General features: G+C 42.0%; 6 protein-coding genes across 7 annotated transcripts; 3 read left to right on the forward strand and 3 right to left on the reverse strand.

The window, feature by feature from the left end:
* Positions 1-15,840: 15,840 nt before the first annotated feature.
* Positions 15,841-26,019, reverse strand: slc17a9b (solute carrier family 17 member 9b). Its single transcript, XM_080497241.1, has 13 exons — positions 25,693-26,019; positions 24,566-24,763; positions 23,477-23,616; positions 22,532-22,631; positions 22,004-22,134; positions 21,778-21,874; positions 21,143-21,239; positions 20,284-20,371; positions 20,156-20,190; positions 19,894-20,009; positions 18,750-18,805; positions 18,621-18,650; positions 15,841-18,266 (listed from the first exon to the last, which is right to left on the reverse strand). The coding sequence occupies exons 1-13, from the start codon at positions 25,824-25,826 to the stop codon at positions 18,088-18,090; spliced, it is 1,401 nt and encodes a 466-aa protein (XP_080353367.1). The 5' UTR covers positions 25,827-26,019; the 3' UTR covers positions 15,841-18,087.
* Positions 26,020-28,015: 1,996 nt separating this feature from the next.
* LOC308130789 (glucose-induced degradation protein 8-B homolog) lies at positions 28,016-30,451 on the reverse strand. The gene is made up of 5 exons (XM_080497243.1): positions 30,391-30,451; positions 29,930-30,059; positions 29,651-29,847; positions 29,339-29,536; positions 28,016-29,045 (listed from the first exon to the last, which is right to left on the reverse strand). The coding sequence occupies exons 2-5, from the start codon at positions 30,045-30,047 to the stop codon at positions 28,872-28,874; spliced, it is 687 nt and encodes a 228-aa protein (XP_080353369.1). The 5' UTR covers positions 30,048-30,059; positions 30,391-30,451; the 3' UTR covers positions 28,016-28,871.
* Positions 30,452-31,634: 1,183 nt separating this feature from the next.
* On the forward strand, positions 31,635-53,852 carry dnah12 (dynein, axonemal, heavy chain 12; the record flags this gene model as incomplete). Its single annotated transcript, XM_080496908.1, has 70 exons — positions 31,635-31,754; positions 33,237-33,426; positions 33,820-34,000; positions 34,084-34,279; positions 34,525-34,713; positions 34,789-34,942; positions 35,023-35,114; positions 35,222-35,400; positions 35,485-35,620; positions 35,722-35,847; positions 35,934-36,068; positions 36,274-36,467; positions 36,563-36,803; positions 37,268-37,453; positions 37,546-37,746; positions 37,898-38,092; positions 38,188-38,309; positions 38,391-38,526; positions 38,604-38,750; positions 38,850-38,969; positions 39,167-39,323; positions 39,420-39,592; positions 39,699-39,851; positions 39,964-40,203; positions 40,414-40,659; positions 40,775-40,894; positions 40,986-41,095; positions 41,239-41,422; positions 41,540-41,680; positions 41,782-41,865; positions 42,083-42,271; positions 42,374-42,493; positions 42,593-42,781; positions 42,857-43,008; positions 43,150-43,288; positions 43,446-43,612; positions 43,748-44,003; positions 44,093-44,389; positions 44,472-44,650; positions 44,774-44,966; positions 45,113-45,274; positions 45,364-45,558; positions 45,836-45,969; positions 46,056-46,218; positions 46,317-46,397; positions 46,503-46,679; positions 46,780-46,911; positions 47,082-47,171; positions 47,251-47,391; positions 47,489-47,730; positions 47,811-47,958; positions 48,052-48,197; positions 48,363-48,577; positions 48,656-48,848; positions 48,938-49,130; positions 49,223-49,395; positions 49,787-49,927; positions 50,017-50,175; positions 50,257-50,552; positions 50,640-50,893; positions 51,005-51,145; positions 51,257-51,394; positions 51,479-51,712; positions 51,798-51,986; positions 52,485-52,588; positions 52,684-52,888; positions 53,008-53,145; positions 53,229-53,320; positions 53,448-53,515; positions 53,659-53,852. The coding sequence occupies 70 exons, from the start codon at positions 31,635-31,637 to the stop codon at positions 53,850-53,852; spliced, it is 11,667 nt and encodes a 3,888-aa protein (XP_080353034.1).
* Positions 53,853-55,005: 1,153 nt separating this feature from the next.
* asb14b (ankyrin repeat and SOCS box containing 14b) lies at positions 55,006-58,504 on the forward strand. Its single transcript, XM_080497240.1, has 9 exons — positions 55,006-55,722; positions 55,818-55,870; positions 55,961-56,092; positions 56,185-56,343; positions 56,427-56,672; positions 56,889-57,057; positions 57,134-57,668; positions 57,788-57,941; positions 58,027-58,504. The coding sequence occupies exons 1-9, from the start codon at positions 55,595-55,597 to the stop codon at positions 58,200-58,202; spliced, it is 1,752 nt and encodes a 583-aa protein (XP_080353366.1). The 5' UTR covers positions 55,006-55,594; the 3' UTR covers positions 58,203-58,504.
* A 1,336-nt stretch (positions 58,505-59,840) lies between these two features.
* Positions 59,841-73,599, forward strand: tasorb (transcription activation suppressor b). 2 transcript variants are annotated; one of them, XM_080497236.1, is made up of 23 exons: positions 59,841-60,219; positions 61,418-61,563; positions 61,766-61,858; positions 61,959-62,031; positions 62,259-62,350; positions 62,452-62,586; positions 62,692-62,816; positions 63,051-63,082; positions 63,313-63,418; positions 63,571-63,674; positions 63,897-64,006; positions 64,187-64,247; positions 64,380-64,454; positions 65,241-66,167; positions 67,399-67,700; positions 68,035-68,137; positions 68,222-69,060; positions 70,017-70,139; positions 70,601-70,760; positions 70,841-70,949; positions 71,074-71,252; positions 71,534-71,668; positions 71,919-73,599. In XM_080497236.1, exons 1-23 carry the CDS (start codon positions 59,913-59,915, stop codon positions 73,142-73,144), a joined length of 5,562 nt encoding a protein of 1,853 aa, XP_080353362.1. In that variant the 5' UTR covers positions 59,841-59,912; the 3' UTR covers positions 73,145-73,599. The 2 variants fall into 2 exon arrangements, with proteins under 2 accessions (XP_080353362.1, XP_080353363.1); XM_080497237.1 differs by having other exon boundaries at positions 71,922-73,599.
* Positions 73,600-82,885: 9,286 nt separating this feature from the next.
* LOC308130788 (amphoterin-induced protein 3-like) lies at positions 82,886-84,265 on the reverse strand (the record flags this gene model as incomplete). The annotated part of the gene is made up of 1 exon (XM_080497242.1): positions 82,886-84,265. One exon carries the CDS (start codon positions 84,263-84,265, stop codon positions 82,886-82,888), a length of 1,380 nt encoding a protein of 459 aa, XP_080353368.1.
* Positions 84,266-110,840: the final 26,575 nt, after the last annotated feature.

Raw genomic sequence — 110,840 nt, forward strand, 5'->3', positions numbered from 1 at the left:
GCTGGTGGTATTTCAACATGACAGCTTTGTCTACATTGCGATAATCAAATATCAACATGTAAATTCAGACTTCGCCTCACGATAAAAGAAAAACTTTTTTTTTTCCTTATTTCTGAAACGTTGTTGGTTGCAGGAATGCTCGTGCAAAAATGTTTAGACTTCGTGGATCTTGGTATTTCTATAATATTAATATATATTTTAACTGTGTACCCTTAATTACTTAATCCTCTTATGACCCTCCAATGTTCAGAAAAACATGGTAATCTGCGTGTGCGTTTGTGTGTGTGTGTGTGTGTGTGTGTGTGTGTGTGTGTGTGTGTGTGTGTGTGTGTGTGTGTGTGTGTGTGTGTGTGTGTGTGTGTGTGTGTGTCCTGAATGTCATGAGAAAAATTGACTGCGTGTGATGCTGACACTCCCCCAAACACACCACGGCTCCGTGACCTCCAGCAATATGACTAGTCAGCCTCTCCATAAACACACACAGGTCCTGGTTTAGAATATATGTCTGTGAGGCATTTTCCTCAGGATGCATCTTTGATGTTTGACACCGGTTTTCATTCGCTCACAAGAGAAAATCCTCTATTTTGTGAAATTGCATTCATTCATATTTTTCTTTATGTTCAAGAAGAACTTTTCTCTCTGAAGCACTCAACTTTTCCACTGCACTCTGCAAAACAGACTCCCCCTTTTTTTTGTTTTTTGTTTTAACAAACCCATTTTAAAATATGTGAAACTCGCCTTGTCTTGCAGTATTTTAGGCCCACTGGCTGCACAGAGGCTTTGTGGCTGACTTGCTGGCTGGTTGAGTGTGACTGCTTGGCTTAGCGTCAGCTGTTGGCCCAGCCAGGCTCAGCTCAGATTGCTCCAGATTAGGAGATGGGGCACTCTGAGAGCAACTATGATCCATATTAAAGCTGCATAAAATGAAAATTGCAAAGATTTAGAGAGGGATCATAGGCCACAGAGAATTTAATCACAACCTGGCAGTGTGTGTGTGTGTGTGCGCTTGTGTATAAGTGTGCGTGCATACATGCATGTGTGTGCAACTCCGTGCATAATACAGAGTGCATAGTGACATGAGGATTATTGATGTAGGCTGTATTTACTTATCAACCCAGTGTTCAGGGATGTATCACAAATGTTTTATCTGTGCTGCAGTTTTTTCTACTCTGTCACTGCTCTCCAAGAGCATGATGATGCATGAAAAGTAGAGTTTCGATGTATTAAACTTTGCAGACAAGTGTGATGTGTTCACAGACCAAAAAAAAAAAGATTTGTTCTGTGTTAGTGTGTGAGTGGGCGAGAGAGAGAGAGAGAGAGAGAGAGAGAGAGAGAGAGAGAGAGAGAGAGAGAGAGAGAGAGAGAGAGAGAGAGAGAGAGAGAGAGAGAGAGAGAGAGAGAGAGAGAGAGAGAGAGAGAGAGAGAGAGAGAGAGAGAGAGAGAGAGAGAGAGAGAGAGAGCGTGTTCGAGCACAGTCGGAGATGATACTGTTCCGGTGTCCTCCTCAACACTTGTAATCTCCCTAAAGCTTTAAATACTGTTACTGTGTACTCAGATTGTCTGGTAATAGATAGCACTGATATACACAAAGAGGTACTAAATTCAGTGAGAATATTTTAAAAGACATTTCTTATGTAACTTTTTTTTTAATTATTAACTAACCCTCACCCTATGATTCATTCTCCTGAACTGTTTGCACACAGTTGTTTTATACCTGTGATTTAAGGTTGATTTGAAATCACAAAACTCCGAAGGATTGCTTGTGAATTCTACTCATTACATGCATTTCAAGTTACATTTAAATATTTAACGACAAACATATGCTGTGGATACATATTTAATATTATGAAATTGATATGATAATGATAAATTAATGTGGCCTAAACTACCAGCTAACATGAAATGCTCATATAGTCTGCCAACCACAACATTCACAGTTTGCTTAGAGCATGAGTACAGCTGAGTAATAACATGGCATTGTGCACAAATGTTATATTAGGTCAATATTTACAAGAATTTACAGTTACATGTAATACTGGTTACCTGATTAAAATGTAATGGGAAACCGTGGATTATTCTTTTTTCTCATCTTTTTGCTACTTTTCACCATTGCACATATATGTAATGCACGATGGTGAAGGCATTGGTGAACTTTTTGCATTATGTGTGTTTTTGTATGCTTGTGTATGTTTCAGGTGTGTGCGTATGTGTCAGGAGTGTGTGTCTTTGCAGCCACAGGCTACACGCGCTTGAGAAACCTGACAGAATTTATCACTCGTGCCCTATTTGTGCTCACCTGTATCTTTGTCTCTGTTACATCTAATCACACGTGAAGTTGCCTGCACGAATACCATCCCCTTATCTTTTTATTGTTTTCTTTACTTTCATTGTTTGTAAGTGTGTTGTTTTTTTTTTGTAGCATCTCTTCTCTTTAGCTGCTCCCTGCTCTCCTCTTTCCTCCCTCCTTTTACTTCCATCCCATATTTCTAAATCCCTCTCCAAGAGCACATTGTGTGTGTGTGTGTGTGTGTGTGTGTGTGTGTGTGTGTGTGTGTGTGTGTGTGTGTGTGTGTGTGTGTGTGTGTGTGTGTGTGTGTCACACACACACATGCACAGAACGCAGACTTAGATCGAGCAGATGGTGACCGTATTCATTTTTTCCCCGACTAACATTAACCATTCATTATAGACAGCAGACTAAGCCAATCCCACATCCGCCCCCATGCAACACGTACACACACACACACACACACACACACACACACACACACACACACACACACACACACACACACACACACACACACACACACACACACACACACACACACACACACACACACACACACACACACACGCACACACACACAATGTCCAATAATTCTGCCATTAGCTCAGTGGCGGTCCCAGAATCCTGCGTGCCCCTCAGTCAGTGTTGATACTCTCTCCTTCCAGACGGTCCCAGCTCTGCTCTGACTCAATCTGTTGACATTTCTGATTCCGTCCCCATGACTCAAATTTCTCCTCCTTCACTTATAAGCAACCCACAACAGGAATGAGGAGCATCTGACGATTCCCTCTGCCTCTCGTTCCATCCAATACATCGCTCTCTCTTCTTATTTTTTTTTTCCTTTGTTCCTTCCACTTTCACTGTCTGGATTCTTCTGGCAACTTCCCCAAAACTAAGAGACACAATCACACAAGCACTCGGCTTCCTTCCTTTGTTTCTCTGTGCGCCACGCTTACATCCTCTTCATTTCTGTCCCTCTGAAATAAAATAGAACAAAACTAAAACCTGTTAGGCAGTAAATCAGGTTTAATCTCTGGCTTGAAGAAAAGATGAACATTAATCCACATCTGTCCATACAAATGTTTACCGCTCATATTTCAGACCTCATTAGGCCCTGCTGTTAAGCTGCATGCTCATGGTTATGCACATGCATGTTGCAAGAACAAACACAAGAGTGCACAGAGAAACTAAAACGTGTGTATAACTCTATTTTCTGTGTGTATCTGTGAAAACATGCACATTAGCCTTCTGGCATGTCTCCCCTATAGTGAAAGCCGACGTGGATATTTTGGCCCTCCGCTGCTCGCTGTAGTCTGAAGGGTGCAGAGGCAGAGAACTCTCACACACTTAAACTAATGAGAGTTTTAGCCGCGGTCGCAGAGCAGTGTGAGTTAGTGTTCCTCAGCCACCCACTGGACATCAATCGCCCCGAATGGCCTGAAGGCTTGAAGGCTTTACTCAGTTCCCTTTGCTAAACTGCACCCGTCGCTGACCTTTACACACACGCACACACACGTACGAAGGCAGCTGAGGCATCCCAAGGAGCCGAAGCCTTCTGTGGTCCACATGAGAGAGAAGTGTATTATCACAGTGTTGCTGCACGCTCCTTGGAGAAGGCACACAGTAGGAGAGATGACTCCGCTTTGAAATAGTTCTGCACGTATAGATTCTTTTGAGTCGCAGCGTGCTATGAGGTAATGCAGAAATAAGAAAAGTCCTGTTCTGCATCTATAAAAAATAATCCAATCAAGGATCCAATAATGCAAAAGTACTCCCACTTCTTTTTAGTATTATGTGATCAAAATATATATATATGAAAATAAATGAATAGCAGAAAAAGCAGTTCAGGTGAGGATTTCTGTCTAAGAAAGTGAAATTCTGCCTTCTATGTTTTTATTTTGGGAGAGAGTGTATTTAAAAAGCTTAAAGAGACAGCATGGCTTGGAAAATATCACTGAATTCTATAGATATAGGTACAGATACAGATACAGATATAGAAACAAAGAGCACAAATTATTGCTATGAAGTCATGCAATGATGAGGGGACTTTGTACTTCATGAATGACACAAAAATCAATATCTGCCACTCATCTCAGCTCTTCTCAGACAAGATAACAGCATTGAAGAAGAACATTTCAGTGTCACAAACATGTTGATATAGAAATACAGACCAGATGTAGCTAACATGGAGGCCAGGAAACCAAGTAGCCCACAGGAACAAGACATACGTCCACTGACTTCCTGAACAATCAACATAATAATTGATGCAAAAATGTATCAGGGATGATTTTCAATAAAAGGCTTCAAATGTCTTCATCAGTCACAAAATCATCAGAGAAGTTTCAAAAGTCGGATGAAATAAATACACAATGCGCATCTTTCGGTACTCTTGAACGACCTATGAGTTTAAAACAAAAGTGGATGGTGGATGACGTTCTGTTGTGGAGATTACATGTTCTTCCTGTTCATGTGTGGGTTTTCTGTGAGTGGACCAGTTTCCTCAGACAGTTCATGCATTTGAGGTTAATTACTTACCTTAATTTGCACACAGGTAGAAGAAGAAGTATTCCCTGTGGTCCTAAAACTCCCCCATGAGATGATTTGGCTCTCAGAGTGGACACATCAATAGAATGTAGAGATATCGCCAATGTGACTGAGCTATGAATGTATGTGTTTATTCTGCACTCAAATGATATACAATGAATTACTGCCACTTATTTCAGATATTCAGAGATCAACAATTGGCACAAATAAAAGCAAATGAATTTCAGTGCGTTTCCCAGCAAACTGTAAACTGTAAACAGAGCACGGTTGAATACATTCGTGAAATCTGCTTTGTGTGTTTTATTTGGAAGATGCTCCATTGAACAAGCTGGAGAAAACACGATGCATTTCTTTCTAATTCCCTGAATGTAAACCTTTGTGTTGTTTATAAAGAACCCCCCCCCTTAAAATATGTGAGTAAAGCATTCATAGTCACATGCTGCAGACCTAGAATGTTCCCACAGTACAGTTCAATTCCTCACATCGGATCTATTGAGCTATTTATCTCCGAGCTTTTGTGTTTAATAATTACAAATAGAAATTGTGTCTATGTTGAGGTTATTTGTCCCCTTGGGGTTTTTTATAAACCCATTTTATTCAGAGTATTTCTGTGGAAGCCAGAAGCTTATGAGTGATAATCTTAAATGTTTATTTAATCTGGTGAGACAATCTGTAAAAATGCTCTTTATTCCACTTTCATTGGATATTATCTGTACAAAGCGTATGAGCTTTTAATGCATGTGTTGACTGAAGTTTCTTTTCCTTAATTCTTCCCTTGGAAAGTGATGATAATGAAGTATACCGAAGCCCTCACAGCTTCATGTGTCTGCCTGTCTATTACAGGTGTGTCAACAAGCATTTGACTGCGTCTGCTGTTATTTGTCTACTACTCTGTGTATTTTCTTTCCCTTTTTTTTTTTGTTTTGTTTTGGTAAACACAACCCCTCCCCAAAAACACATTACCACCACTCCTCTTCCTTCTTTTGTTTCCTCTGCACTCCTCGTCCGTCCGTCAGCCCAGTGCCCTAAAACTGTCCTAAAAGACTTCATCTACGAGGCGACAGCCCTCCAGAGATGCTGGACAGCGAGGACGGTCTCTGTGTGCTGTAAGGGGATTGCTGTAATTACTGGGATCTGTGCACCGTATTTATCTTTTCAAGGGACGGGTGATCCTGCCATAAAAAGCCCAACATTTGGCAGTTAACTAATGCACACCATTAGATTGATTGTGCTGGATTTGTGTGTGTGTGTGTGTGTGTGTGTGTGTGTGTGTGTGTGTGTGTGTGTGTGTGTGTGTGTGTGTGTGTGTGTGTGTGTGTGTGTGTGTGTGTGTGTGTGTGTGTGTGTGTGTGTGTGTGTGTGTGTGTGTGTGTGTGTGTGTGTGTCCCATATTTTCCTACCGCTGTCATGCTCTGTGATGTGTGTTAAATAATGCTTGGTTGTTCTCTGTAATCCTGATTAAATGGGGGTTAATGCGTGTCTGTTAAACTTTTTTTCACAGACTCTCCCGCCGTGACCTTCTACGGCTAAATCGTCCACATAAATGAACTGGCTCATGAGGCATAATTAGATAAAAAGAGATGCAGCAACAACAAGGAGGAGGCCCAAGGTTCAGGTATCCCCCAGTGGCTTGGTCTCTGTTGCAATCTCGGTGTCTGACTCTGTGGCAGCAAATACGAGTCACATTTTATTGCAAAATAAATGAAAATCATTGTCTGATTTGTCTCGAACATAAACCTCAGCAGCTTTCAAAATCTGACATTAGGAGTAAAATAAAAGGGAGAAAATAATGAAAGAACATGAAATTATCACTCTTCTTGGATGTGGCAGAGAAACAAACAGATTGACCACGCTCTTCTTTCCAAAATCCTCCCCCGTGCAAGCAACATGTTCCTCACGTCCATCTTGGCTGTTTTTTTTTTTTTTCTCTTCAGATATTTGGTGTCAGTGTGTGTGTGTGTGTGTGTGTGTGTGTGTGTGTGTGTGCGTGTGTGTGTGTGCGTGTGTGTGTGTGTGTGTGTGTGTGTGTGTGAGTGTGTGTGTGTGTGTGCGCGCGTGTAAATGTGTGTGCGGGTTGTGAAGACGGAGGCTGCACCAGGCTGTCCAGCCTACACACAAACCGTCCCGTCGTTAAATCACCTTACTGTTCCATCCACCATCCACTGCCCTGAGCATGTTTTTCATTTGATGTGTGTTTTGGTTGAAATGAAAGACGCACAGGGAGAGAAGAGCAAAAATAAAAATGCAGGGCTACCGAGAAAGGATGCATAAATATTGGCTGTCAGAAAAAAAAAAAAACTTTCCTTTGCATTGATAAAACTAACTTTTCACACACACACACACACACACACACACACACACACACACACACACACACACACACACACACACACACACACACACACACACACACACACACACACACACACACACACACACACACACACACACACACACACATTTAATCTCTCTTCTCCGTCCTCTTTCTCCCACTTGTTCCTTATTAATTTTTATGTTTCTGACCTCGGAAACGGGCATGAGTACACAGATATATTACAGTAATTATCTAATTTTACAGTGCCATTAAATGTCACAGAAATCCAGAGTTATGGTATTAATACAATAAAGAGGTTTTGGGCCAGAGGGATGATAACTTACTACTCAGCCAATCTGTAACAAACTGTCTGCTGTGGATTTTTGCCAGTTTTATTCAACCAACATCATCAATGTCTTTCATAGTGAACAACACTGCATTCATTATTCAACATTTTTGTTAATATTAGGTTGAAATGTCCGTCCGGTGTCACTATTGAGACGTTTAGTGATACACACCAGACTCAGGTTTCACCAGTAAATTCTTGTAAGATGTTTGAAATTGCACGCGTGGCATTCAAGCCTGTTTTACTTGACAACACAATAGCCAAGACATACATTTCACATCTTCATCTATGTATTCAGGCAACTAGGTTTTCCAGTAGACTTTAGATTTACAAAATATTATATTTAGATTCTCCTCATTTTCCCGGATTCTGGCCGGCGATAGTGTTATTTACTGTGGCTCTGACTGAGGCACATTTGGGAGCAGTTCAAATTCAAAGCTGTGCCAATCTACTTGTTCCTTTTTTTGTCTTTTTTTCAACCCCCCCGCACCCATCTCCCTCTATTTCTCTCACTCACTTTTCTCTCATTTCTGTGTACCTCTGTCCCAGAAGATGGAGATGTGAAATATTTAAACACACTTTGTTGTTTGGGGACAATGCACTTCAGCAGATGGGCCATCGCTGCACAGACCCCAATGTATGCAAATCTCCATACAAAGCAGCCCAGGATGTTTTCAATATAACACAAGTGCCTCAGGCCTTGTTTTAATCCCTCTTTACCCGCAGCCAATGCACTGTTTCATCCAGTCAAACGCCTTAAGCGCTATGTCAACTTGGACATCTGGCCACATAACTGAACCCAAAAAAAAAAAAAAGTGTGCATGTGTGCTAGGAAGAGAGTGCGCTTCAGGAAGGTTCGACTGAAAGATAAAGGTGATATGGTGCAAGCAATTGGACAAAAATGTCTGAAAATGACATTTATCAGCGGCGTTATTACTGGCAGAGGAGCAGAGGAGGAAGAGCCAGTGTGGTGTGCGAGGTGGATTATTCGCCCTCCACACCAGGGGAAACAGGTGCCAGTGTTGCTTTCTTCATTGTCTCTTAACTTGTTTTGCTGTTTTCTCACTTGTTTTTCTCACCCCCACCCTCTAGGAATAGGCAGCCACGAGCAGACATATAGGTGCACGCATGCAAAGTGTGCACAGATGCACACACACACACACATGTACACACGCACGCATGCACGTACACAAACATGGCACAGTAACACACACGTGCAGCCTGCAGACTTTCTGGTCAGAACACTGATTTCTGTCGTAGTGACATCTGAAGGGTGCTACAGCACAGCCAGACACCTGGATACACATGGCATCCATCACTACTGTGTGTCAAAGTCCATGCGCCTTCAAGTGTGTGTCCGTGTGTGTGTGTTCGTACGAGGGTTTGTGCGATAGTTGGGCGTGCACTGCGTGTGGGGGAAGGTGCAATAGAAGGCAACATCTCCTGAGGGGTAACTCATGAGCGTTTCCTGGATGGACCACAAGTTCAGACGCTTGTGGCAATGCTGCGTGTCCTTGCTGACCTACATGGAACACAATGCACACAAGCACATATGTGTAACATACCTCCACGCAAACACACACGTGTGTACTGCAAGATTCATGGATTCAGGTGGGAAAATTAAGTTCCGTTCAATAATGGAGATGCTTGTCACGGTCATGTTTGCACAGTTCAATGTCTGATGGAAGCTGCTAACTCTCTCAAAGAGGAAACATGTCAAGCAGCAAAAAACTATTAATAGTTGACATTGTCATTGCTTTGAAGAACAAACATGAAATCTCTATTAAAGCAAAAATGATTTTTACTATAATGCCATCTTTGTAAAGATGTATGAAACAGAAGTTTCTGTTTTAAACCTGTTTGATTTAGATTTTCAAATAAACAACATTAACCTCTGTTTGTTCTGTGGTGCAGAAGGCTCTAATATCAACTTTATCTTCTTGACACTCGTAAAACATTCAATAATCTTCCTATATTAGCAGAATATTAAAGTGCAATAAACTATTATCCCATAAACCAAATCAAGATGTCCAAAAAATCAATTGTGTGTATTTTTCTTTTATATTATTACCTGGGAAAAACGAAGCAGACCTGCTCTTGAGTCGTGTGTTTGTCATCCTATTTGACTAATAATATTAGGATTGTACATGGTTAAATAATGATGCAAAAAGGTGAATTTTAAAACATTTTAATATTTAATTTCGATGTCTCATATTTTGTCTCCTGTTTTTCATCAGGTTGTGGTCAGTGAGTAGCTACTATATATCGTAACTCTGTAAGCATATTCTTTTGCACTGTGTTTGTAGCTGGCATGAGAGAGACTGCCCGCAGCTTGTGTGATGGTCTGTGGATATGTGTGGATGTTTGGGGGTGTGGGGGGTGGGGGTGGTTGGGGGGGGGGGGGGGGGGGGGTGTTCGTGTGTGCATGTGTACTTAAACCTCGGGCCATAAAATTGAGTGTGTGTGAGTCTCAATTATGTGTATGTGGTTGCATGTGGATGGGATTTGTGTGCGTGTGTGTGTGTGTGTGTGTGTGTGTGTGTGTGTGTGTGTGTGTGTGTGTGTGTGTGTGTGTGTGTGTGTGTGTGTGTGTGTGTGTGTGTGTGTGTGTGTGTGTGTGTGTGTGTGTGTAGAAGAAAGAGTGTAGGTGAGTGCAGAAGACAAACCTGTCAGTTTCACAGCTGGCTACTCTGGCTGCAGGGCTCAGGCCGGAGCAGGGTGACACTCAGCATCACAGCACTGCAGCACCGAGGCCCAGGGTAAACACACTATCATATACTGTAGGCAGACACACACACACACACACGCACACACATACCTTGGTTGGCTGCCCTCACCCATAAGACCAAGAGACCAGTGAAATACACCACCTGGGCAAGTCATCATATCTTGTCAAAGATTTTTTTTTTCCCTCCTTTTTGGCTCGATGAAGGTGTGAACAACATCACAGACCAGATTGCCTGGCAATGGACTGACCATCATGTTGTAAGGAAGGGGCGGGGGAGGTTGAGAGGAACACAGAGTGAGAGAAATAACAAGAGAAAAGTATAATGTAAGAGCATAGATGTCTCTTTGGGAGTCCTGCTGAGAAACGGACTTACGAGTCGGCCTGTCGTCCTGCATCACGGGCTCACAATTGCTCGTTTGCAACTATCACGCTCAATCCTGACGCATTGTTGATGATAGAAGTTGACAGGGACTATTAGCTGGATGGTCCCTTCCTGTGTCAAGAAGAGATGGTGTTTCCATCCTTTGGTCTCATTTCAGGACTTGTTTCATTGTGCGTTCCCGAGCGAGGTGGACTCTCTGTGGGGAAAAGAGCCTAAGGCCGTCCCCCACACCCCACACACCCTCCCCACATCCTCCACCATCACACATTTCCATCTCCAGTAAGATGGAAGTGATTGCAATTTCTTCGGGGTATTGCAAGGATGTTGGCCCCTTTTTGTTTCTTTTTTTTTTTTTGTTCTCTTAACAAGTGTGGTTTACAAGCAAAAAGGACATCAAGGCAAGACAAAAAGATTGTTAGGTTAGGAGACTCAGTCCTCCGCAACGTGTTGATGTGATAATTATCATTCTGCACAGAGCAGATGAACAAGTGAACGCAGGTATGTTCAGGAAAGAAGAAAACCTTATTATGAATGCTGTTGACATTTTGGAGAGATCGACCCAAAGTGAGTCAATTATGAAAATAAAGTAAACATGTTGACAGGAGGAATGAAACTGTGTTTTGACTGCTGCTGTCAGGGGAGGTTCCCCTGTCTAAAGTTTACACGGTAAATGATTATACCTCGGCGATTCTGCCGTGGATGTGTGTGTACGTGTGTTAAGTGTGTGTGGTGTGTCTCTCTGTGGTTGAATGTGTGCACTTACCGATCAACTTCTGCTAAATACTAATTACTGAATACTTAGTACGGATGCCCTTTCTATTGAGTCCCTTTAGTATAAACATTCATTATGGCTCTTTTTCTCCTTTGTAGCTCATCATCATTATTCCACCGCATCCCCCGAGGAGCAAGACAGAGCCGAGGCCGGGGCCGGGGCTGGACCAGGCTGGGGGAGAAAACACTGTAGAACCAGAGCGGCAGGACCTGGGAATGCACACAAGTGATATTTGTGTGAGGAGATCAAAAAGCATTTACCTTTAGATGTTTCCCTGATATGAATATTCAACATCCTTATTGAAATCTAATTTGGGTCTCCTTGTCTCAGGGGTCTTTTCATCAGTGCCTGTTGCCTGAGGCCAGTGCTGATTGACAGCCAAACTTTAGTAAAGAGCAAGCAGGAAAAAAGGGGGAGATCCAATGGTGTTGGAGATGTGAGCGGTGTGAAGCAGGGGAGAGCTGGAACAGATGAGTGGAGGGGGGGTTCTGGGGGGAGGGGGGTATTTAACCTCCTCATGTGCATGCACAAACAGAATGCTGCGGATTATTAGCAAGTGACAGACAAAAAAAAACCAAAACCTAAGCAGAATTATTTAACAACATTTTATTTTTTCAGGTTTTCACTTGTTTGAAATCCATGTTTTTCCAAACCTTTTTAACATTCACTCACAGATGATCAAACTGTAGTGATATGTTGCAAAAACATGAATGGATGATTAACCAATTAAGTAGTTATTATGGTGGGAGAGAAATAAACAGCATCCATTTTAAGGGAAAGAAGCCAAACGTGCTGCCGTTTCTTAAATTTGATGCTTTACTCTGTTTATTATCATCATATATTGAACAATTCTACCGTTGCTGAGACCAAATCATGGAAATGTCTCATTTTATCCCGAATGAAACAATAGAAATAATTAGATATACAACTAAAGTTCAGGTTCTCAATCTGCCAACAGGTTTTAAACAGAATAACAAATTGCTGATATTTAGGAGTTTAGGACCTTCTTAATTCTTTTTTTTTTTTTTTATCAACCCAATTAATTTAAAGACACAGCCTCAAGTATTCCTATCATTCATAATCACAGTCTTTTTCAGCACATAATAAAAGGATTGTATGCATTCAGTTTCTTTTGCTAAAGTCTGTACTTCACATATTAAAAGAACTAAGCTGAAAGAAAGAGTCATTTCATATAATCTTTCAAAAATCATTGATACTGATGGATCAGAGGTGAAATATGCAGGTGTTTTTGTTATTAAACGTACTGCTGGGTGGTTTTACTTGGCTGTTCAAACAGAATAAGCTAATTTAATCTTAAGAATAATGACATAACTGAGAAATAATAGAAATAATAGTTAACTGCAGACTTTCAGTTCAAACATAAAGAAGTGGGATGGAGGTATTCATCGCCACAAGATTAAATGCAAACTAAAGGCCTCAGACGAATATGATTCTTTGCTCAGGTCAGTTCTTGTACATGCTGGACGCCCTTGGTAAAAGATAGCCTGCATCTCTGTCTTGTTTATCCAGATTCTTTTTTATTCCGTCTCAATCATAAGATGAATTATTTTTAAATTTAGGATATTCCTCACTTGGTTTTCTCTTTTCTGTTTGTTAAAAAAAAAAATGACAGTTTGAGTGTGTGATGATATGTGAAATGGAAAAATTTGCAGTATTTATTCCATGCGAGCCTCCAGTTTGTTCTCTTGTCTTAAATCTAAGCATCTGACTCTTTCTGCCAAAGGCATAGTACCATATTGTTTTCTAAAATTATATTTCTAAACATTTGTTCAGTTATTTGTCACTGACTTGTGAACTCCATAATTATTCATTTGGCCAAAAAAAAAAGGGAAAAAAATGGAAAAGAGATTCTGTACTCTCACTCTGACTGCAGGGGAGACTTGGTTTGCAGGGATGGCGTGCATTTGTGCCTTTGCTTTTCTGGCTTATATAATAACAAATATTAGAGGATGAAAACAGCTCAAGCAACCTCTCACCTGTTTTGGCTCAGAATACCGTAAACATACGAGTGTAAACGAAACAAATTTACCTGTGGAGCCTCGTAGGAGAAGCAACATCCGAGTTTGATATTAGTTTGTGTTGTAAAGTGATTTTGTGATTCGGAATCATGAAGCCATGTTCATGAATCCACAGCAAACAGCACACACAAACCAACACTGTCCTCATCTGGCCACTGGGTTGAGCATGATTTAATGTTATTATTGCGCAGGTGTGGGTCTCGTCCCTCAGGGTTCCATTAAAATGATGCCCCTCTCAATGGTAGCTCCATTTGCTCTTTAGATTTAACACAGGCCATATGTCTAGCAGGAGGCAAACAGCTGATGGGGTTTAATTGACAGAAATCAACATATTTGTGTGTGTGTGTGTGTGTGTGTGTGTGTGTGTGTGTGTGTGTGTGTGTGTGTGTGTGTGTGTGTGTGTGTGTGTGTGTGTGTGTGTGTGTGTTTAATGGTGAATGTGGTTAGGCATCAGGGGATTTGCTTTAAAGGCCCAATTATGCATCAGACCAGAATCCAGAAAGAAAGGAAGAAATGAAAAAGAAGCATGATGGATACAGAGATGTGGCTGGCTACAATAGGAGAGAAGAATAAATCATTAGGGGACAGAAAAAAGAAGAAGAAAAAAAGACACCACAGACTCAAAGCCAAGTTTAACATTGCAGGACATAACCCGGCACATCAATGTGTGATTACATCTCCTTCATTTCGGAGCTGACATTCTTGTCCGTTGCAGGAATACCGCTGCGTACAGAGTGTTAACTTCATGTTTCATCTAGCTTCACAGAGATAATGCGCCAGGCCACAGTCAAATCATGTACAATTACCTCTGTCATAGAGCTGATTTGAGCTCAGGAGGGGACCTGAATCCACCGCCAAGTTCAAACTCAATGAATCCACACATCCAAGAAGAAATTACAGAAACAAAACCATTTCCCCCTCATTAAACAAAGGTGTTTCTTGGATACATTGTGAAAGAAAACTCGGAGAATGGTAAAAGAAAAAGTAATTTTTAGTCATGAGGGATAACAAAACGTTAGGCTAACAGGCACAACGCAATTAGCACATTAAACCTGTCAATGGTCTTCGATATCACAGTCAGCCCTCTCAGGAGTGACAGACAGACTTATGAAGCCTCCTGATCTATTACGACAAAGTCATTAATCCTCCCCACACAATGACCGCTCTTAAACTGGGCCTCTATATTATTAGGTAGCCCTATATGGCAGTTTAGCTTTGGACTAATTAGCATTCAGATCAGGGGCCCAGGAGAGGCCCCTCCACCAGAGGAAGGACATAGGACGAGATGGCGACACAGTGAAATGTCATTAACTTGATGTTAATTACTAATTAATGGGGCTATTTCATTTACATGTATCTCTGCCTCTCCGATGGGCCCCGCATTTATTGGGTTACTCTTACCAGCCAACAAGTTGGGGGAGGTTTTATCTGCACTCTCCTCCACTCTTCCCTCAGTGTTTCATCTCTGCTAATTAAATAGTGGGCCACTCATCATGATTATGTCTCCTTTTACAGCATCATTTGGTGTCAGTGCAGCACTTCAATAAGTGACCAACCACCTCTTTTTCTCTATGAACTGTACATGAAGGGGCCAAAGTCACAGCGGCTCCCCGGATTACTTCCGTCTGACTCGTTACTTCTGACCCCTCCTCCTCTCTGCGGGGCCACGCGGCATCCACAAACCGTCCGTCTCCATGGCAACCGGAGCTGTTCAGTCCCGTGAGGAGGAGGGATGGTTGACTCGCGTCTGGCCGTTCACACGTGGGTAGTGCCAGCGAGCCAGCATGGCAACAAGCCTCCTGCCATATGGTGCCATAGCTGAGCTCATGGTGCGAACAGGACGGACCAGGGCCCGGACCAGGAACTGAACCACATCCTGGACCAAGAAGTGCACCAGAAACTGTACACAAACTTGTACCAGGAACTGAACCAGTAATTTGACCAGGACAATGGCCTGGACGAGGAACTGGACCAGGCCCCGTTTCAGTTCCTGATTCTGGTTAAGTTTCTGTACCTGATTAAGTGCCTGTAAGGTTTTTCCTGGGACCAGGAATGGAACTAGGACCAGGACTAGGACCAGGAGCCTTACTCACACCTCAACAAGGCTCTCAATCAGATCCAGGAACTGAAAAAGAACTTGGACCAGGAACATGACAAAGACCAGGTCCAGGAACAGAATCCGAGTTCTCTCTTACAAAGTGGAAGGTGAATGTTGGACATGAATGTGGTGCAGGTTAATGAGCTTTGGGGAATCCTTTAAATGAAATCTGGAAGCTCATTGTTCTTGTGTTTTACAGGAAGTGTGATGTCTGGAGGCTCAGCTGTGTGTTTCCCTCATTACTGAGACTGTACTGCCTCTCTGTGGAGAAGCAGAGAAAATACATCCAGATACCACCGCTGACACACCTCAACATTGTTGACAAAATATACTTTTATTCAAAGTGAGTTTTTTTTTTTTTTTTTTTTTTAAATATAACATATCTCCAAAGCATTAGAATACTGCATCTTCTTACAATATTGTTGTTGTTGTTTTTTTTAAATCATACATATAACTTTTTTAAAAAAAAGAACAACTATTCATCAGAAGGCTTTCGGGGACATCCAGTAAGATGTGTTGGTGCACAGAATCCCAGAATGTATTCTACACATACATTTCAACAGTTTGTTACATTATTGCAACATAATAACAAAACAAGAAAAGGCGGCGGTTGTAAATAATGCACATCTGCAGAGTTGAGCCAAGCATCTAAGGAATGTGTCTTTCTAAAGCTTAAAAACAGGCCAAGTTGTTTTGAAGGCCGACAGTTTGGTGCAGTGGCCTTACGTCAATAAATATATTTTGTGTACAATCACTACAATATATAGTGTTGGTGCAGACTGGCTGTGATATTTGGCATGGCTATCAGATCTCAAAATAAATTACTCTGTAAAGTTTCTGTCTTTGAAACACAGAAAAATTATCTTTACAATACAGAAAGCAAAGATTTAAATAAGTCCTAGTGCTTTGCTCTTGTCTACTACAAATGGTTCTATTTGATATCCAGTTCAAAGGATTTATAGAAATGATCCATTAAGACACACACACATATATGTGCCTTAGTAATAAAATAACAGCAAATAACATTAAGCAACAAAAAAAAGAAAACAAAAAGCCAAAAATCGACAATTTACAATGATCAGTAACTGATGCCGTGTTAACACACTGAGCACACCAAGCAGTACCGTCACTGCTCAAATCAGGCACAAAATAATGAATGCATAGTTTTAAAGTACACATGGCAAGTAAGCCTCAACATGAAATCCTCTAAGAGACTAAAGTTCGTGAAAGTTTGTCGTAATCAGCCACTTTAACATTCATCCGAAGCTATGTAGCAGGCTTTACAATGCTACATACTCTGCAGTAACATCACATCACCAAATCGCCTTCAGCCAATCACCTGCACCCAACCAAACACAGATTTCTAATCCTCCCATCTGTCATGCAGCATTCCCGTCACATCAGTGTGTAAAAATGGAGACTGAGGGATAGAAAACAGCTCACATGACATAGAAACACCACAACACCTCCTGCCTTGATAACTAAAGCGTTAAGTGCAATAATAAGTGTATTCAGTTGTGCATTTCAGACAATAATGTCAATCGAAAAGGCTCATTGCCAAGGAATAATAACTAAATAAAACAAAGTCTTTGTGTTTCCAAACCCATTACAACCCGTCATCCTGTCTTTTATAATTTCTTTTTCTTTTCGGTCGCCTAGAATAACATTTACTTGCTCTGAAAAAGCTTTTTGTAACTCAATAAGACGTGCCACAGAAAATGGTACTTGAAACAATTACATGAGGTAATTCTGTAACGTGCAACCACAAAGAAAATCATTAAAAAAAAAAACCCCAACAATAAAAACAATTTCTTAAATTTATTAATAACCTTTGGTCTTCCGCCTTGAAACATTTTCATTGAGACAACAATCGGAGCCGCTCCTTCAAAGAAGCTTCCTGCAACCCTTCCTGAAACGATTCGACGAGCTTGTAACCACGGAGACGGGGACCAGAGCATGGAAATGGTACAGGACATTAGAGCGCTGCCAGGTAATTAGTGTCTGGGTAATGAGGTGTCACTCAGACAGATCTCTCTCTGATGGGCGAGTGGGGTGTACTAATAAAAGACTTCAGGTACCGGGAGCCTGGACTCTCCCTGCATCACCCCGCCGTCCCCGCAGGGTAGGAACATACCACCTTAGTCTGTCACAGCTGTCACACAGCTCCTGAGACTAACACATCCATCACCCTCCGAGCTCCAGACACACCTGAAGCAGACAGCTCTGGCTTTCAGATAATCTCTGCCACTCCGTGCTAAAACACACACACTTTTCCCAAAATCCATTTGACCACCACAAGCCCTGACCTTGAGGTAGTGCTTTGTTCCAATTCCTTCCTCCGTTAATGCAGCTTGCCTTCCAGGATTCAAGGCTGTAGCTCCCTAAGGCTTCACAATGTGCTTTGAGTAACTGTTGCAGTACTTCTTCAACCGGACACAAAGGCAGTCAAACCTTTCCCGGATGTCGTCTGCAGATTTGTCCATGTGCTCTCCGTCAGACCGGGCAGCAGGGTCCATGCCGCCAGTTGTCCAAGGCCACCTCTTCCTCGGAGGCGGCTCCTCCGCGGACCGATCTTCAGATGTGTATGTTGTGGTGGCGAACCTTACTGGTGTCGATGTCAACGCGGCGGGCCTCGGCAAAGGCCAGGAAGGTGCAGAGGCCCAGCAGGTTGACTGTGGTGATCAGGGCGAACACGGACGCCCACGAGCCTGTGGCCTCGATCAGATACCCCGAGAAATACACCATAAGGACCCCTGCACACAAACACGTGGAGAGCATTAATAAAATAGTACGAGGAAGACAGAAGGGACACACCGCGTTTTTCATGTGGTGGTACAGTTCAGACGCTCCCAGCTGCCAGGAGCTCTTCTGTGTCCCTCACAGGATCACTAACTGTCAGCCTCTGTTCCCTCCATTATTCATCTGACACCAACTTTATTATGCTCCCTTGATGAAATATGCACAGCACAAAGGAGGCAGCCATACTGACAGGCCATCAGCTCAAAGTTTGGATTCAGAAAACACAATCACTTGATTTATTTCATGTTGCTGCACCTGCTGCTGAAAGATTGATTTTTAGATACTTCTCAATTAACAGAAAAACCCACCTGAGAAAGCCCCACATGTGTTCATTACACCTGTAAACAAAACACACAGAAGGTGTCACTTTCATCACACATTTAATATTTCACGTTCTCTCAGTAAACGACCTGTAAAAAATAATTCTCCAATCTCACCAAACAAGGCTCCTGCACAGGATGGAGCGAGGTCCTGGACATTCACAGAGACACCACTGTGAAAAATTTAAAAAAATGGAGCGTGCCTTTAACACATTTTACCCCAAAATAAGATAAATAGATCCATCATTATGACATCCCATGTAGAAACCTTTTTCCTTAGATAGGAACCTTGTTATAAATAATGGCGCTGTGGCCATGAAGAAATAATCATCTTCTTTTCCAAACCATCGCTTGAAGACAATAAAATATTGAGATAACAGTGATATTTGTAGATACTGGAGAGTAGCTGCAATTACAGTGTGAAATATACCAGCAATAAAATGTTATCTATTAAAACTCTTGGTGTTACAAAATTATGCAATTCAATTAAAAGTATTCATACTGAACAATGATGTATGTGCAATCGGTAGACGCATGGAAAGAAATTCTTTTTAACTTTAAAACCAGCTCAGGTGGCACAGATGGAACAACTGAAGGGAGCAGCCGAGAAACACATTCAATATTACCGAGTACAACAATATCATATTAATAAAAGTAGCAACCAAGATAATATAATGCTAAAAAGAAATGCTCTGCAAAGAGCATTAGTGTTTTTTCTAATATCATGTTGCATTTCCTCATTAAGCACAAACTATTCAAAACATGTAAATAAGTCACAGCTACCCTTATTGCCATTTAAAATTTAAAAAAATATGGTGCACACCAAACATGTATTATTCATATTCATTCAAAATGGATGTTTTAATAAAGTCTACAATTCAGGGTCTGGAGACTTATTTGAATAAAAGTCTTTTCGGGTACAATCTCCAGCCCAAATGAAGCTTAACAAGGCTCTTACATCGGTAATCATCCCTAAATTGGTGAAATACAAAGACATGGAATGACTCGCACTGAAACGTGTCACTGTTTTTTTTTTTGGGGGGGGGGCAAAATATATACCTACCTACTTACTGCAAGGAGAAAGAGCGGGGAAAAACGAGCCAAAATTTGAATATTTGGTATATAAAAATATAACAATATTTAAAGCTACATAAAACATGATGTTAAACATCACTGGCATATGAAAAAGTATTTCCTGGATGTTTTCTGAAGGGTTAAAACTGATGAGGTTTTGGTTTGAGGACCAGATCGAGTACAGTACCTGTGACTGAAGGTGATGAGGCCCATGGTGGCAGACACAAACGCGACAGCCCAGGGGAAGGTGGTGTTGCCACAGAGAAGAAGAGTAAACACACTGGCCACACCCATGGAGAAAAACTTTACATGCAGGAACACAAATGAATCAAAATTAAACATCATTCATACTGTACAAGTGGAAAGATGGCCGAGGTACCGTCTGCGACGAGGGAAACCCACGGTGACAATAAACGTCGACGCAGTAATAAGATACGTGTGCGTCGTACCTGCATCAGCTTCCTCACCGAGGCTGTGTCGAACCCTGAGGGAATGCAGAGAAGAAATGCGTCATACAGCGGTTTCATCACTTCACTTTTAAAAAGGACGCGCGATCGCTGTTCCTCGGGTCTTCTACCTTGACTGATGAGGTGATCTGACAAGCAGCCGCCGAAGAGGGACGAAGGGATGGCTACCAACCAGGGAATGACATTGAACACCCAGCCCTGAAAGTACAACATATTCTCTGGCCATTAGGGACGGATGTCACCGAGGCTCTATCAAGGACAAGGTCCCAGCTGAGACCTTTTTTGACTTGTAACTTGAATCATTTTACTGGTCACTTACTGTCAGCTTATTGCACACAAATGCACAGTTTCGGTACCAGAGCAAAGATTACTCTATGCAATGATACAAACACTTTTTTTTTTTTCCAACAACACAATGTAGAAAACATGCATCAGCATGTCAACTGCGACATGCCGTTTTCAATACTCCACACTGTCTGCAGCGCGCACGCAGCAAAGTGCACATCACAGTGGTCTCATTATTTATGGATTTCTTTTTCAATTATTCATATGGAATTTTGCTTAATGTTTCAAAGGGCTTGACGCAGAATGAGAACAATTAATATGGAAATTGTTATTAGAATGAGTAATATCGTACAAAAGACCATTAAATAGTGAGGTTGTTATTTAATAGCAGCTGATGAAACCGTCCAAGGGTGAACATCAGTGCGTCTTATTTCATCAACGTTGATCTGGACTGTGTGTTTACTGCCTGTGAGTGATTTAACAAATTAAAGAGAGATAGTAAAGACGACGTTCAATAAATATCAGCATGGATCATGTTCCTCCTGTGGTCATGTGGCTTTTCTGGTCATAGTCCCACAGTCCAAAAAACATTCCATTGGCGATAGTGAATGTGTTAATGTGCTGGATGAAGCGGTGTAGAAGATGGACCTTATTAAAGTGGATGACAACGCGTCACGGGTTTACCTTAGCATCAGGATAAGTGTCTTTAAAGAACGTTGGCAGCCACGACAACATAGTGAAGAAGGTGCTCGCTGTGCAAAGGTGCGTCACGATCACAGCGCTGCCCAGGAAACGAAGAGACAAACAGCCACAGATAAACACATACAAAGAGTAGTCAGAGTTTTGAGCTGTTTACAACCTCTTTACTGTTCCTGTGTTCTTTAAAAAATATCCCCAAATCATCCAACGCTATATGATTATGTGAAACATGGACTCACATTTTTATCTAACCTGCGACTCTGAAGGTGGATACGAGATCAAATAAGGCAATGGGGAGCTCCTTGTCCATGTAAATGGAACCTACCAGTGTGTTGGCGTTTATTACGATAGGGTGTAAAAGAACCGAGTATCAGATATTAGACATCTGAGATTTAATGACCAAACATATGTAAAACATGAAGGTGCATCTTTAAAACAGAAACACATTTTAAAATCCAGCTACAAACTTGAATGCTTGGAAGTAGGAAGATGTAAATCAGTGCAATAAACCTTCCTTGAGCAAACTTTGTTTGACAAGGAAGCTACACGGAAGACAAAATGTACACTTTTAATACGGCCGTCTACATATTTACACACACCCACACACACTGGTATCTCACCAGACTGCAGGTTGCCTGAGGAGCCGTAACCAGTGTCTTTTGGAAAGTTTGGACGGGGCCCCACCACTGCCAAGAGACTCCAGCGTAATTATGGGTCCTGCAAACACAGATGAATTACAGCAGCTCCTCCTCCACTCCAATTCGCTGAACAAATAAGCAGCTGTAAAGACAGGAGTGTTCAGTAATAGCAGAGACAATATTGGCACAGCAAAAAAGCTCTCCCTGCCTTCGCCCTTGAGGAGATATTTCCACATGCAGTAGGCCCACAGGACCGAGAGGAGTCCGGAGAGGTAGAAAACACTCTGCCAACCGTACAGGTCCAACATGAGAGAGCCGGCACCCCCAATCACCAGAGTGCTGGGAAAAAAAAAAAAAAAAAGGTCACAAGAGGACATCCCAAACACACCTTGGTAATAATGATACGTTTAAGTTGAGGTCAAACAGGATAAGTTACATTCATGACAGAACACAGCGCACTACGTCATCATAATATTCAAATCACTGCTTCACATTAAACCACAAACCTCCAGGAGCGCCACCCAAAGATCATGAGTCGCAACTATCTTAATGTTTCACATAACTATTACTAGTTTTGAAATAACCATAAAGAAACTCATCTGACAAAGGTAAAGAGCGGAAATGTTTTCACTGTCATGACGGGACCGTGGTGGATGAATCCCTCGAATAAGAAACAATAGCTTTCACAGCCATTTGTCCTCATAACTCCCTGCTTATTGCATAATGCTCGGCTCACCCCAGGTAGGAGCCGCTCCCCACAGTGCTCATGAGGAAGCCTCTTTCGCTCTCCACCACCTTCTGAGAGCACAGGCTCGCCAGAGACGGATAATGAACTCCTGAGATCCAGACAGGAAAGCACAAGAAAGAAAGAAAATAAGACACAATCTGACTGCATTTTCATGGCATAAAGTAAATTCAGATCCTGTCAATTCAGGACTAAAACACATGTTCTGAATTATATGATCTTTATAAATAGCAAACACGTGTCTCCCGAGGGAAAATAGTCATACAGGTTATTCAGTCAAATGAAGGTCGAAAACAATAAACAATGCAGCAAAGTGACCACCAACAGATGTCTACTTACTTCCTGATATCATTTGAATGTAATCATCAATCCCATCTTTCACTAAAACTACTTTTACTTACAGGAACAAACAGAAATGTGAGAGAACGCACATTCAGGCTCATGATGTGAAAAAACAAGTGATCTTACTGGAAACCAGGAACTTTCATTCAATAAAATAAAAAATAAAAAAACCTGACGTTCTCCTTTTAATCTGAAGGGAGGAGGGTGAATTTACGCTGTGGCATCATATGAGGGTACAGAGAAAAAAAACAACAAAAAACACAAGAGCCGTGCAAGAAGAACCAGAATGAACTCTGTATGAAATGCGACCGTCACATTACACCGCTGTGACCAATCAGATAAACCCATGAAAACACCAGAGGAAGGACTGTGTTTAATGTGCTGTGAGTTCTACTGTGAAAAAAAAAAAACACACACACACACACACACAGAGGAGGATCAACATCTTCAGCTTCCTGTACACACCCCCACACAACCCTACAGGAAGGTGATGCATTTCCTGATTTAGAGTTTAAAAACAAGTTGAATAATATGCTAATAATACGGTCCTTTGAGGAAAAAAAAAAAAGAAAACACTTTCACCAGCCGTCTCACCTTGCAACAGGCCCATGAGGAAGCGGGCCAGGGTCATGGAGAAGATCGGCTGGGAGCAGAAATGGGCCAGGATGGGAGTGAAGGCTGTCATTGACCCCCAGGCTGCCGCAGACAGCAGGAGGACCTTCTCACCTCCCACCCTGTGGAGGCACATTACAGACGTGAGCTTTGACTTACTTGACTTCACAGACAGCTGCGTGCAGCACCGACAGTGAGAGCGAGCGTCAGTGGTGTTTTCGGAACATGGACACAGGGGTGAGATTTACGGTGGGGCGGCTGTGGAACCACAAATCTCCAAGATCCGGAGTTGGGTGATTGTTAGTAACATCGATTATCATTGTAGGACTTAATATTGACTCAATGTCGGGGCATCATGACACCATGCAAAAACATAAACATTCCTAACGTGTCATCAAAACATTAGTTTCTCATTTCACTGAAAAGTTCAGAGAACACTGGAAACTTTAAAGCCATGAGGGCTTCAGAGATTTAATTCTCAATACCCGAGGGACAGATTCTGATTGAGCACATCTACCAAAAGGGTGTATGAGAATGATAGCTTTGAAAAGATGGGAAATTAAAATATTGTGTATATTTAACTCCCTCCAGAGTCGAGCCTTGAGCAGAAACCTACCACATCCAAGGTGCATACAAGAGGTGCATTGGTAATCTAAGTAATTGATCAAAACGCAGAACAGCATGCTTTGATATCTCAAGGAATCATCTTAGATTATTAACTCATACTTAAGATTTTATGATCAATAAACTATCCTATTCATAAGCGGCTCTTCTGGTCATGGCAGAATGAGCCTAAAGTGAAGAACCGGATAATACTGAGACAACATTGAGCTGTAGTCACTTCACTATCTCTGCAGGCTGAGCAAACAACTGGTTTGGTTGCATCACTGCCAGCAAGGATCCTGAACAAACCAAAGCTTGAAGCTAATGACAAGCAGGACGCTGAAACAGGTGTCCATTAAAAACTTGTGTCACTCTCACAATCCCAGAGGCAGCAGATGCCCGTGTGGACACGAGACAAGTCTTCACCCGTGGGTATCTTGGTGTGTTTGACAGTCATACATCTCTCACCTGTCACTGACGTAGCCTCCGAACACTTGTGTGAAGCAGTAGCCCCAGAAGAAGCTGCCCAGCACCATGCCCGACTCCCTCTTGGTCCAGCCGAACTGCTCCGCCATGCTGACGGCACAGATGGGCATCGCCACGCGGGCGCAGTACAGGAGGCACGTCCCCAGCAGCAGCACCACCGTCCATACCCTCGCCACCGGTCTGCACAGGATGGAGCAGCAAGAGAGACTTTAGTGAATCTCTCAAGGTTGTGGACTGAGTGAAAGGCTTATCTAAATTCGGGTTGATTCAGCTTCCTCCAAACAGCCTATCTATGTATGCGTCTCTTCACTCCGTGACGGACTGGTGACCGGTCAACACTGTCCCCTGCTGCCCTTTGCTCGCTGGGATCTGCTCCTCTCAAGTACGTGGCAACAGCAGGTTGGTCTCTGGTTTATTTACTCACAAGGTAAATATCAGTTCAACATCGTGTTATTGATGCGATGGCGTGCAGGCTTATGGGGCCTTTCTGAGACAAGCTTGCATGTTATTAAAAGCCTAAGTTGAGGCTTTTGTGAAGAAATTTCTTTCATGGATGCACCTATGGTGCGTATTTATGAATGGCGATTAAGATCCATCTATCTATCCCTCCCATGCATGTGGCGAGCGCATTACACAACCTCTCTGCCCCTTGATGCCTCCTACTCCCCCTGAACATGTTGGATAAAGTTGTGCGGCAGAAGCTGAATATCCAGTTTGAGGGTAAAATAACTTCATAATATCAGGGACCACTTCAGTGTTTTGCTTCAATAAGTGACACAACACAAACAGAATTGAAATGGAAGAAAAAATCCCAGCAGGGTTTCCTGCCTTCCTTCTTTACAGACCATGTGGCATTTTCCAAGTACTGAGGCAGCATAAGGGCCAAAGACGAGACGTGTCGAGTCCACAGAAGCTCAGGCTCCTCTGATCGAGCGCCTCTGGGCATAAGAGGACTTCTGGAGCGTATCAGTGCTGATGTGGGTTAAAATACCTGCCGTGTGGTCCCTGTTCGGGAATCTCTGTGTATAAATATATTCTGTAAGCAACCCTGAGGCGTAAAAAGAGAGATAAAAAAAAACAAAAACAAAAAAAAACTAAATATACATTACCTCGGCCAGGTGGTGTTGTGTTCAGGCCACTTCTTGTGGCATCCAGGCGCTCCGACCTTGTCAGCCGGGTGGTTTTCCTTGAGACCGACCGGATCTGCACAATAGTTTTTGCCATATTTTTGAATAACTGCCATTCAACGCGAAGGTGACGGCAGCCTCTCTCCAGCCGCTCCGGCCGTTCACTTTCAATCTCTTTCCGGGTCGATCAGAACTGAAAAGTCACCGTTTAGAGGGGGGAAATAAACAAACCGTCTTACAAAGTGGTTCCGCAATCACATCACTGTTTCTCGGTCTTAATTGACATAATCCGAGGAGCTGAGGCGACGATCAGGACCGGACCGGAGCTGGAGGAGGGAGTCTGTTTTTCCTGATGCCCGAGGAGGAGTAATCCACGTGTCAGTTTTCTCTCCTCCTCCTCCTCCTCCTCCTCCAGTAGCAGTTCCTCGTCTGGTCGGCAGGGTTAATCAGGAAGTCATCGGAGTCCACAGTCACCCGTCACATCCATCAGTTTAATGTCTCCATTAATAAAACACGCAGACGCCACGCCTCACTCACACGGTTCAGCCTCGCCGCCATATTGGATGGGTCTCAGTGGAGTCCACGGAGGGAGCGTGTGTCTTCCCTTCAGTCTCATAATTACATTATCCTACATCTCACATGCAAGGCTGTCTGATAATATTACTTGTTAATTATTTTTTTTGCCACTAGTGGATGTTTGCTACTTGAGGCTTCCTCCCACATCAGAAAAAATAATGCTTGTATATCTGAATAAAATGTGAATGTGCTTGTTTCTCTGTTGTTTTTAACTTCCAGAATTAAATTGCAGGTTAATTGAATCCATGATCCCCTCTTCTTGTGAAATGTTCCCAGAACCAACATGAACCAACTCTAATCGAGTCATTTGATCTCCATACATAACTTTGCTCATTGTGTGGTAGACACTGTATAGTTTAATATTTCAAAATAGTTCTGTCCTTCACTTTCTGTTGGTATATATTAACATAGTTTGAGTTTAATAGATACAGTTCATGGGAGTAATATGCAAAAGAGGAAAACAGAACTGAAGTTTGAGTTGATTTAGAAATATTTATTCAGAGTAAAATGTGTATCGATATTATGCAAGTTCACAAAGATGATGTGTGTGGATAAATGTAAATACTGATAAACTATTTTAGTATAACTCTGGTTTTGTGTTTAACAGTGCAAGGGTTCAGTTGATTGTAATACTGTGCAGAAGAAGTCGGCGTGTGATGCGACAAGGTAGAGACCATGGAGAGTGTGCTCTTGTTTTTCAGTATTTTTCTGTTTTCACAGTTCCTGTAAAAATAAATATGTTGCACAAGAGATGAGTTGGCCCATCACGTACTTCTCTGGCAGGGTTAGGTTTCTAACTCTCCCCATTAAACCCAAACATTGACTTTTATCCCGCTACAAGTCTCCTTCTTGTCTGTTCCATACAAATTACAGTTTGTCACGCATTAAATCTTATGACCAACTCACATAAAGGGTATTTTTCTGTTATTTATGTAATCTATTAGTTAATCCATTATCATTCTATTGTGATATTACCTCTGGTCTTTCTTGATATTTGGACAAGACTTTATGGTGCAAATAAAGTAAAAATACAACTCAAATGTAAGGACAAAGAATCAATGGAGTTTTTTTTTAACCTAACAAGTAATTACTGTTCATGTGCACGTGTGATATGTACATTTAAATACACTATAGTTTCAGGGACACGGGTACATAATGCATGGACTCTGTTTACATTTAATATATACAGATGTAAATTTGTTTTAAACGTTATGATGTATATGAGATTTAAAAATAACATTAAATGATAGGAGTAAGCACTATAGATATTTGTATTAAAATACTTAGAATAATGAAAAGTTGACAGAAAGCTAAACGGTTCATATCAGATTGTTGCTGATTATTTAGCATTAAAAAAAGTCATGTATCTGACCACTTGGCAAAGTACATCAAACGTCAAATCTAAATATTAATTTACAAGTGCTTCTCAGACAATGTGATTGTCGTCAAAAAATAAGTCATTTTTGACAGTTATTTCCACAGAAATAAGACAAATTAAAATGATTCAAGCAATTAAAAAGAATTCACTGTCCAATTAAAAAATAATTTGGGAAAAATGCTGATTTGATCAATTAAAGGATTTTGAGACTTCATAAATAAGACAATAACACCTGAAATATTTCATTCTGTGCAATAAACTTGCAATTATGGGGGGAAAAAATCAGTTCTGTTGATACACCAGTTAGAAATTTCTCAAAATTAAAAGACACTAAAATGCAACTGACTTACGCAGATTAAAAAGTTACTTTTATTGCAAAATAATATAACAGCAAAGAAAGCACATCAATTTGAGCAAAACAGCTACTTGATCCATAAAGGTAAATAATTTGTCTCTAAAAGTGTCTCCATGTCTGTGGACATAGTTTAATCTATTCACATGTTTAACCATCATCTGCGGCAACACTTTGAAACAGAGGATATCTTTTTAAGCTTGCAGGTCACAGTATGCCGCATAGTTAATAGCATTTCAAGTAATCTTACCCTTTCTTCCAAATGCTACCGCAACATATAGTTTAAAAGGTTTTCCTTGATGTTCCAAGAAAAATGCAATATAAATCTTAAGTCACAGTAGCTTGAAACACCCCAAAATATTCTGTTTTGGCAACTGCCACTAAATAAAAGTACCATTTAAAATACCACTAGCGAAAATGTCTATATTTTTTGTAAGGATGTAGTTAATGAAGCAGTGCACACTGATCCAACTTTCTATCATCAAACTTTGTCCCATCTCAGTGGTCACACACAGAAAGTGACAGCCTAATTTAGGCATTATTCACACCCTCCTATGCCAACAACGTTCCCTGCCAATAGACAGAAAAACTAGTGTAACTGAAATATAATGATTTGACGTTAACAAATATGTAAATTGCATTACAGAGTGAAATGATGGTCTGCGGGTTACTTTAGTATGAGAGGCCATTTTAAAATGCCAGCAAATCCAGTTTTCTGCAAATTCGGGTTAAAGTATCAAAAAGCAACCCTTACAAAAAAAGAAAAGGTTGTATTCTATGAGTCTGTTGGGGTATAAATAGATAAAGGAAATATGTCCATGTAATAATGCCGTGGTACATTTTCAGTTGGGCTCCTTATTTCGGGTCTTCAATGGTTCCCTTGCTGAGGTCAGTCATTTTAGGATACTTCACTTTCTTCTGGTCGAGTTCATTTTGAGCCCACAGCAGGAGCTTCAGGAGCTTGGCCAGCTTGGGGGTCGACTCTCTGTTTTCATAGTCTAGCACACATTGGTTCACTTCACTCCACACCTGAAAGGCGAAAGCATGCACATGTTAAACCTTCGTGTTCAAGTTCAAGACATCGACAAAGATGAGATAGACAAGAGGACAAGTGAACGTATGAGTTATACGGCACCTTGTTTTTACATAAAAATGTTGGAATTAAGCTGATATCTTTACTTTCCAATGTGATTTTCTCACAGGTATCAAATATACTTGGTCAGCAAGTAGACACCTTTTATGTCAGTAAAAGAAAAACTAAAATGGATGGACTCACACACACAGCATGAGAAAAAAAAATGTGTGAACTTTACTAAGTCTACCTTTTGCCTTTGCATCATATTAAGTAAATCCCCAAAAGGTGACTCCTCTGGGTTGTCAAATGCCAGCAGGGCCAGTGTCCTCTCCATCTCAGTCAGACATTCCCGGCTCTCCTCTCCCTGTTCCGCTAACTGAGACTGAGCAAACTCCAGGGCAGCTTCGGTTTCCCTCAAACGAATCAGCTCAATCAAATGTTGTTGCTGGTAATAAGCACAGAAAACAACAACAACAATGCGGTTAGGAGCAAAATACAATTGGAAACAAAAATAGAAGACTTAAACACATTTCAGGCGCCGCACTGTGGTTGACTTTACCTGTAGGTGAAAGTACAGGTAACGGTTTGTATCCAGCAGCTCAGGGTGCAGACTGTTGATGAGTGCAATGGCATCTTGGATCTGCCCCTTCAAGATCATCTCTCTGATCTTAATTCTTTCATCCAGAGAATCTAAATCCACACTGGGCTCTATTCCAGACTCCATCCTGAATTTTTCTGCTGCCTCCTTGAAACCCTCTGTTGGAAAGGAAACGTGGTGAGATCATGTGCATGCGCTCCACACCAACAATATAAAACGAGCAAGAATCTTGTACTTCACCTGTCACCAGATAGTTCATAATGAGCCTGTTCATGTCAGCTCTCTGGATGTGGACATTGTTGAGTTTATCCATCCACTCTTCCCTCGTTATGTCCTCCGGTTTCTCGGCATAACTCATTATGACACTATCCTGCAATAGCACAGGAAATGTTATGATCTAAGTTAACATTGTGACTTTAGACACAGACACATATTAGGATAAATTGCAACCGACGGCAATAATAACAACAGTAACCAAACGGAATACAATTTTGACAACAAACAATAGTTCGGGCCTTTCCGTCTCAAAACACTGAAGCCTGACTCAGTCTACGAGAACCAAAACAAAGGCAACTTGAGCATCCGACGGGCATTTATTTCGCATAGATACGCCTTGAGAGGGTCCTGTCCTGTTGTATTGCATTATTTCTGTATGACTCGATCGCTCAAAGTCGATATAAAGTCTGTGTTATTTACAATACCTGAAGATTTTGTCGATACTTCCCAGCTAGAGCTAGGTAGCTAACCGGGGAGGGTTGATCCACTTCTTCGTCTCTGCCTTCGCATATTCAGTGCAAACTACAGCGAGCACAACGCACTACTTCCCCCAAGAGGACATTTCAGGCACAGCACGTCTACGGTCTGACAAGAGGTAAAGCACAGCTGCGATCCACGCCACTGAAACGTCACCCAAACGTTTTATAAAACACCTCCAGGAAGATGAAGAACGTCTATAATGTTGATGTGATATTTATTTTTGTTACCGTTTCAACCAGAAATCACTTGTTCCAAGGCATGCCATGTGATCGAATTATTTGGAGTCAGTTGTCAAAAGATAGAATTATGCGAATTATGTGAGTAGATAAAAGGAGAGACAATGATAAGTCAGACAAAGGGATTCAAACCATCAGAGAAATAACATAGAATATGAGAAAACCCCAAACCCAAAACATGCAACTTTGTTTGGGAATATATGATTTTGTATAATACAGAATCAGGACGAGTGCCTTACTGACAATAATAAATTAAAAAAAACAGTTCTAAAGTTATACTATAATGTGGAAGATAAATAAGTTGAGAATACAACCGTGAAAATTCAATTTAAAAAAAAGACCAATTGCTTAGTTTTAGAACAAAAAGGACACTACCAAAAAAACTCACAGATCCTTGAAGATGAAAAACATCCACACGTGTCCCCCTCCAAATGGATGAGGTCGTGTCACTTGGAAAGAAAAAATCTCATTGTTTTTTTTTTCTCTGAATTTCTTATACGTTTATCTCAGATATCACAGGTGGATTAATCCTTTTCAGAACTTAGCTATTCAGATAGCTAGTTCTTAATGATGTCACAAGGGAAACATTGTTTGACTAAATAAAAATGGACGTTTTATTTCAGTAAATAGATGAAGCAGGGCCGTTCTATCATATCGTCACGGTAAACACGACAAGCTCCGCCCTCTACGTTGACGTCGCCCTGTTTACTGCTGCCATAGTAACTTCGTGGCAGTGTACGTGGTGATAATTCGCTTCAGACATAATTAAGGAGGACGACCCTGAACGAAGAGCAGGTTTGTGTTGCATATTTAATTGCCCTTGGAGTGTTTGCGTCTTTTCTTTTTAAGTTTTAGAGTTTAAAAGACGAACAAAATAACAAACACCACTCGGTGGTTAACTGGAGGTGAGTTTGAAATTAGCAGCAGGTTTCTTCCTGTCTGTCTTTCCAGGGATGGCTTCCGGCCCGGGGAAGATCCCGAAGCTTCCGGTGCTGCCCCCCATCAGCAACATGGACAAAATCGAGGAGGAGAGAGCAGCCCTGGAGGAGTTGAGAAGGGAACTCGGCGCTCGGGCAAACTTGTTGAACCACCAAAGAAGACAGCAGAGAAGAAACGTGGGACATCAACAACCTCACATGCTAACGTAACGTCTTCTCACTCTCACTGATTTTCACCTACATTCATGCCAGCGACACCTCTCCTGTTATTATTATTATTATTATTATTATTATTATTATTATGAGTATTGTCGTTGGTTGTTGTTGTTATTACACACACACACACACACACACACACACACACACACACACACACACACACACACACACACACACACACACACACACACACACAAATCCAGCACAATCAATCTAATGGTGTGCGTTAGTTAACTGCCAAATGTTGGGCTTTTTATGGCAGGATCACCCGTCCCTTGAAAAGATAATTACGGTGCACAGATCCCAGTGATTACAGCAATCCCCTTACAGCACACAGAGACTATCCTCGCTGTCCGAAGTTTTACATATAACATTAAAATATTAAAACATCCAATACTGTGGAAATTCAACCACACAGTAAAGTCAATAATCTTATTGTCATAACTTAAAATTATGCAGAAATGTCTCTCTGTTGCACGTTTTGATACTAGAATGGTTAATATTGGATTGAAAAAAAACTGTAGGAGAAGAGAACCAAACAACACACATGACTTCACAGTGTGTTACTTAATTTGTATAGGACATTAGGAGACATGGCTTAGATCCCACAATAAAAGGGCCATGAAATCACTGTATAACAATACAGTGATTTCATATATATATATATATATATATATATATATATATATAACTGGAGGAGTGGCTACAGCAGGTCCCTGGAACAACCTCGGACATCTCAGTCCAGAAAAGTGCAGTCCCAGGCCTCTGGTAGAGGACCCGAGCTTGGAATAGAGAAACAGGTGACCGCCCACGGAGGGCGAGAGGGGAATTTTTTTTTTAATTATGTACATATATATAATGTGGGATATGAGGGATCTGTGTCACGTACTGTGTGAGCCACAGAATTTGAAATTTTTTACTTTAATGTAATATTGTTAATGTAATATTGTTTTGCCCACATTTCCATCACACTCTGACGTGCACGAAACTTTGGCATGCGCCGCTTTCCAACGTGCGTGGGTGTGCAAGTACCCGTTCAGCACTGCATGCAGCTTTAATTATCTTGAATTATTGCAGGGCATCCAGAGCGATGGACAGCTACGGACGTAGCGAAGAGATGAAAACTGAGCAGGACCCATTATCAGACCTGCAGCTCCCACCTTCTGTAGGCCCCCTGTTTGTCTCTGCAGAGTTGGCACTCTTCTTAAACAGAAACAACCATGTACACACATACCTGGACATATTGAAATATTGCACTGTTGGCTAATGTTTATTTCAACCTCTACTTTGCAGCTGCTCAGTGAAAAGGGGAAACAAAGGGTACGTTTATTCTTCGTACTGATTTCCTGGTTTTTGTGCAGGTCACATTTCACTTATTTTCTTTTGTGCACTTTACAGATGAACTACAAATGCCTGAAGACGTTTGTAGAGAAGCGACCGGTTCCTCCATTCCAGAATCAAGTGCTTGAGACAATTGTAGCCAAGCTCCCACCTGAACTTACAGATACTCCTAAAGCACAACATCTACAGCAGGAGCTCTGTGAGGAATTCCGTGAGGACTGCAGAAAAGCAATTATCAAGCACACAGGTATGAGAAGTTTATTTTTGGCTGCATGAGTGCAGTTCATACAAGTGTTTTAGACAGTGAAAAAGGCACTTCTGCCCCACTTCAGTCAGTACTGTCCTTTGACCTGCAAAAATGCTTCGGGTCACTATTATATTCAAAATAAATTAGAAACATGTCACAAGTGAGAATCATAGCACCCAAAGTGTGTAAATCTTTTGCACAGTACTACGCTCATATTGTCCTTTTGGATGATTGAACCATGTTTCATAATGTCAAATGTACTCCTTTTAGTGTCTACAGTGTTAAAGAATCCAGACATGGAAGCCACTACACCCAAGTCAGTGTCTGACGTTGTACACATTTGATTCATGTGCAATTTTATTCCTTTTCAATTTCCTTTTTGTGTGCTTATAGAGATAATTTTCAATATTTGCAGGCTGTTTGATTTCACCCAACCAAGACTTTATGGTTTTACCAAACGCCGCAATGCAATAAAGAGGAAGCTGCACATTGTGGATTCTGCATTGTCAGCTGTGTTGGATCTTGGAAATGTGACATTTTCTTCCCTGGTCCTCGTGGACCTTTCAGGATACAGGTGATTAAGAACCAGCAAATTAGCTTATATCCCAACTGTCTGAATGGGAACATTATTATCAACCTATACGTGTGCTTTTGTAGAGCCTCTGGACCTGTGGACTGTAAGAGTTTACAGAATAAAATCTTGGGGGGGTGTAAGACGACGGAAGATCGTATCATGAACACTTGGTTCCCCAAAGTCATCGACATATTAACAAAGAAAAAAATGCAAGGGGCAGTTCAAAAGGATGGACTGGATTCCTTCTTTAACAGTGCATCCACTCTCATCTCCACTCAGGTAAGACAAAGCACTTTCATTTGAAACTTACATTTGACAAGTTTCTCGACAAATAATTATTTGATATTATATTTATTATATTTTTAGTTTACTTGTTATATTAATCTAAAGTGATTATATGTATATATATATATATATATAGAGAGAGAGATATGCTTCATCTGTGAAATGAGTCCAAGTCTAATCTGATCGAATCAATATTATACATTCAAACTCATAGCTATTTTACTTCTGCATACTTCTAGTTGAAATCCATGCTGCACGCAAGTATAGAGGAGATTGTGAGTGTTTTCGATCCAAGCCATCCTCACCGCTTGCCGACCTTTCGAATGGCTCTGACATTTGATGATGAAAAGATCGAAATTTACCCCACCTTGCAAGATCTGGAAGATGCTATGTTGGACATTCTTAATGCCGTAACAAATACACTGCAGGTGAGGCTCCATTTCTTGGCACTTTTTTCAGGTTTGTGTTGAGCTGGCCCTGACATCTCGAACACTGATTTGCAGAAAGTACCCACAGTCCAGTCATGGTTGGCACAAACCACAACTTCATTTGTAGATGCAAAGATAGACGATAATATCACTGCCTGCGCTCAAGCTAAGGTGAAGAAAACTGTGCGGCAAAATCTGGAAGAACCTGGCAAGCATTTCCAGAATTATGGTAATACTCAGTAATGATTCATGTTAAAAATCAACAGGGGATCATTATTCATAATGTGCTGACTGTGTCTTTCTTTGTAGTGGATAATTACAACTGGTTAGTGAATGGAACGGCACAAGCTCAGATGACAGCCTTTTTGGAAGAGGAGCATTCTTTTGACGAGTACACAAAGGTAAGACATAATGCAATGATTTCACAGTGCAAATGCTTAGGCCCCTACTTGTATTGTTTTAACTTGATGCCTCAAGCCTGCTTAATGCCTAATTCCACTTGTTAAAGAAAGTAGAGGAGTTCCGTGTCCTGTCTGAAGAGATTATGAGCCTCCAATCGACAGCCACCTTCACAATGGTTCATCTCGACTGTGCGGAGTTGAAACAAGGGCTAGTCAACAAATCTAATTCATATGCTGATATGCTTATCAACACACTGGTCTCTAGATACAAGGAGCAAAGTATACAGTAAGTCACTTCTGTCACAATCTCCAAGCTGTTTTGTTTCTAAATGACTCCTCTGTGTTTAATCGTCTTTGTGTCTGTACAAAGGATCTGCACTGAATTTGAAACCATGAGCAAGAGAGCTGTTGAAGTTCCAGAAAGTACAGACGAAATGGCTCAGCTGGCGGAATATGTCAATTTTGCTAAGACAATTGGTATCGCAGAGCTCAATGCAAAAATACAGGTGAATATCAAAGCATGTTTTTGAGACACCCCCCCCCAAACAAACAAAGCATATTGATTAGAATTATACAAACTGCAGAATCTTTCTTTATCACACAACAGGAATCCTGCTCTAGGCTGTGTTACCTCTTCGATGTCCATGTCTTTGAACCAGAAGATCTGAAGCTTAATGTCACAGTTTTTCTCTGGCCTGAAAACATCCTTCATGCATTTGAACTGAGCGATGAGGTAATGCTCCTGTGTCTGCATAGCACAATACATCACAATTGTTTTTAAAGAATGAACTGATCCAGGACAACTCCGTTATTTTCCAGGTGATGAAGACAGCCATGCGGAAAGGACAGACAGAGCTGACTGCAAGGCGGGAAAGATTAATGGTCGAGCTGGAAAAGTTGGAGCACAGGATAGAAGAGTTTCCACTTTGTTCTGAGCTGGAAATAATGCAGCAGGTACTGTGTAACCATGACAGATTACCGTCATTAAAATTTGAATTCTTCTTTTTTTTCTTATCGAGAGTTAAAGGTGACGATGATGATGCTACTCTCATATCTGCTGAATAAATACACCACATTTTCGTCTTTGATCATAATAATGTGGACAATGTAAATTAAAAATGTCTCTCTATATATATATCACTTTCTTTCTTTTGAACAGTATGTTGAAGACACCAGAACAGTTCAGAGACATATCCAGCAGGTCAAAGAGGAGATTGTCTTTATCAACAAAGAAGAAGAGTTCTACAAATGGGAGCTCACACGTTACCCAAAAGTTGATGACATAATAGAAAGTATTGAACCTTACCAGAAGCTGTTTGGATCGATCCAGAATTGGCAGCGCATAGAGAGCAGGTTACACATCTTTCTGAATATTGGTGTTGTTTTGCTCAAAAAAAAAGAGAAAAGAAACAAAATCCTAGATGAGTTTTTATCTTTGTTGTGTGTAGCTGGATGGACGGTTCCTTCCAGAACCTAGATGGTGAAATTCTGGAGGGGAAAGTGGATGAGTTCTTCAGGGACATCTACAAGATGCTGAAGTTTTTTGAGCAGAAACAGAATAAGGCTGCACAAGCGAAGGGGAAGACTTTAGGAGGCAAGAGCACCCAACGTGTGGATGATCGAAAGACGGACGTCAGTCTCACGATAACGCTGTGCTCAACTGTGATGGAGCAGGTCAAACAATTCAAGGTATGCTTGTATGACTAGGACCCCTATATTTATTTTGACTTTATGAATGTAGAATTGTGCAAAGATGCTTTTTCTTTTGCCCCCCCCCCCCCCCCCCCCCCGATAACTGGATAAATATTAGTACCGTACATACATTTTGCAGTGTGTTTTTGATAGTACTGAGAAGGTCGTGTTATCAATGTATGGCACAATGGTGAATCTTGTCTCCGATTAGACAGTCGTACTGCTGACATCCTGGATCCACCATAATCATTATCTCATAGACGCAGAGCTCTAGTTCTCTGTTTTCCAATGGTCTTTGAATATTCTGGATATCATAAACAGCGAGCAGTTATGAGTATGACGGGATGCCAAATCCTGCCAAGAGACAGGAAATAAAAGGCTTAAGAAGACAACTATTCAAAAGAAGTGAAACATAGTTTCTTGCCACTAGATCGTGATGTCAGATGTGCTTGTGTCAACAGGAGTATATCCCTGTAGTGTCCATCATGTGTAACTCGGGGCTGAGGAATCGCCACTGGGAGCAGATGTCAAAGGTGGCAGGCTATGATCTCACTCCTACCGCGAGTACAACTCTCCGAAAAGTCCTCAAACACAACCTGACTCCTTACCTGGAAGAGTTTGAGACCATCAGTGCTGCCGCCAGTAAAGTAAGAACTGAGGACATGTTAATACGGAATGTGTGTAATGTGTTGAGTGTGTGTGTTGAATGCTGTATGTTTGTGAAACATTTTTCTTCCAGGAGTATTCTCTGGAAAAGGCGATGCAAAACATGAAGGGTGTCTGGGATGAAATCTCCTTCCACCATCAACCATACAGAGAGTCACGCGTGTCCATCCTGACTGGTTTGGACGATATTCAGATGCTATTAGATGACCAGATTGTGAAGACCCAGACTATGAGAGGCTCGCCATTCATCAAACCACTCGAGAGTGAAATCAAGGTTAGTCACAGAATATAGTGTGTGTGTCCGCATCGTGAATAGATGTTTAATCTGAGCAACAGGTTTGCCACTTGGTTCTGTGCTTGTATCCAGTTTTGCAGAGTTGTAATTGTTTACTTGTCTCTTTTGTTCGTTCTTTTTCTGCTTATAGAGTTGGGAAGAGTGTCTGCTGCACATACAGGAAACCATAGACGAGTGGCTGAAGGTACAGGCCCAGTGGCTTTACCTGGAGCCCATCTTTTCATCTGAGGACATTATGCAGCAGATTCCAGAGGAGGGACGACTCTTTAAAAAAGTTGACAGAAACTGGAAAGAGGTTATGAGGCATTGTGTTAAGGACCCGAGGGTAAGAAAATATGTTTACATAAAAAAAAAAGAAAGAAATCTCACCTGTTTGTTTGAAACATTCCGTTTGAGTCACCTGACGTTTTCTGATCACAGATCCTTCCAGCAACCTCATTGCCTGGCTTGTTCGAGAAACTGCAGGAGTCCAACGACCTCCTTGAAAACATTATGAAAGGTTTGAATGCGTATCTAGAGAAGAAACGTCTTTTTTTCCCTCGGTAAGACCAAAGGTTTTGCAAATGTATTTATTTTTCACCCAAAATATTGCAAATATAACAACATTTTAATGTTGCTGCCAGGTTCTTCTTTTTATCCAATGATGAAATGCTGGAGATTCTCTCTGAAACCAAAGACCCACTGCGAGTGCAGCCTCATTTGAAGAAGTGCTTTGAGGGTATTTCCAAGCTGGACTTCCTTCCCAATCTGGATATCCAGGTAAGACAGTCACACATATTGTTTCTGCTACATGACACGGTGGCCAATGGATCAAACTCCATGCTCTCTGTGCTCAGGCCATGTACAGCAGCGAGGGAGAGCGCGTTCAGCTCATCCAGCACATTTCCACTTCTGAAGCCAAGGGGGCAGTGGAGAAGTGGCTGGTTCAGGTGGAGGATGTGATGCTCCGCAGTGTCAGAGATGTGATCTCCCGGTCCATACAGGTGAGATCACACTTCTTCATAGCCTCAATCATGTCACACTAGTGGTTTAGATATAAATGTGGGTGAAAGCAGAGCAATTTTATGTTACTGTGTGAACAGGCCTATGAAGAGACACCAAGGAGTCAGTGGGTGAAGGAGTGGCCTGGGCAGGCGGTCCTGTGCACCTCACAGATTTTCTGGACTTCGGAGGTTCATGAGGCCGTCAGAGCAGGGCCAAAGGTGAGTATTTATTTTATTTTTTTACATTGTTTTATAACATTTTCCATGTGCCTTTCAAGTATTTGCAAAACAACTCTGAAAAACAAAAATCTATGTTTTGGCATGCACATTTGATTTCACACCATGATATGATTAACAATGTCAGCCAGGGATCAAACAAAAATAAATATAGTAATTTGGCTTTTTTTTCTACACAGGGCCTACAAAACTACTATCAGCAGCTCCAGGATCAGCTGAATGACATTGTGGCGCTTGTGAGAGGACAACTGCGGAAGCAAACACGAATTACTTTGGGCGCTCTGGTCACAATTGATGTTCACGCCAGGGATGTAGTCACAGACCTCATAGATAAAGGTACTCTGAGACATGCCATGTATCTTGTAAAACCTTACTGTGACATTGCAGAGCACATACATAAATATGGTTGTACTTTTGGTTATTCTTTAACAGGTGTATCAAATGAAAATGACTTTCAGTGGCTGGCTCAGCTACGCTACTACTGGAGCAATGACAACGTTCGTGTTCGCATCATCAACTGTGACGTTAAATACGCTTATGAGTACCTGGGGAACTCCCCCCGGCTTGTCATCACTCCTTTGACTGACAGATGCTACCGAACTCTGGTAAAAGATTAAAAACAAACAAACAAAAAGAAGCAGTGTACATTAGCATGATTAAGCCAATTACTATGATTTTAAGTTTCAAGAAATTTGAATGTGTCTCTCTCAGATTGGAGCTTTCTACCTGAATTTGGGTGGTGCACCTGAAGGTCCAGCTGGAACAGGAAAAACCGAGACCACCAAAGATTTAGCCAAGGCGCTTGCTGTACAGTGTGTGGTCTTTAACTGTTCTGATGGACTGGATTATCTGGCTATGGGAAAAGTAACATCCACTAGTAGTTTTAAATTATGATATTTAAAAAGAAAATCTTATTTTTACAATTTGATGTGCAACGCATTCCTTGTTAACATGAATTCATTTATTTTCTTTTTAGTTTTTTAAAGGTCTGGCTTCATCTGGTGCATGGGCATGCTTTGATGAATTCAACCGTATCGAGTTGGAGGTGCTGTCTGTGGTGGCCCAGCAGGTTCTCTGCATTCAGAGGGCTGTAGAGATGAAGCTGGAGTACTTTGACTTTGAAGGGACGATGCTCAAACTCAATCCAAACTGCTTTGTGTCTATTACAATGAATCCTGGCTATGCAGGACGCTCGGAACTCCCAGACAACCTCAAGGTCTCTATTTCAATATTCCATGAGGCTTAAACAGCAGCTGTATTGTCGCTTATCAATATTGTTTCAATATTGTCATTTGAATTGCTTTTCCAATCAATTTTGTAGCTCGGTTCACACAATGTAACTGATTGGAGACTAATTTGATTTAATTTAGTAAAACCTAAAGACACGTCACTGGTAATACTGAATATCATTCATGTTTCTCTCCAGGTGTTGTTCCGAACAGTCGCCATGATGGTCCCCAACTATGCCCTGATAGCAGAAATCTCTCTTTATTCATACGGTTTCCTCAACGCCAAACCGCTCTCGGTGAAGATTGTGATGACCTACAGGCTTTGCTCAGAACAGCTCTCCTCTCAGTTCCACTATGATTACGGCATGAGGGCAGTCAAAGCCGTGCTCGTGGCTGCTGGAAACCTCAAGCTCAAGTATCCTGATGAGAATGAAGACATTCTTGTATGTGTGCTTGGGTGTATAAGTTGAATAACGAGACTGTGTCCTGATTTTGATCATGATTATCCTTTTTTGCAATCATTGATCCTTCTCCCACTGTTGTTTGCATACTTTTCAGCTTCTGAGATCCATAAAGGATGTCAATGAACCCAAGTTTCTGTCACATGATATTCCATTATTCAATGGGATCATCAGTGATTTGTTTCCAGGCATCTCTCTTCCTGAGGCAGACTATCAGGTCAGACACATTGATCCAAGTAAATCCTTGTAATATACTGTGTATTTATTTTGTGTATTTTAGAACTTACATTTTCTTTTGTTTGCATCAGCTGTTTCTGGAAACTGCTGAGGAGTGCTGTAAAAATCACAATGTACAGCCAACTGAGGTCTTCTTACAGAAGATGATCCAGACATACGAGATGATGATAGTTCGGCATGGGTAGGTTGTATCTTGGTTGCCATGTTATATTTCCGTGTACTGCATGCTGTGCCCACAGTAACACACTCTGACATACAATAGGAACACGAATAATAAGTAATATCTATAAAAAGGTATTGTTTCAAATACTCTGTTATTTTCAGGTTTATGCTGGTTGGAGAACCTTTTGCAGGAAAAACCAAAGTGCTCCATGTTCTCGCCGCCACTCTGACTCTCATGAATGAGAGAGGACACAATCTGGAGGAGAAGGTCATCTTCAGGACTTTAAATCCCAAATCAGTAACTATGGGACAGCTCTTTGGACAGTTCGACCTGGTTTCCCATGAGGTAAATTTACACATTCATTCTGGGGTGGAATTTTTTTATTCCTTTATTTATTTTTTTGTAATTTCAATTATGGAAACCGGCAATGTTTTCATCTTTTTGATTTTCCATCATTTGTAGTGGACAGATGGGGTTGTGGCCAACACATTTCGTGAGTTTGCATCTGCTGAGACACCAGATCGTAAGTGGGTGGTGTTCGATGGGCCAATAGATACACTATGGATTGAGAGCATGAACACTGTGCTGGACGACAACAAAAAGGTAGGTTTTACACAATAACACCATGGACTCTGCAAATGATTTAACTATTTGTTTGAATGCGTATTGGATTAATCTCTTTTTTGCTTTCATCCGGTTCACAGTTGTGTTTGATGAGCGGTGAAATCATTCAGATGTCCAGTCAGATGAGTTTGATTTTTGAGGCAATGGATCTGTCACAGGCCTCTGTGAGTTAAAGCATCTGCAGTTAATTCAGATATTTAATTCAAATTTCTCTTTCACAATATCACTTTTTGCCAAATGATGTGCCAAATGATTTCCATTCCGAATCATTGAAGCTTTAGTGTTCAACAAAATGTGATAAATGTACAACATTATGCTTGATTGAGAGGACGGACTAAATGACCTGAGACCGTTGTGATTATCTCAATATTTTCACTGCAGCCAGCCACAGTCAGTCGATGTGGTATGATCTACATGGAGTCATCTCAGCTGGGCTGGAAGCCCCTGGTGGTCTCCTGGATGAACACTCTTCCTGAAACTCTGCAGAAGTCTGAAAACTCCTCTCTGGTGATGGAGCTCTTCAACTGGCTGCTGCCTCCTGCTCTCAAGATGCTGCGGAAAAACTGCAGAGTAATTAATATTCAGGCAAATCAAAAATATAGACAACAACAGTTATCAGGCATTCATAACGTTTGATGGATTTTTGACTGTAGATGATATTTTTGCTCACAGGAAGTTGTTTCCACCAGCGACAGTCACACTGTGATGTCCTTGTGCCGACTGTTTGAGATGCTTCTCATTGAGCCTGTTAAGATGAATCGCAGAAACAACGATATTCCCACTTGGATCATGGTCAGAAAACTGAAACATTCATCATTTTGAATGTTTTCCTTTGCCTTTATTTGCTCTTTCGGTGAAATTACAGACACCATTCTCCTGTTTTGCTTTCAGGCGGCTTTTGCCTTCTCCTTGGTGTGGTCTGTGGGTGGCAGCTGTGATGCAGACAGCAGGGAGAAGTTCAGTGACTTCCTCAGGGCAATGATTTCAGGAAAAATGGAAGAACATCCGATCCCTGACTCATTTGAAAAATGGGAGTGTCCAATGGATGAGGAAGGCCTTGTGTATGATTATTTTTACGAGGTATTGTGGAGTAACACTCTGAAGGAATTAACTTGGTTTGAATCATATCGAATAATACTGTCATTTCATCCACAGTTTAAAGGGAAAGGCCAATGGCGTCACTGGAATGATGCCATTAAGAATGTCAACCTTGGAGACAAAAACACCAAAGTGCAAGAGATCATTGTTCCCACTATTGACACAGTTCGCTACTCCTACCTGATGGACCTCTGCATCACATACGGGGCGTAAGAATTATTTCTATGTTCACTGGGTCATTTATGCACAAATGTTTCAAATATCTGTTATTTCCATATGTTAGTGTCATACAGTGCTTGTTTTGGTGTTGCTCATGATGAATCATGATTTTCGCTTCTCTTCATTCTTAGTCCTCCCTTGTTTGTTGGACCTACTGGGACTGGGAAGTCTGTGTATATTAAGGAGAAACTGATGAACAATCTCGACAAAGATAAATTCCTTCCTTTCTTCATCAACTTCTCAGCTCGGACGAGTGCAAACCAAACCCAGGTCAATAGGTCACACAGGTTCCTCAGTCATTTTGGAATTACAAAGAGAATCTGTAGGGAGACCACATTCAAGTGAAATGATTATCTAAAACATAGGAAAGTTATAAGACTTTAGATTTGAATTGTATTACATGTGTTGTGTTTACTGCATCTACCAGAATATCATCATGTCTTGGTTAGACAAGCGAAGGAAGGGGGTGTTCGGGCCCCCCATGGGAAAAAAGTGCATCATCTTTGTAGATGACCTGAACATGCCAGCACTGGAACAGTTTGGAGCTCAGCCTCCTGTAGAGCTCCTCCGACAGTACATTGACCACAAACACTGGTATGAAACGTTTGCTCTTAGAAGCTAGCCTCATTTTAAAGGGAGAGATGATTAAAAAAAGAAGTCATGAACATATCTATAGTATCATCATCCAGTTTATAAAACAGCCTAATTCAGACTGTTGTGTTCTGGCAGGTATGACCTGAAGGACACCTCCAAGGTCATCCTGGAGGACTTACAGCTCATCTCAGCTATGGGTCCCCCGGGTGGTGGAAGGAATTCAGTAACATCTCGCTTCCTACGACATTTCAACATCTTTAGCATCAATCCCTTCAGTAACGACACCATGGGCCGCATTTTCTCCAACATTGTGGCTTTTCATTTTAAAACTAATAATTTTCCATCAGAATATACAGCAATTGGTGACCAAATCGTTCGAGCTACAATGGAGGTGAGTTCAATGAAAACATAAGTTACATTATAGGTATTGGAATATTTCATGTTTTGCAATCATTTGTTTCATGCTTTTGTTTGGAAAAGGTGTATCAGAAAGCCATGAAGTACCTCCTTCCAACCCCAGCCAAGTCGCACTACATTTTCAATCTGCGAGACTTCTCTCGTGTCATCCAAGGATGCCTGCTGCTGAAGAAAGAGTCACTGGAGAACAAGTGCACCATGATAAAACTGTTTGTCCATGAGGTCTTCCGTGTTTACTATGATCGTCTGGTGGAGGAAAAAGATCGAACATGGCTTTACGATCTCATGAACGCCATCCTCAAAGACCATTTCAATGAGTCTTTTGACCAGGTCTTTGATCACCTCAAGAAAGGCAATGCAGTAAGCTCTAGATTCCACTGGTGTTATTGTTGCTTTGTTATTTTTCTGTGCCTTGCACATTCTATAATCTTTTATTTTCCAGCTGGTTGAGGAAGACATGCAAAATCTTCTGTTTGGTGACTACATGAACCCTGACCTGGAGGACGATGAGCGCCTGTATGCCGAGGTGCCTTCAATGGAAAGCTTTGCAAAGGTGGTGGAATCATGTCTGGAGGAATACAATCAGATGCACAAGACTCAAATGAACCTCGTCATATTCCGGTGAACATCTTATTTCACAGCATTAAGAATATGAAGTTGATCTTTTGAATTATTTGATTCAGTATTTGCAGCCAACGGACATTGTGGAGTGAATTATAAGTGTAAAATCTCCCCAACATGCAGCTATGTCTTGGATCACTTGTCTCGAATCAGTCGTGTATTGAAGCAGCCAGGGGGCAATGCCCTGCTGGTGGGAGTGGGAGGCAGCGGCCGGCAGTCCATCACCCGTCTGGCTACGTCCATGTCTCACATGACACTGTTTCAGCCTGAGATCTCAAAGAGCTATGGCATGACTGAGTGGAGAGATGACCTCAAGGTTTGTGTCATAGTTAAATACCTTTCTGTTTTGCTGTTGTGATGCATTGCATGACTTTCTGAGATACTTTGAATCTCAAGTATATATATATCATTTTTAACATGCTTAATCCCAATTTCTTATCTCCACTTTTCCACAAACTGCAGATGCTTCTGAAAAATGCAGGAGTGAAAGGACAGAAGACAGTGTTCTTAATAACTGATGCCCAGATCAAAGATGAGGCTTTTCTAGAAGATGTGGACAGTGTCTTAAACACCGGAGAGGTGCCCAATCTGTTTGCCATAGATGAGAAACAAGAGATTATGGAGGTAAGCTACTATGAATTAGGTACACCAAAAAAAACTTGCATAAAAGTTTTATGAATTTCATTAAATGCTATCTTTCCTTCTCTTTTCAGACAGTACGTCCGATTGCTCAGGCTGGCAATAGAAATGTAGAATTAAGCCCTTTGAGCCTGTTTGCCTTCTTTGTGTCACGCTGCCGAGAAAATCTCCACATTGTTGTGGCCTTCAGTCCTATTGGAGATGCTTTTCGAAACCGCTTGCGCCAGTTTCCATCACTGATTAACTGCTGCACCATTGACTGGTTCCAGGTACTGTTTAAATGATGTGTTATAGCTGTTGTAATATAATTTATACTTCATGTATCATACTTTAAACTGTAAAGAACTATGTACAACTTCTGTGCATCAGATTGCGAGTCAGTCAGTGAGCTCCTTGAGCCAGAAATAATGTTCATGACAAGGGAAAGAGAAAATATGACATATGGCTGAGCTGCTGGACATTATTGTGCACAAGGTCAACAACCTGTCTTCTGCCTTTCTTCCTACCATCTTTTCTCTCACAATATTTTTTATCATTCCTTGACAGCCGTGGCCAGAGGAGGCTCTTGAGCGGGTCGCTAACTCATCCCTGGAGTCCCTGGATATGAGTGAAAATGAGAGGCAGGAAGTTATTTCCATCTGCAAAACTTTCCACACCTCTGCTATGCAGCTCTCACAGAGGTGGGTCATTATATAGTAAGGCTTGTGGATTAAATGGTGAATTATGTATAAAAGCACTTAGAGATACACTGTTGGTTTCAATGCAGATTTCTCTCTGAGCTTGGTCGACATAATTATGTGACACCTACATCTTACCTGGAGCTAATTACAGCATTCCGTCAGCTCCTCACTCAAAAAAGAGAAACTGTCAAAAAGGCAAAACAGAGGTACATCAATGGGCTGGACAAACTCGCCTTCGCTGAATCACAGGTATTTACATTGCTGAGCTGTTTTGCTTCTCCCGTGTTTCTTTGATTTGGAAACTTGAATGTAGCTTTGCATGACTCCTTCCAATGTCATCTCTGTAGGTGGGTGAGATGAAGAAGGAGCTGGTAGATCTGCAACCCAAACTGGAGCAGGCAAAGACTGACAACACAAAAATGATGAAGGTGAATATATTTCACAACTTCACACCACATCAGCACCCACCCACCCCCTCCCCAAGGCCTTTTAAATATGAATTCATGCATCTGTTAACTTGTGTACATTTTCAGGTGATTGAAGTGGAGTCTGTGGAGGTGGAAGCCAAAAGTAAAGTTGTGCGTGTTGACGAGGAGGCAGCAACTATAAAGGCCAATGACGCTCAGACTCTGAAGAATGAATGCGAGAGTGACTTGGCTAAAGCTATTCCTGCTCTGGAATCTGCTCTGTCTGCTTTAGACACTTTAAAAGTGAGCACCATCAAACTAAACTGTATTTTTTAACACATTTTGCCAGTCAGATCATAGCAGATATGACAGACAGTGAGTTAAACCTTCTGTTTGATTTCAGCCCTCGGACATCACAATTGTGAAGTCGATGAAAAATCCACCTTCAAGCGTGAAGCTTGTGATGGCAGCTGTATGTGTGATGCAAGGCATAAAACCAAATAGGATACCTGACCCTTCTGGGACTGGAAAGATGGTTCGTCTAAGCCAGAAAAACTCATCTTATACAAATATAGATTTTTGCTTTACCTTTTTGTATGTTCACTTACATTTTTTAATAGTTGTACCACAGTAGTCTTCCATATTGTACACCACTGTATCCTTTTATTTCTGTAATATCCTTACTTAATATTTTTGATTGTCCAGGTTTTGGACTTCTGGGGTCCAAGCAAGAAGCTTCTGGGTGATATGAATTTTCTGCGAGATCTTAAGGAATATGACAAGGACAATATTCCTGTAAGTGTCAAGAAAACTTTTACAAACTATTACAAATGTATATTTAGTCCTGAATAGCTTCTTTAATTCTGCAATACAGGTCCCTGTGATGAAGAAGATCCGTAGTGAGTACATGACTGACCCTGATTTCGATCCGACCATTGTTGTAAAAGCCTCCTCTGCTGCAGAGGGTCTGTGCAAATGGATCACAGCCATGGAAGACTATGACAGGGTGACAAAGGTGCAGGTTTTGTTTTTCTGGCGTTTCACAGAACCTTCCTATGAGTTGCTTTTTTGCCCCTGTAATATTTAAGGATAACCACTCTCTCTTGTTTTAGATTGTAGCTCCAAAAAAGGCCAAGCTTGCCGAAGCAGAGGAGTCCCTGGCAGCAACCATGGCCCTCCTGGACCAGAAAAGAGCTCAGCTGAAAGAGGTTGAGGACCGCTTGTCTGCTCTTCAGAAAACCTTTGAGGAGAAAACAGAAGAGAAGGCCCAGTTGGAGTACCAAGTGGATTTATGCGGAAGGAAACTCGAGAGGGCCGAGAAACTCATTGGTGGTTTGGGTGGAGAAAAGACCAGGTCATGCATTTCTGTTTGTGATTTTTCAGCAGTTGAAAGGATTGCAATATGTCACTGACCGAATGTAAATCTATCCTTAGATGGTCGAAGGCAGCTGATGACCTGCAGCACACATATGACAACCTGACTGGAGACGTTCTGATCTCTGCTGGCGTTATTGCCTATTTAGGGGCTTTCACAGTTAGCTTCAGATATGACTGCACCAAGTTATGGACCAAACTGTGCCAAGTAAGAATCACCCTCTTGCTTTCAATCTCTTTGAACTCAGGCAAATATAATTGCTTGTTATCCTGTCTTTTAAACCTGCCACCATATCTCTAGTCCAAGAACATTCCATCATCGGACGACTTCTCTCTCAGTCAAACTCTGGGAGATCCAATTAAGATCAGAGCTTGGAACATCGCAGGCCTTCCCAGCGACTCTTTCTCCATTGACAATGGTGTCATTGTCAGTAATTCACGTAGATGGTGAGTCTGGTTAAAACATATTTGTGTGAATATTTTAGTTTAAAGATATACAAAAAAATTATAGCTTCTGGTTAAATGGTGAGGGGGGGGGGGGCATCTCGTTCTGAAAGATTATAACCCTTATAAATAAATAAAGTTGATTGATTATTGTTTGTGTTCTTATAGGCCCTTGATGATTGATCCCCAGGGTCAAGCTAACAAGTGGGTAAAGAATTCAGAGAAAGATAACAATTTAAGTGTAATCAAGCTAACTGACGGGGACTACATGAGAACTCTGGAGAACTGCATACAGTTTGGAACACCGCTGCTGTTGGAAAATGTTGGGGAGGAGCTGGACCCTTCTCTGGAACCACTGTTGCTCAAACAGACCTTCAAACAAGGTGCTTTGAATACAAGATCACGAAGAGTTTCTGAGATTTGAAGTAATAAACTGTGAAAATGTCTGATTTGTTGCTCAGGTGGTGTGGACTGCATAAGGCTTGGAGAGAATCTGGTTGAGTACTCCCCTGAGTTCCGTTTCTATATCACCACAAAACTCAGAAACCCCCACTTCCTACCAGAACTGGCCACCAAAGTGTCCCTGCTTAATTTTATGATCACGCCAGAGGGCTTGGAGGACCAGCTGCTAGGGATTGTGGTTGCCAAAGAGAGGTAGCACTCATTAATTCTAACTTTGGTATGCCCCTGAAATGCTTGAGGCACTGCACTACCCACATTCCTCTACTTCATGTGTTCGTCAGGCCAGAACTGGAAGAAGAGAGGAATGTACTAATCCTGCGGTCAGCTGCCAATAAGAGACAGCTAAAAGAAATTGAAGACAAGATCCTTGAGACTTTACAGTCGTCTGAGGGAAATATCCTAGAAGATGAGAGTGCTATTCACGTTCTTGATTCTGCAAAGTGCATGTCCAATGAGATATCCATGAAACAACAGGTGAGACCTCTACATGCAAAGGGAACATAAAGATGGGCTATTTGACTATAATATTTGGCAAAATTAACTCAAACTTTATATGCTTCCCAAAGATTGCGGAGAAGACAGAGATCGAGATAGCAGAGTCTCGAGAAGGTTACAGAGCAATTGCAAACCACTCATCCATCCTGTTCTTCAGTATTGCTGACCTGGCTAATATCGACCCCATGTACCAGTACTCTCTCAACTGGTTTGTCAACTTATACATTAACTCCATCCTAGACAGGTGAGTCATGAATATGAAGGATACTCTGCACCATCTCAAGAGAAGACTAATCTGCTGGGACTTTGATTTTATCAGAAGTTTAATAAAACCCTTTTATATCTTATAGATGTAATTTGTAAACTACACAATACATATTCACCACAATATATTGTTTAAGGTTTGAATGTTCAGATACAACAGCCAGAGGGTGCAGCATATATAAACTTTCCTTGCAACTAGTAGAGCTGTAGATCATATGGATGTGTGAAAAATATATACACAAATATTCGATCTTTAACTAAAATGTGACTTTTTGTAATTGTGAATGGGGCTAGCAGAATCTAAGCATTGACTTTATCTTTTGATTTTACCATTTTTTTAAGTTTCTTGTGTTTTACATTTTGATCATCAGCAACAAGTCCAAGAAACTTGAGAGAAGGCTTCAATTTTTGATTGATCACTTCACCTACAACCTGTACGGCAATGTGTGCCGCTCTCTTTTTGAGAAAGACAAACTCCTCTTCTCCTTCCTTCTCTGCTGCAACCTTCTCCTGTAAGTGGTGATTCTTTTTCTATTCACACACTTATGTGGCATTTCACAAATATACATAATTTATTCATTACTCTATCGGTTTCTTTTAGAGTAAAGGGCGAGATTGAATATGCTGACTTCATGTTCCTGCTCACTGGGGGAGTGGGCCTGGAGAACACCACAGCTAACCCGGACAGCAGCTGGCTGCAGGACAAAAGTTGGGATGAATTCTGCAGAGCCAGTGAACTGCCTGGCTTACGGGGGATAAAGTAAAACATATTATACATGCACGCTTCTGTTTGCCAGTATAATTGGATTTTGACCAATAGAATATTTCTCTGTTCCCACAGAGAGGCTTTCATCAAGAGCCCTGGAGACTTCAAGCCTATTTATGACAGCAAAGAGCCGTGTAACATTGCTCTGCCTCCACCGTGGTGTGAAAAACTCAATGACTTACAAAAGATGATCATTGTTCGCAGCCTCAGGCCCGATAAGATTGTACCTGCTGTGACCAAATTTGTCACTGATAATCTTGGGAAGAAATTTGTCCAGCCTCCTCCATTCGACCTGAGCAAGAGTTACCTTGACTCCAACTGCACCATACCACTTGTGTTTGTGTTATCTCCTGGAGCAGATCCTATGTCTAGTAGGTTTATACTTCTCCATTGGCTGATTTTAAAGGGAACACGTGTACATATAATTTCTTCGCTGACAACTGAAAATCTTTTGACAGGCTTAATGAAGTTTGCCAGTGACAGGTTGATGGGCGGTGAGATGTTCCAGTCCATCTCTCTGGGTCAAGGTCAAGGGCCTATCGCTGCTAAAATGATATCCACAGCCATGCAAAATGGGACATGGGTGTGTCTGCAGAATTGTCATCTGGCCGTTTCCTGGATGTCCACCCTGGAGAAAATCTGTGAGGACTTGAGTCCCTCAATGTGCCACCAAGACTTCCGCCTCTGGCTCACAAGCTACCCTTCATCCAAGGTTAATTTCCCTGAGTCTAATTTATTCTAATTCATTACACGTACACAGAGAAACAACATAGAGCTTCCATGTCTGAATAGAATATACACTAATATAAATAAATAAATGCAGTTCCCAGTGTCCATCCTGCAGAATGGAGTGAAGATGACAAATGAGCCTCCTACAGGTCTTCGGCTCAACTTGCTCCACTCATATTCATCAGATCCGATTTCAGATCCAACCTTCTTCAGTAACTGTCCCAACAAGGAACTGGTGAGTTGGAAGGAAACTAATCTTCAGTCTGTATGCAGCAGGAATTCAAATTTAGTTCATTCATAGTTCTGTGACAAACGCAACACTCTGACTCTTGGATTCATCCATCAGGTTTGGGAGAAGCTCCTGTACGGACTGTGCTTCTTTCATGCTCTTGTTCAGGAGAGAAAAAAGTTTGGTCCTTTGGGATGGAATATTCCTTATGGCTTCAATGAGTCTGATCTCCATATAAGTATCAGACAGCTACAGGTATTTATTTAAAGTTTCACTTTCAAAATTTCACTCATCAAAATAATCTATAATGTAGGGGGTTTTTTTCCTCTCCATTTTCAGCTTTTTGTAAATGAATATGATGAGGTACCTTTGGAAGCCATAACATATCTGACTGGGGAGTGTAACTACGGTGGTCGAGTGACAGATGACTGGGACAGACGGCTCCTGATGACTACCTTGGCTGACTTCTACAACAAGGACATCATTAAAGCATTTCGCTACCCTTTCTCACCAAGTGGCGATTATGTCGCTCCGCAGAAATCTGCCTACAAGCAGTACATTCATTTTATCGAGGTACAAACACTTTCAGTGCGCAATATTGAGTTAAATTCTCCGGCGTGACTTTGGTCTTACAAGAGATATTTTTCTTGTGTTGCAGAAACTTCCGTTGAGCCAGCACCCAGAGGTGTTTGGGATGCATGAAAACGTGGACATTTCTAAAGATTTACAGCAGACAAAACTGCTGTTTGATTCACTGCTCCTCACCCAGGGGGGCGGAGGGAAAGGAGGAGCTACCTCTGGGAGTGACAGCACCCTCTTCGACATTGCAAATGACATCCTCACCAAGGTTAGAGATTAAACCTGCCCTTCGCTTCATGGCTCTCTAAAATGCTCCAACCATCATCATATGAATGATGTTGGTGCAACAATTGCAGCTGTTATAAATGAACTGCACTCCCATTTACAGCAGTTTAGCTTTTCATTTTTCTTTTTCTTCAAAAAGGAACCATTGTAACACTACAGCCTTTTGTCGTGTCCTTCTGCTAATTAGTATGTTATCATGCCCCTGTGAGCTTCAATTCAGTACTGCTTATTAATCAATGAATGTTAAAGTGCGGTAGATATTTGTCTGTTAAATATCTACTGTTAAATCAGTATATCTGTGTACTTCTGCTACAGACAAAAGAGGTCATATCATGTCAAATCAAACTTGACTTTTAAGGTGTAGAAATGGCTGTACTGCCGGTCTTTGCTGACATCTAATATCTGTTCTTTGATTATTGTCTCTTAGCTCTTAATGTCTGCTCTGTATGTGTTATAACTCTCATTGCTTATTTTGTTCCAGCTTCCAGCTAATTTTGACACAGAAGCGGCTCTCCAAAAGTTTCCAGTGCAATACGAAGAAAGTATGAACACAGTTCTCGTTCAGGAAATGGAGCGCTACAACACGTATGAACAGACCACGCACTGCAGATCTTTAGGTTGCACAACGTGTCTCAGAAACCATTTTATATGACCTGACTGTTGTTTGTGCGCTCTCTCAGGTTGTGCAGCACCATTCGCGATAGTCTACAGAACCTGATAAAAGCTATTAAGGGCTTGGTGGTGATGGATGCTGAGCTGGAGGCAGTTGCAGGCAGTTTGATAGTGGGGAAGGTCCCAGAGAAGTGGGCCAAGCGCTCTTACCCCAGCCTCAAGCCTTTGGGCAGTTACATCACGGACTTTCTCTCAAGGCTCAAGTTTTTGCAGGCAAGCAAGAGAACATAACAAAAGTTGTTGAGATAACTGTCAAATTTTGACGGTGTATAGGTGGGAAATTGTTCGGGTTTCACCTCTGTAATGGCCTCTCTGACTTGGTTCTCTTCCAGGATTGGTATGATACTGGCAAGCCCAGCGTGTTCTGGTTGTCTGGTTTCTTCTTCACCCAAGCCTTCCTTACTGGGGCCATGCAGAACTACGCCAGGAAATATCACATCCCCATTGACCTGCTTACCTTCGATTTTGAGGTTTAAAGACATGCACTTCGTTATCTTGTTGTAGCTTTAACAGTGTACAGATCCACATTTTTCAAGATTTTTTAATTTTCCAGGTTCTGGGTATCGATGAGTCCGACACGGCACCTGAGGATGGCGTTTACATTAATGGGCTGTTTCTGGATGGAGCTCGCTGGGACAAAGAAAGGTGTGATAGTGAATAACGATGCTACATATTTTACAAAAGTTCAGATAAATATGGTTTTTATTGTGAATTGTTATTAATCTAATACGGAAGTGTTTGCAATTTCACTTCTTTTTTTTTTTTTTTACAGTGGAGTTCTGGCTGAGCAGGAACCAAATGTCCTGTTTGACTCACTGCCTATTATCTGGATCAAACCCAGTATGTATAACAACTGCAAGTGGTAGATTATCAAGCATGTGCCTCATTTATCTTTCCAGGTTACTCCACTGTTTAGACTCTGATAACAATCTCCTATCTATTTACCCGCTCGTTGTTTCCTTGCTTCTTTCTCTCTCACACAGCTGAAAAGATGAGCAACGATCAGCCTCAGACGCTGTATGTTTGTCCTCTGTACAAGACCAGTGAGAGGAAGGGCACGCTCTTGACCACGGGACACTCCACAAATTTTGTCATGTCCGTGATGTTGCCCACCAATAAGCCCACCCAACACTGGATCAAACGTGGTGTGGCACTGCTCTGCCAGCTGGATGACTGAAACCAGTCAGCACACTGCTGAAGATAGCAAGTTCTGTGCCTTAAATGTTCTAAATAAACGTTGTATTTGTATTTAACCTTGTGTGTAGTAGTTGCTTTGAAAAAATATATTGAGAAAGACAAAACATCTGCATTTAATCTCTACAACAGATTACAATGCTACACATTTTTCCTCAAAAACCCTCCTTTTAAGTGTGCATAATCACACTTAAGAGCCACAAAATGTGCATCAAATACTCAGCAACTACTGAAAAGAATGAAAGTGTCCCTTGTCTGGAAGTAGCTTAGTTTATTCAAACAAATACGCAGCAGAAGGTTTCAATCAATTTAACAAGGATTTGACAAACACATTGCATGCCTCTTCTTTGTCTCTTCACAAAACGTGTCGTTATTCTGCTGTACACGGCCTCATTCACATGAACTATTCTTTGAATCTTCTGAGGATAAAAGACTCAAACAATAAAATCTGTTGCCTGTGTTTGTTTGTTTCTTTTAGTTATTATAAGAGCTCTGCTGTACCCTGAAAGTATTTACCTTCACCTGCTATAACTGAGAAGCAGCTCAGGCCACGTGAAATCATTTGACTTATCTTTCTCTCCGAAATAAAAAGACATCCAAGGAATTTAAAGCAAAATAAAAAAAAAACTTGATGAAAAGCTATCATATAACTAAGCTAGTTTTTATGGCAATGTGTAAAGCGCTCTTTGTTACCTTTCTCCTTGTTGCGGTCATGTGAGATGCTGCTGTCCACTGGCGTGTAGAACTCAGATATATTAATTATGTACAGCTATAACATAGTTTAAATAACATTTGTTTTCAATAAACTTCTGCTAATGCTGATTTTAGATATGTAAAAAAAAAACAACAACACACAGATAGCTGTTGTGGGTGTTTGTATTCAGAGTATTGGGCAACTCTTGTTGAATTGTATAGAGATTTGCACACATTCTAAAATATTTGCAGTTTGTGTTTTCTTTCATAAAACTGGAGGTAGAGTTTTAAAGAACTGTGTGCGGGAGTTGACCTGTTGTTGCAGTGCTCAGTGGGTCAAAGCTAGGAGCTGTGAAGACCCCGTGATGTGACATTTATAGTTATAATGTATAAATAGCTGCAGGCTGTGTGGGGACTGCGTAGCTCCTGGCTTCACTGGTGTTCACACTACAGACAGCCCAGCAGTTCTCTGGAAGGTAAAAACAACTCAGTAAAGTTATAATGCTATTGGCTGATTAGTGTGGAGTATGAAGGCCATTACTTCTGTATTGTAGATGTCTGTTAAGCTGTTCAGTTTTGCATGATCTGCTTCATGTTGTGCTGGCCCTGCTGTAATCTAACTGTTTTTTTTTTATGCTATGTCCTCTGGTTCTTCAAGATTTACGGTTGAGAAATTCTCACAATATTCCTTTGTTCAATATGAATAATGCGTGATCTTGTTTTGCAGTGCCAAAGAAGAAATACTATAATAACCTTTATAAACTAAGCGATTATTACACTCAAACTGGAGGCACTGCAGAGATGATTGGAATCATTAGATTATATATCCTGAATGTTTTTTGGCGCCACCAAACCAACAGCACGATGATGAAGGATTGCCAATGTTTGAGCTCGAAGCAGCATTGCACTGTAGTTGGTATTCATGACTGCAAGTTGTGTGAGCATTGGGGTGCCACATTTAATGGTCTTGTTTACTGTATGGCTCTCTCATCAGAGCTGTCCATTCTGCACTGACTCTTTTTGGACAAACAGATGAGCACAGAAACGGAAGAAGACTTTTATCAGTCGGAAGAGGATGACCTGGATGAAGATGAGGCAACTCAATATATAATCGAACAAAGTCTGATTGAATATAGAAAACTCAAGGGCCTGAATCCAAGGTTAATCTGTCAAGATAGTATTAAAATGTTTCTCTCAATTGTGCATCTCGTCTTCGTTGTGTGATTCCCCATTTCTGCACAATTACTTCCAACAGTGATTTGAAACCAAGTGATGACCCTGATGAGATTTTCAAAGCAATTAAAGAGGGTAAACATCAGTTTTAACCTCTCTGCACTGTTTAGAAAAATTGTGAATAACGGCAGAAGAGCTCATTTGGTGTTGTGTCTTCATATTTAGGAGATGAGGCTGCGCTGGACAGACTCACAGTGCAATCAGAGACTCTGTCCAGAGTTGATGAGAGAGGATGGATCCCCCTGCACGAGGCTGCAGTCCACAAAAACAAGAAGATGCTGGAAATCATTTTCTCAGGTTGCTGTGACAACATTGTTGGAATTGACCGACTTGGTTTTCTTTTTTTCCATCCTTGCATGTGGTTCATTTCCTTTGTGTTTGGGTTGCAGCATCTCCGCCTGGTGCAGCCCAGTGTCGTAACCTGAAGGGTGAAACTCCTCTGTTCCTCGCTGTGCTCCATGGACTCAGAGATAACGCCACCTTTCTGTTACAAAATGGATGCAGTCCAGATCTCCAGAATGACGAGCAGGATTCTCCATTAGTGGCAGGTATCCGACACCAACGATGTGGTATTTCACAGACAATCATTGTTGCGATCATTTATAACTCTTGTCTGTCCTTTACTTCACAGCCATTCTGAATGACCACTATGACTTAGCCACGCTGCTGCTCCGTTACAATGCCCAAGTAGACCAAAGGGGACCACTAAACAGGACATCTTTACATGAGTCAGCCTTTTTAGGTCTGGAGAATTTTGTCTATCTGCTCCTGGAGTCCGGTGCCGAGCCAAATGCACGTGACATTAAAAAGAAAACTCCCCTGGCTCTGGCTGCACAGAACGGACATCTAAATGTAGTGGAGGTTCTGCTACAGAAAGGTGAAGCATGAGATTTAACCACCACTTGTTTTATCTCTTGTTGGTATCTTACCGTATGGTACCAGTGCATGTCAAACAAATTCAAATGAAGACTCAACACAGATTTAATCCCACCTCCCATCTCCTTTACACTTGAACTAAAAATGAAAGATAACACTATAAATACATTGAAGCTACATATTAATGTATATTAAGAGTGCTTTCTTCTTGTTGTAGGAGCCCATGTGTCCTGTGAGTCAGAGTCAGGTACTGTTTTGTTTGATGCAGCAGCATCAGGAAACCCTGACATCATCTCATTGCTCCTGGATTACGGTGCAGATCCCAACGCGCCTCTACACAGTGGACACCTGCCAATTCATCGTGTGGCATACCATGGACACAGACTGTGAGGAACGTCTGCATTTGCTTCTAATAAAATTTTGTCTGAAGTCATGTGTGTCACATCAGGCGACTCTTTGCAGGGCACTGGAGCGCCTCATCCCAGTGACCGAGCTGCGCTCTGTGAAAGAAAGTGGGATGAGTCCTCTCCATTCTGCAGCTGCTGGGGGGCACGCAAACTGTGTGGAGGTCCTGCTCAAAGCTGGCTATGACCCAAACTTCATGCTGCACCCAACGGTGCGCCGCAACTATGAAGATGAACGCAGGTCTGCTCTCTTTTTTGCCGTGTCGAACACTGATCTCCAGTGCAGCCGCTTGCTGTTAGAGGCTGGGGCAATGGTGAACCAGGATCCTATCAACTGTCTCCAGGTGGCTCTCAGACAAGGCAACTATGAAATGATCAACACGTTGCTTAAATTCGGGGCAAATGTCAACTACTACTCCCGTGTCAACACCACTCACTTCCCCTCGGCGCTGCAGTATGCACTGAAAGATGAGGTTATGCTGAGGATGATTCTGAACCACGGTTACGATGTGAAGCGCTGCTTTGATTGTCCGTACGGAGACTGTTCCCATGACTACGCTCCATGGACCCCCTCAGCCATCAAAGATATGGTGGTAATGCCACGCTTGTCAGACAAAAAAGGCAGCAGAGAGAATGGATCATAAAAGAGAGCAACGGAGTAATGGTTTCCTTCGTGGTTTGTCTTTGACTGTATTTTTTTCATCCTTTCCAGTTCTGTGAGGTGATCACAGTGTCTTGGCTGAAGCACTTATCTGCACAGGTGGTACGCATTATGCTCGACTACACCGACCAGGTCTCCTTCTGCACTAAACTTAAGGAGATGTTACAGGAGCAAAAACCATGGCCAGAAATCTGTCACATTCAGAGTAAGAAAGTTCTTCAAGCTGTCACCAATACAAACATATATTTTATTTGTATATAACTGACTTTACTATGTTTTTGTGTCTTCAGGGAACCCACGAAGTCTGAAACATCTGTGTCGGTTGCGGATAAGGGAGCATCTCATCCGCCTGCGCTTGAGAGCCCCAGTTTTTATCAACTTCCTTCCTCTTCCTCCCCGACTGAAAGATTACATTCGCTATAAAGAGTTCGATGTTTACAGTAGGGGCAGCATGGTTAACTTCTAACAACTCACAGGGAGACTTCATGTCTTCTTACTGTATGTTTTCAAATGAATTTGTTTTTGTCTTGAGAAAAACAATATCTTCAAAAAAATGTACACCTTTCTTTATTTTCACGTTTATAGTTGGATGTTAAAACTTTATGTGATTATTTTTTTGATGTGACTACCGTGGTCACTTCTCTTCTGGAGCTTCAAAATATACAGTCTTCATCTATTGCCATTTTGGTTGCTTGAAATGAAGTTTTCTATGAAATGTGAAGAATTTGTCACAACATGCCTGTAAGATAAAGCGTTCATGGAATTTGCCGGACTGTCAATCTTCATTTCCCCCCCAGCAATGTACACCTTTTAAAATATTCTAGTCACGAGAAATCACCTGACCAGCAACATATTTGTGGTAGGACAAACATAATAAATATGAAAACCTTCAACACAACACGATAATGATACGATAACAACAAACCATTTTTACAATAACCCTCACCTGTCGCCATAGGTAAACAGTATTTTCAAGTTTCACTTTTGATTCAGTGATCTCATTTTGCTGTGAAGTTGTCAAGTAATCCTTAGTTATTACTGTAAAAATGAATATAAAACACACCCTATCTAACTTACATTTAAAGCTTTGATTATTGTAGTAATTATACATGAAGTAAATTTGTCAAACTTAACATTTAGAGTATATAAAGTACGTAGTGCAGTGCAGTAACGAGCGTTAGATGGAGAAACACTTATTCTATCTACGAGGTTTTAAATGTTTCTCTTGTCATTCACAAGCATTCCAAGAGTGAAATTTGAAAAATTCAAGGGATTCATTGTAGTAAACAGATAGATAAATACAAAATGTGAGAATAATTTACCAGAGAAGACAAAACACTAATAAAATCTCACATAAATTTGTTTGAAAAATGTATGTATCAATTTCCAACCCAACAAAATGTGGGCTTTTCATTGTGTGCATGTTGTTTCTTTAAGTTTCCTACCACACTTCATAAAAATGTGTTTGTGGTAAAATTCTCACTCCAAAAAAAATACCTTCTCTGTATAAATGCTATTGTGTAACACAGCCTGTCTTATGGTGGACTGGTGACCAATTCAGACTGATATTCATTCATGTTGAAAATGTTTTGTTTTGTTGTTGGGTTTTTTTGCACTGTCGCACATAAGGGATCAAGGACAAACTTTATAAAAGGGCAAACAACTGCAGCAACACCCATGCATGCAAAGGGAGAACATGCAAACTACATATAAAAAGGCCCAGTCTGGGTTTGAGCCAATGGCAATCTCGTGTTGAGGCCACAGCTCTACCCTCTACAACGTTGAGTGGTATAATTACTCCCAAGCAATTATAAATGGATGTTATTGAGAACATGCGCGATTCCGTTGGGATTGTGATCCAGCATGCAGATGCTCCTGCGGAATCGTGTGGGTGCTGGGTGCAGTACTCTTATTGGCCTGTGGGGTCGCTGATGTCCCGCTCTTCACGTTCCAACGGAGCTTCTGTGGACGTTGGCTGCAGTACCTGCATCGGCCTGAAGAGGGCGCGGGTGCCCTCCTATGTAAACAGTGACGGCAGCGCTTTGCAGTGGTGGAGAAGAACGTCTACGTCATTTTCACAATGGCGGAGGCTGGGTGAGGAGGAGAGTGTGTGAGTGAAGCGGCGCCCTAATCGTCACAGCTACATCTCCCTGAGTGCGTGCCCAGTGCCTGAAAAATGGCCCTGAACTCCGGCGCGGTGGGGAAAAGGGACTCAGGATGCACCGAGACGGACGCTCTCCGCTCGGAGGGCGGCGAAGCCCCAAAGAATTCAGCCGCCACCTCGGCCACAGCCAACCAAAATGGCGATCAGCCTGGATGTGGAGACGTTGTAATGCCCGAACATGAAGCCCCTGAGCGGCGGAGGAACGTGCAGACGGACGCCCGGAGCTTCAGCAGCTCCCCTCTGGCGGCCCAGAGACCGAGCGACGAGCTGTCACGGGGGAAGTTTCAGATCCCAAAGAAGAAGAGCAGGGAGCGGAAAGGTGGTGCCATATCGCTGCTGTTTAGAACGGAGCTGTCCTCTTTGATAATTCTGCATGTCGCTAGCCCGCTAGCCGCCGAGCTGGCTAGTTTCGCTGGTTTACTGAGTTTCGAACAGGGTTCCCACTGTTGTTTTCTCGAAAGTGAGCCGGGCTGTACGAGCGAGCCGGCCTTCGGTGTGCTTGTGTACAGACGTCGCGCTAGCTTTAGCCCCGGCAGACTGCAAGCAGCACTTTGAAGACCTGAGAGCACACCTTGTTTGGGTTCTTCACCTTGTCCAGTGTGCTTACCTGAGGCGGCTGCAGGCGCCACAGTGTTGCAGCCATCCCCGACAACATGTACGAGCCTCTTTGACCTCAGTGAAGGGCATGGATCCATCCAAAGTCTCTACACAGCACTGTGGCGTCCCCCCCCCCCCCCCCCCCCCCTTATGGTATCTGGTCCTACTGACCGACCCTGAACTCACTGTCAGTTCACGCTGCCTCAATCCCTCTGAGAGCTTCGTGTACCTGAGGCATGGGCAGTGCTTTACACAGAAACAAACATTAATTGTTCACATGCAAACTCGACATAAAGTGGCCAATGTATCACTTTACCCTTTACTTAGCAACCACATGACCAGTGACACCCCCCCCCCCCCCCCCCAACCACCCTTAATGCTGCACAAATCAATGTTTCTGTGGCATATGTGTGCCTATCCCAGTTTTCATTCATTTCACCCACACTGTATTCTAGTGGTAAGCACTCTTAGCTGACAGACGATCCCTATTGGCTTTTTCTGCATGGGTTGTATTAGTTCCCTTCCTACAATTCCAACACATGCTGGAGTATATTTGATAACATGTCTGTAGGTGTGGATGTGACAAACTGGCACCTTGCCCAGTGTGGACCCTACTTTTGCCTTCAGTCAGGCGGTGTCTGCCCCAGCACCCTATAAAGCAGTGAAGTCCAATGAATTATGCCTGCGAGAGGCAGAAGATGCTTCATCTTGGTCGTCTATGGTTTGTTAGTGTTGTGCTTTATGCCCGGGTACGTGTTGATGCAGAAATGCATACCGTGGCTGTTGTCGTTCCGTACAGGATGCATTCTCCATTTTTCTTTCTGCTCTGTTTTCATGTTCACGTGAAGTCAGAATACTACAGCTTCGTGTAGATGCTTGCCTGTGTGTGCTCATCTGCTGCTTCTCCTCTATGCGTGCAGGTTTGTTCCAGTTTCTGCCCCCTGACAGTAGAGAGTTTGAGGACCTCGTGAAGATTATTTCCTCGTTTTACCTGGATGCGTCGTCCCGGGGAACCTTCTCCTACTGCAAAGCCAGGCTCGTCCACAATGAGCTGCTGGAGAAAGAGGTCAGTCCTCATCTCTATGAACTAGAAAACAATTATACTGGGTTTTATTTTAGCTGGCATCACAGTTAAGATGTTCAAACTATGCAGTGCATCCAGAAATGCATTGATCACAACATTTTTTATAACCTGTGATGTCTGGAATTACACGTGCCGTGTAAGTGCAGCCCACCGAGATATCTCATCTGCTGTCTCTGTTGGTCAGTTCATCGAGAAGCGGAGGGAGATGAAGCAGGAGGGACGAACCGATCAAGAACTAACAGAGTCGTACTGCTTTCTATACCCAGACAAATCTAAGGTTAGCCTCCTCAGATAAACTTCAATCATGTTTGTATCAAAACACAAGAGGTTTTTTTTCACGTTCTTGTGATTTGGGGTTGTGCTTCTTCCACCTGCAGCTCCAGTGGATCTGTGAAAAGGGTTTGTCTGTCGGACACTGTAAGATTACTACACTTGGAAATCCAGCACTGGGTAAGTTGGATTTAATGACAGATTTCTGCTCTAAAGAAAGTTTGGTCTCATTTGCCAGAAATTGAGTTATTTTTCTGATGCGATTTCAATTAAAAACTCAACTTGTTCATTTTGTTTGAACTCAAGGATCCAACTGAAGACAACAAAATACAGCAGCTCTGTGACACTTTCCAACATGTTCCAACACTGACGGGTCCCCTAAATTCAGTCCTCTTTCTTTTTTGCAGGCGTTTATCTCTCCAAATATTCGGATTTATTACAGATCAATCCTTTTGAAGTGGGCTTGTCAGGGGACATTATAATTTTTAAGGTCATGAAGGTACGTTGACTTTTTTTTTTCTTCTCATTTTCCTTATAACCTTCAGATTCTTTTATTCCTCTTGTGGGACTTTTGGCCAATTGGTATGTTTTTTCTCTCAGGGCCGAATAAAGCACATCTACGACAGCATGCCTAAGAATGCAATGGAGCCTACACCCAAGTTCGACTGTCACTGGTCCAAAAGTGCCACACGGGTTTCATCTCTGCTGTCGTACCGAGCTTTTGAGCTCACTCAGGTAAACATGAGCTATTTTTTTTTTAATTCTCTCTTCACAACCCGACAAATTTTCTTGTGTTTGTGCTTAAATGTGTTCTTTTTTTCCTTTTCCGGCTTGTTACAGCAATACTACTTTGAGTTTGCGTTTGATGAGATCAAAGCGCGGCCCCGTCATGTGTGCCCGTACGCCGTGGTGTCGTTTCACTACAAAGGAAAGGAAGCTGCAGCAACTCCCATGACTGCACACAGGTACCACTTCCTGCAGGACCATCCTCTTTAGAAGATTTTTCCTCTTTTCTTGACTGGATTCTGGACTCTTGACTATAAATATTGCAATGCAAATTTGAAAGTGCTTGAAACCTTTGAGTTTATATATATATATATAACAGTTGGTAATAGAAATAACAAACCATATGTTGATGAGCAACATCTCATCTGTTTAGTTTGGTTATAAACAAGTTGTGTGCTTTTTCTCCTCAACAGGTTTAACACCATCACTCCTGAAGGAAGTAGAGGTATGAGATCTACATGTTTGATAATTTTTACACAAATGCCATTGAACCTGTGACCTCTGTATGATACTGATGTCATGTCTGAGGGGTCTGCTGTGAAACGAATTCATGTTTTAGTTCTTAAACGTAACTGTGTTGGCGAGCCGTGTGTGTGTGAGACCTTCACTAGTTATTACATGCGAGGAGTCTTTCGTCTCGGCGGCGCCTGACCCAAGCTGTTGATGCATTTGCAGGGAAAGGCTGCTACACTGTGTGGAGTGGTCCTCTGGTGAACAAGGGCCAGGAGTTATTCCCCATCTGTTTACGTTCCTCTTCACGTCCTTACCTCCCATTCAAGCTGTGAGTAAACTTAACCTGTTTGCTGCATTTCTGCTAAACATCGACAGAGCCGGTCGCACTTCCTGTTAACCGTTATCGGCGTTTCTGCGTTGTGAACCGAAACTTTACCTACGATTACTGCATGTATTTTGATTGGCTTTGCTCTCCTCCAGACCTGAGAAGTTGGAGTTCAGTCGAGCGATGCAGCTGGATCAGGTGAAACGAAAGCTTCCCCCTTTGCTGTTTTCCTGGGACACCTACAGTATATCACGGGAAGGTTGGTACAAACCACGCATTTTACACCTCGTAATGAAGCAATAGAAGAAATCCCAGTGCTTGTGCATGGTTGTCTCTTCTCAAAAGCCTGCGCAGCATCAGGAAGGAAACTCATAAAACTTAAAAAAAGCAGGATTTATTTGCATGCGTTTGTCTCTCTATGATTACATAAATGAAAACTGAGCTCAGTGGTGTATTTGAAGCTGCTTATTTTTGTCTGCAGTGATGAAGTGTGAGATGTCCTGCAGCCTGTTTGAGGTGGTCGATGGGAAAGGAAAACCAACCAACGGCAGCCTGACGGCTCTGCTCAACAAACTGGAGAAAGACCGGATAGTGAGTCTCGATCTGCTTTTTCATGTGAAAGATTCCCAGAAAAAGACACACCAAACGTTTTCATATGAAGCCAGATCTAATAACAAATCAGGGTTTTTTTTCAACTGTTAAATTGACCTGAAAACTACATACAAATGCACCCTGTCGTTTCTGACTGCAGCCTCTCCTCCCATCATTCAGGTGCTGGTGAAGTCCTTGTTTGACAGGGGTTTTCTCTTTCTGCTGTCCTCGGCTCAAATGGGTGAGTCAAAGCAGCCAGAAGGCCCCCCCCCCCCCTCTTCATCTCTTCATTGTGGTGTTGCATCGGTTGAACACCTACGTCTTACCTCCACTGAGGGTTCAGCTTTAAAAAAAGGTTGCTTTTGTTTTTCAGAGCGACGGGGGCGGCTGGAGAAGAACCTGCATGCGCTGTTCATCTTTCAGGAGTCGAGAATGGTTTTCAAGTATTGTAAGTAATATTGCCACTCTGCATATTACTTCGAGCTGATTGTATCTGCGTGAAACATTCAGGAGAGAGCAAAGTTGCAGATGCAATTACTGTAATTTACGTTTGCGTCATGGTTCTAAATTACAGCATAATCATTTGATATTTGAAATATAGACCTTCAGTAGTTACATGCTGGTTCATGTTTATTGAATGAAGCGTGTACCTTCGGCAATATTTGTCATGTTTTATCTGAGGGCGGTGTGCATATGCCTGAGGCCATTGCCACGTTTAAGATATATTGACAATTGACATCAAATTAAAATGTGGTTATATGATCTTCGTCCTTGCTTTACTAGTTTGAGTCATTATCTCACATGACCCATGGGCTGCCAGTTGTCCATTATTCTTGTTTTAATTCAACATTCATTTATTTAGCTGATCTTATTCAGGCACATTCTCATTTTCAAGAAAAAGACCTGTTAAAAGATGGATACAAACATACATAATAGTCCATGAAGTGACGAACAGAAAAAAATAAAGCTACAAGGAAGTGTATTAGAAAGTGCCGTGGATGACATTTGTTATATTCAGTGACTATCCTGAATAAATGAAGGACTATACCATCCACGACACCTGTTGCAGAGACCAATGTAGTGTTATTTATGTATTATTACATTATTATCTACAGTTATTGGCTGTTATTAGATGAAAAGGTTTTCCACCAGTGGCTCTTTTTTTTTTTTTTTTTCAATTATCCATCTCCAAAGTTTCATAAATAACAGTGAGGTGTTCCTCTCCATGTCTCAGCATCCAGACTGTTTGAGCCCGAGCTCCTGACGGTGGACCACCAGCCTGCAGTCCAACCCGCCGTGGAGCCGTTCGTCCCTGCACTGCACTTCGCCCTCTTCAAGCTGCGCCCCAACCCAGGCAAGGACTTGAGCTCTGGGGTGGAGCGCCAGGCCACCGACTACCTGACCCGCATGGATTCGGGCACGGTGCGGCCCTTTATCCTCCCCGACTACAAATATAATGTGGACGAAAGGACGACTCCTCCCCCCGCGCCCCGGCACAAATTTAACATGGAGGCCGTGTTGCGGTCGTACGTCCACAATCCTGCCAATTACATTTTACCCGTGAACAAAGTGAAGGACATCATTGAACGGATTAGGAACCCTGCACCAATACCTGCGCCCATACTGACGCCCACCCCGGCCGCGGTGGAGTACAGCCCCGTTTCTGACTGGGGGGGTTCAGATCGAGGCTCGGACAGATCAGAGAGACCCGCAGAAAGACCCACGCAGGAGAGGCCACCTCCAGAGAGGCCCGCCCAGGAAAAAGCGCTGCCACAGCACAGCGGCGGTAGCGGTGGCAGCGGCAGCAGCAGCAGCTGCAGCACCAGCACCAGCACCAGCAGTAGCAGTAACAGGCAGCGGCCGGGCCCGGCCCATTCAAATGGTGCACAGATGCAACACAAGACCCACGCGGAGCCGCAGACCCCCCAAGCCCCGAGGCTGCGGCTGTCCCAGAACGAGTACGATAAGGAAAAAATGAAACAGCTGCTCAAGCTCATCCAACTGCACAAGAAGGCACTGGTGAAGGATCCTGGGAAGGAGCGGGGAGAGGACGGCGCCTGGGACGCGAACAGTTTGAAGAGGAAGTTTGAAGGGGACGACAGAGGAGCCGCGAACAAACGCCATCGCGGAGATCAGCTGAGCAACGGAGAGCCCAGTAGAGGTGAGGCGAGCCGCAGCCATATTCAAACTTTGTTTTCAGGCCCACGGCCTTCACAGAGATGAATATTTGATTCGTTTCACAACACAATCTGGTTAATTCTCAGTGATTGAATGACTCGGGTACATTTTTAAACAGTTTTGCTTTAAGAGGATTTTGGCTCGTTTCCAGGGAGCCGTTCATATTGCTGCTTGTCAGGAGCAGCTGCTGCCACACACAAGAAGGTTAAACATTTCAATACTAAAACCTATCGGTTATTAGCCACAGATCCTTTTTTTAAATGCTGCCTGCAAGCCATACGAGCTATTTAACAACTTCTAGACTGGATTATCGTAGACGTTTCAGACCTTTATTGATATTATAAAATTTATAAATTATTTCAGTGCACATTGGAAGTGAATGCGAGCAGTTGTGTTCTTTTTTTTCATTTTAATCCCTCTTAAAGACAATTTCTGACTTTTTTATCTGGAAAAGGGTTATTTTGTAAACACTGTTTTAATTGTAGGGTTGAAGGAAATGGCTTTAACTCCTCAGATGATTTGAAATCCTTCACATCATGTCTTGCCATAATTTTTCATCATGCAGTTACTCGAGACTCTTTACATCAGTTAATTATCACGTGGAATTTATAACCGTGAATCTAAAAATTACTTCATCAAACTTTTATTTAAATCTTTTTATTGAACAGACTAGTATTATATTAAGCGTAAACGATAGTTTTCAGAATGTGAATTTTTAAACCTCTCGCATAACCCCTGCAGTAAGCTGGAGTAACCCTCGGAGCACTTTGAGAAACAACTACTGCCAGCAATCTTTATACAGATGATCTGAAAGAGGGTTTCATGAGCAATAATGATTTGTGCTTTGCAGGACTTTTTACTTAATAATTCATCTTCTGCATTTCTAACACTTTCACAGGCTCTTCAAACCTGTTTTTTTTTTTTTTTTTTTTTCAAAATCTGAACCACACTTCAAAACACAAACCACACATAACAAATCTCCAGCTGACATACACACACAATACTGGATTATATCTTCTGTCTTTATATGATCTGTCACATTCATACCAGCACTTTTGGGAGAAACTTGATGGTCAGATTCCTTCAAACACGGATAAGGATTATAAAGTAATACTGGAAGTTGATTTCTGGTTCTGAGCACAGTAGCTTGTAGAGATGCCTCATTCCCCTGCTGTGGGACAAGCTCCTGACGAATACTGTGTCCCCCCCCTCAGGAGCCCCCGCCGACGAGATTGGAGACGAGAGTGGACAAAGTGACAATCTAACAGCGGTGATGGAGAGCATCGGCATCTACGACACCGACCTGAGGGCTCGGGGAAACACTAACGCCTCTGCTGTGAATGAGGCCCAGCGGCTCCTCAAGATCCTCTTGGCCACGCTCAACAAAGCCGTTACTCAGGGCTCCGTACCTGTGCAGGCGAACCACGGAGAACCGTCGACGGGCTCGGGGCCCGCCTTCACTGACGCCGATGTTAGGACACAAACTGAGCAAACGTCACAAACAAACTACACAGAGGTGAGATGCAAAGAGCATCATGATATTTTTCAAACCTGTGACCAGGACATGACTTGATTTATTCCAAATGAAAATATTTTATCAGATGTCCTGTTTCTCTTTTTTTTTTAATGATCATAATTCTCAGTATTTAAAACGGTTTAAAACATTTTCTGCGAGTATATAAATAGCTGGGGGGATAAAAACCTTCATTGAAATTCAAATTTATGTAGATGTGAGTGTATGTTTGGATTAATTTGCTTGGCTGTTGCTTAACCGGCAGAGCAGGACTGACTGATGTTTTGTAAGATGTTACAGTGCGTTGAATTTATCTGCTGGTGTTTTTCCTGATCAGGAGGACATGGACTGCAGCCCTGGCAGCCCCCTCAGCGCCGGCTCCCCCTCGGAGCAGGCACACACCTCAGACAAGCCGGCCTGGGAGACCCCCGGTAATGAAGGTACCTCACATCATTGAGCCCACACGAGCCTATTAAACGATTTTAACAAGACGATGCTGTGACCAGTGTGCCGTCTGCTTTCAGACAAAGCCCAGCCTTTTCCTGAACTGGAGCCAAAGCCCGAGCCAGAACCAGAGCCGGCGGCGATGACGGTGGCAGATCGCGAGCCGGAGCCGGAGCCGAAGGCGCCCGCAGCGCTGGAAGTGAAGAAGGCAGTTTGTTGCACATCTGTGGCGGTGGAGGAAGCCCCCTTCAGGCCGTCCATCAGCCTGGAGACCATATTCAACCAGGAGATTCACAGCCTCGCCTCTGACATTAAAAATATCATGCAGACTCAACACATCTGCTACACCTCGCAGATGCCCCCGCGGTCGCCTCTACGCCGCTGCTGGCTGCCCAATAGCCGCTTCTCAGATTTTGTCGTCCCCTTCGTCTCCCCGGTGCCCATTCAGGCGCATGTCAAAGCGCTGTGCGAGAAGATGAACAAGTTGATCCCAGCCCCACCTGCCCCCGAAACGGTCACCTCGCCTCCTCCCCTAGTGTCGCCAGCTAATCTCACACCGCCGGGCCCCATCCACACTCCTAAAGGCGAGGTGGAGCTCTCCCTGTCAAAGAGCAGTACCTCCTCTCAGATTGCTAAAACGAGCACGATCAAAGACGGCGCTTCATCCGCAGAGGTGCCAGGAGACGTCTATTCTCCCTCCCGTGTCACATCAGAGTCTCCGGAGGGAAACTCCCAAACCTCGGGGTCCGCTCCCGCCGGTGGCTCAGGCCTACTGGCCGGCAGCCTGATCGGTCAGTTGAAGCCCGAAGTGTTCAGCAGCCTGGTGGAGATCTTCAAGGACGTCACCAAGAACACCGTTAAATTCTACATTTACTCCGGGGACGAGGGGGAGGAGAGCACAGTCTGCAAGGAGATAAAGGTACGACAGTGCATCAAGTTAGAGTTCTAAAAACAAATCAAATGGATTTGCAGAAAACTGATAACGCATCATTATTGGTCGTATTTTTTTGCAAATTGTTCCCACACCGTTTTGAAAAGAGTTTTAAAGCCAATCTGTTTCAATCCACAATTAGAAGTGTTCCATTAGTCATTTGATGTGTAATGCAGCTCACCAGAGCAATGTGGTAGCACACCAGGCTTTAATGAGGCTAACAAAGGGAAACGTGGCCAGAACCATATACAACCTAACATTTTGTTTTGTGGGAGGAAACTGCCTGCCAGTTTTGACCACTGCTTCACCGTGGTCAGATCATCCATTTATATATCCATAATCGATGGTTCTTCATCCAGTTAATGCATAGGGAGCTGGTGAGGGCAAGTCAATCCTGACAGGATCAACACACACACAATTACGTACCGCAAACTCATCCACAGGGAAAATGTGTGAAGAAAATTAAAACCAGGGGCAATCCTCCCTGCGAGGCCTGAGCTTCCCACTACACAACTGTAAATTAAATTTTATTGTATAACAGCATTATTATCAGACATCTTGTGGAATTAAAAGCTACCAATTAAGCCATAACAGTTGGTTCATATTTTTGACAGTTGCTGATGTTTGACTTTTTCTCTTCAATCCATTTTTCATCATATAATAACTCTTGGGTGAGTTGACTGGATTGCTGGCTGCCTAGCAAATAGGAAAAGACTTGGCGGAATCTCTGTTTGTTGCCGTCAGAAAACTGATCTTATTTTACATTATTATACCTGCGTTTGTTTTCATGTTCAGGATCTGTAACGTACTCCAACACTTTGTCCTCCTGGAGCTGCAGAGCTTTCTCTGTGCCATTAAGGTTTGAAGTGGACATGGATGAAAATGGATGGCACTGGTTGTCTTTGTGAGTCTCTAACCATTATGTCTTCCGTCTCATCTCTCAGGAGTACTTGAAGAGTCTCGGCAACAGTGAATGCAGCCCGCAGGCATTTCTGGAAAACAGTGGCAGTTTAGATAAGCTCCTCATCATCATTCAGAACGAGGACATCGCTGCACATGTGCACAAGGTACAATGACGCGCTGTCAGCCCTCCACTGTCTCACACCTCCAACTGCTACTTCAGACCGTTCAGTGTCTGTTGCTGTAAACTGCTGTTCAGACTGAAATAAGTCAAATAGAATAAAAAGTCAGCTTTGGTCCTTTAAACAACACCTCTTCTTCAGGGTAAACATCATTTTTCCCAGATACTTGGAAGTTTTTTCTTTGGCTTCAGGTTGTCTTAAAGACATCTCAGACGGACTCGCCGATGTCGTAGGAACTCTGGGGGACTCTTGTTGCTTCTTATGGCTGAATACATTTCCCCTGGACACTGGCTGAATGTTTTGGGTCATGCAGCAGACCGTGACAGCTTTACCATGTCGATGGAAGTTGAAGCATTTTAGTGTGTGTCAAGAAAGCGGGCTTGAATTACTTCCTGCTTGGATTGAAGTTTGTTTTTAAAGGGATTTAATTTGTCGCAAACCTCTAGATCCCAGCTCTGATGTCTTTGAAGAAGTTGCCTTCAGTGAGCTTTGCTGGAGTCGACACGTTGGACGATGTCAAGAACCACACGTACAACGAGTTATTTGTGTCTGGAGGCTTTATGGTGTCGGATGAGTTCGTCCTCAACCCCGATCTCATCACACAGGGTAGGTTTTACTTCGCCCTGTGATTTCTTGAAGTTTTATTGAGCCAGTATTTCCGGGTGACTGTTGGGGCTTTTGTGCAGAGCGCTTGCAGGGCCTGCTGAAGTTCCTGGAGGAGCAGAGCACCCCTGAACACCCCTGGCAATGGAAGGTGCACTGCAAGTCCCATAAGAAGCTTAAAGAGCTGGGAAGGTCGGTATCTTGCGGGGAGGATTACCTGAATTGGAGCAAGCACATCAAATTCTTCAGCCATTATTGGCCTTTTAAGAAATGTCTAATAACTATGCTGGTCTGCTTTTGCTCGGGTTTCTTAAAGGTTAAACACAAATGCCATGGCGCTGCTAAACCTCCTGACAGCCTATCAGAAGAAACACTTAGTGGAGTTCCTCCCCTATCACGAGTGTGACACACAGTCTCGTCAGGCTCCGGATCTCGAATGTCTCATCAAGCTTCAAGCTCAGCACACGCAACAGCGGCACCTTATCTTCCTCACAGGTATCCTGCTTCATCCTCATCACAATGCAGTTCTCCCATCTGACAGCCAGTTCTTATACATGTCTCGGATTGCTTTTTTTTGTTGTTTCTCGTTCAATGAATTATAACAATAGTATTTGAAGGAAAAAAAAAAAAGCACCTATAATATTAAACTTTATTGATCTCACACCATGTCCCTGTAGCACCATGATAGAGGAGAGCAATTAAAGGGAAGATGTAGATATGTGTGAAAGAATGTGTTTAGGATGTTTCTCGACTCAAAATGTGTTTTCTTTCAACAGAGAGGCCATTTGAGATGTTCCTGCAGTATTCCAGAAATGGAATAGTGATTGCGAGCATTGATGATGTTATGAGTGGTTTCCACAGCCTGATTGGATCCATTAATCAGAATGAGCTTCCAACACCGCCTTCTACCGGTGGGTAGCGTCGAGAGGAGCGCTGGATGCTGAACTTTACCGTAGTGTAATTGTTTCACTCCATTGCCTCGTTTTCTATAGTAATCTGGCCAGTTTAAGATTAATGTGCTTATGGGGAGTTTTCTTTTTTCTTTTTTTTTTTTTTTGAAGCACAGTTGATGTTGTTAATGCTTCTGTAACGCTTTAGTTGATAACATCTTTCTCTACACTTTCCCTTTTTCTGCCTGTGTGTCCTCTCCTGCTCTCCCAGCAGTGAATGATGAGTGTGTGGAGGAGGAGGACATGTCATTAGACTCCGATGATGGAGAGCCGTCGACCATATCCGATCCCTCAGAGCGGAACCAGCAAGTTGGGAAAGCGAAGCCCCCGCTGCCTCCGCCCCTGGGTAGGGCCGACTTTCGCCCACCGCTCCCAGAGCACCAAGTCGCGTCAGGGAGCACACCAACACTGTCTGACTACAGCGCCCTGAAGACGGCCATCTCTCAGTTCAAAGCCTCCAACCAGATGGGTGTGGGATCCTCGGACTTCGGCAGCTTGTCTCCGGGTGGTTTTCCTGTGAACCCCCACCAGAGCTTCCTCTGTCCATCAGCCTCGTGGTCCTCCTACGCCGGCTCCTCCACCTACGCTGCCTCCCCTGCGTATCCCGCCTCACCCTGCAGCAGCAACCAGGAGCAGGAGTACCGGCCCCCCACCACAGCTTCTTCCACACTACCAATCCCGCCCGTCATGGCTCCAGCAGGACCTCTGGCCAAGCTCGCCACACTCCCCTTGGAGGTCAAACCTCCCCCTCCGCCTCACCTCATGATGCTAGGTACCACATACGGCTCGGACTCCGGGGGAGCCGGGCCTACGGGCGCCTCTCCGCTCAGCACCACCCTCCCTTTCAAGGACCACAGTGACGCTGCTCAGCCAGGTTACATGGCTGGCCTTCCTCAAAACGCGAGTGGGACTCCCAGGCAGCATGACAGGACACTCAGCGCTGTAGGGGAAGCAGCATGGGGGACAGGACAGACCACCGCTTGTGAGACTGTCACAAGCCAGGGTGGGGTCAACTCTGGCCCAATGGACCACAGTGGGCTTCCTAAGCCTGGGGAAGCTTTTCTAGGCAGTACCCCCGGTACGCAAGGGGTCAGGACTCAGGTGAACTGTGCTGACTCTCTTCCCACAGTGGCCACCAGGGGGGGCTCTGTACTTAGACCTAAGCTGCCGCAGCATCCAATGTGTGGAGTGGGCTTCGGTAGTATAGGTGGTGTCCCCGGACAGATGGACCACGGACCAATGCGGGGTGGGATGGGTCCTGGTTCTTTAGGGGGCTTCCGAGGGAGGGGATACCCTCCGGTAGGACTTTGGCCTCGGCCACCGGGGCGGGGACTGGATCGGGGGGATGGAGGCGGGCCCTGCTCATGGGGCTACCCGGCAGGCAGGGGTGCACCACAGAATTACTACACATACTCTCACAAGTACACCCCTGAATAGACAATCAATTGTCACGAGAGGAGATACAAACACAATCCTCCAAAGACTGAGCTGTCTGAATGTACATATTCCCTTGTCATAATTACCTTGGACTAAGTCAGTAAATAAGCAACTTGGTTTTCTACAACAATAAAGTTGATACAGGCAGAGCCGAGTGTCCTACTGTCGTGTAAACTGTCTGTACACTCTTTCCATGTGAGCTGTTTGAAACCCTCTTCAAACCACTATATTTATATTTGCCAACAAACGTTAATGGCCTTCCAGCTTTTCAGATTTGATGGTTATTTCTGTTTGTCCTAGTTTTTCAGACGGTTTGTGACCATGGAGAAAGGCTGATATTTTTTTAAGGAACAAAAAAAACTAGTGAATGAGATTTCACATTTTGCTGTTTCTTTTTTTTTTTTTTTTTTTTATTTTACAATATTTGGTTGTCCAAATTCTATTAAAATAAAACATTTCAGACTGTGTGTGATGGGTTTGATGACAGTGTCAAGCAAACCATTAAAATTATAAATCAACTCTGTGTTATTGTCCCTTCACTTGAGCTCCACGTCGTATCCAGTCAGTGCAGCTCTCCTGAATGAACCCGGAGATTTATTCTCTGTATGAACCCCACCCGGACGCCTCGGCTGAGATGTTTATGGGATTATGTAGTCTGTGTGGAGTCACGTTTAACACCAGTTACACACTCCCGATTTAAAAGTTTAAACCAGGATTTGTTTTGGAGGTGTTGGACCGGCCTCCTGCAGGTACCAGAGTGAAAAAGAGATTCTAGGGGGTCAAGGGGATGATACCCTTTTCATTTTGTGAGAAATAAATCGAGGTGAAAATGTCTTTCTTTGGGGGAAAAAAAAAGTTAATTGAAAGTGTAATGTTTGTAATTACAAAAGGGAAAATAAAGATTTATATGAAGGTGCATTCATAAAGGTGCTTTTTAGCCTGTGGACTGTCATAAGTAAAACAGGAAGTCAGCAATTTGAAGAGGAGTGACTTGTGGAAGTTCATTTTTTAAAATTGTATTGGGGAAATCTCTTTACCAAATTGACCCACACAATGCAGTGCTCAGGGGGTGGCTGAGGGTCTTGCACAGGGACACACGGTACATGTTTTAGGGACTGAGGAATCCAGAGTACCTGGAGGAAACCCACACACACGGGGAGAACATGTAAATTCCACACACACAAAGGCCCCGGGCAGTATTTGAACCCACGACTTGCTTGTTGTGAGGCGTTGGGAGGGTTTAATGGTCTTCGCCGTGCTTGAGGCCCGAATGATGGATTCTATTAAGTTCGTCTCGCCACACTGTTGAAGAGCATCACAACCAGATCATAGAAATCCTAATAAGCCGATCAATCTGGTTCATTTTTTTTAATGTTGGTTTTTTTTTTCTTTCTTTATTGTAGCACTATTTAAGCTCTCTGGTATCCCCCTGCAGAGAGCTGATCGCACATTTTAATACCCAGTGTGATCCAACTTTTCTACCTCTATCCAAATCACAAATCAGGCTGCAAGGTGCTGGAAGTGATACCGGCTTATGGGACGAACGCAGGTTACACCAGGAAAGGTCATGGAAAACATGCAAACTCCACACAGAAAGGCCCCCCAAACCCAACCTGGAATGAATTCTCACTACGGCGTGAGAATGCAAGCCACTACACACATCTGTGCACAGTGATGACTACTCCTGTAGACTAAAACACGGGAGAAATATTCACCAGAACTATTGTAAATAGAACAATAATCTGTTATTTTCAGACAGCGGCAGGAGGCACCGCAGCAGAAATCAACTAAATCTTTATCCCCCAGCAGAGTAAACTGTTTGTGCCGAGCAGTTTGGAGGAAATGCAGAGCTTAAACCCTTTTGAGACTCCATGCTGAGAGCCACCGGCTTCGTGACTCCACCAGCACTGAGAGAATCATTAGGTGGGTTTCTGTCCTCTCTTCTGCGTTGCCTTGTGAACACGCTGGAGTCAGATGGAGAGAAGCACCAGAGGGCGCCGTTCCCCCTTAATGTGGGAAATAGGTTAACACTTTATCTCCACAGCCTCATTCCAGCTGTGCAGTAGCTGCACCATGGTAACAGGGGAGACGGAGCCACTGCATTTTCCCCTGTTAAATCAATTATAAGCAAGAAGCATCACACAAACTCTGACCAAGATATGTCCGTACAGCTTCCTGCTCCACACACTCCTCACACTGATTTAGAGCTTAGTTATGGAGGTATGATGTGCATCATCCAAAAAGACCCCAGGGATGGAGGAGAGAAAGCAAAGACAGAACAGGATGACCTGACATGGTTTCCAAAAGCACACACTTTCCATACAATGAATGAAATCACAGAAATACAGACTCACCCGTTTTGAAATGCTCTGAGATTGGACAATAAATGCAAACAATGGTGAATACGTTTGAGTTATTTTCATAATTATTAGTCTGTGTTTTTTGAAAAGCCCATTTAAGAGAATGTGAGAACCCCAAAAAATCGAGTTAGCTTTTTAAAACATTTTCAATTATTCAGAGATACAAAGTCCTTTTTATAAAGAAAGACAATTTATACATCATTACTTTAACGAGGTTCATTATAAGATGGTAAAGTAATAGGTAATAGATAATAATAAAGTAAAATACATTTGAAAAATGTTAAAAAAAATTTTTATTTATGTCACGATTTGAGGAAGAATATATTCTAACATAAATCTGTAAACGTATTATTATATAGCATGAATCTATAATTTATATATATTTTTGAAGTTCAAATTACATTAGATTGTGATACAAAGGCATTAGATTAAGTTATTATAGTCCCATTATATTTTTTTCAGAGTTTGTCAAGCAAGTTACTTGGTCAGTCTTTTGAGAAATTGTTCTAACAAAATAATTATTTACACAGAATGAGTCAATCCCGTGTGAAAAACTTTCACAGCATAAACCATCACAGCTCATCAGCATGTTGCAGTGCAGTTACTTGTTGAATTGTGACACAGTGAAGCCACTGACGGGTACCGAGGCTGGTTCACTTTGCTGAACCACCATCAAAGACAAGCAAGAGAAATATGCAGCGGCGTTAAAATGAATTTGACCAAAGAGATAAGTTCATAGAGTCAGTCTGGTATACATGCCCAGAAGAGGATTTGATCCCATCACTTTCAATATGGGAGTATATTTAACTTGACAAACTTCCGTCGTGGTCAATTTCAGCAGCAGAAACACCACCAAAGTTCACCTCAACATAAACCTGTCATGTAGCCACAGTGATAAAGCTACATGCTCATTCTGGCTCAGGCATAGTTCATCAAAATGTCAACAGACACAAAGAGTGTACTTCAGTTGGAAAAAAAACCCACCAAAAAAACACTGCTTGATTCTAGGTTTTGTTTTTTGTCTTTTTTGTGTGCACTCACCTGTGTGACGTGACCTACCTCCTGCTCAGACGGGGAAAATCCATCTCCGATGGAAGCCTGCAGGTTTGTGTGATGACGTTGTTCAGTGCCATCTACCGACTGACAACTTCCCCCCTTTGACAGAAGTGCTGCACGCAACCTCAAGTACTTCAACATGTGAGTCTGTTTTCTGTCTTTGTCTTTTCATATTTGGACATTTCAATGTTTGTTCTTATTTATTTATTTTTTAACTGTAGCTCCACCATTAATATCAAATTAACTGTGAATTCACGCTCAATGTATGTCTGTCTTACTCGTAAAACTATTAAGACTTGGTTTGATTCAGCACATTTCAAAAATAAACCAAGCCGTATGTATGGATTTTTTTTTTTACTTACTTGACTTACTTGTGAGACATGATGCTACCTGTTCAGCACAGTACTTGAACCCGCAACTCCTCAATGCCCAGACAGCGACTTATCATCAATAGTTTGATTCAGTGAGCAGCTTATTGTGTTCAACATTAAACTCCAGCCAGCTGAAGAGAACAATTCAATCCAGCAATCATTAAGCCAGGTAACGAATGAGAGCTGCACACTATTATTCTTCTCTTATTCTTCTCATTTTTATTCAGTGCTTCACTTTTCTATAAAATAAACTCCATTACAGAATGTTCTCATTACGATAGACAAAGTGCTTATAAGTGATTATTTCAATACCTTTACTAATCCGTTTCTAATGTGATGCCAATTAAATACATACAAACTGAATCTGTCTAACTTATTTTGCTCAGAATAATACTCCCTTCTAATCTTCCCTTCTTTGCAATATTTTGATAGCTTATTGTCACTGCGATATTGACAGACTAATGAACTGTGATAGATCATGTTTGGATGCACTGTACATTCATGTTCTGCATTTTCAACATAACATCCTGTTAAGTAAGAAAGAACATTGTGACTAATTGTGATTAACTTTATAACAATTGTGTGATTAATTAAGACATTTTATCCAATCCACAGCTGGTGTCCACAGTGAAGATGTTAAAGTGGCCAAAGTCAACAAAGTGGTCTTTTCTCAAAACACGAAGACATAAACATCATCTATTCAAGTATCTGTTCATTGAAAATCTTATCGTTATTGCAATACTCAATATTACTGCATATTGCATGTGTGCCTAATATCATGCAACCCTTGTCTAAATGTTATCTGTCAGTTTGGGTGTGTGTGACTGTCTGAGCCCCCCTCAAAAAAAAAACCAAGTCAAATTCAGTCACAGTTACACATTTGGACAAACGGCCTCTGCGTGTGGTGCTGCATGAGTTTGAGGTGTCACCTGAAGAGGAGGCTCTGCAGGATGTGGAGCTGTAGGCCATGAACGAGTATGACAGCACACAGGTATCTCTTCTCGGCCTCAGCACCTCAGATTATGGAAATCCTCCAATTTCCAGTGTTATTTTCCCCCATTTTCAGTTTGCATCCAAGAAGCAGACATTGCATCAGTGTAAAGCTTCACCAGGGACACATAATGCAGCTTAAACACAGCTTTTATGCAGCATTTAAGAAGGCAGAACTGTAGTGTGGTGGAATGCTTTAAACAATGAAAATCGCAAACAGAAATACACCTAATCCAGTCATATTTTATGACGCTACGTCATCCCTTTATACCTACATGTATTTTTGAAGTGTGACTAAACCTGCGATGCATCTGTATGCGGTTTTATTGCCAAGCGCAGCTTCGAGCTTGCAGTCATGAAGACAGCATGCTGATGTTATCAGTTAAAATCTGCACCATGTTCAACGTCTTAGATGACAAGCAGTGACGCATAACGCGCGCCTCTGGCTAAATGTCATTCTTTACAAAACAAATAAAAACACATCCCCCATCATGGTTGGAGGACAGGAAATCAATAACCAAAGTTATTATTTTTCATTTTGAAGAAAATAAGAATATGTGCACCGTATTTCATGGCAATCGTTTCCATTGCTGTTGAGATTGTTTTGCCAAGAAAGAATAGCTCATTGGATATCTGGTCGATCTGTGATATGTTGATATGTTTTGACTGCGGGGGCTGAGAGCAATGTATGCACATATGTTGAAGGATTATGATGCAGCTTCTCCTCGCCTGAATGACGCCAAGTAATCATGTCAAACACCAATGTTTTTTTAAACTCCACCTTGCACACACGTTATTGCACCTTCTTTTGTGCTCATTACAACACTCATGAAGTCATTTTGCAGCCCTCATCCAAGTGGCATTGCATGAAATGTTAAGTGAATTGTAAAGGGCTGGTAAAACATTATTTCATTGAGCAAGTCTTATCGACTGAAACATTGACGTCCATAATTCAAAATGTTACCGTTGGCTTGTGTAATGTAGTGAGAGGTCTTTCAGATGTCAACATTTATTGTTTGTTTGTGTGATAGTTGTTGAGATGTCACAGTCTGGACCAAATATGTGGATGAACTTTGCCAGAGTGGTTATAAATGATATCATAAAGGACATTGTTGAGATTGTGCCACTGCTGACACCATAACATATTGCTGAAAGAAAACTCCTCCTGTGTCTGACCATAAAAGTCTTTTTTTTAAACAGAAATAATAAAAGCAGACATCATCAAAACTTCATTGTTGTCTTTTAGTGGGCAAGTGTGACATAATAACAAGGGAACCACTAGTACATCATATAATAAAGGCGGTGGAAGGAATTACAGGAACCGAACACAGAGGAAGGATAAAAAGACAAGAGGACAATGCCAAAAAAAAAAGAAAAAGGAAAGAAAAAAAGCAGTCATGAGCCACAGTATGAAACTTAAAATACTTTGAGTCATTGTGCTTGTCAAAGCCAATAATATCCAACTAAATTCTCCTTACTGAAGCATAGAAAAACCCCAGAGAGGCAGCGAGCCAAAAGGCTGCTCACAAAGTGCTGAATGGCTTAGATCAGGGTGCATCACAGCATATTGCTACTCATTTGTTTGTTTGCAATGAAATTTGATAGGCCTATAAAATTGATTAAAGAAGTATTTATGTGTTCCGCTCCGAGTCCAGCTTCCTGCCGGACATGGCGGACACCCCGCTGCTCTGCACTCTTTGGAAAAACCCACAAGAGAGGCTGGGTTGGTGTTCAGTGCAGAGGCATGATAAACAGCCTGTTGTGTGCTGCAGCAGTCTGCATTCATTTGAGTCTTTTTTTGGAAGCAACCAACCTAGCTCCTAAAAAAGCATCAGTATATCACAGCCAGCGGGTGGACGTTCTCTGCATTGCTTTGTGTGTTTCCCGAGCTCATATTCCAAGTCAGGTGTCCAGTTAGAATGAAATAAGAGTTTTGGGTGACACCGTGGGTGTTGCAGTATCTGAAAGATGTGTATGTATCTGCCACAGCTGGATGCCTCCGCTCTTGCATGATGACTGTTTTGACAGTTTAGTAATAGCCTGTGTTGACAGTCAATGCGGGCTTCCACTGGTGAAGGCAATTGAGCTTGTGCTATTCAGAGGGGGAAAAAAAAAAATCCTCTTTCACTGTAATTAGATTCTTGACGAAGATGATTTTGAATCCCTGAGAGCACAGGCAAACTGGGAAAAAAACAATTAATCTGGAAAGGGAAGTGCGTGCTTTAATTGAAGCTTGATGGAGTGTTTTGCTTTGGAGAAGGGCATCTTGTCAGGCATCAAGGGGTGCTTCCTTCACATTTGGGTAATTTGTTGGAACGTCACTGTATAATTTGTAGAAAACAGACTCAGTATGACTGACTCACACCTTTCTGTGCAATTTAGGGTTTTATTATACAGTGTACTTAGTAAGTGTGTATATTTCAATATAAACTACGGAAGCAGAGAAAGGTCTTGATTCCCCATGATAATCTGAAAAATGTTCGAAACTAAAGCTCTATGATTTTTTACTTCATGCTTGTATTTGTTTTGGGTTTTTACCCCCCCCCCCCCCCCCAATATGAACTGCTGAATCCTACATTTTCAGTGAAGTACTTTTTGTCCAAAGGTTAAAATGAAATGCTTGATATTAAATGGCATCGGGGTACTAACTTCACTCTTCCTGAATTTGATGTGCTTTCAGATGTTCTAACCTGCAAATCATATCAGAAACAATAAATCCCAGCCCAGCTGTGTGCACTATACAAGGGAGAGGAACCAGATTAGAGGGAATTAAAAAATACTGAAATTGACAAAGCACCTGGTTTTTATCCTTGTAGTAATCTCCTAAAACCTAACCCCCACTCATCACACCATTTAGCGGCTCTCATGCACAGTCTCTAAAAACAGCGGGCCACCACGGACTCTGATACCAGCCGTTATATCACACCGGCACAAATCTGCACATTATGTAATCTGTGTTCGGGAATTTAAATATTGCTTACCACTGTGAAAACAGTTCAAACTTTGCTAAATATAACAAGTCGGTAATAACATGATTAAATAGAGTGCAGCATTACAATGCAGTGCTCTCTTGGCCTAACAGATTTCTGCTTAATCCTCGGGAGTTTAATAGTGATGAAACTCATTGCTATCAAAGAGCCTGCTCGTTCTAGTTTCATGCACTGTTGCCCATTCGATTTCAGATTCCCACCTTTTTTCAGTGCGTGTGTGTGTGTGTGTGTGTGTGTGTGTGTGTGTGTGTGTGTGTGTGTGTGTGTGTGTGTGTGTGTGTGTGTGTGTGTGTGTGTGTGTGTGTGTGTGTGTGTGTGTGTGTGTGTGAATTTAAATTCAAGATGCATAACAATATTAGCTTTCCCTAGCTTAAAAGGAGTCAAGTTTTAATTAAGGATTTAGAAATAATCAAAGTCTCCCACTCCAACAACATGCTCCGCTCTGTCAGATGTGGGTTTCTGGGGACTGTTCATTGACATTATATGAAGGATTACATCTAATCCCGTTCAGTCTTGATGCAATCCTTAGTCCCACCCAGTGTTTGCGTTGAGATTAAGCTACAATCTCACAACATTATAGATGCCTGGAGTTAAAGAAATGGATTTGTTTCTTGTGAGACGGCAGTTCTTTCACTGGGTTTTAAATATCTCTTCATCCTTGACCGTCCATATGGTGTCTTTCATCCGTCATGTCATCACCTTAATGTTCTCATCCCACACACTTATGTTCCTCTACGGCGGTGCACGCAAGTCTGTCATCTGCATCTTTTATCTTTGTGTTTGTACAGTGTAAATCTGTCATTTGAAGCATGTTACTCTGAATCTATTAAAAAAAAAGAAAAAAAAGAAAATCTAACAACCAAAAACAAAGCCAGATAGAGTAATGCCCCCTTCGAGGTTTGCGTCAGGGCTGCTTGAAGAATTTGTCACCTCAGTTCAAATTTACTGGTTGTGTTTATTCCCCAGTGTTCAAAGTGCTCGGCTGTGTTTGATCAGAAAGATGGCGCCTTTGAAGAGGAGCCCATTTGCTGTTTGTTTTTTCGGTTTGTTGACACTCCTCATTCTGGTATTTCACCATTTGCTCGATAAGCAGAGCGCAGATAGAGATTCACTGTTTTTGTTGCTGCTTGATCAATGCAACAAGTTTGTACGCGATACGTATATACATATATGTATATGATAAATCACAGTGGGATGCACCTCTGCCTCCTGTGAGATAAGAAGTTCCTACGTGTGCTGTGAGCTATAGCTTCTGCACAGAAATATTTTCAGAGGTAATAACAAAATAACTGCCTTGAAAAACCCAAGCAGTATCGCAAGCCCTTCGATTTACAGGGACTGAATCTTTTATTAGAAAAATGGGAAGCTGAAGTTTGCAGGAGTTGGATGCAGTTTTAGTTGCTACATGCTGAAACTACATATTACAAGAGATATTGGTTGAGGATTTCAGCCCATCGCAGTTGATGTAGTACTGCTGCCTATCTCTCACACACTAATTATGGAGCACCTCCACAGAACTGAAATACTTTCTCCGGTCCCTACAATCAGTCACTGTAGGAACTTTAATCCACGTTAAACAGTCGGTGGGAAAAGTGAGTCAGATTTATTCTCTGATCTCTGGAGAGAAAGTCCCCCAGGTGCTGTACGCGAGCGCACCGAGAAGTTATTAGCTGATTTTGAGGACAGATAATGGCTCGGCTGTGATTTGGCAGTGTCAGTACTGAGGGTAATAAACCAAAGTTGAAACTTTCATTTCGACTACCTGGCCATATGATAGAAAAGAGCAAGAAATGGAAAAGGAGATATTGCTTTTTTCTTCAGGATGCCTTTTAAGTGCAGTGACACTCAGCGGGAAAGAGACATGCCGTTCTTTTTTTTTTTCATTTACAGCATTGACACTTGAATAACATCTCACAGGTAGTCCCTGAGAAAGGACTTTGTCCAGAGGTCTGCTGATCAACATTCCGAAGTCCATTATGTTCCTTCTTCACCAGCCATCGGCTCCATAAAGGCTACATGCTTGTTCGCCTGAATCACCGCCTGCTCTCTTGAGGAAGAGCAGAAAACAGAGGAGAGGGTGCTGGGGTCGTAGGCTGCGATTGGGATGGCCGGAGGTCCTGGCTGTTTGCAGCAGCTGCAGCGACACGGAGTTAGGTACAGGTACATGAGGATGAGGATGGTGGTCACCATGCAGCCAAGCAGTGTGGTGTAGCCGGTGTTGAAAATCTCAGTTGTCGGCAGGTGCACTGTCACATTAACCTCCCGAGTGGCATTCAGTTCCTGTTTAACATCCACCGCTGTGCACACGTACAGGCCTGAGTCATTGACCTTGGTTGCTTGAATTTCCAAGGTACCATTGGGAAAGAGACTAATTAGCGTGTCGTTGGTGCTGGTCAGGGTGATGTACCCCCTGCTGGGGGAGAGCCATGTGAATGAAAGGTCTGTGCTATTTAGAGATGTTTGACAGTCTAGATGTATGCTTTCTCCCTGGGAAACAAACACACTCGACAGGAGAACAGTCACAGGCTGTGAGACGACTTTCTCCACAGTGCAGTTGTGGAAGAAGCGGTTGTATTGCAGGAACTGGATGGACCCCTGTGGCTCCCCAGTGATTGTGCAGATGTGTTCTGCTGTGAAATGCTTGATTGTGTCATAACCCCTCAGATCCCAGTGCCAAAACATACTGTACATGGTGCAGTCACAGATCAGAGAGTTGTTGTGAAGATAAAGCCCCCGCTGCACCAACCTGGGTAAAGCCTTCACATCCTCCCATGGCAGACTGGTCATTCGGTTGGATGAGAGATCCAGCATGGTCAGGAACGGATGACTGTGATCTTGGATGGCGAAGAATGGGAAGTGTGTGATCTGGTTGAGGCTGAAGTAGACTTTTTTTAAGCTGCTGAGACCACTCAGTATGTTGGCCTCCACCTGCGTGATCTTGTTGTTAAAGAGCAGCAGCTCCTCCAACCTCCAGAGCCCTTGGAAGTAGTGGTGCTCCACCACACGCAGCTTGTTGGAGGACAAGTCAATGTGTCGGAGGCCGGAAGCATTGCGAAACACGCCATTAGTCAGAGTGATGATCTGATTGTGGGCCATCCGCAGGTTCTCCAGCCTGGGCATCTTGTTGAAATTTCCTGGTCCGAGCCAGGAGAAGTGGTTGTGACTGAGGTCAAGGGTGACGGAGAAAGTGGGCAAGGAGAGAGGTAGTTTGGACAGACCGCTGGAGCTGCAGCTTGTGGTGTCAGATACGCAGAGGCACATGGGTGGGCAGGTCTTCACAGAGCTATGGAGGTGAGGGAGCAGCAGGAGGAGGAGGAGGAGGAGGAGGAGGCCTGGATAAAGTCCGCAGGTCATGTTTCTGGGAATCAGATCTTGCAAGGTTTTTAATCCTTCTTGCACTTTCCCCCCTGGTTAGATAAGAATCAAATAAGAAGCAGCATGATATATTAGAAAGCTATTCTTTTGTGTGAGCTTTAAGCTCTTCTGCAGACATATAAAATGACCACAAGGTTAATACTGAACAGGAGCCTTGAGTGTCTGTGGCAGGAGATGATAAATGACACAATGTTAGCACCACAAATCCATTTTTACCCTCAAAAGAATCTTTGCCTCTGATTCAGAAATACTCGCACTCACAGAGAAACAATGAACATTTTGTGGTGTCATCATTCTCAGGCTCGAAGTTATTGTCATCATGTATTAATGTGTTTATTGTTTTGCTTTATAAATCAATGATGCATTAAACTCTCCAATAAAACACTTAAAAAAGGGAAACTTGACAAGCTTGACTTAAAGTCTTGAAGCATCGTTTTTCTTTTTAAATGAGACACATTCATTAATCATGACGGAGAACTGTTGCTTAAAAGTTTCATGTTGAAAAATTGCTCACAACTTTAGATCATTAAAACTTTTCGGCACATAATGAAAGCTCTGTGTTAAAATGTCATACGTACCGAGGTAAAATGTCAAGATCAACAGATGTTTCTTCTCAGCTGCTTCCAGGTGACGGGAAACATTTTCACCCTTTAGCTCAAACAGATTCCCCGTTACTGATGTGTAAAGTCTGTTTGAATGTGGGGGCAGAGAGGGAAAGAGTTCACTGCACTTCCAAACAACTGAGCAATTGGACACACTTTGTTAATCCCATTCTCCTCTCCGAAAAACATCTCACAACCATAAATCCAAACACACTGCTCAGCCGCAACTTCCCAACGTGTTTCTCTCTTTTAAAGTTGCATCCCGTCAATGGAGACCCACAAACCCTGCCGTCTAATCCTTTATCTTCTTCTGGGATCGTCCTCCTCCCAGGACGCTCCAGGAATAATACAATGCTCTCGCCTTTCTCCTCAGCCAAGTTTAAGGTCCCTCTACTGGCTTTCTGTACGTCCCAAATGAGAGCGCCGCTGAACAAACATCCCGCGGTGCTTTGCAGTGTATAACAAACAGCACAGAGCTCACTTAATCTCCCTCAATCCCCCATCCCATCCCCTCTCCTCCCTCCTTTTCTGTGTCATTTACAGACCAGCCTTGTGTCTCCCTCTCTCATCATTAAGACGTGATGCTGGTAGCTTCCCTTCTCCCGCTCTCCCTATCTCTCATTCACCATTTAGAAGAAATATCAGTTGTCCCACAATATTTTATTCATATTCTATTCCATTAAATTTTTAGTATTTTGCTTACTAACAGATTAGCAGAACCTCAGAGCGTTCCTCATGAATATTGCATGTGTTATCTGCTAACCTTTCAATAATCCCAGAGGACTAAAACTTTGCTACACCCACTGTATTTTCTTTATTTTTCATAAATGTGTGTGTGTGTCTGGATGGTGGTTTTCCTACAGTAGTAAATATTCTCAAGTTTTGACCAATTCAGTCCAGTCTTTTTGAATTTTTCAACAAATTCTTTGTGTTTTTCCTCACTCTCGCGACTGTTTTTGTTCAGTGTCATACTCTTAAGCACCTCATGCACTACATCCCCGTCCTCCCCTGCCTTCACTTGGCTGTGGATTTGACTGGGTGTCCGTGCTGCTTGGTCATGGCCGTCCTGACAGCTCTGATTTCTGTCGCAGTGAATTAGTTCAGCCTCTGAGCCCCCCCCCCCCCCCCCCCCCCACCCCATCACCCCCTGCTGTATGTGCTCTAGGATTTGTCTGACTCCCACCCACTCACTCACTCACTCACTCACTCACTCACTCACTCACTCACTCACTCACTCACTCACTCACTCACTCATGGGCACAGATGAGGGGAGATGTTGGGTGCATGGCTTCTCCTATGCAATCTCCTCCTCTGCATATGAGAATGGGATTAAGGGTAAACACAAAATACATTTGGATGTATTTATGTTAAAATAAACAAGCTATCACCATCTTTGGCATTGCGGCGTTACATGCAATCTTGTCCCTGGGCTAGTCATCAGCTTGGCTTCAACATGTAAGAAATATATACACCCACTCATGTGCATCTGAGATATGTTAGAGAGGGATTCAAGCCCTTCATGTAGGTGTGATGTTTACGTGGGCTAATGTTTAGGCTCAAATGGCCTTAAAGCAATTTTCATCTTTTCTGCAAACTGAACTTTGTCCTGCAGAAAACCCCCCAAAACAATCTGTATAGTTACTAAAATATTCATGTTTCATTGAATGAAGGTATTATATAACTCATGTTTGTTGAATGAGTCCTCCTCTTGTGCAGTCTTTACCCGAAATTCCCAATTGGAAATGGATCTCATACGACCTATAAACTAGAGTGCATGTCTGCGTAAGGCTGTAACGATTCATGGTTCGATGCATGATGCTTTTAAATAAGGCGTGTGATGGTGCCAGCGTGATGTTTTTAGCCGCAGCATAATTGTGCACAGAATGTGCCCTTTATCTTCGGCAGCTCTTGTTTTGTTGCTGTTGACGTAGCTCGAACACTTTGGTGTCTTGTTATTTTTCTCTATTGACTTCTTTTGTGTAAAGGATCCATCATTTTTTTTGTGTGTGCAATCATTTATCATTGTTCTCAAACATGAAGTGGTAAACAAGAAGACAAAGCAAGTTATTCTTTCTGTGCAGCTTTTCCACTCACACTATAAGATAATTAATTGAGCCCTTTTTACAATGTGCATCATCAGTCTGTGTTGTTTCAGCCGAGTGGGCTTGCTCAGGAATGTCAATATTGCCACCTTCCTCATTTCTTGCCTCCTTGTCCACTCAAGAGTCCATCGTAAACCTATTTTTGTCCTACTCCACGTCTGCTGTCTGCAGTGTTTCTGTTGTAAAGCTCACGTGTGTGTGTGTGTGTGTGTGTGTGTGTGTGTGTGTGTGTGTGTGTGTGTGTGTGTGTGTGCCTCCGACCTGCTGCTCTGGAAAATCCCAAATCTAATCTGCATCTTCAAATCAAACTGTTTTGCAAATCCCAGAGTCATTTTTTTTTTACATATATGTATTTGATGTTACTCAGCGTATGCAACATACTCCTGTCAAATCAGCCAGGTTTAGAGTGGACCTCAAAGCTTAAACCCTGACCCTGACGCATCCTGCCCCCAGCAGAAAGTGATTTTCTCTTTTACCATCTGCTGCAGAGGAGAGAGGGGGAAAAAACGAGAAAAAGAAACACACTGGAGCACGGGGAAATGTCTGCTCCTATCTTGCCCTTAAGAAGCAGCAAAGCTCACTAAGAGTAGATAGTATAAAGCTTTATATTGTCAGATGTTAGAGGAGTATTTCTGTTGATCACTAAAGTAAAGCGGTGATGCACAAATGTGCTTAAGACTGTCTGTGCTATAATTTTTTCCCCCTCCTCACTTAAAAATAATTCTGAGGCTTATAAAAACCCATGTCTTTCTCCCCCCCCCCTACATTTTGTATGCAAGAAAAAAAAACAACCTCTTTGAGATCAAGAAACTCATTCAAGAGCATCCTGGTGGAGACAAGGAGCCGCAATGAGGAAAACAGGCAAACAACATTACACAGATATATCTCAGAGAGACGTCACATCAGAGAAAAAAAATACTGCGGAGGAACTTCTAAATGAAAAACATTGCAGGCAATGTCATAAAACATGCTGTAAACTGATTTGCGTGATAAATTGCAATGAATAGAGGACAGAGAAAATAAACAACGTCAAGCTGGATGCTAACGCTTGAGCAAAGTGACAGACGAGTGGGTTTGATTCCCACACGGACGCACTGAAATATCCACCAGAAACTCCGCACACCCAGCAGATGAAGGGTTTCCATAGCCTCTGTCTGTCAATTATGAACCCTTGAACCTGAATCCACGCTTGCTTGTTTGGTGTTTATTCTGCCTCACAGCAGCTTTTTGTTAGCATGGCTGGCAGCCAGTTTCTCAAATATGAATGAGTCAGTGCCTGGATAAAGATTTGGAGGATTGAGTTTTATTTCTTTGTGCTCCCAGGGTGAGTTTGCAGTCTGGATGAGCTCTTTGTTGAGAAGGAGTTTCAGACAGTATGAAATTGTTTGCTTGTCACGCAGAGCTGCGCAGTTGCTCAGTATGCTTTGTATTTATAGTCATTGTCACGCATTATTTTACAAAATCGCACCCAAAACAGATGATCTGGTGGGAACATGTTTTTTTTTTCTTTTTTTTAATGTTGCACAATCTGAGCGGTGCACACAGTATATATTACACAGTGCCACTCTGTCTTCTCCAGTTTGACATTTTCTCCACTCAATCCATCTCTTGGATGTAATGTGAAGAGACAAGCACACCATCTAGTGGTTCAAGACTCAACTGGAGCAACGAACCATCCAATATACTGTCCTATTCTCTCTCTCACACTGCCTGTAGTTCTTCACAAAGAATCTTTACATGATGCATAGTTAAATGATTATAAAAATGTGAAAACACATCATTCTATATTCATATTTTTCAAAACTGTAAACAATTTTCAGTTTATTGTCCTAAAGGATTAGTTTATTTATTAAATTGTCTTTGTGTTATATTTATTTTATTTTCTACTGACAAAACATCGCTGTGTGTTTGTCATATCGAGTTATTTTTAAAATACTGTAAGTGTACAAACATGTCTATCCACCCAGCTTCTATCTCTGCCTCACCAGAATTAGGGCACACAGCTGGGCTACATCATAGACAGGTCATGGCTAACACAGAGAAACAATCACTCATGCACATATTTGTACTCGTGTCACCAAGTAACTTAACATCCATGTGTTTTCGATTGAGGGAAAAAAGAAAAAAAAGCCCAGAGAGAACATACAAACTCAACATAGCCTGGGTTTGAACACAGATTTTTTTCATGTAAGGTTAGCGATGCTGAACCACGAAGCTGCTTGCATTTGTGATGTGAAATGGACATTCGCTGAATCAAACTTGGTATTCCATGTCATTATTTTGCAGGCATTTGAAAGCTGCCACACATGAGCCTGAACTTCTGTGGCACCTCACGAGAAGGAGAGCCGACAAACATAATAACAACTTCATAAGTGAAACCTGTCAGAGAGATGAGGGTCAGTGACTAAAAAAAGACATTTCAGATGATGAAAAAACATGAAATCACTGAATAAATGATAAACAAAACATTTAAAATGCAACAATGTTTTCGATGACCAAATAATGATTTGTACTAGTAAAGGAAAACTTAGATATTTGAAAAAGTTATCATGACTCTTTCGATAATTAAAACATCCAGAACAAGATATTGCAGTTTCATGTGATTCATCATTCTCAGTTAACTGACCAGTGATTTGTTCACACTTTGCCTCCAGGAATTAAAAGAATAAGTCATGAGTTATTGAATCTGTTTTCTACTTGCAGGTTCGCTTCCTCCAGCTCCAGTCTCACTGTTTTCCATCTTCATGCTTGGCTAATTAACTGGAGACCAGCTGCTGCAGCTTCACATTTAATGGACACAGAAGAGAGTAGTATTGATCCTTACTTCATTTCAACAGTCATTTGTTGATTGTGTTCATTATGGCACTGACAAGCCTGGGCAATTTTCCCTTTCACACCATCCTAATTTACACTTTGTATAGCCTCACCAGAGCAGATTATGATTTAATAAAAACAAGATATGTCTCTGGACAGTAACATCTCACCTGGACAGTTTCATGTGAAGTCGGTTCAGTGCTGTGTGGACACAAGAATAAGTGTTGATTATAACCCAGACCCATGTCTTCATGGCTATCAGTGCAAAGAGTGCAGCGGGCAGGAAAAGAGGGCATGGGGTACAAAGTACCTCATGTCTCCTCAGCCTGTATTATCTGAGTTGATTGTTAACGGATTTCAATTAGGACTCACAGGAGTTAATATGATTGCTTGCTGTTTACCCTTTCTTGGTTCCTACCATGGAAGCCAATTATGCACGAGTAGCAGTAGATGAGCGCTGGACGCTGCTAATGGCTCTGCTTCTCCCTTTGTGTTCACATTACTGAAGGATATGGGTTGTGAAATGAGATCGCTACTGACTACTGTGCTATCAGTGATTGTGCTATAAAACATTATGGGCCAGAACATAGTAAATTGTATGACGTGACTGTGGGGTGGCAGGCTGTCTGCTCTTCTTCAGCTCTTTTATCTGTTATCCTCTCATCTATTTCCTCTTCCTTGCCCCGTGTTTCTCTCCTCTGTTCTCATATCTCCTCTTCTCCCCTTCCTCACCGCTCATCCGCTAAACCGTCTTTCTGTTCTCATTCTTAGCCTCTCGCCTCCTCCCCTCTAATCATTTGCTTCTCTCTTTTCGCTTATCCTCTCAGCTCCTATCTCCCCGCATCAGTTCTTTACACCTCTTCTCTCCGCTTTTCATCTCCTGGCCTGTGGTTATCAACACAGACAGGCAGGACATGAGTCAAGCCTCTTGCCTCCTCCAAATCACTTATGATAGATTGACGGCTCTTAAAAAAGTCCATTATCCTGCAATCAATAAGTATTATCATATATTCCGTAGACATCTTATATGAAATACAGCCATAACATTAATTATTATCTTATTACTCAGGGAATCTGCTGCTCATTTATCATCTGAAATGTCTGCCTGGATATATGTGTGGGTCCTCATGCATGGACATCTCTGTCTGGAAGAATAAGTGAAACTGAGAGAAGCAGTCACGACTTGAAGCACTAGCTTGTGTTGGTTCGTAGGAAACAAGACGCCAAGTAGAGGAACCCAGCGTTGTCTCGTGTAGATGAAAGATAGAAGCAGCCATGTCTTTGTGGAGCAAGTTTATCTGGCTGCACTCCTGGTTTGGTGGAGACACTGTGATTGATCCTGCAGCCAGCTGAGCTGCTGCCGCTGTGTCGCCGCTCCACAGTTGGACAGACACCGGGGGACACCAGGGCTGATGAGCAGTTAGCAGCCCCCATCAAGGATCTCCGGGGCCATCCGAGGAAAATGAAACCATCTCTGAACAGGTAACTCAATTTAACTTGTGGCTGCCTTCACTGGAGCTACAAGCACAAATACATTCCCAGCTGATGAGATGAGGTAACAGAGCATGGCCAGAGTCGGTGAGTGCAGTGGGTGAAGCCCACTCCACCCAGATTGCCTCAGCATGGTCAAGGTTTTCCACCTCTTTTACAGATGGACAAGCAGACACTGAAGAGGAGAAAGGTTCTCTGCTTTTTCCCCTTTCCTTTTCAATCGATAACATGGACCGGCTTTAATCATGGCGCTATTGAGTGCTGAAGCCAGCAAAGTAGATAGTTGGTCCTCTGGAACCATTCCCAACTTCGCCCCCCGCTTCAAAGGCATTTTCCTGCACAGGAGGGAAGTACTGTATTTGGTCTGATTTTGGAGCAAAGCCAATGAGGTGGCCAAACTTTCAAAATGAGCTTTTCGGTTTGAGTTCGTGCCTCACATGTGGAAACCGATGACTTGTTGTCTAAAAAGATGTCATAAAAAAGAAGAAACACCACATGAAAGGCAGACAGTTTCAAGATTCGACCCAGTGATGGAAAAGTATTTCTGCCCTTTACTTTAAATAATTTAAAAACTTGCTTGTCCCTCCAGGATGTCCCTCTATCTATCTATCTATCTATCTATCTATCTATCTATAAGACGTCACTGGGTGAAGATTAGGACCAGTCTTTCTCTCAGGACACACACACACACACACACACACACACACACACACACACACACACACACACACACACACACACACACACACACACACACACACACACACACACACACACACACACACACACACACACACACACACACTCTACTTTACACTTTACACAAACAATTAAAGTTATAATTTAACCTGACGTTCACATCTTTAGTTTTGGTAGGAATCCAGCACACCTGAAACTTACATTAAAAAAAAACTAGCATTGAAGAATTATATGAAGTGATATATTATTGGGTTGATAGGGTTCTTTTACAGTTTGAAAGACCATTAAAGAGATGCAGGATACATCTGTGGTTGTTGTGCGAACAGAAATCCCTTCTTGGTGGCAGTAGTATGAGAAATATGACAAGAGGCGCAGACACATTAATGCGTCGGTCCAGGGACAGCCTTAGGCAAGACACATTATATTTCCGGATCGTTTGTCCGTCCATCCATCTTCAGTGCCTTCAAGTAATTGCTTTAAATCTGGCACACATTTGTGAGAATTGCACTTCTTGCTTGAAAATGGCCAAAGGTGAATTTAACTGTGACCTCATGTGTGTTAATATCTTCCTAAAGCCTAAAGGGGGCCGCATACTTCTATTTGTGCACCAGAAGAAACACCACAGAGCCATTTTTTACTGCTGCTGAACCTTCCAATGACTTGAAAATGTCTCAGAGCATTGCCAATCTGAACCAGTTTCAGTAATGACAGGAGTGTGGAGGTGAAGCAAGTCAAGGCTGAGAAACACGATATACTCAAGAAAAGACATTTGAATAAATCCTTTGACTTAATAAGCAAAGATCTCCAGGCTTTCACTGTGTGGGCAGTCACAGAGTGCTAGTGAAATAAGGTAATATTGAGTTTCAATGCCTGCTGCATGAAAACTCTTATCTCTTGATAATCACACTCCCGCTGATCAGATGATTAGTGCTGGGCTCTGACATACAATTTCATTGAAGTTCTGGGATTGATGGACCATGCAGATAGTCTACTCCCGATTGGCATAGCTCTGAAAGCTGTGGTGGAAAGTGGGCGGATTCCTGCCTGGTTAAAGCTCCTCATCCACATTCACAGAGAGTGTGGAGCCTTCAGCCTTTGGCATTACTGCTGGTGATGGATCAGCTCTGAGAGACATGTCATCCAACATGGAACTGCACTCAGCCTGTTGGACTTGACTTCCCTCGCCTAAATGTGTGTACATCCAGCTCTACCTGATAAATGTGAGCAGGACGCTGTCAAAGCTCTGCCACTACAACATCTACTTTCTTCACATGAGTGTGAGCTGACAGATCGTAATGTTTTCATCCACCTGCTCTCTCATAAAGAACTCAACATGTTGGCTGACATCTGTTTGGCTGTTTTGTGTAAGACAGATGGTGTCAATGACCGCATTGATGTTGTGGTCCAGATTGGTCTCTTTACACATCTGGCGAAGCATGCTTGGATACAATGCTCTGTCTGTGGCTACCCCCACACAGCATGCCTTTAGGGACATTTTGACAGATACAGATGAAGAGCCTTCCTGTGTTCTTCATACTGCTGCATCAAAAATACCATCAACATGTTGGAAGAGGCAGCATGGCCTATATCCTACATCACAGCCAGCTAGCATGCCAAATCCATGAGAGATATACAGTTCTTGCAAAAGTTGAGGTTTTGGGACTTACAAACTTCATTAATGAAGGGAGGCTTCAGCAGGCAGTATAGTTGTGATAGCCAGTGTGATGAAGCCTCTTGAATATGCTCTCTTCCAACAACAGCAGAAATGTTTTCGTCGTCTTGCCCGCAATTACCAATATTTTTATGGCCGGAGATAAAAAACCAGGAGTCTGCAAGCTGTTTTTTTAAGATTGAGGAATGCAGTGCACTCGATGAGGTTAAAGCTTTAAAGTCATATGAGAATAAGATGGTTTGCAAGAGCCAAACGCCCTAAACCTCATTGAGAAAAAGACTTCTCGGAAAAGGAGGAGACAGTGGAGTGTGTTGGTCCAGAAGCAAATAATGATGGTTACACATCTCAGATAGTAAAAACCACAACACTTTCCATTTCTTAATGAGTCTTAAGAGCTTTACTATTAACTGCATATATCCTTCCCTGCAACTGTTTGTGCTTTGTTTATGTGAGCTTTGTGTATTTGTGCTTTCTTTATGTGTTTTACAAAGGCTTACTGTTTTACAATGACCAACAGAACCTGTAAATGAAAGCAAATCCTTCAGGAATCAATTTGAATCAGTTCAAACCACTGGTGTTTCATAGAGCGAAGACCCTGGTTTGCTTTGGGGAGTTTGCATGTTCTGCTGTGTGTCCTTGGTTTCCTCTACTTTTGCATGTGTTCAGCTGCTGACCTGTTTGGGGTAAACGCTGGAACATTTTCGTATTTTCCAAAATATTTTTGTGGACTTCATGATAAACCACAGAAACAGAAGACTGAACTGCAGTATCTCAGAAAAACCCACAGTTAAATTTCCATTTTCTGAAATTCTGTATGATTCTGACAAACAATTATCTCAAAGGAGACTTTTCTTGCCCATAGAGGCATACAATCACATGCCAGTGATTCTAGTTTTGCAAGAGGTTATAACCACCAGAAAGGGTTTTGAACTGCTGGTTTAATTTTTAAAAATACTTTTAATTTCATGAGCTCTCACATGTTTTTTTCATGTGAAATTCAAATCTGAAAAGAAACCAGAGCTGGCAGGAGCAGTGGAATAAAGGGTGCAATATTTAGTATATCATAAATATCAAATGTCTTAAAATGAAAATACACACGAAGTACAAATAAAGCTGCTACTAGCACTGTTAAGATACATGTCATGTGATATTATTTTCAATGTCTGAAATGGATCATTACATTGTGCCAATTAGATTAACTGCATAAAAGAGGAGGGGTCACTCTCACAGTGCCCATTAGAAACATCCCTTATTAGTCCATCTTGTAATTATTCTTCAGCTAAATGATATAACGATCACATTGACCTTTTCACAATTCTGCTCAGTGGTCTAAGTTGTTGCATTTCGGAAAGTCAATTTAATGGGTGCAATTTAATGTGTGGCTCAATATTGCTTCCATCCACTACATTATTAATCGTGATAAAAAAGTTAGCTCTGTTAATTATTGCAAATGTGTTTCAATGAAAATGTCAGTGTTACTTGAAGGCATCCAGGTATTCCAAAAGGTGGTGATGCTTCTGGATGAACTCCTAATAAAATGGCTGCTGTTAACATCAGCTGCGGCTGCAAATAGATATAGCTTTCAATGTAGCCCGCTGTCTATCAGTGAAGTCTGCATGACTCCATTAAAACACATTAGATGAAACTTTAATGTTGCCAGCGGGCAAATTGGGTCATTACACCTTCATGTTGGAGAGGAGCTGAGAACAGATAGCATGTATTGATGTAATGCATCTACGGTACGGAAGCAATAAAAGGCGTTCCTTCAAAGCCCAGGTTCAAGTCCGTGTCACAGTGCTGCATTTCCTGCTGAAGTGTCCTTGAGCAGGTTACTCTTCCACTCCAGCAGCGTCAGATCTCTTTTTCAGCCACCGAATCTCAATATAATGGAGCCATAGAACAAACACAACAAGCTGACAGGCTGGCGTTGATCACCTGCAGTGATTCTCATTGATTATTCACTAACGCAGACACTAATTCTACTTGAAAACAAAATGCAGTACCAAAAAATGATGTGGTGCCGAAGGGTTCTAGAACGGAGCGGAGCAGGCGTATACATCATGCCTCTCTGTCAGCTGCACGCTGGGAAAGTCAGGCAGAAGATGAAAAAGAGGAGGGGGGATGGGGAAGCGGCGAGGACAAAACAGGATTGAGTGAGACTGATTGTCGCCTGCAGAGGGAAACCATTAAGCTCACCAAATATCATTATCAGATTTTCAATAAGGTTGCAGCCATCAGATAGTGAATACAGACAGTATTGTTGCTTCCCTTTCCTGCTCTTGTTGCACCAGGTGCAACATGTTTTTGCAATTCAATCTGGCTACAAGGCCACAAGGAGGCTTTACTTATTGCTTAGATCCCAGAACAAATCATAAGCCCAACAAATATCTGGGTGCCGGCCTGCCTGGGGAGTGGCTGGAGGCTGAGGGACTTGGATGTGTACTGTTGTTTGAGTGATTACACAATGATTACCACCTGCTGAGTACTGTTGTTCTGTGTGTACACCGTGGTACAAGGGCATTCTCAGGATTTACAGTGTTCCTCATTATCAAAATTTAAATAGCTTTGCTGATAAAGTCGTACTAAAATGAAACCATATTTCAATAGATAATCCCCCCTTGAAAAAAAAAAAAAAAATCCCAACACTCATCACAGGCCAAAACTAATGAGAGATAAGAAAGTGGAGATAAGAGGGTTTGGGCTTGCGGGGCATACTTTCGCTTTATTGTAAACTAAGTGCAAAAGTAGCTGAAAGGTTGTAAAAGACTAAATAGTCTCTGAAAGCCAGCAGATATCAACCAAAAGTGCGTTGGTTGGTTTGGATAAAATAGAAAGGAGGGGTACCGGAGAATAAAAGTGGGAACCCATCTGTCAGTGCAGTCTGGCTGAAGTTGGCCCTCGCCTCTCTGTTTTGATTATTTCCTTATCTCTCTCTTACTGGCTGGCGGTGAGTAACAGTGACCCGCTGGATTGCTTCCTAGACCATATTTCCTGGTCTGACTCTGGCGTTGCAATCCATTCCTAATGTCAGTGGATTTATTCGGAGCCTTAAAATCTCACAAAGCAGCAAAAGATTGACTTCTCCATAAAGAAAACATGATAAAACAAACTGCCATGTTGAACATGGAGCTCCAGGCAGTTGAGACAAGGCTGAATGTCAATGAGCATAATGGTTAATTAGAGGCGAATACCAAATGCTGTGTTATTTTAATTACTTTTGCAGCATTATCAGAACTACAATTGAGAATAAAAGCACTGCCATGCTGCAGCACTAGAGGCTCCCACATCCACTGCCATTGCAGCAGTCTCACTCGTTTATTACATGTAACAGTGTGCAGCATAAATTTAATAAACTTGGTGTAACATTATGTTTGACTGCATGATGTCAGCGTCACCTAAATTGAAGGAGACAACTGTTTTCACATACGTCAGAGGTGCCCACGCTCTTTCGTCTCACAGGCTGTTTTTAACAAGACCAGGTCGACACAAAATTTTACCACTGCCGAATTATTTATTTCATACGTGACACGTTTATGCAAAGAGGACTTCATAAACAAGCAGCTATAATCTTCTTGATAATCACGAGCTGGAAACAGGACAGCATCTATAATGACATGATTTTCACTCATTTTGCAGCAACTGTTGACACTATATGAAGACTACGGAAATCAGAAGTACAGAAACATCAATGCTGTTACACTTGTTCTGATGTGATGTCACTTCACACACTTCTGTGACAATCCCACAAGACAACAAATCCATTAAGAAATTTATTGCAAACACTAAATAATGTTGACCAGGCCTGTGTAGTGACAAGTTAGAGGAGAGCTCTCAGAACGATCGCTCTGTAAATCACCGAGATGAAAGACACATTTTTTTTTATTTTTTTTTTGAATGGCATGCAGTCTACTGGTTGTAAATGATGGAGACTCCCGACATATGGCGATATACAAAAATAACTCCATTGAATTACTCTGCTGATGCTGTTGTGGGACAAATAAATTGAACAACCAGGACTTGAACTGTTGTTCACCTCCTGCGTGTTGTCTCAGGATTGTGTTTATCCATGTTTGGTGCATTTGATGGGTTGTCAGTAGCTATAGTTACCCATCAGTTGTTTCAGCAGACACAGACGTAGTGAGACAGCAGTCCTCTTCTCACACTGTCAGAAGGTTATCTAAGGTTCCTTTTCTTAAGACCGTGACAACTGCTGCCCACCAACCCCTGTCTGAGTGTATGCCATTAATTAGAGCAACACTCCATGACGAGAGATATTGCTGCGATAACTCATCTTTTGTCTGGTACAGGCCTAATCCGCTCAACCATCCATCTCTTGTAACAGCTTTATCTGACTTTACACAGTTTAAACACATCTTAAAACGAGGGACCAATTGTACAAAGCAAAGCTCAGACATCAAAGTAGTATATGTAATGTGTTGTTGAAGAGCTATTGTTTCATTTTCACATGCATTTGAGGACATTTGAAGCTGGGCTCAGGTGTTTGTCCACTAGAGAAGAACAATACAAAATGTTGGCAGAATTTGTTAGTGACTAACATTTTAACAGGCTTTCAATAGCATGAAATCTGCATGAAGAGCTGAGTTACAGTGGCTTCTGCATGAGACAGGGCTTAGTACTTTTAACTTGTGAGACAGTTTTTTATATCAACAAACAAAAACAACAGATGATATATTTACTGCTTTCCTAAAGAAGTTTTCGAGATTGGAGTGCATGCGACAATTTAGAGCTAAGTTTTCCTGCTTCTTTTGTGTGTGTGTCTTTTTATGACAGGTCGGCAGGTGTCACATACAGTAACCATAGAAACCTGCCAGCAGGTGTCTGTGATTGTTCCCATAGAAACAATGGTCAGCAGGTGTCAAGGACTGTTGCCATAGAAACGTGACTTGGGTCCTCACATGTGCTGTTTAAAATGTTTTTGGATCAATGTTAGAAAGTTTTCAAAAGGTGGAAGAAACTATGAGATGTCCTGAAAACCCCTTTTTATTATCGGAAAAGCACATCATGTCTTTTTACTTTTGTCGAGAGTGAATTGTCAGATCTCTTAAGCAGCTGGCAGCTGCAATTAGGGACCAGATAAAGGGAAAAACGATAAAGGTGGGACTGTATGTTCTGCTAAGTTGTGAGCTTTTGAGCTTTTGAATGTCCTGAGTAATACTTAAGAATTAATTTGCCCATATTTTTCTTATCAGTTGCAGCAAAATGCCTGAGACTAACACGCTCCACACTGGAGAAGTCTTCATCACACAACACCGAGCTAAAGACGACTCCCTCACCGGTTGTGCGCCATCAGGCGAGAGTGTCTTATCTGAACCAAATACACTATGTTCCTCAAGACAACAACTCGAGAAATACAACTTGAGTCATAAAGAAGCAGCTTCAGTGACAAAAGGAACACGTTTTCTAAGATGCACAATAACCGATCTGCCAAATATCCTGAAAAACTGTGCAACAGGGGAGGTGGTGCTGGTTTGAAAGCAAAGGCTGGGACACATTGTTCTCTGCTGTGTTATTGTGTCAATTTGATATTTACACGCACAGAATTCTAGAAGTCTACATATACAGTATTGACATAGAAAAGAATAGAATATTAATCCCAGAGGGAATTTCTTTATTATAGTCTTAATCTGATTTTTAATGCAGCCATAATACTTACACTAACCTCTGTGTACTAATGGAAATTATACCCTGTAGAACCATGAAATCCCCAATAGTATATTTTACACAGTATCTTGTTGCCAACTGATATATTTTCTTGAGAAAGTCACTAACAACAGGTACAAATCCGCATCTGCCTACAGATCTTACAAGGCTGGCCTATTTCTGCTCAGAGCAATCACCGCCACAACACAGAACATAGAGATGAGTGTCCTTCGTACAGTCAAGGAAAACGATTACAATCTTCACCAACAAAGGAAAAGACTGGCAGTCATTTGGCTCATCATTGAACTTAACAATTTATAGAGCATTTATTGAAACACGACACCCCAGTTAGTTATTTGAGTCCTTTTAACATCACTGTAAAATACTTCTTTGCGCTGTTAACACCAGATAAAATATGTTGAAAATCATTACACTTACTGACATAGTTCAAAATTCAGAGTTTTATTTCTTTCAGGGAGTAATAACCTGTGAGCAGTGGGATTCAAATCTCCAAACACAAGCTCACTTTAGTACACCACTGCTGCTATCCTAATATCTCCATCTCCGCCACTTTCTCCATATCTTTTAATGTCTCGAAATGAAATACATGTCTTGCTGGATCTCTGTAATTCTATTACATGCCACTGTACAATATTATATTTTATTATTTGAACAAAGTTTCCCAAAGTACAACTTACTCAAAGCACAGATGTTTTTTGTTTTCACCTTTTGTATGCGTGCAATGCTTTCCTCATACAGTTTATTTTGTGCATATTTTTCCAATTTAAATGCTTTAATCAACAAGCAGCTGCTCTTGTTGCCAGACAAATAAATCATGTAATAACATGACATATTGTACAATTATAAGTTTAAAATAGATGAAGGAATTGAATTGCAAATAAAATATGGTCATTTGCCTTATAAACAAGATAAAAAAAAAAAGAAAGAAAAACAAGCTGCTCAACCCTACACAAAACTGTGAAAGGCCATAGAGAAAATTGATTCTCTTCCCAATGTTTACAGTGTAAATAAAGTCCCTCTAATAGCGCAGGTTTTTGAAGATGGCCCAGTAGTGCACAGGGCTGGAAACAAATTCAAACTGGCTTCAGTTTGAAACCTGGTGCGTTAACGGCCAGACCAATCTGCCTCCCACAGGCAGAGAGGTAACATAAACATCCCTTATGACCTGGAGTCAAGAAATAATATTTGCCAACAGAACAGGCAAAGTTTTCTTTTATTTGCTCTTGCTTTTAAGGCTTTAGAGGTTTAGAATAAGCACATACTTACTTGGTGAGAAAACAGTCAGAAATACATGGTCTGACTGAGATTTGACCCAGGAATGGCTTTTCTGCTTGAAAAATACCAGAAACAATCGATTGTTCTGATAACATTTATCTAATTGTTTCCACTGAGTTGCACAGCACGGCCTGACTTTTACAGATGTCTGTAGGAGATGTCGCACACACTCACACAAACAGCACCCACCATTTACCAAACAATCCCTCTCTGCCTTGTTGGTCGGCTGCTGTGATTTTTCTTCGCCCAGATTGTGTCCTGTCAAGTAAACAGTGTCTTTGAAGTATTCTTCCAATGTTAATAGCCATGGTACCTTTAATGATGAGGCAACAGACAAGGCCTGGGAGAAATATTAGCTCAGCAAGGTCAAAGCAGACAAGGTCCCATCTGTCTCTTTGCAGCCTCGGTGGATCCCAGGCCCTTACATTACAGTGGCCCCGGGGCAGGGGGGAATGGATCATCAATCTGATTTAGAGTGGCTCTGGCCAATGCTGTCATTCCCAAGCTGGATAACACTAGTTTCTTCTCACATCACCTTTTGCAGGTAAATTCATAATGGCTAGTGATGTTAAACTGTCTCACGTATGGCGTCGCTGAGGCCCGGACCTTCAGAGAGCTTCGCATCGCATTACATCACGGCAACATGCTTCACCACGAGTGTCGAGGTTTTAGTGCAGCACTGCAGACAAGGCATTAAAAAGAAAAACAGAGCAGAAGAAAAGTAGTAATAACCATTCCTTTTTATACACTGGTGAATATATACAGCTGCTGTGTAGCAGAGGGTAAAGCCCCAGCGTGAAGTTTAGATCGCTTGGTAAACTCGGTGGCCAATCACTTTGCTCCAACTTCAGGAATCAGACGTAGTGGAAAACTGGATCATCCATGCCTTTAGTGCAGCCATTTTGTCTGCACCTCGCTCTGAAAACACACACACACACACACACACGCACACACACACACACACACACACACACACACACACACACACACACACACACACACACACACACACACACACACACACACACACACACACACACACACACGCACACACACACACACACACACCTGCCATGGAATTTGATGTTTGTGGCTGACACGGTGGGAATGTGGCATAAACAACAGGCCTCTATGGCCACACAGCACTGTTGATAATGAGCCTGTAATCCATTTGATAGCCTATAAACAGGGTGAGATTCTTCTGAACCTCAGCCAGGAAAGACTGCCAAACACCACCTCGAGGACGGCATTAACATAAAGGAATAAGCATGAAGTGGAGCACCAATGTAGTGCAGGCAGGTCACCTCTGCTCGCACCTCACCCTGTTTGTGGATCGCGACATGAGAGAGGCTTGAAAATAAAACGGGTGGAAAAGAAAAAGAAAAAAAAATCCCATTGCTGATTTCTGTCACCTCCTTTTCACACTGGTTTTCCAGTATCCTCCAGTCCCAGCTGTCGTCTTATCAGTCATGCCCACCTATGAAGGCTCCACTGAAGCAGCTCCTACACCAGGAAAATGTCACGTTTGTCTGCAAGTGTAAATTTGCTTATCTTATACAGAAGGGAGTCTGTGAGCAGGGAAGGGTTGTCTCCATGATATGGGGCCTTAAGGGATCTTTTGAAACCTGGTTCTTTTCTGCTCAGCATCCCTCTAATGTGACACAAATCCCTCTGACAGAGAAATGGCTCCTCCATCCTTAGGTTTGCTCCAGGTGTATAACTTATTTTCTGCCCTGTATGTCATGTGTTGCGTTTGAGCGCAGCTGACAAACAGCAGGGGAACCCCCGGCTGTTACCCCTGGCAGAGTTTTTAAAAACCTCGGCAGCAGTCCAACAAGCAAGCGGGTGGCCGGCTGATGCTTGCTGTGGTCGCGCAGACTTTGAACCTGATTCCTGCAAATCCTCACATTGCTATTCACCTGGAACTTGTGTTTGGTTGACATCCAGACCCAACCGACATTACTGCGGCTCTGTCCTGCAGACTCCCCAACATTCAGCTCACATCTTTATTCTCTGCATCACATCACACTTTCATACCAAGTCCAAACGTCCCTGTGGTATTCGCTCTTTCTGCACACAGCGGCAGTGAGCTTTGTTCTCTCTGGCAAGGTGAATATTGTCAAGGGATCGTTTAATAAGAGAAGGATTGCTTGGGAAGGACAAGAAAGGGCCTCAGGTGGAGAACCTCCTTTTGATGAGGATTAGTTTTATCCCGAATATGCAAATGACATTGATTAAGCCATAGAGCGTCCATCCCCTGCTTTAGTGTGGCATTCTTTTCCTGCAGGTAATCTCATGAGAGAGTTCTGCAATACAGCCTTGGGAGACAATGCTAATAGCCAAAGATGAACTACAGTCATCATCATCATCATTTGTGGCTGTGAGACAGGGGTAGAGGCAAATTACATAGACATGTCATTGAACAACTGGTGTTTGCTTTGCCTGATCTGCATGCCGATTAGCATGATAAGTAACATGCTTCTCTGTTCTCCACAAAAATGCACTGGATGCTTCCTGCAGTCCGTGACTATACACCCTTATCGGCTCCCCATGCTGGGACTTTTAACGTCTTAATCCCTCAGCATATTGCAGGAGATTATCTTTCTAAAATTAACTAGCCCCTTGAGACTGCGGAGATAGCAGCTGCTTTTTTGCCACTTGGCGAGTTTTCAACAAACAAAGTGGCTTATTGCAAACGAGAGAGCGCGTGCCCACATTAGCTCTTTAAAAGCTGCACGATTTCAGGACAATTATGCAGTCTCTGATGCCTTCGAATAGAGGGAGTGCTTGAATCCAGGTTGGAGGATTCCTGAGATTTGTTGTTGCACAGGCTATTTGGCGGCATATGTGCTCTGCATGCTGTCGCTGTAATGGGAAATAAGAATGAAGGAATTCTATAGAGCTCTCAATTCAACCTCAGTCCCATTTCGTCTGTAATAGAGGTACTTCAGAGGTACACTTTTCTTACATATCCTATCAAACTAAAAGAAAAGAAATACTGGATTCTCCATGTTTATAAGTACATGTGATTTATTATACATTAAATGTATCTCTGTTTCTATATTTGCCAAAAAACTCTGGATAATCCTTTACATGAACAACTTTTCAAATGGACTCTGCTGACTCATTTCTTTTATATCCACTGATATTTTGCCATACAGCCATACTTTTGCACACTTTCCTGGCCTCTCAGAAAAGGACTAAGTCATAAATATTGCACATTGTCATGACTTTCTCACTTTATAATTCATCTAGTGTCTGAGGCTAAATGTCCTCTAGTGTAAGCCTTCAAGTCTGGAGTTGTAAATGTTAATAGATTGGTCATAAAAAGGATTTTGGACTTTGTAGGTCTTTACCGGGATGAAAGTGGTCATATGGTGCATTAAAGGAATATTCCCAGTAAATTTTTAGCACTTTCTGTGCTGAGAGACAGTTATTTTTGTCTTTATATTGTTATTACTGACCACCATCATATAATTACAAATTATGAGTATATTCAATAGTTTAATTGACTCAAAATCCTTTCAATGTATAGTATAATTACTATAATATCCAACGTATTTCCTTTGATCTTGAATGCACAGTTTTTCTCTAATAAGTATAATCCAGTGTGAGGTGACATAAAGGGGGAGCTTTGCAGCAGTTTTGTGACAGCTCGCTGCATTAATGTGTAACTACATGTGCAAAATCCATTCATTTTCTCCAATTTCTCATTCTTATTCAGGTGCCTGAGGAGCCTTTCACAGTATTCACCGGAATAAAAGCAGGAAAAAACAACCTGGATAGACTTATTACACTGTGATCGCTGATTCACATAATAAGTCACACTTGCACCTATGGGTAATTTAGAGTCATTAATCCCTCTGATTTGCATGCATTTAGACTGTGGGAGGAAAGCTTCATGAACAGAACAAGTGTTGTCAGCAGCAACAAGTGAGTCACATATCACAGTATTCATTCAAACACTTTTGGAGATTAGAAACTAATTATGTGGAACCCCAGGTTTATCTGATCCGAATGATTGTTTCAGAATGTGTGGAGCCGGTAGGAGCCACATTTATTTCACTTATGAGAGCAAAACCTTTTCGATTACGCTGACTTTAATGTTCTTCAAATTGTAGGATGTTTTTAACATATTTTTTTTTTGTTTACAACATGAATTGGTCACAGCACTGACACACTACCCGTAATAGGATGGTACAATGTAAAGTGTAATATTCACAGGGGAACATTTTAACACTGTGTTGTTTTTCAGGATTTTACTGCTTGTTGAATTTTGATTTATTTTACCTCGATGTTGCTGCTCATATACTTTTACTTGAATAAAAGTACAAGAGAATTGAATAACGGTTTTCCCTGGAGCACTGGCATATGTAAATAATATTGTGTCTCATCGTCACATTTGGCATCTTTATACAATATTAACATTTGAAAATATAAGTACCCTTGTTTTTCTTTGTTTACACCAGATTAGATTGTTCTCTCATGTATACGTTCATTTAGATAGAAATAATGTTTGATTAGTCACAACAGCACTTACATACATGAATAATTTTGCCATTATCAAATGCAATGCTAAATCCACAGGGGATGGCATTTTAATAATTTATTTTAATACTTTAAGTGATTTGCATTTTTTTTAATATTACAACCCACAGCATTTTACTTCACTTTAAGATGATTTTTACCAGATGCAGCAGTACAATGTTGTTTGTGCTTTTTATCATATACTTTACTCCATATACAGTCCAGTATTTGCTAACATGTAGTTTAATGTTCAACATTAATGGGTTTTTTTAATTTGTGATTAATCATACTCTATTAAAATGTTTTATTTGCTATTTACAGAATTTGATGTATTATACTTTTGATGTTTTAAGTGCCTTTCTCTCAAATACAGGGATGTTTCCACAGCCGTGAACCATTCCGTAGCAATCAGCTCCCAGAATGTTATATATGTATATATTAATATGTCCAGCATGTAACCTGATTATCAGCTGAGTCAAATGAACAATGGATGGAAACAAAATTGCAACTTCGTCTCAATTAAAAGTTGTGAATGCCTCCCAGTATTTTACAGCCTTGGAAAAAAAATAAAAGCCTTCCTTCGTCAATATGGGTTTCTGTGTAATAATGTCAGGCCCATTAATTTTCCTGCAGCCTTTTTTTCTCGGGTCCTTTTCTCTACAGGAAAAAAGAAAATCTGCATCTCTTTCGCTGTAAAAAGACAGAAAGAAAAAGCAGGCACGCAGGCAGATCTGTAGTGATTAGTGCTTGTCTGAAGTGGCCACTTTAAAGATGCTAACAGGAGTAGGCAACTGAATCCAACATAAAAACAACTAAAGTGGACCATCCACTCCAAGAGTAATGAAGGCTTCTATGTATTTTTACCTGTAACAGTATTTTCTTGGTCCTTTTTATCAAATTATAATCATTATTCACTATTTGGGGCTGATCTGTGTTCTGCATCATCCCACTCTCTGGTAATATAAGCTATTTTATAGAGTGCATCTATTATCTGTAATCTGATAAAGATTTCACTGCAGTGTATTGCTGCTTTCCTCCAGCCTCCTTTGTGTGCCATAAAGCTAAGACTCAGACAAGTGAGTCATGTTGGAAGTGACAGCAGATATTTATCACTGCCACTGTTTATGGTGCAGCCTGCATGAACACGTTTTCCTTTTTTCCCCCTCCGTCCTGTCAATCTGCAGTCTAAGCAGGAGAGTTGAGCACTAATAAGACAGCTTCAGTGTTCATCTCGCTCACTTCCCTCCTCTCCTCTGTCAGATGAAGGAAAAGATCTGAGCGCGTCCTGGAGAGCCTCCCCAGTGATCATGGGGTGGAAATAAAGCCGATTGCTTAAATAAGTAAGAACAACCACAGCCAGCTGACTGGGTAGATGTGTATAGCTATAGCTTGCCCTGAGCGATGTTTTAATGTGTGAATATCAAAAACAGTTACAGGTTTTGCATCATATACACAGACCAATGGGAATTGGCTTGTGCTGCATACTGGGAAGTGCCGTTTTTCAAAATTAGGACTTGCTCCCATATCAGTATGCCTTTTTTTCTTCTGAAAACATGATGAATAATTAAATATTAAAGAGTGGAAGCAAGGAAAATGTCATCAATGCCTGGATTATATTTGTATATTTTCCTGAAGTGAGAAAGGAATAAATCTATTCCTCATTCAGTTTGGTCTTTTTAAAGCTTAAACATCACCAAGTTTCATTTTGTCTTTGTTTCTCTGCTCCTTTATGTAATCAAATTCTGTAAGCAAAAAAATTAATGTGAGATGATGATGAGTGATGTTTAACTGATTTTTTCTCACAACAGCCTTTGAGCCGACGCTGTCCTTCCCGCACATTTGTCTGTGTGTGTGTGTGTGTGTGTGTGTGTGTGTGTGTGTGTGTGTGTGTGTGTGTGTGTGTGTGTGTGTGTGTGTGTGTGTGCGCGCGCGCATGCGCATGTGGGTATTTTATACAGTTTAATGAATCCCTGAAAAGTAAAAAAAAAAAAACATTCACTGCAAAATGAACTGCACAGAAAATTACTGACCCTGAAGGAAATGAATTTCTATTTGCTTTTGGTCTCAGCCTGTGATCATGATATACACACATGCCTGTAGCTATACTGTGATTGCTGAGGTCATCTCCTAATGGTTTGCTGTTTGCTTTCAGCGCACTTTCGATTCACTCGTATCACCTTGTAAAGTTCAGCTTGCATGTTTTCTAAAGGCATCCTGGGAGTAGATGTGGAGCTGTTGTTGCTCTGCTGGAGTCCCTCGTGCCCCTCGTGTCTCCGAAGCCCTCATCAATTATGTCCTCCAGGCTCAATCTACCAACATATTTCCACTCTCAAATGAATGGAATTCTCTATTATTTAGCTGCTAATATGGCTCCTGATGGCCTCTAAAGTCTGACCACAGGGTTTTGGGCTTGATGCTTTCCTGCACTCCGGATCGGCAACCACGTAAAAAGGGGCCAAAGCCACACTCGTCATTTTATCTGTTCTCCTCGTTTCCTGCTAGTTGCATTAGCCTGCCCACTGGGGTTTCTTTTGGCACATTAAAACAGATTTGAGTTAATAATTGATGCTGCGATTTATGGACTCCAGTGCCTGAGGTTCAATTGTAAGCCTCCACTTAAAAGGAAAGCATGTCTCTCATTCCTGCCTTTGCCTCAGAGTGCCGTGATTTATAACGTCAGTTTGATGTTGTGCAATTTATTGTACTGGAGTCTTTTGAAGGAACGAAGGAGTCGTATCATTTTTCACATAATGGTCATTTTGATGTGATTATGTTGGAGTTTTGGATTTCTCATTCACGCATCAACTCCACAAAGGAAAATATTGATCTATTCACCACAGGCAGTAAATCTATTGGTGTTTGTGCAGCGTGAGGCTCCTGGCTTTTCTTTGATTGAGAAATGTTGCCTGCAATTAATGTTCAATATCAATACCAGTTTTGACATAATGTGAAGAGACCTATAGGGACTCAATCAATAAAATTGCTGAGGTGATCATAGAGGCTGTGATGTATACACAGCCATTAGGCTTTGCTTTAATTAAAATTCTGCAAAGGGACTTTCAGGAATTACAAGACTCATAATGTTTGCCTGTGATTGCTTTTCTTTCCACACAGATGTTGAAATGAGAGTCATGCATTGCAGCTGAATGTGTCATTTGTCAGATTTCAGCTAAATATCGTCTCAGTGTGTTTCATGTAATGTCCTTCTGAGTGGAAAGTCATAATTATTTTTATTTTATCTGTCTGGTAAGGCGTCCTTGGACAAAACTAAGAGACAACTGGTCATTAATAGCTCTGCGAGGTGCACGACTCAAACGTCTCCACAACTTTTAACTGGACTGGGATGAAGTTATAAATAAAAACCCAAGCCTCCCTGTGGATGGGGTACAATGAACAATGAGTTCCTGACTTTTCTGTGGAGAAGAGTTTTCAGTGGTAGGGTCGGTTTGAATCCCACTCTAGCCGAGTCATGGTCGTTGTGTCCTTGGGCAAGACCCTTTACCCACATTAGCCTCCCTTGCAAGGGTTACGGCGAAGCTGAGGATCGACGGTGCAGTGGATCGTTGTTGGCAGCAAGCAAATTCTGCAGCATACGGCGATGACGGCGCGACGCTCGGCGTAGGAGCCTAGGAAAAAACAGGCCATCGGTGAGGGTCACGTGATCCAGTTAGCTGGCGCCGTGGGTGGCGGAGAGAAGTTACTCTCACTATCAAAACACAAATAATTCTCCCTCTGTGGAAGTGGACTAATATAACTTGTGCAGAAAGAGAGGCGACGTACCTGGCGCCTATGCCAAATGAAGGACCTAATAATTATGTTTTTCACAAAGCTCTCCACAAAGCCCAGGAATGAGCTTCATTGCAACCAGGAGAGAGGAGTAAAACATTTTGGACAGGGGCTCTCCGGGACCAAGGATGATAAATGCCTGCTGTCTCAATGACGAGAGAAGTTTTTGTTACCATGGTGAGAGAACTCATGTGACTTTGATGCTTGTTTCAGGATTGTTGCGGAATCCGTCAACACAATCCTCACAAATCAACAGCACTTTTATGATTTCTGAGGCTGGGACGCACCATGCTGTTATGATGAGTGCTTTCTTCTTGCACCAGTTTTAGTCTGTTTTCTGTGTGGCGTTAGCATTTAGTTTTCCGTGTGCATGCATGCATTTTCTCTGGTTGCTCCAATTTCCTCCCAGTCCTTAAAATGATTGAGGGTAATTGTTGAGCGTGGCTACTTCTCTCTCTCTCTCTTTGTGTGTTTGCCCTGTGATGAACTGGCGACTGGCCTGGGGTGTATCCTGCCTTCACTCATAGTCAGCCGAGCTCTGCTCCAGCCTGCAGTGGGCCCGACGTGGATGAAGTGGTATAAAAAATGGATGGATGAATGAAATACGGTCTCTCGTACTCAAAAGCTAATGTCATGAAAGAAACAAAAAGCACAACAATTTCTTGTCAAATGAAAGTACAAGCTCAAGCCCGTATTTTGATTTAGCACACTGAACTCTTCAATAAAGGTCTTTCCTCACTGTGTGACTTCAAAATGTTAGAAACTAATAAACTAGAAGTTAGAAAGTTTGAGCTGGAACAGTTAGCAAGCACAGCGTCCCCAAGGGCCTTTTTAGTCTCATTTCGCCACTTTCCAGCAGCTGCATTTTTTTTTGAGACACATAAAAGCTTTAAAAACAGGAGCAGGTACTTACTGACAAACCATATTTCAGGCATCCAGCAAAAGAAAAAAAAAAAAAAAAGAAAAAAATTCACTTCAAAAAAACCTTTAGACTTCAGGACGAAGGGAACTGGAAGTGGAGAAATGCTGACTTATTTCCTGGTATTAGGACTCTTTTTCTGCAGCACTCTTTATTTATGGGCCCCTCTGGATGAAGCCTGGCTGTGACTGAGACTGAGATTTTCTGTCTTGCATCATTGCAAGGACAAAATGTCAAAAACGTATAAACAAAATAGTTGCTAATCTTCCATTTGTGTGGGCTCGTGTTTTGCACTAATTAGAAATGATAGAAGCTAATACTTTAATTGAACCCGGTAAACATGTGGTAATCTTTTGAACATTGGCATTTTAACATTTTGATTCAGAGTGTATGGGCTTGAAGTACTGGGGTGTACAGCCACTCTACCAGCAGAGCTGTGGACTCCTGTTACGACCAGCTTACTGGCCACACGTTCACAAATGGTACTTTACCTTGTCGAGTGTTAACGATTTAGTTTTCTTAGTGATTGCACCTTGTCGATTCATATGCTTTTATGCAAATTTGGTTCACATAAAGGTCAGCCATCAACTTTGTTCAGCAGCGACGTTTTAGTAAAACACCGCCAGGTGAGCAGAGGCAACATCAGGTAATGTTTAACAAAATGCACATTTTAAAGAGTCTTGGTGCTGGATGAATCGGTTTCATTTTCATTTTCTTTTTTCTTTTTTCCATGTCTTTTCTTTGTGCACATTTGTATTAAAAAAAAACTTTCAGATGTATCAAAATGCCCTAAAAAAGTCATATATTTCTGGCATTTCACAGACTATAATTTGTTTCCCTTTTCAAATAAATTAATAAAGAGATGGAAGATTCATTCCCAGGAGATCAGAATACAAAGCAGAAGGAAATGTTAAGAAATGCACCTGTTTTCAGTCCTCTGAAAAGAAGGATTGCTTCCATTCCCAGCTCCATTTTAATTTCCTGT

The sequence above is a fragment of the Blennius ocellaris genome (genome assembly GCF_963422515.1).
Source record: "Blennius ocellaris genome assembly, chromosome: 5".
NCBI lineage: Eukaryota > Metazoa > Chordata > Actinopteri > Blenniiformes > Blenniidae > Blennius > Blennius ocellaris.

Bases quoted from the DNA above. Each gene is read 5' to 3' on its own strand.
- slc17a9b (XM_080497241.1), bottom strand. From the start codon at position 25,826: ATGGCAGTTATTCAAAAATATGGCAAAAACTATTGTGCAGATCCGGTC. The intron at 20,372-21,142 runs GTAAACCCGTGA...TTGTACTTTCAG, and splicing joins ACACTTATCCTGATGCTAAG to GGCTGGGTGTTCAATGTCAT. The intron at 20,191-20,283 runs GTAGAAGACCCG...GCATTCCCTCAG, and splicing joins AGATCACCTCATCAGTCAAG to GGTTCGACACAGCCTCGGTG.
- LOC308130789 (XM_080497243.1), bottom strand. From the start codon at position 30,047: ATGAGTTATGCCGAGAAACCGGAGGACATAACGAGGGAAGAGTGGATG. The intron at 29,848-29,929 runs GTGAAGTACAAG...CCTTTCCAACAG, and splicing joins TATGAACTATCTGGTGACAG to AGGGTTTCAAGGAGGCAGCA. The intron at 29,046-29,338 runs GTAGACTTAGTA...TTCGCCTTTCAG, and splicing joins ATATGATGCAAAGGCAAAAG to GTGTGGAGTGAAGTGAACCA.
- asb14b (XM_080497240.1), top strand. From the start codon at position 55,595: ATGAGCACAGAAACGGAAGAAGACTTTTATCAGTCGGAAGAGGATGAC. The intron at 56,344-56,426 runs GTATCCGACACC...TTTACTTCACAG, and splicing joins GGATTCTCCATTAGTGGCAG to CCATTCTGAATGACCACTAT. The intron at 57,058-57,133 runs GTGAGGAACGTC...GACTCTTTGCAG, and splicing joins GCATACCATGGACACAGACT to GGCACTGGAGCGCCTCATCC.
- tasorb (XM_080497236.1), top strand. From the start codon at position 59,913: ATGGCCCTGAACTCCGGCGCGGTGGGGAAAAGGGACTCAGGATGCACC. The intron at 62,587-62,691 runs GTAAACATGAGC...GGCTTGTTACAG, and splicing joins GAGCTTTTGAGCTCACTCAG to CAATACTACTTTGAGTTTGC. The intron at 69,061-70,016 runs GTACGACAGTGC...CTCATCTCTCAG, and splicing joins CAGTCTGCAAGGAGATAAAG to GAGTACTTGAAGAGTCTCGG.